At 40.9% G+C, this 144,179-nt stretch overlaps 1 protein-coding gene and 1 long non-coding RNA gene across 3 annotated transcripts; one reads left to right on the top strand and one right to left on the bottom strand.

The window, feature by feature from the left end:
* Window positions 1–69,605: 69,605 nt before the first annotated feature.
* Window positions 69,606–116,792, bottom strand: ACTR3 (actin related protein 3). Of its 2 annotated transcripts, none has more exons than XM_061608964.1 (12): window positions 116,772–116,792; window positions 89,727–89,782; window positions 85,904–86,028; window positions 83,568–83,678; window positions 81,198–81,293; window positions 78,078–78,185; window positions 75,446–75,589; window positions 74,610–74,783; window positions 73,306–73,398; window positions 72,281–72,406; window positions 71,009–71,092; window positions 69,606–70,522 (listed from the first exon to the last, which is right to left on the bottom strand). In XM_061608964.1, coding segments are annotated over exons 1-12 (1,215 nt in total). In that variant the 5' UTR covers window positions 116,774–116,792; the 3' UTR covers window positions 69,606–70,426. The 2 variants fall into 2 exon arrangements, with proteins under 2 accessions (XP_061464948.1, XP_061464947.1); XM_061608963.1 differs by lacking the exon at window positions 116,772–116,792 and adding an exon at window positions 116,293–116,508.
* LOC133376575 (uncharacterized) lies at window positions 115,937–128,428 on the top strand. Its single transcript, XR_009760530.1, has 3 exons — window positions 115,937–116,126; window positions 119,899–120,191; window positions 128,155–128,428. It is a non-coding gene; the product is annotated as an uncharacterized LOC133376575 (long non-coding RNA).
* The last annotated feature ends 15,751 nt before the right edge of the window (window positions 128,429–144,179 follow it).

Genomic DNA, 144,179 nt, shown 5'->3' with positions numbered 1-144,179 from the left:
GGAGGTGTAGAAAAGAAGGATGGAGACAAACTTCTGGGTGGAAGGGAGAGATTAAAATCTGAACCAAACAAGAATTTTTGGGATCATAATTCCTTGTCTTTGAGCCAAGGAACTATGGAACTTGAGGGCATTTTTTATCAAGGAATACTGGGTAGAAATTCTAAGGAAAACTGAAGAAATGACTAGGCAGTACCAGCAGACTCACTAGTTGTTCAGCTAAGAATGTTGGACATTTATTATACAGCCACGAGAAATTCTTCCAAGCTACACAGGAAGTGGATTGGACTGTGACAGACCAACCCAAATGGTGTTTGCATTTTGACAAATTTGTAGGGCAGTACAATCTCTCAGAGAGTAGGTCAGGTTTCCTGCTCCCATGGGGCATTCACTATAGCTGCCCAATTTCCCTGCTTTTTAAAGTTTGATAGAAATATCTGTGGGCTATAGGTACATTCTTAAACTGCAAGGGTTTTTTGCCTATTAGTGAATACACATACATATATATGCGATGGAAACTCCCAATTTATAAGAGACTTATAAAGAAGAAGATTAAATGTAACAATATATTAAAATGTTAACGCATGCTAAAATTTATGTCATCTTTGAGGGGAGGAAGGAAGAAGCACAAAAAGTATATAATAAATGTATTTTGTTTCTATTTTGCCAGGGAGAGGTTACAAATATGTTAATAATGTGAGCCTGTACACTAGACTATCTTCTATTAAATACTTTTGTGTGTCATTAATTTTTTATTTAAAAAAAAGTCCAAGAGGCTTTACAAATATATTTCAAGCTAGTAAACAATGCATCATTTCTGTATTACTGCAAGTAATAAAATTGGATACTGTTCTGTTACTTACAGCATAATTTCTATGACTTGGCTGGAGAACTGCATTGCAAAATTTGGAGAAGTGCAGATTTCAAATGGCTGAGTTTTGGTTTGTGTACTGTTTCAGAACATGCAAATAGGGAAAAGTTGCCTTTAAATGCAAACCAAATTGAATTACTCCCTCACAGGTGTTAATGGACTGCAATTCAATGACATACTTCACTTGTAACCTATTTATGGTTGCAGATAATTGCTGTGTACACACCATGCACTTAAGGCACATTTAAAGCACACGACTTTCCCCAAAGAATCCTGGAAATTGTAGTTTGTTTGGGAATTGTAACTATGAGATGGGCAAACTACAGTTCCCAAGATCCTTTGGGGGAAGCCATGTGCTTTAAATATGCTGTAAATATATGTTGTGTATGCAGCCTTAGTGCTCAACATCATCAGCTGAAAAAGTAGCAGGACTGATAAAGATCTCTTTCTGAAACCATGGCTGGGCAACTTCTCTTGCCCTTAAATTTCCATTATAATTTTGAATCTGATCATTTCTCATGTTCACCACTGTTAAAACGTTTGATCCAATTTCTACTAAAGAAAAAGCCCTTTAATTTTCAAGCAGTGTTTTGTTGTCACCATGAAGAATTGCTTTTTGCAGATTTTCTTTGTTATAAATTAGATTGCTTTGAGAGGAGTTGATCTAAAACTGAAGCAACCCCTGCTGTGATTTAATGTTTCAAGACTTTATCTCTTTTGTAATAATGCAAAGATACTTCAGGACTCCTGTATAAGGAAAGAAGGAAAATGAGGTTTTGCTGATTATTGCTTTTAAATTGCACACTAAATTGGAAAACAATTGCTTTCCAGATGCATTCCTTTTGATCAGAATGGATAATTGTTCTCCATATGGTGCCCATGCACTATAAGAAGAAGAAAAGAAATGCAAAGAAAAAAGTTGGACTTTTAATGAGGAATTAATATTCATAGGATTGGATCCAGTCATGCACTTTTGTGTATGGAAGGGCTCCTTTCATTTGTGCAAAGGACTGAGATCCAACAAAGTTTCCCACTGGATGAAGGGGGTAAAGATGACTTTTGATCCCCCCTTCTCCCTGAAACACCCTGTACCACCTTCTGCATTATTCCAGAGGGTCAACCAACCATCCAGAGCAACTTTTCAGGAGAAACGGGACTGCAAGAAAGAGGAATCAGCAAAAATGCCACTCTCCTTTCACCTGTGAGAGCATCTCATGAGCAGATCTCTACTATGGTTAGACTGCGTCCAGTCCACAGTGCATTCCTTTTAATAATAGAGAATCAATATGATATTAGGAAGCAATCCTAAGCTCTCAAGAAAGGTGGGTGATGGGCTGTGTATCCTTCTCTCTACAGATGAAGAGGAAGGTCTGCAAATGGAAAATGAGGTCCAGCATAGAGGCCGCCTTGTATACAGGAGCAGAAAGCTTCATTGCCATTGCTCCAACATCATCGGTGCTCCAGTGGCAGTAGAATATGAAAGGTTTGTGTCGATGGTGGGGCAAGGTAGGCCTTCAATCTGCAGAATGGTCTATCTGCTCCTGAGAATGCAGAAAAACTATGCCAGCACTAGTTGTTTTCCCTCCCACTGAAACCAATAGCTAAACTCAGAGCTAGCCCTAGACATGCTGGGGCCCTTGGGCACCAGCTTGCCCTGGGACCCGGCATGTGCACACATGTGCATCCCACCTACCTGTCTTCTGTTTTTTGCAGCTATGTGGGCTGCATGCACATCACTACCATTAACCAAGATGGCAGCCAATGTTTCCCTAAGGGGCTGAAGCCTCCACTGGCATCTTGGTTGATGGCACTCATGCGTGCTGCGCGTACGCATCTCTGCAGTCAACCAAGACGGGAGCAGGGACCTCAGCACCTTAGGGAAACCTCAGCCGCCATCTTGGTTAATGGCAGCCTCAACTTGGTTAATGGCAGCTGCAAAAGAAGTCAGCAGAGAAAGGTAGGTGGCATGAGGGAATGGTGGGTGGCTCGGAAGCTCTGCAGATCATGGAAGGGGAGCGAGGGGCCCCTCATGGCCCCTTGTAGGCCCAGGGGCCCTCAGCCAGGGCCCCACCTAGCCTCCCTTTGAAACCGGCCTTGGCTAAACTAAAAAAAAGGTAGCCAAGTACAAAAATGGGGAAGGAGAGGAAGCATCCATCCCCACTTGTAGGGCTTAGGAAGTGATAGTTCCTCTGCCTTGAACTCTTTTCCCCTTCCTCTCCAGAACCTCCATATTTAGTTGCTCAGAATTTGTTTTTCCAAATAATTTTTTTTTTCAAATCAACAGATATTTACAGTATGGAATAAGACAAAACATGCAAACAAGGAGATCCCACACTGATGTGGATATTAAGAAGAAAACAATTAAAATGTGAGTTGAACTCATGCTGTAAACTTATCACCTAGAAACCTATCGACTTTTTCACCTCTGTTCTCTAAGCTACCTCTTTACTTTTTGATTTACAGTTTTGAAGTCTTAACAAGATTTGAGGTGCCCACTTGAATCTCTATTTTTCTCTGTTGAAAGGATTAATAGAACAGAACAATGGCTCAGATAAGAAAGAAGTTGGCAAAGATGCCAGGTAATTAGCAAAAACAAGAAGGAATGGAAGAAAGAACAAGAAGGCAGAGACACTGAATTTCAAAGCAAGTAAATATTCTTGTATTATAACTTGAAACTTAAACCATCCATTTCTTCACTGTCTACTGCTGTCTAGATAAATTCCTCAACTTAATGTTCTATTTGATGATGAGACAATAGTATATATTCACTAATAGGCAAAAAACCTTGCGGTTTAAGCACATACCTATAGCCCACAGCTATTCTATCAAACTTTAAAAAGCAGGGAAATTGGGCAGCTATAGTGAATGCACCAGGGGAGCAGAGACCTGAACTCCTCTCTGAGATATTGGACTGCCCTACAAATTGGTCAAAATGCAAACACCATTTGGGTTGGTCTTTCACAGTCCAATCCACTTCCTGTGTAGCTTGGAAGAATTTGGTAACATGTGCCTCTGAGCATATGGTGAGTGGTGGCAACACTTGCCATCTCCAAAGATAGAGAATTATATTTGTGTATGTTTGCTGGTGTTCTTACTTCATTCCTGTGTTGTTAATGTTTCTACAGAGAATCTACTCTAGAAAATTTTATTTCCCTCATTATTCATCTCAGAAATCTGTGTCAAATTTATTTTTATTATTTTCAAAGCCTTTTTATTGGTCAGTGTCATATGATGGTGAAGACAGCCTTTTGTGTTTCAAATTGGAGGTTATGTTCTATTTCTATTTTGGGTGCATTAACAGTGGAATTTGGACCTGCAGTTTGATGAAAAATCAGACTGATTCCAATATGTTGCTACTTCAGCAATCACTCTAGCTGTTGGAAAAAAGAGGATGCATATTTTCAGCCTGCTATGTTTAAACCACTTCATTTAAAGCAAGGTGGGCACAGTCAATTAAAAACATAGAGCACACCTAGCATTTTGCTAGAATATATTTCACCTCCCACTGTTTTATCTTGTGCAAATTGAGACACTCCTGAGGTCCACTGGAGACTATTCTGCAGAAGTCAGTGCCATTATTCCACAATTATGTTTGGAGTTTTTTTAGTATAAATTTTGCAAAGAGTTGCTGTACTTCACATATTCACAGAAATAGAAACAAAAGAAAATGATTTCCTATAGGAAACTTCACTAAAATTGCAAAGGAAATCAGACATATTCAAAGTGACCATCTGAACTATATCAACTGTCTTAATAATGTTGCTTCCTCCCTGCTAAAACAAGATCAGCACAGCACATGTCTTGTTTCTATTATTTGGGCTGATCGCAGGTGTTGCCACCACTCACCATATGCTCAGAGGCACATTTTACCAAATTCTTCCAAGCTACACAGGAAGTGGATTGGACTGTGAAAGACCAACCCAAATGGTGTTTGCATTTTGACCAATTTGTAGGGCAGGCCAGTATCTCAGAGAGGAGTTCAGGTCTCCTGCTCCCCTAGTGCATTCACTATAGCTGCCCAATCTCCCTGTTTTTTAAAGTTTGATAGAATAGCTGTGGGCTATAGGTATGTTCTTAAACTGCAAGGTTTTTTGCCTATTAGTGAATTTCCCTGCTTTTTAATCCGGGAGGAAAGAAAATGGGATCCTGTGCAAGTTTGCTGAGAATGGATGGATCATTTGCATGCTTATTGAGTTCAATGGGATTTACTCCCCTGCAATCATGCTTAGGTGAAACTGACCACAGAGGATGGGGAGGGGAGGAGGAGGAGGAGGGAGGGGAGGAAATACAGAGGGGAGGACTGGAAGGGGAGCAGGCAGGATGGGGAGGGGAGGAGGAGGACAGGTTTGATCATTTGCATGTTTATTAAATTCAGTGCAATTTACTCCTGTGCAATCATGCATAGGATAGGTAAAACTGACCAGGGGGGAGGGAGGGAGAGGAGAGGAGAGGGGAAAAGGAGGTCTGATCATTTGCATGCTTATTTTCAATGGGATTTACTCCTATGCAATCTTGGTTAGGATAGGAAACACTGACCATGGGGGAGGAGGAGTGGGAGTGTGGGAAGAAGTGTATTGGAGAGGGGCAAAGGGAGGTGGCTTCGTGTATTCCCAGTTTCCCTGCAGCATCTCTTGGACTGACCCCTTGGCAATTGATCCCGGACCTCTACTGACCTCGCTTCTGGACTTGTGACTTGGCAAGTAAGCTTCAGACAGGCCTGGCCCTTATCAGGTTCCCTCCTCGTTGGCCTGGCAGATTTACAACCAGTCTGCCGGCTAAGGACTTCCCTTCCCTGCTAACGACCCAGGAATTTCCAACCCCCACTGCTGACTCAGTGCAGAGCTGACACAGACCTTCAATCAGTGGCTGACTGTTAAACCATTCTCTCAGGGGAATAGGAGTCTCTTAGCACCCTTCACAAAATACACTTCCCCAGATTCTTTGAGGGAAGCCATGACTGTCTCACATGAAATCAAAGTCTGGTGTGGGTGTGGCCCCCTGATTAGCCAAGGCCAGCAGCTGGGAGGCTTTTAAAACTCTGACAGTTGGTTCTTACTGAGCATGCTCCATGTTATCATTGGGTCCCAGCCAAAATTTATTAAATTAATTAAAAATCAGCCAGGCATTTTTTAAACTTTTAAACTGCAGCAGATGAAGGTCAGAGTATGGGGCAACATCAGTATTAGGATTACAGGTACTCTGTGAACATGGCTAATTTTTAATGAATTTCAACAGATTATGAGAACTCTCAGAGAAAAAAGTCCAAAAGGGCTCTGAGGTTTTTCTTTCTCTTTTTACACTTTGAACTGTCTATTCTCTCTGACTGTTTTGTGTATCGCCATGAAAATTGACAGGGTTGTTAAGCAAGCGTTTCTGAGTTCAGGACTATAAGTTATGTAAGGTTTTGTTTTGAAATGAGCTTATGGGAAGCATCAGAATGGCATGGGGGGTATTTTCAATTAAACATTGCGGAATGTGAAAAATCCCCGCTGACTATAGTATACAGCCACTTTCGTGGCTGTATAAAAAGTCAGGGTGCTTCCAGATGGAGGCTTAATATTGCAAGTGGGCCATTCCAATACTGCAGACAGATTGCCGGCAACATGATTTGCTTTGTTTTTTTTACAGTGGAAGCTTGTTATAACACGTCTCACTGTACTGTGGATTGAGATATATTGCAGGTATGACCATGTCCTCCACGTAAAAAATAAAGTTCAGAGCCAGTGTGGTGTAATGGTTAAGGCGTTGGACTGCAACCTGGGAGACCAGGGTTCGAATCCCCACACAGCCATGAAGCTCATTGGGTGACCTTGGGCCAGTCACTGCCTCTCAGCCTCAGAGGAAGGCAATGGTAAACCCCCTCTGAATACCGCTTACCATGAAAGCCCTATTCGTAGGGTCGCCATAAGTTGGGATTGACTTGAAGGCAGATCATCATCATCAATTTACACATATATTTTACTTCACAATATCAGTTCCTGACCTTCCAAAAAACTTTCCTCACTTCAGTGCCTGCTCCCCATGGATTTCTATGACACTAGCTGTTTGCCTTCTCTTCAGGAACTAGTACTGTACTCATTAACTTTAACCCTTAAGGGTGAGCCAGAGCTGGAATGCAACTGGCGGAATCTTCTCCAAGTGATTTTTGCAGGAAGTGGGTGGTGAGATGGTTGGAATGTGCAGAACATTGAATGGATATGGAAAAAGATGATGTGTACTGGACACACTAAGTGTTGTTCCTGACAAACTGTAGGTGGCTTGGAAGCCACACAGGGAGAATAGCAGGCACTGAGTAATGGCAAGCAAAAGAAAAAATTACACAGCTCAGGAAAAGCACTATGTAATTATCAAGAGAGTAAAAAATGGTGAATCAAGGCCTGTTTATTGTGGGAATGTGGAATTCCAGAAGGGAAATAAAGGGCTGGATGAAAGAAGAAGAAAAGTTACATGCGTTCATAGACCGCGTTGAGGATGAAGTAAGGCTGCAGACAGGGCCGGCACCAGGCATGCCGGGGGCCCTGGACACCAGCCTGCCCTGGGCCCCAGCACCCACATGCATACCTGCATGCCCCACCTACCTACCTTTCCCTTGGTGAATGCTGGTTGCGCTGTGGGCGCAAGCCTGCCATCAATCAAGATGGTGACTTTCCCTAAGGGGCTGATGCCTTCACTGCCATCTTGGTTGATGGCACGCATGCATGCTACATGTATGCATCCCTGCCATTAACCAAGATGACAGCAGAGGGAAACCTGTTAGGGAAACCTCAGTCACAATCTTGGTTGATGGCAGGCTTGTGCCTGCAGCGCAACCAGCATTTACATCAAGGGAGAGGTAGGTGGGATATTCAGGCCCTCTGGCGCCAGCCTTGGCTACAGAGAAAGAAAACCAGGCTTTCTCATAAGAGTGACATGTATGACTGCTTGTATAAATGGTTCTTACAGAAGCGTTCTGAAGATATGCCAGTAAATCGGGTGATCCTGAAAGTACAAGCAGTAAAATTCAATCAGCTACTTGGCAGAGATGACACCTTCAAGGCTTCTGATGGCTGGCTTTGGAAGTGGATGGTCTGTCATGGAATCTCTCAGGGACACCTTGAAGATGAAGCTGCATCCAGTTATACTAACGGTTGAGTTTCTTACATTTTCCACCAAGGTAATAGAACAGAGTAACTACGGTGATGAGCAGCTATATAACTGCATCAAAAAACAGCTATTTTTTAAAAGTGCTTGCAGACAAAATGCTGGATGTTATCAACACACCAAAAAAAGGTGGGCATGAAGTAGTTCCAACACCTGGATGACGTGTGATATTTTCGCCTCATGGTTTGAAGAGAAGTTTGTACCACTTGTTTTCAGGAAAACTGGAGCAGAATGCTCTCCTGCTTTTGGAGCACTGTCTAGCCCATCCTTCAGCTGATATCCTGCAGTACAGAATACAGGAAAATCATAGCTCTCTTTCTCCTGAAGAACACCACCACTCTAATCCAGCTCATGGATCAAGGCATCATTTGGGCATGTAAAGCCTACTACTATGGTGAGTTGCTGGCTAACGTTGTAAACTCACAAATGCAAATTCCAACTTTCTTGAAGGCATTAATGCTGAAAGATATGGCATACAGTACTGACTTAGCCTGGGAAAAAGTCAGCTCCATGACCATCGCCAACTGCTGAAAAAAAATGCGTTGCAAGCAAGGAGATCACAGATGATGACACAAAGTTACACACTGAATCATTTCCAGCACTGGAAGTGGAGACCGCTCACAGTGCACGTAGGGGAAATCTTGCAGCAAATGATCTGGCTGCCTGGATTGAGATAGATGTGTAAGATCCGGTGATGTAGCTCCTGAGCTATTTATTTATTTATTTATTATTTGATTTACATCCCGCACTTCCTCCCAGCAGGAGCCCGGGGTGGCAAACAGAAATGCTAAAAACATTTTAAAACGTCATAAAAACAGATCTTAAAATACATTAAAACAAAACATTAAAAACATTTTTTTAAAAGCTTTAAAAACATATTTTAAAAAGGGTTAAAAACATATTAAAAAACACATATTAACAAGCAATTCCAACACAGAACCAGATTGGGATAGGTCTCAACTTAAAAGGCTTGTTGAAAGAGGAAAGTCTTCAAAAGGCACCAAAAAGATAGCAGAAATGTCGCCTGCCTAATATTTAAGGGGAGGGAATTCCACAGGGTAGGTGCTGCCACACTAATAATCCATTTCCTATATTGTGCAGAATGAACCTCCTGATAAGATGGTATCTGCAGGAGGCCCTCACCTGCAGAGCACAGTGATCGACTGGGTATATAAGGGGTAAGACAGTCTTTCAGGTAACCTGGTTCCAAACTGTATAAGGCTTTGTACACCAAAACTAGAACCTTGAACTTGGCCTGGTAGCAAATGGGCAGCCAGTGCAATTCTTTTAGCAGTGGGGTGACATGTTGGTGATACCCTGCTCCAGTGAGCAGTCTCACCGCCGCATTTTGCACCAGCTGCAGCTTCCGGACCAACCTCAAGGGCAGCCCCACATAGAGCATATTACAGTAATCCAGCCTGGAAGTTACCAGTGCATGGACAACAAAAGCAACTGTGGCTTCTGTGATGAGTAACAAGATGAATGAGCAGCTTGAAGCCAGAGGATGCAGAGTGAGTTGGACAACAATGGTGAAGCTTCCTCTGAAGCAGCACCCAAAGTAGATACAGTGCTTGAAACATCAACAAGGTGATGAGGTGGCTGGAGCCAGGGCTGTGGCGTCAGTACGTCAAACCTTCGACTCTGACTCCGACGCCTCTATTTTTCTACTGTCCGACTCCGACTCCAACTCCACCCAAAATTGCTTCCAACTCCACAGCCCTGGAAAGGGCTGTAAATGTCTTTTTAAATTGGAAGCTCTCATAGGAGCATTTTTATCGCTGCCTGAATATGCGTTGATCTTGACATCACAGCATTTGTCTTCATCTGGGTCCTGTGTCATACACTGACACACAAAATGTTTTCCATCTTGAGTTATGGTGAAATGCTCAACTACAGCTGACTTCATGGGAAGCTTCTTTGACGTTTTGAATTTATATTTTAAAAAATTTGTCAATCAAAATTTATTTTGAAGCTGGAGTCGGAGTCGGTACATTTCTACCGACTCCGACTCTGACTTCGACTCTGACTCCGATTCCACCCAAAATTGCTTCCGACTCCGATGCCACGACTCCAACTCCACAGCCCTGACTGGAGCAGCAGGTCAATTGTGAGCACTTTCATCAACTGCATCTGAGCAGCATCAAGAACTATGTGCTGAGAAAACACTCTGCTGAGTTTCACCATACCAAAGTGTCTGACTACTTCAAAAGGGGAAAGGAAGCCTAAAATGAAAGTACTTTAAAGTAACCCTTTAAAACCTTTAGCAAGTACTTTACTGCAGTTGGCACATCATTCTAAGTGCCTATCAGTGCAATTTTCATTATAACACTGGAACCCCCGTAAGTTGGTGCATCCTTTGTCCCCCAACCCTTCTCATTATAACAAGCTTTCATTGTATTGGATTTCCTCCAGAAAGGATAGATACAGATTCAATGGAGAAAAAAATAGGCTTTTTCATACCAATGTAGTCATGGGGACACTGAAATATTTGCATACATGAGAAGCACTGATCCTGCAAGAAACATTTGGAAGCACCCTAGGACTGTGAGCTCCAAGAAGACAGGATATAGAAAGGACACCTGGAATTGCTTCTCCATTATCTCTGGGATGGCAAATTCAAGTTGCACAATTGTAGTGGACTGAAAAGTTTTGTGCAACAAACCGTCTTTCCCAAAAGGTCACTTTTTCCTATCAGAAAAATGACTGGGAAAATGCACTGGAAAATATTATACAGCCACTCTCATGGCTGTATACTATAGTCAGCATGGATTTTTTGCATTCGGCAATGTTAAATTGAAAATACCCACCATGCCATTAGGATCCTTCCCATAAGCTCAATTCAAAACAAAACCTTACAAAACGTATAGACCTGAACTCAGAAATGCTCGCTTAACAACCCTCCAAATTTTTATGGTGATACAGAAAACAGTCAGAGAGAACCAATAGTTCAAAGTGTAAAAAGAGAGAGGAAAAAAACCCAGAGCCCTTTTGGACTTTTTTCTGTCACAGTTCTCATAATCTGTTGAAATTAATTAAAAATCAGCCATGTTCACAGAGGACCTGTAATCCTATTACTGATCTTGCCCCATGCTCTGACCTTCATCTTCTGCAGTTTGAAAGTTAAAGAAATGCCTGGCTGATTTTTAATTAATTTAAGAAATTTTGCATTGAACTCAATGATAATGTTGGGCATGTTCAGTAAGAATCAACTGTAAGTGTTCTAAAAGCCAGACTCACAGCTGTTGGGCTTGCCTAATCAGGAGGCCACACCCACACCAGACTTTGACTTCACTTGAGAAAGTCATGGCTTCCCCCAAAGAATCCTGGAAGGGGTAGGTTGTGAAGGGTGTTGAGAGGAGATTCCTATTCCACTGACAGAGCTCCAGTAGTCAGAGCGGTTTAACAGTCAGCTGCTCTGATTGAAGCTCTGTGAAGGGAACAGGGCATCTCCTTAGCAACTCTCAGCACCTTTCACTAACTACACTTCCCAGGATTGTTTGGGAGAAGCCATGACTGTCTGGAGTGAAATAAAGGTCTGCTGTGGAAGTGGCCAGGGACAGTTTTGGTTTTAATTAGGGTGGGAGGCTACATGTGCCTACTATTAGAGCTTGGCAACGTTACTTTTTTTGAACTACAACTCCCATCAACCCAATCCAGTGACCATGCTGGCTGGGGCTGATGGGAGTTGTAGTTCAAAAAAGGATCCCATTTCTTACCTTCTGGATTAAAAAGCAGAGAAATTCACCATATGCTCAGAGGCATATGTTACCAAATTCTTCCAAGCTACACAGGAAGTGGATTGGACTGTGAAAGACCTACCCAAATTGTGTTTACATTTTGACAACTTTGTAGGGCAGTACATGTTGGCATTAGGCTGTACTGCCTAAGTATGTTTTCATCAGGTCTGGAAAGTTACAAGCATGTATTTTGAGAAGCAGTCTTATCTGCCATGTCTGGCCTGAGAGAGCAGACTTGAAGGTCAGACAGGTTGTCATGGTAACGGGAGATAACAGCTGGGAAAGTTGTAACAGCCAGTTGTTGGTTCTTCTGTTGCCTTCTGCACCATGCCTCTGAACTGAGAGGCTGTCTTTACTTTTGCTTTTGAAGAGAGGAATGTGCTGGAGAGCTAGAGAGGGTGGGAATCTGCTGAAAAGCCTTAATGTCTTAATAAAGACTTACATGATTTAAATGCTCTGAAGAAGTTTTTTGCTCAACTTAACTCCAACGTAATGTATGCTGTGTCACGCAACAACGCACACACACCAACAGGGGTTATGGGCCCAGATCCACAGCGCATTACACGGGAGTAAGTTGCTGGTCTGAACGGCGGACGGAGTTCAAAAGAGGGCAGCGTGATTGTACCAGACGGAGGTGAGCAACATGGCTGTAAACCTGTCTGGGGGAGGCTTGCCGATGGAACGGCTTAATGAGAAGAATTATGGCAGCTGGAAGCCGAGAATGCAGGCTTTGCTGATAAAAGAAGATTTATGGGAAGCTATTGAAGGTACACCCCCTGCACCCCTTACAGCGGCTTGGACTAGAAACAATGAGAGAGCTCAAGCTTTTATACTTCTGGCTCTATCAGACTCTCAACTGCTACACGTGAGGGATGTTACAAACGCCAAACAGATGTGGGACCGGTTGGAAGGCATTCATGTGCAACAGACCGCGGGATCTAGATTGTGTTTGGCACGGAAGCTTTATCAAATGCGCTTCACGGGTGAGTGCGACATGTGTGAGCATCTCACGGAATTCAGACGCCTGTTTGCTGAGTTGACAGACCGAGGCGTCGAACACTCTGAACTTCAGAAGACCTATTTGATCCTGGCTTCACTCGATGGGACTTGGAATAATATGGTCATGGCTTTCGAAGCTTTGCCTGATGGAGGTTTGAATGTTGCGTTTATTGAGGAAAAGCTGACCCAAGAATGGCAGCGGAGACAGGAGGCGAAAAGAGCCGAGTCGATGGAAGCTGTCAGGAGGCAAGAGGTGAGAAATAACGTGCCGAAGGATAATAAACAGGAGCAGCAGCAGAGACTGAAGGCTTGTTTTGATTGCGGAGATCGACGACATCTCCAGCGGGATTGTCCAGTCAAGCGAAACTCCAGGGACGGAGGCTTGAAGCAAGGCAGTGTGAACTTTGTTTGTAAACAGAAGTCTCAAGATTTGGAACCTGTTAATTGGATTATTGACAGTGGAGCAAGCCATATACTAATTAAAGACAGACATTTGTTTTACGTTTCAGAAGAAGTGAAAGACTTTGTTTTACTTGCTGATGGATCGCGTCAGAACGTGGAAGCTTGTGGTCTGGTGAAATTTGACAAGTTTGAGATACTGTCAGATTGTTTATTTGTTCCTGAATTGGCTCATAATATTTTGTCAGTGAGCAAACTGGTGAGTTGTAATTATTCAATTTTGTTTCACAAAGACCAATGTTTTATAATGAGGGGGGATCAAGTGTGTTTGCAGGGAAGCCTTAATGATTCATAGTTTATAATAAAGAGCAGTCAAGCAGGGTGTGCTGTGTTAAATGCTGAGGCACAGGTACATCAGGGCTGCGTTCGTGAATGGCATCAAAGGCTGGGGCATGCAAACCTTGACACGATTAAGAAAACCCCTTTTCACAGTGAAAACATGCGTTTAAGAGATTGTGGACAGATAATGGATTGTGATTCTTGTAATCAAGCTAAAATGACTATTGCCCCAATAAACCGGGAGGCTGAGAGAACCACAACAGCTCCCTACCAGCTAGTTCATGTTGATTTATCAGGGCCAATAATTGCTTCACGAGGAGGTGCGAAATTCTTCATGGTACTGGTAGATGATTTTTTCAAGATTTTGTCATGTTTTTCTGTTAAAGCATAAAAGTGAAGCTGAGCAGAAGCTGAAACTGTTCATTAAGAGAATTGAAACTCAACACGGCATCACGGTGGGGGCTATACACTTAGGCCAGGGAGAAGAATTCATGGGTAAAACATTGCATGAAGTGCTGGCAAGTAAGAAAATAGCACTTAAACCTTCCACCGGGGTTGCAGAGAACAAAAACAGGGTGCTGCAGGAAGCAATGAGAGCCATGCTGTTGAATTGCAGTTTAGGGAATTCTTTCTGGGCAGAAGCAATTCTTTATGCGAATTATATTCACAACAGGGTGTTACACAGTGCAATTGGAATGTCTCCTTATGAGAAACTTACTGGCAGAAAGCCTAAAATAGACCACATTCAAAAATTCGGGGCAAGGTGCTGGATCCACATTCCACAGGGAAAAAGGAGGGGCAAGCTTGTGCCCAGAGCACAGCAAGGTTTTGTTTTGGGATTTCAGAATGCATATTACAGAGTTTGGTGTCCAGAAACACAGCAGTTAATTCTGAGCAGAAGCATTAAAGTCTCAGAAAAGCCTTGGGATCAAAGGCAGACAGTTATTCTTACAGGAACAGGTGGCACACAAACACGAACTCCATCACAGACATTTAAGCCAGATCCTAACATTAAAGTGGAAGGTACACAAATACTTCTCAGAGATGCTTTGAATGAGCTCATTTGTGCAAAACGCAGATCGAAGAAACGAAAAGCTGAGGAAATGGAAGATCCTGGGCACGCGGTGCCAAGCACAAGTACAAGCACAAATGGGGGGGCAGAGAGAGCCGAAGCTCTGGTTCCTTTAAGACGCTCCACTAGAGCGAATTTAGGCAAACCGCCTGACAGATTTAGCGTGGGATTAATATCAAGTCCTGGCATGAATAAAGTTATAGACATGGATCCTGATACACCTTATTTGACATGTGTTCAACCAAAGTTTGAGTGAATAAAGTTTTGAACTGTACTGAGATGTAATTTTGAACTGTACTGAACTGAACTGAAAATGTATGATGCAATGTACTGAAATGTATTGCAAGTTGTATTGTAGAAATGTGTTATTGTTGTAATGGATTTACAGACATGATGAAAAAGGGGGAACTGTTGGCATTAGGCCGTACTGCCTAAGTATGTTTTCATCAGGTCTGGAAAGTTACAAGCATGTATTTTGAGAAGCAGTCTTATCTGCCATGTCTGGCCTGAGAGAGCAGACTTGAAGGTCAGACAGGTTGTCATGGTAACGGGAGATAACAGCTGGGGAAGTTGTAACAGCCAGTTGTTGGTTCTTCTGTTCCCTTCTGCACCATGCCTCTGAACTGAGAGGCTGTCTTTACTTTTGCTTTTGAAGAGAGGAATGTGCTGGAGAGCTAGAGAGGGTGGGAATCTGCTGAAAAGCCTTAATGTCTTAATAAAGACTCTTACATGATTTAAATGCTCTGAAGAAGTTTCTTGCTCAACTTAACTCCAACGTAATGTATGCTGTGTCACGCAACAACGCACACACACCAACAGTACAATATCTCAGCGAGGAGGTCAGGTCTCCTGCTCCCCTAGTGCATTCACTTTAGCTGCCCAATTTCCTTGCTTTTTAAAGTTTGATAGAAATATATGTTGGCTATAGGCACATTCTTAAACCGCAAGGTTTTTTGCCTATTAGTGAATAGGATAATGCTTAATACAATGTCAACTAACCTTTCCTCAAACAAATAAAAATGAATGTTCCTTAAATAGCCAATTAATCCCCCTGCAAATGAATTGGAATATATGCTCTGTAAACAGGTTGTCTGGAAGCACCATAAGACCTGCTCCTTAAAATCATCTTTTCATTTGTCCTGGGTTCCAAACAGCTGTTTGAGAAGGTACATTGTGTGTTTGTTCTGCTTTTTAAATAGCAGGTCCATCAGCAGATACAACTAGACTTCCCCTTCCTCTCATCCTGCAGCTCTGTGTCTCCCTTCCCCCCCCCATATGCTCTGGAAGTTCTCCCACCCCTCCAGAGCAGAACTGAGGAACAGATGGAAGCTGCAGGGCAAAGACAAAAACGTGAAGTCCCATTTGTGCTAGCAGAAGTCCATGACACAAGCAGGTCACTACAAGTGGATATCATAGTGAAATCCACATTCATCAGCCTTTTGTTGGTGACTGTTCAGATTTAATTGTTTTATTTTTAAAAATTGTAAATCTGAATTAATAAATATGTGCAAGTTATGCATAACCTTCACAGAGTACTTGACAGCACTAGGAAATGAAGTGTATCAAACACTTGGGGTGGGTGGCAGCTAAAGTATTGTAATTTAGTTCTTTGTTTTTGTTCAGTGATTATAATTTTCCCTTCTTGAGTTGAGGTGAAGATGTCCCAATGTAGTGGCTTTTGAAAATGAAATGGACTGCCTTCAAGTTGATTCCTACTAATGTGACCTTATCAATAGGGTTTTCATGGTAAGCGGTATTCGGGGGGGGGTTACCATTGCCTTCCTCTGAGGCTGAGAGGCAGTGACTGGCCCAAGGTCACCCAGAGAGCTTCATGGCTGTGTGGGGATTCGAACCCTGGTCTCCCAGGTCGTAGTCCAACACCTTAACCACTACACCACACTGGCTTTTAGTGTTTAGTAAATAGATACAATGGCTGAGAAAGAGTGCTCCAATAAGAAATCCTTACTGAAAAATTGCTAAATAAATTTTGACAGTGCAGACTTACAATATCTAGAGAGACATATACTATTACTCCTTTTCCACTGCCTTTCATTAAACAGCTGGTTATTGGTATTCTATGACCGCAAAATACATATTTCTGGCAGTTTTAAGACTTTTGAAGGCTCTCAACCCCCTTTTTATCTTTTTTAATTTGTTTCTTGGTTGAGAACACTATATTTTTCTATGACTCTTACTGGAATTGATTTTCAATTCAAATGTCTCCAACTCTGCATCATCTAACCAGATGAAGAGGAGGCGTGTCTGCCTTCCTAGTTTTAGAACACCTCTCCCCACCACCACTTCAACTGATGTGGATAGAAATTAGCTCCTTTTTTTCAAGTTGATGATCATATTAAAAATATATATGCAAAGTAAATCAAAAGGGGATAGGGGCAGAGAATCCAAATTCAGCAGAGATGAATAAGCAGCTACCTGGAGGCCATTAAACTAGTCTGCAGATTGCAGACCCAGTGTAGATAGACACAGCTCAGGATTCCATTCATCAGACTGTGGTTGGTTGTGCACAGGTTTCATCTGGCTGTTAATCATAGATAAAGACTTAGCACCAAGATAACTCTTTGGATTCCTCCTATAAAACCTACAGACTATTTTACAGGCTTTTCTACAGTGGTGCTGTCAGGTCAGGACTTTGGAGCAGAATTCCAGGGACTCAGCAGAATGAGTAGGAGGCTCCCCAAACACAGCAGAGATCACATTTGTAAGTGAATAAAATAATGCACATCTAAAAAGAGAGTTCCCCTGTAAGATCATTGAGCTCAGGGTCTAAAATTACTTAACTGTGTCACTAAGCTCAATACCTTAAGGAACCCCTTTATGTGCATGAACCTATCCTGACCCTGCATTTATCATCTGAGACCTTTATTGTGTGCCCCCTCTGAGGAAGGTGAGGGGGGGACAACACGAGAAAAGGTCTTCCAGTGGTGGCTCAGAAATGAAATGGCAACGAATGCAACTGTTTTAGAACAGGAGTTATATGAGTTCTATAAGGAATTCTAGCCAGTAATCTGGCTGCTGCATTTTGGACCAGTCGAAGTTTCCAAGTCATCTTCAAGGGCAGTCCCACGTAGAGTGCATTTCAATAATCCAGTCTGGAAGTTACCAGAGCATGGAATACTGTTCCCAAGTCATTTCTGTCCAAAAAGGCTGTAGCTGGTGAACCAGTCAGAGCTGCAGACACTCCTAGCTGCCATCTAGTCACCTGAGCCTCCAGTGACAATGCTGGATTGAGGAGTACCCTCAAGCTATGAACGTACTCCTACCACAGGAGTGCAACCCTATCCAGAACAGGCCATCTTCCTATCTCTTGGACTTGGGAACTTGGAACACATAACACTTCTGTCTTTTAAGGAATCAGCTTCAGTTTGTTGGCCCACATCCAGCCCATCACTGCCTCCAGTCACCTGTCTAGCACCTCAACTGCCTCTTCTGATTCAGATGGCACAGAGAAGTAAAGCTGAGTGTCACTCCGGAACTCCTGGTGACCACTCCCAGCAGCTTCATATACATGTTAAATAGCATGGGGACAAGATGGAATCTTCAGGACATCACAGGAAAGCTCCCATGGTGTTGAACAGAAGCTCTGAAGGAAAGCCCCTTGCAAAGCAGCACTTTGCAGGATCGCTCCCTCTGCTCATCAGCTGTTGAACCGAGGTAGCAATCCTGTGGGGTGCAGGGCTCATGCTCAAGCAGCTTGCCTGCAGGAAAACCGCTTGGGTAACAGCACCCTGCAGAATTGACCCTTGTTCTCAATCGGGGGGGGGGACACAACAGCTTCTTCACCTGCCCCCCCCAGGCATATGTTTAATTAGGGCTTTTTTAACTAATTAAACATTAGTCCTCCCCCCAAAAAAACTTAATTGGGAGTGTCTCCAAGGCATGGCAGGTCTCCAGGTCAACCCAGGTTGACTTTATGACCCCCCCCCGATCAGAGCTACGGGGCAGATCAGCGGGCTGTGTGTACAGCCATAACGGTAAAAAAGACATTTTTGTAGTAAGTGATGAATAAATCCAGTAACTCATCACCTCCACCACCATATATGCCTTGGGAAAGGTGTGAACATAGCATAAGAAATCCCAATCTATATTGCACCTTTTCCACCACCCTTAAAGAACATTTGATCTGGCTTTTCATGGCTGGGAATGAGGTATGCTCTGCCAAAGTGCTTTGAAATGATTATCTATCCCAAATTCTTGGGACTGGATAAGCTAAAAAATTCAATGCAATAAATAAATGTCCTTGCTTCTGAAACTTAATATGCCATATTCAGACACAAGGCCAGAAAGAGCTGGCCATTTAACAGGGTGAATTAAGCTTTTAATAAAACCTGTCACTGCATTGGTACCTTGTGTTGGAACAATGCCAACAATGAAGCAAACAGGAGTTGTTCTTCTTGAAAGACACAGTTCATAAGGAACGTCTCCAGCTCAATAATGATTGAAAACAGATAGGAGCCATGTGAGAGCAGAAATGCACACTTGTCCATTTGTTGCATGGGCAGGAGATTGTTGCAAGACGTTATATCTCAGGCCTTTTGCCTAAGTTCCTCCACTATCTGTTGCTGAAAACTTCAGTGGAAAAAGGGAATCTGTTCCGAATCTGTTCTCTGTTCAGTATCTTTTTGTGAAATTTTGATAGTATTCTTCTCTTCCAGAGTACGGAAATAGCAATAACCAAAGAACTGTAGCTCAGTGATACAGCATCTACTTTTCAGCAGAAGGTCCCAGGTTCCATATCCAGGATCTCCAGGTAGGACTGAGAGAGAATCCTGGAGAGATGCTGACAGTCAGTGTTGACAATACTGAACTAGATGAATCAATGGGTAGTTTGATGCAGTATAAGGAATTTACCTGTATTCCTATGACTAGAAGCAGCATGTGTCTAAATATAATTCAATTTCATTGAATTTTCTTTACTTTTAAATGATTTTATGGACCACTTCTATTTAACAGACTTCTGCATGTATTTTACACTTTGCGCAATTTCTATTCAACATCTTTATTAAAGGCATTGCTGACACAGCTTCCTCCTTCAACTACTTACTCTGATCTTCAGATATGCTTTGTTGATCATCAAACATCTTGGATAAAGTGTAAATGTATTGCTGAACGCTTTCCACTGGAGTCTACTGTGCCTGAAATCAACTTAATTATAAGCACCAGCATGCTTAATGTTTAAATTAAAAGGATACTTGATGGTGATCCTGATATCAAAGCAGTAAAATTGCTTGAACAAATTCAGCTGCAAAAGGCGGCAATCAGAAAATGAAAACTCGGGAGTAACTTATTTGGCGTGTGGAAAAAATTTCTTTTCAGTCTGGTTTTTTTTCTTCCTCTCCTGAGAAACTCAGTTAACAGAAAAGGGGATTTAATAGTTGGGAGCTAATGATATTTTCCATTGGAAGAACTTGGCAGATGGGTCATAGAATCATAGAATAGTAGAGTTGGAAGGAGCCTATAAGGCATCAAGTCCAACCCCCTGCGCAATGCAGGAATCCAAATCAAAGCATTCCCGACAGATGGCTGTCCAGCTGCCTCTTGAAAGCCTCCAGTGTCGGAGAGCCCACTACCTCTCTAGGTAATTGGTTCCATTGTCGTATGGCTCTAACAGTTAGGAAGTTTTTCCTGATGTCCAGTCGAAATCTGGCTTCCTGCAACTTGAGCCCATTGTTCCGTGTCCTGCACTCTGGGACGATTGAGAAGAGATCCCGGCCCTCCGCTATGTGACAACCTTTCATGTACTTGAAGAGTGCTATCATATCTCCCCTCAGTCTTCTCTTCTCCAGGCTAAACATGCCCAGTTCTTTCAGTCTCTCCTCATAGGGCTTTGTTTCCATTCCCCTGATCATCCTTGTTGCCCTCCTCTGAACCCGTTCCAGTTTGTCTGCATCCTTCTTGAAGTGTGGAGACCAGAACTGGATGCAGTATTCAAGATGAGGCCTAACCAGTGCTGCTGAATAGAGGGGAACTAATACTTCTAAATCATCACCATATTTGTGCAGGAAAAGAATTTTCCTTCCTCGTCAGAATGGCCAATTAACTCAAAGGGATTTTCATCTCTTTCATCTTGAGGCATCTGTTTACTCCATTGTATTTTCCCTGCAAGCACCTTTGACACTGTGGACCTTGTTCCCTCTTCTCTCTACTCAGGAGACACATTATCAGTATGATAAGGTTTAATCTTTTAAGAAGATTTGATCATGGAAGATAGTGCCCCAGGCCAACAGGTTAGGCTAGAGAATCTGATCAAATCTCATTCATCCGCCCATGATATTTTTTACTTTGTTAGGTATGAAAGATACAAGGGGGGTTGGGGACAAGGCAGCAGGGTTATGCAGTGCCTTTGCATGAACTCATGTCAAAATATGCATAAGTTTAGAATCAAGCTCTATATCAGTATGAGACCAGTCACAGTCATTAAAGGTGTTCAGCACAGCACCAGTATTGCTAGCCTCAAACTATGTCCCACTCATATTCTCATACCCCATATTGCATTCATTTAAAAAAGTCTGAAAGCAACATTCCACTACGTTAGATGAAACAGAGATAGAAGTGCCATCAGAATATTGAACATATTTCAGCGTCTGATTATTTATTAACCTTGCCACCTAGATGCCATTGAACTGAACAGATAAGGCAAAAGCAAAGACAGCAAAACAATAACTCCAAGCTAATTATTATAGCCCATTCTGTCACTCCCAGGATGCCTTATCTGCTTCCTTACTTTCAAATAAATCACCATATAGCCATTGATTACATTTAGAGCTGAAGTGGCACCGCTTACTATATTAGCATACCTATATAACAACAATAAAAAGAAAGCATATGACCAAGATGTCATTTTGAATTATATAAAGTTATGCGTGGCTCTTAACATTTTCCTTCCTCCTTTATTGCACTAGGTATGCATTTAATATTATATCCGTCATTCTCTCTAAATTAGGCGAGCTCTTTGGGGATTTTGCAGGATGTTTATATATTTATCTTTAAGTGCCAAATGTGTGTGCACACACACATACACAATGTGGGAGTGTCTTGGAGGGCCACAAAACAACCTTTTCACATAATTTGTCACTATGGGGAGCATATGAAAACAGTAATTTATTTAAAAAACAATTTATTTATTTTAAAATGACAAATTTAGGGGGGCACAAAAAACTCTTGCAGAGTCTGATATGGCCTGCAAACCACAAGTTAGCCACCGCTGCTTTGAAGCTTATTGTAGTGGAAAAGAGGACTTTTCTGCTCTGGTCTCCTTGTTGATGAATTTCAAGAGTTACTCAACTTGCTCACTCCTTCTTCCAATATAACAACTGCCTAGCTATATTGAAATATAAAAACTGTCCTGTTCCTCTTGATTCCCATTTTTCACCTACAAAAGAACCCTGTGTGTTCCATCTAAGGATGGAAACTAGAGCTGTTCATTAGATTTGGCTGAGTCTAATCAGGCTATTTGGACATTTTTGGGCCTTGGCCGAGTCAGGTTCTGAAAGCTGACAATCACTATGGGTCAGATTTGATGACCCAGCAACCTGGGGCTGTCAGGGTGTGGATCAACAGGCAGGAAGAAGAGGCAGCTGTGGCTCTCCTTCCTGCTTGATGAGTAGAGGCAATGGTTCTCCAGGAGTGCAGATGCTGGTTTGCAAGGGTGCTGGTTTGCAAACCAACATCATGCAGGATTGGTCCCTACGCTCATGAACCAAGGGAGCAATCCTGGGAGGATGCTGGTTTGCAAGGGGCTTTCCTGCAGGCCCTTTGCAAAACAACATTGCACAGGATAAATTGATCCCATTCTTGTCTCCTTCCTCTGCCCTGCCATATATTTAATTGGGGGGGTTGTACCCTAATTAAACATGAGCCCTGCCCCCAAACTTATTTGGGGCTGCAAGCCAGGACAGGTGGTTCCCACGTTGACCCAGGGTGAGATGGCCTTATGCCCTCCCCCTCTGAACTGGAGCCACAGGGCAGATAGGGGGATCTGTGCGAATGTCTACTATCTCCTCCCACATTTCATCTAGAAAAGTGACTAGATGCCCCATCAGTTCCTTCCCTTCCCCCTTTGCTTTGTTCACCTTCTAGCCCAGGGGTTCCCAACTGTGGTCTGCAACCTTCATTCAGTGGTCCGCATCATGTCTGTGGATTTATGGTCGAAGATAGGAGATAGCAGGTCCTTCGCATTAAATATCCATATTGATTTTTATTGCTTCTTTTATTTCTTACACTGCATTTTATTGTATTACAATTTGAATTTTATGGAATGAAAACTGTAATACAAAAAATACAATAGGCAAGAAATAAAAGATGCAATCAAATAATTTAAAAATCATGCAACAACTAACACAGTTCATTACAAGTGCTACAACAGGCAGAAAAATCATTAAATGGTTTGTCAAGACCCACAGAAATTTTCAAGTGGTCCATGGTGGGAAAGGTTTGGGAGCCACTCATCTAGCCTGATTAAGAGTTCTGGAGAACTCGAAAGCTAGCACACTATTATGTGACACAGTGGTTGACTAACAAAGATACTGCCCTAATATGGATTTTGGAATTTACCTTATTCTTGACACTTTTCATCACTGGAGCTGTGACACTAATAGCAGGGGCCAGGAGCTCCCTCATGTTCACTGAACTGCTTTAATAAAGCAAAGCAAATCCAACTAAAGCATTTAGAAAGATGAGTTCATATAAGAGCAAGGCTGGAGGGAACCAATAAAACCAATGTGCAGTTGCTCAGGTAAAAGTTCAGTGGGAAAACAAGATATAACTTATAGAAGTTTGCCAATCAGAGTAAAGGATAAGGACAACCATGAAGGTGGTCCAAGTTCAGAAAAGCTTCAGTTATTGCCAGACAGACTTTTTTAGCCAACTCTGTAACAGTGTAATCCTACACTTACTCAGAAGAAAGCCCAACTGAGTTCAATGGGGCCTGTTCCAAGATAAGTAAACTTATGCTATTTAACAAAACCTTACTCTTTTCTCAGAATTGTCATTAAAACACCAGCAGCAAAAAATGCTCTTGACAACACTATAAATTAAAAATGCATTCAACTCTAGTCTTATGACAACATGCAACAGGTGACTTGTATCCTTTTTTAAATTCCTATGAGTTGTCAACTATGTCTTACTCAGAGTAGACCCATTGAAATTAATGAACCTAAGTTACTCATGTTTATTAACTTCAGTGGGTCTACTTTGAGTAGGACAGCCTTGAACACTACACTATGGGTAGTAGGGTTGCCAGGTTCTTGGCCTGAGACTGATCCTGTAGCTTTAGGAGAAGAGAAAGTCAGCCAAGTGCAGGTGTTCTTGCAACTCTATAATGAGAAAAACCACAAGGTGGAATTGTCCCTTCCCCCTGCCCAACTTTTAAAGATACAGAAGACCTCCAAGAGGTCTTCTGTATCTTTAAAAGTTGTGGAGGAGGGAGAGAGAATTCCACCTTGTGGTTTTTCTCATTACAGAGTTGCAAGAACACCTGCACTTGGCTGACCTTCTCTTCTCCTAAAGATGCAGGTTCAGTCTCAGGCCATGGACCTGGCAACCGTAATGGGTAGGCTTGCTGATTTGGTCCTGAGATGATAGGACAACCAGTTTGAAACCTAGAGTCTAACTGTGCACAGATAACTCTTTCTGTGCAAATCTGTTTCACTCACACTCAGCATTGGGATAATGAAAGCGTTCCTACCCCTTTGGGATGTTGTGAGAAATAATTAACAAAATTTGTGTCAAGTTCCTCATGCCTTTCAGATAAAATACTCCCATGGAGCACCTTATCATTAGAACTGCACTGAGCACCACCTCCAGCAGGTGAACTTGTGGTGAGCAACATCTTGGAAATGCAAGCCACCAAATAAAACTGTTTGACTTGGGAGATCCCTCCTGCTCGAGTTCTATTAATTTTTGCTTGTGCCTCAGGGTGCTCACAAAAAAGAGTTCACATCTTATTTGGCAATTGTGTGCTACTGATAAGGGGATTTGCTGATAAAATGAATTATGCGTTGTTTTCTTCTTCTCTGTGGTAGCCAAATGAGAAGCACCAAGCAGAATTTCTTTCCATTGCCATTTTTTATGATTCCTTCAGTCAAATTGTTGGCAACTTCAAGTAGCCTGATTAATGGAATGGATCAATGTGCTTCCCCTCCTTCCTTATGTAACAACCACATTCCTCTCTCCATTGCTCACCCACCTCACTGGTTCCATCACATTACAGAAACAGAAGGCTATGACATCCTGTCAGATTAGAGGGAGATTTACATTAACATGCATACACTTCTAAATCTCTCAGAAATTTACTACTTTGCCAGCACACTGTGGGTACTACTGAATCATTGCTCAGTGGGGATGGTCCTGGTAGCAGCCAATTAAAATATTAATTCTGTATGCAGGTATGCATACCTGATTGCCAAATGCACATGTATCCCATCAAGGGTGAAAAAATCAGCATGGCTAGAATTGGCTACATGGGTAGAATTGGCCTAGACCAGGGCTAGGGAATCTGTGGCCCTTCAGGTGTTGCTGGATGACAACTCATATTGTTCCTGACCATTGGCTGTACAGGCTGGGCCTGATAGAAGCTGCAGGTATCCAGCTCTTATCTGGATAGCTATAGTTGTTAGCTATCCCTGATGCAGACTACTAAAAGCACCTTGTCAGTAGCACTTCTTGTGATAATGGCAACATTTAATTCCTTTTAACACCTTACTGTGGAATAACAATAATCAACACTAAGTTTTCTCAGGATTCAAAGAGTCCACTGTACAAAAAGAAGACAGCTGCATTCTACCCACACATTGACATTGATTCTAAACTGTCATTCTAAACAGTTAACCAAGTCTCAAAGGAATTTTCCCCCATGGAATATGAGGGCTTTAAATGGAAGGGGGAAGGCTATAGAAGCCCCAGTGTTCATTTGGAACATTTCACAAAACTCTTTGAATTCTAGTACTTTGATACTATTCTTTTTACTGGTGAAATATTAGCTCTCTATCTCAATTGTAGGCATAGGATGAGGGGAGAGAGACTCTGTTGCCATCGCGGAGGCTGCTTCCACCTGCCTTGCCCCACCCTCCAGCCTTCAAATGCAGCTTCTTTAGGAGGACTTTCTGATCTTTGGGTTGGGCTGTGTGGGTTGGGGTATAGCTTCTACTTTGTTGTTTAGTTTTATTGCTTGTTTTTTGATGTTTATATGCCTTTATTTTGTACATCGCTCAGAGTGGCTGGGTTTCCAGCCAGATGGGTGACTAATAAATAAAATAAAATAAATAAATAGCCCACTATCTGAAAAAGCTCTGTTTTACGGGAGGGGGGGGAGGAACATAACTACTCTCTCTGATAATTCACTGCATAAATTGGTGATAAAACTCCAGAAAAGTATGCAAGCTAATCTGTTTTCAGTAAAGAGAGCACCAAGTACGCTATGGCACCTTGGGCAGCTGCTTTTTATAAGGCCCCAGGTTTAATCCTGGCATTACCATCTCCAGTAGCAACCTTATATGTCTGGAAGGGACTTCCTGACTTCTTCTAGTCAATGGAGAATGTATTGGTTAGATCAGGGGTAACTAGCACGGTGGCCTTCAGATGTTGCTGGACTACAGCTATTATCATCCCTGCCTGGCTGGAGTTGATGGGAGTTGTAGTTTGACAACCTCTTAGGGGCACTACCACATTAGCTATTCCTGAGCTAAATGGACCAAAGCACTGACTCAGCATAAGGCAATTTAAGGACATTTCCAGACTGTCACTATTTTCAAGTGAGATCTAATCACATACCAGAAAATTCACATGGAGCAATTAAAGTTGATTTGGATCTCTTGTGCCGCAGCCCCATTCCCCCCACCCCTGCCAATTGGACTTTTTGCAACAAGGAAAGTGATGGTGAAATGCACTGGAAAGTGTGAGATAACACTTGCTTGGGGCAATATCATCTAACTACCTTGCAAACAAATCAGGATGGATGCTCAATAAACAGGTCATCTGGAAGTGACCTAATATGCTTAAAGCTGCAGAAACTTTTATTAGGCAAGAACCTAAAGCAGTATACTCAAAACATGACGTGGGAGAGATGAATTCCAGTAACAAGTGCTTGGCTCAAACCAGGATCCAAAAGAACATTCTTCCCCCACCTCTCTAATACTTTTGAAAAATCACGACGACTGAAATATATGAGATGCTGAAGGAAAGTTTGCTTCTGGCATCAAGATATTTTTGAGTCCTCCTAATGCTGCCACGCTGTTGTAGATCACAGCACAATTCTCTTGTTTAAAAATGACTGGACCCCTTTAGTAAATTTGTCAAAAAGATAGGGCAGAACATATCTACAGGTACAGGTGGCATCATTTCTGATCAATGGTAAGGTGTGTAAATAATACATCACATACCTAGATACACATACAGCTTGGCACAGAGTGGTTTTTTCAAGTGATTTATTAGATCAGGGAACTCAACTGGTGGTTGCTTATAACAGCTGTTGCAAAAGATGTTTTCTTCTTCAATTTCATTTAGCTTGAGGCAAACACAGTTGGATGGCAATGCAAATACTCACACAGCTGCCCTGAGAATATGGCTATAGCAGTAGCCAAAAGGCCTTTTACAAAGTAAGAAAATATTTTTTTTTAAATGCACCAATATGAAAATCATATGGTAGATATTTTTTCAGTCTGGATTGACTATCAAGCAGTATTTAATATATGCTACATTTCAATCCAGTGAAGAGTTTAGCACACTCAAGACCATTAATTTCAATTGGTTTAAACGTGTATAAATCCTGTTGGAGCATGGCTAAACTATCTTGCATCTTTAATTTCCACGATATTCCTCTAAATGCTAATCGTAGGATTTACTCAATTGGATTATTTTTAAAAGGAATTTACAAATTGTGTTTAATTCAAGAGGGTGGCAAAAAAAGTGTAATTTAATCATAACAGGCCTTTACATAAAACCCTACCTAGAATAGAGGGGAAGGGGGTTGTTGGGGTTTTTTTGTTTGCTTAGACGACTTTGCTCTTCAGTTTGTATGTGTGTCCCTGCTAAAAATCACAGTACACCTCTTGCCATCAAAGTAAAATGCCTACCAAAGGACATTAGAGAAGTTACACTTTATAATGAGATTAATTATCCAATCATTCAAAAGCATGGTCAACAGGTGAACACTTGACTTTTTAATGCTTGCCATAAAATTGCAGTGCTGTAATTTAATAGGAAAGTTAAGTGATTATCAGAATCATTGTAGCCTCCGGCTTGATAATTACACAGATCATAGTGTTCCACAGACAGCCCAGTTATCAACAAGAAAGCCTGCCTTATTATTTTGCATTAATTTTCCTTGCTTATAAGCATAAAACAATTAAAAGTTTACAGACTTTAAAAGGGTGATTTTATGTGCTAGTTTAGTTCCAAGCACTGTTTCTCAGGCAATTTCGAGTTTTTATTAAGATGAAAAAGCCACTAATAAAATGTGATTTAGTTTTGTATATATATCGTCTACATGCTATTTATAGGGTTGCCGCTATCCACAGCCTGACATATCAAGGACCACTCCACTGACAAAATACACTGAGGTTTATAATTTTAATGTAGCTGAAATGACAAGTGATCTCAATGCATGGTACGAAGGACAGCTATTAAGCTGCTATCTTTTAAAGTTGTCAAAGACTCCCAATAAAAGACACAGAGAGAGAGAGAGATTGAAAACTGATGGCTGCCAAAAATCTTTCTAAACAGAAAGTCTATGGCTTTTGCACTTGAAACTGCTGTGTTGATCCACATGACATTCTAATATGAAAACTGCAGAAAGGGATTAAGAAGGGAATACTATGCCTCGTGCAGAATGGTAGCAAGCGCTAGCCCCTACGGGCCAGTATTATATTGTAAATAAAAGATGTAAATATTTCACATCATTTATATTCTGCCTTACGACTGGCATTCTTAAGTTAAGGGTTACCAAGCTGTAACCTGGAAATTGTACTGTCCTCATAAACCTGTTAGATTAAAAAAGCTATTTGTTTATTTATTTATTTATTTATTGCACTTGTATACCGCCCCATAGCCGAAGCTCTCTGGGCGGTTCACAGCAATCAAAAACATTAAAACAAATATACAATTTAACACACATATTTTAAAAACAATTTAAAACACAATTTTAAAATTTAAAACAATTTAAAAACAATTTAAAAACACATGCTAAAATGCCTGGGAGAAGAGGAAAGTCTTGACCTGGTGCCGAAAAGATAACAGTGTTAACGCCAGGCACACCTCGTCAGAGAGATCATATTATAACATTGGAAGAGAGATGTAATAAACCTATGGATATAGCATTTAAAAAAATAGTTCCATATTTGTAAATTAATTAACAAAAATAAAATTACCAAGAATTAAGTAAACCATATAGATCTAGCTGTAGATGAGAGACAATCATGTAAACCATATTTATTTGCATATTCAATAAATAACCGCCATATAGCATTATATAAATCAGATTTAGTGTTCTCTTGTAAAAAATGTAAGTTATAGGTAATTTTGTCTAGTAAAGCCAAATTCCATATATTTCTGTACCATGTCATTTTTCCAAATTTCTAATGTTTTCCAATTTTGCACCATAGTTTAGAGATCAATAATTTAGATTTCTTTTTAGCATTTTCTCTTCTAAACACTAATAAAAGAAATAATTCTGGAGTGAATATAATATTCACTTTTGTAATATTTATAAGTTCTTTATGCACCATGTTCCAAAATGGGGCAATTTTAAGACATGTCCACCAGAAATGAAAATATGTACCTTTATTAGAACATCCACGCCAACAAAGCGGGCTCATATTAGACGATATATATGACAAACGAGTTGGAGTTAAATACCATCTATGTAGTATTTTAAGATTAATTTCTTTATGGGTAGCAGATATAGATTTATTATATTTAGATGAACAAATATCTTTCCATTCCATATTATTTAATTCAAAACCTAAATCCTGTTCCCATTGAGATTTAAGCCCTGTAAGTTGTCCCACTTGTAAGTCTAATAATTATTTTATAAAACACTGACACGATACCTTTCCTTCTAAACCCCAATGATAACATTGAATGTTCAAATCCAGTAAGTAGGCAAGTGGCGTATCTTTCGATTTCAGGGTCTTTAAGAATATGAGTCAGTTGAAATATATGAAGCCATCCCAATTTTAAGTTCGGGATGTTTGCTCTGAGTTGATCCAATGTAATTGGACAATCCTGTATGAAAAAATCTTTAAACCTGTTCCCATTTTGCAATGCAATGCAATGCATTTCTTAAGTGTCTCATCTTTAATACTAGGATAGGATTGCAATGGAGTTAATGGAGAGTATAATGATGAGATTTTTGATTGCCAATTTTTCCAGATTAGAATGGTAGCTTTTGTAAACGGATTACTAATAGAGCATATAAAGGAATATTGTAAATATGTAAATGATAATGACCACAATGGTCTGGAATGTAACATATAATCCTCCTTGTTGTTATTATTTATTAGTTTCCTTACCCGCCATTCATCACAAGGTCCAAGGCCGGCTTACAATGTAAAAATACAATATCAAACTCAGTTAAAGCAATTACAGTTCCTTGAATGTATGGATAACAATCACATATTGAACACATAGTAGCTTATTTGGTTCCTTTCAGCTACAAATGAGAGCCAGTGTGGTGTAGTGGTTAGAGTGTTGGACTACGACCTCGGAGACCAGGGTTCAAATCCCCACACATGAAGCTCACTGGGTGACCTTTGGCCAGTCACTGCCTCTCAGCATCAGAGGACGGCAATGGTAAACCACCTCTGAATACTGCTTACCATGAAAACCCTATTCATAGGGTTGCCATAGGTCAGAATCGACTTGAAGGCAGTCCATGATGATCAGCTACAAACACAGGATGGAACCAGAGAAATATTAGTGTACTAGAAGTTTCTTTGGAGATCACTAATGGGTGGTTTCAGTGACCTGTGCTAAAGAAGCTGCAGAGGTTATTCCAGCATAGAGGCTGCAAAGGTTTATTTCAGCTCTCTCTAGAGTGACTCATAAAATGGTACTCTCTTTCATTATCACCAGCCACTTTTAGGCCAGCTGGGCAGATTTTTTGTCATCTAGCCATTTTTTATTTGGTTTAGCTTCAATACTATGGCAGTGGAAACATTTAATTTTATTATATGACAGTGAGAGGAATAGTTTACCTGTGAGAGGAGACAACTCTAGGTCAAGTCGTCTTCAAACATAAGGCAGTCAGTAGCAATGGATAATTTTGTTATCAATTAGATACAAACCCATAGTTGTTATCAAGCAGAAGCACATGACGGTCTAGAACAGAGGGCTGGCATATTATGCACAGTGCAATGGCTGTGAGTTTCACAGGCAAAGCCCACTTTGTAAACCCCCACTCCTTTAAAACAAAGGCCTCTTTGTCCTTCCATCCCTCCTCTTTTCCCTTTATGCAATGTATTGTGTGGCTATAGCACAGTATTATGGATAATGGACCAAAGTGGCAGGTGGAGATGGACAGCAGGCAGCAGTGCAGATGGCTGTGTCTTGCTGCCATTTTAATTTTCTATAGTGCCCTGGAGTGATGTCAGGGGCATTGTGGGAAATGTAAATGTTGATAAGTGCTAGTGTGGAAAAATGTAAAAGGGGATACGGCAATGTTCAGTGTTAGGTCCTTCCGGAGCTTCTGCACTACCCAAAGTTCCAGTTGCTAACACCAGATGACTCAAGATCTAGAAGAGAAATAATTGGGAAAGGGAACAATCCCTCCTTACTGCAGCTTGCTGTGCACATACTTATGTATGATCACCCTTAGGAATGGATAAAAAGATCTCATCTCCAACCTAAGTTTGAAAGTGATTTATGCTAATGAAACATAGTCGGATACCTAGGGTAGCTATGTGTCCTACTGAACTAAAGGTAGTCCTTTGTTTAAAGGGCTGATAGAGGACAATCCTCCATTGGGAGGTATCCTCTGCTGGAGAGGCCATCCAACCCAATTCCAGTTTAAAGATTAAAAAAAGAAAAAGAAGGCAGAACAGGAGCCTTGAACTTGCCCATCAACAGCATCCACTTAGAAAGCAGACACACAGGCCTCCTGATCACTGTCTTCTTCGCTATGGTGAGATGTACCATATTGTACTTCTATTTAAAGTATAGTAATTATTTCCATATTTCCATCTCTACATATAAATTAGCACATATTTTATGGAAATCTCTGACCTCTTTTGTCCTCCGTTTGGGTGCTGTGTTCTCTCTTTTTTGGCTGTGTGAACATGGTCACCCTGCCAATGCCTTAGAGAAGACAAATTCTGTGGCAAGCCTTGAGTCCCCACATCCAATGCTAAGCATACTCAGCAGTATTGTGGCCCTCATCATAATCATAACCCGCCCTTTCCTCCATAATAAAAGGAACTCTCTTGCTCCCTGCTGTGATTTGAACTTTTTTCCTCCTTCTCATCTTTGTTTTATCCCCACCACACCTTAATAATTCAAGCTTCCTTTGGCCCATAAGAGAGTAAACATGCCAGATGTTACTAGACTGAAACCTAGACTGCATACAAAATGTCAGGATAAAAACAACAGGACAAGTCCTTGCAGCTATGCCACAGTATTCTCCTGCCCATTCTCGTTCCATTTCCTTCACTTGTTTCTGTGTAGCAAAGCACACTACAGCAAGCAAGAGAGAGGTTAATGGGCAAAAGTACTAAAAAAAAGAATGGGTTGGCGGACCTCTGAGCCTTGGATGGTTCTGATTCTCCACTGGAAAGCCAGCATCAAATGATGACCAACAAAGGAACTAGATGTTTAGTTTTTCTCTGTGCTGTGACAGGGAAAATCCCAGGCACCATTCCACCCAGGAAACAGAGAAGAGGCAGGGTGGCTGTAAAGCATGGGACAAACCTCACCACTTTGGGCAGCTGCTGGGACAAGCAGCACAGTTGCCCAGTCTCCAGTACCATCTCTGCTGCCATTATTGAGCCTTTATCAACCCTCCCTCCTGCCAGATATTGAAAGGAGGAGGGAATGGGTCACCTGGGTCAGGAAGCAACCTGAGCCCTTCCCAGATGCTGCTGCCTAATCTGTAGGGATGGGGGAGAAATGCAGTCAGTTTGCATTGAAAGGAGAACTTATCTAATCTGCCATTTCCAAACCATGGGAACAAAGGAAGCTGCCTTATACCAAGTCAGGAAAAAAGGGGGGCAGATACCAAAATGCTAGAAAAGTAGAAATTTATTGTTTGTAAAAACCCAACGCGTTTCAGGCTGTTGATTTTCAGGCCTTCGTCAGGGTAATGCAGGCTAGCGAGAGTTCAAATGAGCAGACCGCTTACAACAATATAAACGCCTCCAAAGGCTGAAATGCGTTGGGTTTTCACAAACAATTAATTTCTACCTTTCTAGCATCTTGGTTTCTGCCCCCCTTTTTTCCTGGTTTGGATGCTAGCCACTTTTTGTTATACCAAGTCAGGCCATTGGTCCGTCTAGCTCAGCATTGTCCATACTGACTGGAAGAGGCTCTCCAGAGTTTCAGGCAGGATCCTCTTCTTTCCCAACCCTACCTGGAGATCCTGGGGATTTGAACCTGGGACCTTGTGAATGTAAAGCAGATGCTCTACCACTGAGCTACAGCCTTGAAAAGAAACCAAAACGCAGGCATCCTTTGAAATGCATATTTCTCTGAATTTTGCAATGCAGTTCTCCAGCCAAGTAACACGTACAAAAATGCATATATCCTGCTAAAGTGTACATACAAATGCATATATTCGTGAAGATAGCTTGCTTGCTTTGCAGTAATGTTACATTAGACAGAATTGCACACAAATGTGTAAATCAGGAGACTTTTGCCCTAAAATGCTGATGAATTTTCATGAGGACTTTTTTTAAATTGCAAACTGATTTGAAAATGGGAAAAAAATGGAGAGAAATCGAAATTGACATATTCACCCATCCATACTTCTCTGCCATCAGTAGAGCTTGTTTGCTGCTGCTTTCTGCCACCACTTGTCACTCACAGTATTCATCCCCACCAGTTATATCTACCTAGTAGATGATGGCAGGGGTGTAGTCAGCGGGTGTATCAGGGGGTCTTAGACTCTTTACTTTTTGGGAAGCAGGGTTCCTCTGTCTCCAGCATCCTATGAGCCAATTAACATGACAGGGGAGTGCATTAGCCACTGAGAAGTCTTCTAACATGCTTCCTTGTCCTTTCCTGCTGATTAAAGATGACCAGAGTGAAAGGAGGCGAGGCGAACACTTAGAAAAGTCTTGTTAGGGCTAGCACTCTCCTCTTTCATGCTTATTGGTTCCTAGGAATTAACAGGATCTCATTTTCAACCCTGCAGCAAAAAAAGTGGAGAGGGAAGCATGGCTGTGACTAACATGAAGGCACCTTGCACTTCTGAATTTGCTAGCACACTACTGGATGATGGAATCATCTGAGTATTCATTTTTACCTAGCATATTTACCTAGCAGATGATGGAATCCACTGGGTAACCAAGTCCAGGGGAAGGAGATGAGGGACCAGAAGCAGCTGCACCAGACAAGGGCTCTGGCAGTGGTGCAGGTAACAACAGTGCCAATGTTAGCCTCAGATTCCAGACCTTCCCTTGGCAGTGGAAAGCTTTGTGGGTGCCATGGCACCCATGGACAACTTATTAAGGAACACTTGCCTACAGGTTTAGCAGAGCGTGAAGGAATATTCAGATGATGGCAACCTGTACCAAAAATGAAATCCCATTAAAAACAATATTTTTTCATACCCTATGGTCAATAATTTACAATCCTAATATTAATCAAATAGGCAAACTGGTTGGATGGGGTCAGACACCTTTAAGCTCAGGTCCAGCATCAGCAGCCAGCATCCTTAGTGCCTACCAGACCACAGCATCCCAACTGGGCACATCACTGATGATGCCTCTCTAGGCCTATTTCCCTCTAGGTGGCAGCAGCGGGCTGCAAGGAAGCCACCAATTAAAATTTCTCACAATACCCTGGAGCATTGTTGATAATTACAATGGTGGCAAACTCATGGCCAGTCACTTCTGCTTGTGGAAGTGCCAATGTTGCTACACGCTAGCAGTAAACCTTCTGAGAGGGCACTGGTTTGAGAGAAGGCCCACCAGAAGATATTTTTTCAGAAGATCCCTCAAACTTGAAGCCGGCCATGTCTTAGGAGAATCTCCAACCTTCCTGATCGATTATTCACTAATAGGCAAAAAACCTTATGGTTTAAGAATGTATCTATAGCCCACAGCTATTTCTATCAAACTTTAAAAAGCAGGGAAATTGGGCAGCTATAGTGAATGCACCAGGGGAGCAGGAGACCTGAACTCCTCTCTGAGATATTGTACTGCCCTACAGATTTGTAAAAATGCAAACATCATTTGGGTTGGTCTTTCACAGTCCAATCCACTTCCTGTGTAGCTTGGAAGAATTTGGTAACATGTGCCTTTGAGCATATGGTGAGTGGTGGCAAGGTTTTATGCCTATTAGTGAATTTCCCTGATTTTTAATCTGGGAGGTAAGAGATGGGATCCTGTGCAAGTTAGCACCAGCAGTAACAGAAATAGTTCAGCAGGGTATCTTAAATGTTATAATACCATCAAGAATCCCTTTACTTTTACAAGAGGGTCATGGCTTAGTGGCAGAGAACATGCTTTGCATGCAGAAGTCCCCACATTCAATACCCAGCATCTCCAATTAGGGCTGGGAGAGATCCTTATCTGAAACCTTGTCAGTTAGTACTGAGCTAGGGATGTCTATTGTTATAGGAGAAGGCATTAAAAAGGATCTTATTCTCAACCCAGCAGCAAAAAAAGGAGGGGCATGGCTGTGGCTATCATGAAGAGACCCTGCATTTTTTAATTTGCCACTGCACTACTGGTCACAAACAGAAAAACGACTTGCCCACCTCATTGGTGTAATATGGTATTACACTAACTGCAAATGTTTGATGCCCCTGCAAATGTTTGATGAAGACCTTCTGTTCTCTGCAAAAGATGAAGAGGAAAATGCCTCTTCCCTATACACAGGCCCTCCCTTACCATGTGCGGGGCCCGGAGCAAAAGCATAGTTGCCCCCCCACATTTGCTCCGGGTCACCGTCTTGGTCTTGGCCGAGTCGCCGTAGGTGTGCAGGCACCAGTTCCAGAACTGCCGGCCCAGCTCGCTGTCCCCAGGGCGGCTATCGCTTGCTGACCGCAGCAGGAGCGGCTGTGGTGGCTTCGGCATGGCAAGCAGGTGAGCAAGCCCCTGTCCCAGGTGGAGAGAAAGAGAGAGAGAGAGAATGCTGTGCCCTGCCTGGCATGGCGAAGGCGAGCAGGCAGGCAGGTAGGAGCTGGCTGGTGAGCAGATCGCCAAGCGTGCCTCCCCAAAGTGCGGGGCCTGGGGCAACTGCCCCGCTTCCCGGTGCCTAGGGGCGGCTCTACCTATACAGCAAAGGCTTTCACAAAAGTGGGAGGCAGTGGCCAACACAGCACTAATTTCAGATGGGGGCTTCAACACAGGACTAATTTCAGATAGTGAGTGAGTGAGTGAGTGAGTGAGTGAAAGAGATTTAAGATTAAACAACCAAGAGCTAAATTCAAGATTCAAGTGTTAAAAACAAAGAGTCGCATCAAATCTCAAAATAACTACAGCAATGTTATGAGCACAGGTCAAACAGCCACACACACTTCAAACAAAAAGTATTTGAGCGTTTGTCATTTATAAACCCATTTAAGGATTTATACCACCAGTATCAACCCAAACACAAGAAGCCTCTATTTTTCTCCCATGAGTGGGAAAGCAATGATCCCTCCACCCATTGCAGCCCTGGGCTCCTTCTGGGAGGAATGGTGGGATATAACTTTAATAAATTAAAGAAATAAATGCTGCTGCTACAGTCAATTTAAAAGTTTTTTTCAAAAAAGAAAAAACACAAAACCAAGAGACTGAACAACACTGGACTACACTTCAGAGTTGTCATACACAACTCCCTCTCAGCCCCCCCCAATATCTGTACAGCCACACTAGGCTACTTCGCAGGGCTACTGTAACCTATCCAGCACTATATCCACACCTCCCCACTGCTGCACTATGCATATACTAATGAGGGTGTGTGTGTGTGTGTGTGTGTGTGTGTGTGTGTGTGTGTGTGTGTGTGTGTGTGTGTGTGTGTGTGAGAGAGAGAGAGAGAGAGAGAGAGAGAGAGAGAGAGAGAGAGAGAGAGAGAGAGAGAGATTTAAGAACCAAGAGCTAAATTCAGGATTAAAGTGTTACAAACAAAGAGTCTCATACAATCTCAAAATAACTACAACAATGTTATGAGCACAGGTCAAACAGCCACACACACTGCAAACAAAAAGTATTTGAGCTTTTGTCATTTATAAACCCATTTAAGGATAGGGGTGGAGGGTGGCAGGGCGACTGAGCCAGCGGAAAGAGCAGGCTGCGGGAAAGGGAACACACACACACACATCACCGTCACTCACCTCCATTCTGCTGCTTCCTCCTCCATCATCCTTGCCCTGTGGCTTTCTCTCTCTCTCTCTCTCCTAACTGTCTGGCTGTCCATTTCCTCCCTCGTGCTTCCTTACACAGAGCACGAGGGAAGAGCAACGCTGACCAGAAGGCCAGTGTGAGTCACATGTCTGTTGCCCACCAATCACAGGAGCAGAAGACTTCCCTTGCTTCCTCCAAGTAACTGGAAGGGGAGCGGAGGGGGGAGTGAAACGAAAGAACTCCTGGTTTCTACTGTGCCTGCGTGACGTTATCACCCACGGTAATGCATTTTTAATCTATTAATTAAAAACAAACCATGCCTTTTTTTTACTTTAAACCTACTGAAGATGAAGGTCTGTGTTTGGGGCAAGCTCAGGGATGTGATTAGATACCTTACAGTCATCTCTGAGTTTTAACGAATGACAACAGATTATGAGAACTTCTCAAGAAAAAAGTCCAAATGGCTTCTTGTTTTTCTCTCTCCCATTTTTCACTTTAACCTGTGGATTCTCTGTGGAGGGGTTGTGTATCACCAAGAAAACTTCCAGAGTTGTAGAGCAAGCGATTCTGAATTAAACAGTATAAGACTTGTAAGTTTTTGTTTTGAATTGGGACTATACAAAGCACCAGAAAGGGGTGAGGGGGGTATTTTCATTTAACATGGTAGAACGCGAAAAATCCCTACTGACTATAGTATACAGCCACTCTCGTGGCTGTATAATAAAGAAATGCTTACTGTAAGTCTTGCTGAACAATTAAACAGGTTGCTCAAGGAAACTGCAGTAACTGAAATTATTGCATATAAATTAGTAATATGTTAATAATAATAATAATAATATTTAATTTGTGTGACGCCTATCTGGCAGATAGCCACTCTAGGTGACATACATTAAAATGGGATAAAATACAATAGTATCAAATGCAGTCACATTAATCTCAATAAATAAAATACTGGACAGTCATCAGTACATTTATAATGAATGAATATTTATGAATGAATATAATAGATGACAAAATCATGGAGATTAACCTATCCCAAAGATCTCAAAGGCCTGTTGAAATAGCCACGTCTTCAGGGCCTTGCGGAATACATCCAGGGAAGGGGCATGTCGGAGATCAAACGGGAGGGAGTTCCAGAGAGTGGGGGCCACCACAGAAAAAGCCCTCTCCCTAGTACCCACCAACCTAGCTGTTTTGGTTGGTGGGATTGAGAGAAGGCCTTGCGTGGCTGATCTGGTCGGACGGCATAATTGGTGGCGGTGGAGGCACTCTTTCAGGTAAACTGGGCCGAAACCGTACAGGGTTTTAAAGGCTAATACCAACACCTTGAATCGGCCCCGGAAAACAACCGGCAGCCAGTGTAGATCAAATAACACCGGCATAATGTGATCACGGCGGCGGCTGTTGGTAAGTAAGCGCGCCGCTGCATTCTGTATAAGTTGCAATTTCCGGGTCGTTTTCAAGGGTAACCCCACGTAGAGCGCATTACAGTAGTCCAATCGAGAGGTGACCAGGGCATGTATTACGAGTGGGAGCTGTTGAACAGGGAGGTAGGGTTGTAGCCTACGTATAAGGTGTAACCGATACCAAGCTGCCCGGCTCACTGCCGAAATCTGAGCCTCCATGGACAGCTTGGAATCAAGAATGACCCCAAGGCTACGGACCTGGTCCTGTAGGGGCAGCCTCATCCCGCCAAACACCAGGTCAACATCTCCCAACCTTCCCTTGTCTCCCACAAGTAGTACCTCGGTCTTGTCAGGGTTCAGCTTCAGCCTGTTCCTGCCCATCCATCCACTCACGGATTCCAGGCACTTGGATACGGTCTCCACAGCCCTCTCCGGTGAAGATTTGAATGAGAGATAGAGCTGAGTGTCATCCGCATATTGGTGGCACTGCAGCCCAAATCTCCTGATGATCGCTCCCAGCGGCTTTACATAGATGTTAAATAGCATGGGAGAGAGGATAGAACGCTGTGGCACACCACAATTGAGAGGCCAAGGGTCTGAAACCTCATCACCCAATGCTACCTGTTGACGCCTATTGGAGAGAAAGGAATGGAACCACCGTAAAACCGTGCCTCCCAATCCCAAACTCTCCAGGCGATCTAAAAGGATACCGTGGTCGACGGTATCAAAAGCCGCTGAGAGATCTAGGAGGACAAGGAAGGTGAATTCTCCCCTATCCAATGCCCTCCTCATATCATCTACCAGAGCGACCAAGGCTGTTTCAGTTCCATGTCCAGTCCTGAAACCCGATTGGTATGGATCTAGATAATCCGTTTCATCCAAGTGTGTCTGCAGCTGATTAGCCACCACTCGCTCAATGACCTTGCCCAAGAATGGTAGATTCGAAATTGGGCGAAAGTTGTTTAATATTTGGGGATCCAAGGAGGACTTCTTTAAGATGGGCTTTATAATAGCCTCCTTGAGGGCTAGTGGCATAACACCCTCTTGCAAGGATGCATTGACCATTGCCTTGATCCCCTCGCCCAATCTCTCTTTGCAGCTCATGAGGAGCCACGACGGGCAAGGATCAAGTAGACAAGTGGTAGGCCTTACAGATGAGAGCACCTTGTCCACATCCTCAGAAGGAAGAGGCCGAAATCGATCCCATTTGACCGGTTTGCAACTGGCCAACTCTAGCTCACTCACTGTATCCACGGCGCACGGAATCGAGCTCCTCAGGTGCTCGATTTTATCAGCAAAGTGCTTTGCCAAATTGTCACAGGAGGCCTTGGACTGTTCCAAGGGTTCCTGAGCAACTGGACTGACCAGGCTTCGGACCACCTGGAACAACCTCCTGGGACAGCACTCTGCTGATGCAATAGAGGCAGCAAAGAATTCCCTCTTTGCTGCCCTTACCACCACCTGGTAGGCAGCTATTGCTGCTCTAACCTGTGTCCGAGCATCTTCGGAGCGCGACTTCCGCCACCGGCGCTCTAGTCGTCTCACCTCCTGTCTCAAAGTATGCAACCGTGGTGTGTACCATGGTGCTACTTGAGTTCTGTTCAGGGGGAGAGGACGTTTCGGAGCCACTCAGTCTAACGCCCTGGTGATCCTCTTGTTTCACTCCATCACCAGGGCTTCGACCGGGTGACCTTCAGCAGGTTCCAATTCCCCAAGCGCCGTCAGGAAACCATCTGGATCCATCAGGCGCCTGGGGCGGACCATTCTAATAGGACCTTTACCCCTGCGGAGGGCGTGTGGCATCGAGAGATCCATCTTTACCAGATAGTGGTCTGACCATGACACGGGGGTAGAAGAAATAACCCCTAATTTCAGCACACTACCCTCCCCCCCTGGGACAAATATAAGGTCAAGAGTATGACCGGCTACATGGGTGGGCTCAATATTACTAAGACGCAGTTCCCAGGAAGCCATGGTTTCCAGGAAATCCCGAGGGGCTCCAATGAGAGTGGTCTCAGCGTGTATGTTAAAGTCACCCAGAACTAACAGCTCCTGGGACAACATTCGCACATCTGAGATCACCTCCAGCACCTCGGCCAGGGAGTCTGCCGTGCAGCGGGGTGGGCGGTACACGAGCAGGATCCCTAAACTGCCCTTCGAGCCCAACCTCCAGTACATACAATCAACAAAGTTAGTCCCACGAAGGGGAGGTCTGGCAAAGATCAACGACTCTCGATAAATAACTGCCACTCCCCCTCCCCGCCTTCCCACCCTCGGCTGCTGTGCATAGCGGAAACCTGGTGGACACATGGCCTCAAGAATAGATTATGGATTATGCTTCCTGTGTTGCTCTTGTTTTCTAATTTCATTAGCTTTTATTTTTTTGTTGATGATTTTTTAAATGGATATTGAATTTGTTAGTTTTCCTACTGTTACCTAAAATTCAAAATAACAGTGAATAAGCCAATGATAATGTCTCTTTCAAGTCCACAACTGAAGGCCAAAGTACATATTGTATAGGAGATCCTTGATTAGATTTTCCAACTTCTTTCCTTTTTAAAAAAATTAGCTATGACTGCATTCCAATTTTAACTATGACTGCCATGCCAATTTGTTTGCAGTAGTGGCGATGAAGAAGAGATGTATTAACTCTTGTCCTGTTATCATATACCTTATCTTAATAATCCTTATCTTGACATCTTGATAATCTTGTTACTGTACCTTGCAATGGAAGTATGTGGGGTTGTAGGAAGGAGATTAAGATCAGCAAAACTGCTGAGGGGAAGAGAGTTGACTATCCCTCCTTTTAGTACTGTTTTTGCAATTGAATTAGCAGACCTCTGTGGCTCAATTTTGTTTTTTTGTTTTTTAAAGGAAACATTGCAAGATCCAATCATGGTTCTCACATGTAACGTATAGTTTGACTCTGAATGTTTTACATTGCAGGAGATGCAGACAGAAGCCCGTAATAATGCATGGCAAAATTACTCATTCTGTGTGTGTTGCAGAAACATATATGTCTTTGTGTAATCAAATATACAACAGACCAAAGCTCTGGCAGAACAAACACACACACAAAATTTCTAGTCTTTGGAATGTCATCATGGATGGAATCATAGTGGTGTCCCAAAGCAGGCATTTCACACAGCCACAGCAACAGAGAAGCATGGCCCTCCAATTGTTTTGGACTACAAATACCATCACTCTGGACTATTGGCCATGCTGGCTGAGGTTGATGGGAATTACAATCAAACAACATCCGGAAGGCCACAGCTTTCCCATCCCCTACTCTATTGGGTATGTTTGCACCAATTGAGCCTCAGATATTGGTGAGAATACAACATGGCCTCTCCAGCTGACTTCAGAGAAGCCAGCAGGCTCCTCTGGTAGAAGGAAGACCTTTAAGGTATCTCAATCATTAGCTGTTGTTAGCTCATTTGTTTCCAATATGTGGTCTGTGGACTACCAAGTGGTCTGCAAACTTCATTCGGGTGGTCTGTGGCATGTCTGCATTAAATATCCATATTGATTTTTAATTGTATTTTATTACCTCTGTTATTTCTTATTTTGTATTTTATTGTATTACAATCAAAATTCTATAGAATGCAAATTGTAATACAATAAAATACAATATATTAAATAAAACCAATAAAAATACAATATAAGTCAAACAGAATTTAGCAATTACAATTGCTAGAACAGTCAGAAGGATCATTAGCTGGTCTGCCAAGACAATCATTAATTTTCAAGTGGTCTGCAGGGAAAAAAGTTTGGGAACCACAGTTATAACTGATGAAGTACAGACCCATCAATGTCACTTGCAAAATGTTCCAGATGAACTGATAAAGTCCAGATACTTATCTATAAAATGGAGCTTTAGCACTGTCTCTAACATACATGCTACAGGAGAAAGTGGGCCATGCATACGTTATGTGTATCTACGGATAACCTTGTCCAATGTTACATGAACACAGGATCATATATGTATACACAATTCTGCTATGACTCCTAAAGCTAGATTATTTTAAAATGCCAAATAGACTGACATGTTGTTCTGACCTTATGGTAATGCTCATAGCCATAACCATGCCAATTTCTGTTTTTTATGTAATTCCCAGGGTTATTTATAACAGAAATATCAACAGCATGTAAAACTATGCTCTGCACAAAATATTCTGCTGCTGTCCTTTAAATTCCTTTCGCATCATCCCTGGCCAAAGTCCAGCACATAGTTTAGGCACCCTTAAGCCTCCTGAAATCCACAATCTTAAGTGCGCATAATTCTGTGCTAGGCTCTAGAGAACATATCCAGTGTAGACATGTGATTCCAGAAGCACCCATCATTATGATATTAAAGCAAACATTAATTCATTGAAGGAATCTGCCAGTGGTCTCTTTGATATTTTGATTTTTTTTAGTCACAAGGAGATGTTGTGTTCCTCCCACTTCAAGGGGATTTTTATTTCTTAGCTGTAAATTGATATCATCTTCTCATTTAGGCTAGACTTTTAAAAGGCATTTCATTTCATTTAAGATTACAAGAAGAAAAACCACACTGCATCAGTTTTCTGAGACAGACTGAAAGTATTTTGCAGAGCTTGAATGTACAGAAATTAAATTCCTTGTAAGAAAGTACCATCTAGTGGATATATTGAAAACTGCTGATGTTTCATTTAAGAAAGTTGGAGAATGAATACTCTGCAGAAACACTCAGCCAATAAATTTCCCCATTGACATGGAAAATGCCATAAGGATTAACTTAATACCAGGTCCCTAGATCCTTCTTTTCAAAAATTATCTTTGTTAAAGTTTTCAGCATAAAGATAACCACTTGGTGTAAGGATAAAATGGAAAGAGGGGAGACTGTGTACACCACCTTAAGCAACCTGGAGGAAAGGTGGGATATAAATGCAATAATAATTAAATAAATAAATACATTTCAGCTGCAGTATGTGGACCCCAGCCTCAGCCAACCTGCAGAGCTTTTAAAAAACCATCATCATCATCAATAAGCAGCAATGTGGTAGTGGTAGGGATGCTAGATTGTGAAGACAAGGGGTGGATAGATTGAGGAGGTGAGTTAGTGCTTTTAGGCATTGGGATGATCATCAGAACTGATGACTTGGTTAGCATGCACTTGGGGAACGAGAGTGGAGCAGAAGACATGCATGCACACACACACTTGTGCCTCCTGCAAGCATCTGCAGGTGTGCATACATTTGGGCACATGGGAGAGGGAAAGCCCTGAACTGCCACAGCATATTGGAGAGAGAGGTGGGGCAGCAAAGTGTAGGTAGAAGAAAGGGAGGGAACCCTGGCACATACACAGCCTCAGAGATGGGGGGCGAGCAAGTCCTGAGCTTCCTCACTGCTCCTTGGCTCCATCTGGGCCGAAGGCAAGATCTGGGCAGCCTTGCAAATAAGAATAATTTTGTAAACAAGATGGCAGTGAATCAGGAGCCCAGAATGGCAGGCACACTGGCTGCCAGGAAGGAAGGGGGAAAGTAGCCCTTCCTTGAAGCCTTTCTTCTTTTTGCTTCACGAAAAGCCCTTTCCTCTTGTTCTGAGTAAGGGTGTTGTCAGCAGCGGCAGTGCAAGAAGACAGGAGTCAGTGATAGTAATCCTCTCTTCTTTCTGGTAGCTCCACCCTCAGCCTCTTTCAGCATCTGTCATGTGTTTTATAAGCAAATGCCTGCCTTTGGCGTGCCAGAACGATGCTCTGGCACTTCAGCAAAAGTCCTCCCCTCTTGTTTGGAGCAAGGGGGAGGTGTCATCTGCAGCAGCAGTGGGGAGCAGACAGTGTCCAGGGAATGAAGACTTTTTAAAAAATAATAATAAATACATACATAATTTCTTTACTGTTTGCTGCCCCTCTGGATTACTTCGTGGCCCCCAGGTTAGGAACCACTGTTCTAAAACATCATGTTGTTGGACTCCATTAGCACTAGCCAGCATGGTCAATGGTGAGGAGTAATTTGAGTTGTAGTACAACAAAATCTGGAGGACCACAGATTAGCCATCCCTCTTCTAGATCAGTGGAACTTTTTTTTTCTCCCTTTCTGGAAATTCGATGCATGATGAATGTTTGTTTTTAAAATCTTGAGCAAGGTTAGTATTTGACAAGTAAAAAATATTTACCATCTTCCAAGAGCTTTGTCTGGGATGCTAACCAGTCATCACTTTGGGACATTGATAGGACAGTGCTGATATTACTTAAGATGGAAGAGTCTCCCAACAACTTATCTATTCAATCCTTTACTACTGTCAGTGAAGATAACATTTCAATGGCACAGATATAATGTCACTGTAATCCTCTGGAGCTGCTTTCAATTGGGGGGGGGGTTCATCATAGCATAAAATATGCAGCGTCTTCACCAAGCTGTATTAAATTAAGTATTGTTGAGGAGAAATCCAATCAAATGATTCTAAATAGCTTAAAATAGATATGATGATGATAATAATAATAATAATAATAATAATAAACTTTATTTCTACCCCGCCCTTTTTCCAATAGGACTCAGAGTGGCTTACAACTAAAAACAACACCATTAAAACATACAGAGTATATTATTAAAAAAGAATTAAACTATGAGAAAAATTAAAACCATAAAATATAGGTTAAAAACAGCGGACAATTTAAAATAATAAAATCATATAATGTAATCACCAAACCTATGACACTTAATGATCACCTAGTTGTTATGTTCCACAAACAAGAGCAATCCTGTTAGAGTAAACAAATATTGCATGGTCACCTTAAGAGATATTTGGGGAATATCCCATGTACCTGTTTACCATAATGTAACTTCCTAATGGGTGGGGTGGCCGCATGGCATGATGCTCTCTCTAAGAGCATCCATTACCAACACCAAGATGAACTGAGACCTATATTTTCTTTCTTCCAAGCTAAAGCCTATGTTCTTCTAAACATATGAAAGGTTGTAAGTAAACATTCTTTTTCTTTTACCTAAAGGATTGTGTCTGTTGTTATTTGTATAGAGAAAGGTGGGCTGGTTTACATTCTCATTCCGCTGCTTGTATTTTTACAACTGTGCTAAGAAATAGGACCAACCGAAACTAGTTCCTATTTCTGTGTGTGTATAATCCAGCCAGAAAAGCCAGTTACACTTCTTTTAGGAAAGTGATAGCAAGCTTTGGTACTCTCAGAATCCACTCTGTTTTCCAGACAATGGCCTGTTTATTTCGATTCATAAAAGGATAACATATTATTGGGCTCCAAAATATAGTTGGTGACATCTAATATTAAAGGCTTTATAGCTACAGAACTCATCCAGAGTATTGTATACAAATACCTGTATGAATTCATTGACATGCCCAGAGGTCTTAAGAAAAATACCTGTGTTGCAATCACAAATAAAATAAAAAAATGATGCAAAGTTATATATAAAAATCACACCAGTAAAACATAACCATAAAAGAAACTACACAATAGAACTGTCAGGTATCCTTTCTGGCAATCTACCACATAAAACTCTTTTAAGATTTATGGAGGCTTGCTGCCAGAAAAGCAAAGTGAAACCACTTTTGATGTTATCTTCCTACTATTGGCCAAGAATAGCTCAATCTTCAGTTGAATGACTTATGAATTATGTATAGTTGCACACTACATACAAAATCCAAAGAATCATAGAATAGTAGAGTTGGAATGGGACTATAAGTCCAACCCCCTGCTCAATGCAGGAATCCAAATCAAAGCATTCCCGACAGATGGCTGTCCAGCTGCCACTTGAAGGCCTCCAGTGTCGAAGAGCCCACTACCTCTCTAGGTAATTGGTTCCATTGTCGTATGGCTCTAACTGTTAGGATGTTATTCCTGAGGTCCAGTTGAAAGCTGGCTTCCTCAAATTGAGCCCATTATTCCGTGTCCTGCACTCTGGGACAATCGAGAAGAGATCCCGGCCCTCCTCTGTGTGACAACCTTTCATGTACTTGAAGAGTGCTATCATATCTCCCCTCAATCTTCTCTTCTCCAGGCTAAGCATGCCCAGTTCTTTCAGTCTCTCCTCATAGGGCTTTGTTTCCAATCCCCTGATCATCCTTGTTGCCCTCCTCTGAACCTGTTCCAGTTTGTCTGCATCCTTCTTGAAGTGTGGAGACCAGAACTGGATGCAATATTCAAGATGAGGCCTAACCAGTGCCAAATAGAGGGGAACTAATACTTCACTCAGTTTGGAAACTAAACTTCTGTTAATGCAGCCTAATATAGCATTTGCCTTTTTTGCAGCCACATCACATTGTTGGCTCATATTCAGCTTGTGATCAATGACAATCCCAAGATCCTTCTCACATGTCGTATTGCTGAGCCAAGTATCCCCCATCTTATAACTGTGCATTTGGTTTCTTTTTCCTAAGTGTAGAACTTTGCATTTATTCCTGTTGAATTTCATTCTGTTGTTTGCAGCCCAATGCTCGAGCCTATCAAGGTCCCTTTGTATTTTGTTTCTGTCTTCCATGGTATTAGCTATGCCCCACAATTTTGTATCATCTGCAAATTTGATAAGCATGCTCTGTACCTCCTCATCCAAGTCGTTAATAAAAATGTTGAAGAGCACTGGTCCCAGGACCGAGCCCTGTGGTACCCCACTCGTTACTTCCACCCAGTTTGAGAAGGAACTCTTTGAGTACGATTCTGAACCCAACTGTGGATCCACCTGATAGTTGTTCCATCCAACCCACATTTAGCTAGCTTGCTAATCAGAATATCATGGGGCACTTTGTCAAACACTTTGCTGAAGTCGAGATATATTATGTCTACAGCATTCCCACAGTCTACAAGGGAGGTTACTCGGTCAAAAAATGAGATAAGATTGGTTTGGCAGGAGTTGTTCTTCATAAATCCATGCTGGCTCCTAGTAATCACTGCATTGTTTTCAAGGTGCTTACAGACTGACAGCTTTATAATCTGCTCCAGAGTTTTTCCAGGGATTGATGCTAGGCTGACTGGTCTGTAGTTCCCTGGTTCCTCCTTTTTGCCCTTTTTGAAGATAGGGACAACATTAGCTCTCCTCCAGTCATCTGACACTTCAACAGTCCTCCACGATTTCGCAAAGATAATAGACAGCCATTCTGAGAGTTCTTCAGCCAGTTCCTTCAATACTCTAGGATGCAGTTGATCGGGCCCTGCTGATTCGAACTCTTTCAAAGTGATTAGGTATTCCTTGACCGTTTGTCAAGCTCAAGCTCCAATCCTGCCCCATCTGCTTTATGTTTCCTGGGAAGGTCATAGACCCTTTTTGGGGAGAAGACTGGGCCAAAGTAGGAATTGAGCACTTCTGCCTTTTCTTTGTCATCTGTTATCATTTTGCCATCTTCATTGAGTAGCTGTGCCACCATTTCTTTTCTCTGTCTTTTACTATGGACATACCTGAAGAAAGCTTTTTTGTTACTTTTAGCATCCCTCGCTAGCCTCAGCTCATTCTCAGCTTTAGCCTTCCTGACACCATCCCGGCAATTCTGTGATACCTGACTGTACTCTTCCTTTGTGGTCTGGCCTTCTTTCCACTTCCTGTATGTGTCCTTTTTTGTTTTCAGATCATCTCTAGGCTTTTTGTGAAGCCATATTGGCTTCTTCTGCTGTTTCCCCCCCTTTTTTCCTTCTTGGAATTGCTTGCCATTGTGCTTTTAGAATTCCCTTTTTTGGAAACTCCCACCCATCTTGGACTCCTTTTCTCATTAGGGTGGTTTGCCATGGAACCATACTTACAATTGTTCTGAGTTTATTAAAATCAGCTTTCCTGAAGTCCAGAGTATGTGTATGGCTACTCTCAGCTTTTGCTTCTGTTAAAATCAAGAATTCAAGTATGGTGTGGTCACTTTTCCCCAGAGTTCCCGTAACTGCCACATCATTCACCAAATCATCTCTGTCAGTTAGAATCAAGTCCAGGATAGCTGATCCTCTGGTTGCTTCCTCCACTTTCTGCAGGAGAAAGTTATCTCCAACACAAGTCAGAAATTTCTTGGAGGGGCTGTGTTTGGCAGAATTTGTCTCCAAACAGATATCAGGATAATTGAAATCCCCCATTACTGCTACATCATGCCTCCTCGAAACATTGGCAATTTGCTTTTCAAAAGTTACATTCTCGTCTTCTTCTTGATTGGGTGGTCGGTAGTAGACTCCAAGCACCACATTCCTTTTATTACTTGCCCCATTAATTTTAATCCAGATACTCTCAGTGGAGCTACCAAACTCATCTTCCTGTATTTCTCTGCAGGGATATCTATTTTTAACATATAGCGCAACTCCACCTCCCTTTTTATTCCTTCTGTTCTTTTTGAACAAGTTATATCCTTCAATTGCTGTATTGCAGTCATAGGAGTCATCCCACCAAGTTTCAGTTATACCTATCAAGTCATAATTGCCCTCCTGTATTAAGAGTTCAAGTTCGTCCTGTTTGTTTCCCATGATCTGTGCATGAGTATACAGACATTGAAGACCATGTGATTTATGACTTTGCTTCCGTACTACGTTTTTCCAGAGCTTGGAAGTAACTCGTTAGAAATAACGACTTATTTGTAATTCATTACTTTTTAAAGTAACGAGTGGGTAACTTCATTACATTTTTCTAGTAATAGAACAACTAGTAATTTCCCTACCTTTGGCAGCAACGGTAACATTTCCGACATTACGTTTGGACGTTACTGGGGGGGAGCAGGGGAAGTCTTCTGCTCCTCTGATTGGTAGACGAAAGACATGTGTCCCATTGCTCCTGCTGCTCATCCCGTTGTCCCCTGTGCTCGTCCCGTTGCCCCCCTGTGCTCATCCCATTGCCCCCTGTGCTCGTCCCATTGCCCCCCCTCGTCCCGTTGCCCCTTCTGCTCATCCCGTTGCCCCCTCTGCTCGTCCCGTTGCCCCCTCTGCTCGTATGGTATTGTGTTCCTAGCATGTCCAGACAGGGCTGGGAAATATTCCCTTTCTGAAACCCCGGAGAGCCACTGCCAGTGTAGAGCATGCTGAGGTAGATGGCTCATTGATCAGACTCTGTATAAGATCGCTTCCTATGACAGATCAGGTATGAGAAAAAATATCCATCAATATCTTGCTTGGGTGTTAATTAATTTCAGTTAAAAGACATATTGAGACTGCATTATCCTGATGAAGCCAACCCCCATTATTCTAATGTGCCAAATATGCCTACTTTTGCATTTCATTTGTTCTATCTCTGCAACTTTGGTACATTTTATTTATTTATGTAACAGGGTTTACATACTGCTTCATCAACAAGACTTCAAAGTGGTTTACATAAATAGTATCTGGAGTACCCAAGTTAGAGATGCCATTGTGTGCAGAGCTTGGAAAAGTTACTTTTTTGAACTACAACGCCCATCAGCCCCAGCCAGCATGGCCACTGGATTGGGCTGATGGGAGCTGTAGTTCAAAAAAGTAACTTTTCCAAGCTCTGATTGTGTGCTGGTCATTCACCAGTGCTATACAAAGTTTGAGGCTGAATCAAAGAAGATGGAGATTGAAGGATGTGCAGTTGTATGATAAAGATGTTTTGTCAGATTAGTACAACAAATAAAGTTTCCAAACCAACTGTTTGGGTTTGTAGTAAAGCCTATGTTCTTTTTATAACCAACATGGTACACAAGGAAAGACAGATGGGAAGAGGAAAACAGGCATTTTTCTTTCTAAATGCTTAGAATAAAGGCCGTTAACAGTGTTGAATGGAAATATATGTTTCAATAGCCCTATGCATATATTCCTTCCTCTGCTATCTATTTTAGACTGTAAGCTTCTTGGAAACAGGGACCTGACTATGTTAGCTGTGTAAATAATTAAGGCACCATAATGGTACAATATCTAAGAAATGTTATTTAATGACCTGTCTAAGATAGCAGAGACTGGAAACGCACTTGTAGAAATTCTACATTTTAGATAAAGAATTTAACAACAAATCTTGTTACGTGCCATATCTCAATCTTAGATGTTTTTCCTTAGTTGTTTTTCCTTAGTTGTTAAACAGAAGTGATGGAGAATTTCCCATCATTCAGTCTACTGAGTTCTCTAATGCTATCTTTGGGGGGGGGAGATGATATTTCCCTTTAAATCAGTGGAACCATCCTACTGCAAGAAAGAACAAAGATAGTGGAAAGTTTGTTCTTCAAATTGCTGCCACTCTTATTATTATTTATTTATTCAATTTATTAGTCGCCCATCTGGCTGGAATACTCAGCCACTCTGAGCAACGTACAAGGCAAAAACATATAAAACATCAGAGCCTCAAAAACAACAAGAGCATCAGAACATCAAAACATCAAGACTAAACAATAAAGACTAAACAATAAGGTAGAGGCAACTAGATTTCACTAATAGGGCTTCTCGCTTGTATAGTCCGAAAGATGTAATTTCAAATGGAAGCTCCTGATATAAGTCTTCCCACTAAAAGCCAATGTGGGTGATAGTCCGTTTGCAAGATCAAAGGCTGCATCTCCTCTTGATCTTAGCGTCCAGCAGCTCCCACAGAGAGAAGGGCGGGGTAAACAGACTCCTCGAAAACGAAAATAACAGTGAAGTTCTCAAAGAAGCCGAGGCGAAAGAGCCAAGATGTAAGCACAGCCAATATCAAGGTAGAGTGGACGAAAGCCAGATGGTAAGACGGCAACAACTGCAGGGGTGCTTCCTGGCTCTCAGAAGACGCCGAAAGATCTTCACAGCAAAAACGGCGTCTTCCAAGGACAGGCCAAAGCATCAGATTAATTATTAATCTTCAGATTAATAATAAATCATTCAACTGAAAACACAATTTAAAAATACGTGCCAATAGTAGCAACCAGGGAAGCTTTGAGTTATACTAAATCCCTGTCTGAGTGGCAATATTTTGTGATGAAGCAAATATGTTTTATGAGAAAGACATCTCACACCGACTTCACTTTTCCAGGAAATTGTCATGCTGGATATTTTATGGTAGAAAATCCACCAGAGAATTTGGAGACAGGTCAAGAAAGAATGTCTTTATTGAATATCAAGTTAATTATCCTTCCTCATGACTTCTGAGGGGTATACCCCATTCATTCTGCTACATGGGTAGACTTGGTCAAGAAACATTAGATGGATATGCAGTTTATAAAAGACACACTGGGCTCTTAAAACCAGCATTAGTCTCTCTCCCCCCCTCCAACTCAGATATTGTCATACTCCAGGGAATGCCCTCAGGGGTTAGGGTCCCAGTTACAGGAGATAACTCCTATAGGAGGCAGTAGGAGCTCCAGTAGGACACTCATGCATGCCACACAAAGATAAGATTTTATGTCTAAAAATTTGTGTGTGTGTGCGTGTGTGTGTTGAGTATCTTCAGATGGATTGTGAAACAGACAATAGAAGGATTAGTAGAACTGTAACTGTAGTCAGTTACTCAGATTAATTTATTTAACTGTTTTGATCCATTAAAACAATTGGGACAGCTGATTTGTATATTTTCCAAAAAAAAAGTAATCTTGGATGCAAAATACAAAGCAATAATGCTGTGACTTGGTTAAAGGAGACAGATACCAGGAACTTTGATATAGAAAGAAAACTAAGCTGACATCCAGGGCCAGCGCTAGAGGACAGCCAGGTCTTAGGGTAGCCTCCTTACCTTCATTAGCATAGGAGGGTAGTGCTCCCATTCCATGATCCATGGCAGTGTTGGCTCCCGATCCTGCTGCAAATCATAGAGAGGGAGCTCCCAGGCACCCCACATACAACTGCACAGGCCCACAACACCTGCCTGCACATCCCACCCACCTCTCCCATTGTGGTGAATGCTGGGCACATTGCGCACATATACCTACCATCAACCAAGATCGTAACTGAGGCTTCTGTAAGGGGCTGATACCCCTCCCGCCATCATGGTTGATGGCAGGCATGCATGCACAGCTCGGCCAGCATTCACCGCAGCGGGAGAGATAGGTGGTGCATGTAGGTGGGCGCTGTGGGCCCAGGGCAGGCTGGTGTCCAAGGGCCCACTCATGCCTGGTGCCAGCCCTGCTGACATCTACCCTATGATAAGCAATCCAGTTTGGGGCATAGGGTTTGACAAGCTCTGGCCATACAACCATAGGGCAAGGGATAGGAGGGATATCTAGTCTCCATCCTCCACCTCTCTGCAAATCAAACACTCTTAACAGAGCAGTTCATTCCAATTGATAAAGTGAGTGGCTGTGTTTAGATGGCACAAAGAACTATGGCTTATCATGACAGGAATGAGGTTAGATTCTTCCCCTCTTCTCCTCTGAGGCAGCCATGAGAGGATCAGAAGCTTTCTGTTCTGATTTCAACTGTTGTTATATACCTTCAAGTCGATTACGACTTATGGCTACCCTGTGGATCAGTGACCTCCAACAGCATCTGTCATAAATCACCCTGTTCAGATCTTGTAAGTTCAGGTCTGTGGCTTCCTTTATGGAATCAATTCATCTCTTGTTTGGCCTTCCTCTTTTTCTACTCCCTTCTGTTTTTCCCAGCATTATTGTCTTTTCTAGTGAATCAGGTCTTCTCATGATGTGTCCAAAGTATGATAACCTCAGTTTCAGCATTTTAGCTTCTAGGGACAGTTCTGGTTTAATTTGTTCTAACACCCAATTATTTGTCTTTTTCGCAGTCCATGGTGTGCACAAAGCTCTCCTCCAACACCACAATTCAAATGAGTTGATTTTTCTCTTATCCACTTTTTTCATTGTCCAACTTTCACATCCATACATAGAGATCGGGAATACCATGGTCTGAATGATCCTGACTTTAGTGTTCAGTGATACATCTTTGTATTTGAGGACCTTTTCTAGTTGTCTCATAGCTACCCTCCCCACTCCTAGCCGTCTTCTGGTTTCTTGACTATTGTCTCCATGACTGTGTGGAGGTATTGATCCTTGACAAATTCAATGTTCTCATTGTCAACTTTAAAGTTACATAAATCTTCTGTTGACATTATTTGAGTCTTCTTGACATTCAGCTGTAGTCCTGCTTTTGTGCTTTCCAACTTTCATTATCATCATGGTCTGTGGGTGGGTAGGAAGTAACAAGGGAGGAGGTGGAGAGTGAGACAGGGTGGAGTGGAGAAAACAATTGTTTAAAAAAATGGAGTGGAGGGGAGAAGGAGCCGGAGGGCAAGAACATGGATAAAGGAGGAGGAGGAGGCAACAGCAGCAGAATGGAGATAAAGAACTGTGGAAGTGAAAGATGATGTGTGTGCTTGCACTTGGCACACAAAGTGCCCTCCACCACCCTCTCTGGCTACTGTGCTGCATTTGCAGTATTTTAACTTTTTTGCATCTCAGGGGAAAATGTTTGCTTGGGTGAGTGTCCCTTAGTTGGTGGCAGGGCAGGGTCCAGGAGGTGGTTAAGTGAGAGAGATTATGCTGGCTGGCTGAGTGGGGGGTTGCACTTGGTTTGATGTGCAAAGATCTGAGTAGTGGCCTCAGCCTCCCTCTCCACCTCCCTCACCAGTGGAGAGACCACCATTGCTATCATGGATTAAAAGAATTATTCTACTCCCTCTGTATGTGTGTGTTTATTTTTAATGTTGTTTTAGGCTACTTAGATGTGCAGCAGCCAAGGCCAGCACCTTCTCGGGTTTTCTTTTTTAAATAACTGAAATGTAACTGTAGCGATTACTTTTGAGAAAAAGTAACGTAATCAGTTACTTTCAGAGGAATTGTAATTGTAACGGTAATTACTACTTTTTTGGGCCATGTAACTGTAACTTATTACTTTTTAAAAATAATCTTCCAAGCTCTGCATTTTTCTGAGAATTGTTACTGGACCCTTTTAGAACCAATCTCTCTGGTCCCGTTACTGTGCACAAGCCTTCACCAGTCATTACCACCAGGTTTACGTCTCCCTCCCCCTTAGAATTCAGTTTAAAGCCCTCCTGATGAACTTCTCCATGCTGTGGCCAAACACATTCTTCCCAGTCCTTGTGAGATGCAACCCATACTTGCCAGCAGTCCATCTTCCAGGAAGCATAGCCCGTGGTCCCAGAATCCAAATCTCTCGTGTTGGCACCACCTTCGTAGCCATTCATTCACACGGAGAATTTTTCTTTCCCTTTCTACTCCTAAGTACTGGAAGGATGGATGAAAAAACTATCTGGGCCCCAAAGTTTTTGAGTTTCCTTCCCAGAGCTTCAAAGACTGATGTGATTTCTTCATGGCTCCTTTTGGCAGTATCATTTGTTCCCACATGGAAGAGGAGAAAGGAATACCTGTCGGTGGGCTTGATGAGTGATGGCAACCCTTCTGTCACATCTCTAATCTGTCCTCCTGGTAGACAGCATACCTGGCGAGTCCACGGATCTTCTCTGTATACTTGGGTTTCGATCCTATGCAGTAGGGAGTCTCCCACTACTAGTACTCTTCTTGTTGTGGGGCGTGGTTTCATTGCCCCTGCTTGATTGAGATTCAGCCTCTTGCTCGTTGTCGCACTGGGTCTCCTGTAATTCTTCCACCACAGGCTGTCATCCAGTCTCATCCTCAAGTGGTTGAAAGCAGTTCCATAGTTCCACTGGTGAAGGGTGTCTTCTAGCTCTTCTGCTCCTAACTGTCACCCTTTCCGGAAAAGAAATTAACATTCAAGTACAGAATACTGTTTCTTCAGATCTGGTAACATTCACACACACACACACACACACACGTGTACTAACAAAAACAGGTAAAACATTTTACTGCATCTGCACTAAAATTTGGTGGGGTGCAAAATTGCTTCAACAGCCAAAACAGTCTTGGGTCCTGTCTACACTACATGCTTAAAGCAGTATTGTATCACTATAAACAGCCATGGCTTCCCCAAAAGAATACTGGGAACTGTAGTTTGTTAAGGGTGCTGAGAATGGTTAGGAGATCCATATTCCTCTCACAGAGCTACAATCATCAGAGAATTGATTAATAATCAATCCTCCTTCCCAGGGAACTCTGAGAATTGTAGCTCTGTGAAGAGAAAATGGATCTCCTAACAACTCTCAGCACCAGGGCCGGCTCCAGGAATGCCGGAACCCTTGGGCATCAGCTTGCCTTGGCCCCTGGCATGTGTGTGCACACGCACACGCATGCACGCACGCACATGACCCCTCCACACACCCCACCTACCTGTCTGCTGTCTTTTACCATTGCCCTTAACGAAGATGGCAGCCGTGGTTTCCCTAAGGGGAATGACGCCTCCACCACCATCTTTGTTGATGGCACACATGTGTGCTATGCGTGCGCATCTCTGCCATCAACTAAGATGGCAGCAGGGGCTTCAGTACCTTAGGGAAACAGCGGCTGCCATCTTTGTTAAGGGCAATGGTAAAAAGACAACAGACAGGTAAGTGAGGTGTAGGGGGCATGGAGGGGCTGCGGATCACAGAAGGGGAGCGGAGGGGCCGCTGAGGGGCCCCCTATAGCTCCAGGGGCCGTCGGGCCAGTGCCCCACCTGGCCGCCCTTTAGAACCAGCCCTGCTCAGCACCCTTAATGAACTACAGTTCTTGAGAATCTTTCGGGGAAGCCATGATTGTTTAAAGTGGTATAATGTATAATGCAGATGGGACCTTGCTTTAGAAAGAGCATTCAAACAGTGAATACACTGATTTTAAGGGTGTGCAAAACTGATTCGTCATTTGTTAATTGAAATGCCAATTCAAGTCGAGATATAAGAAATTAGCAGCTGTTCTAACTGGCTGATACTGACAGATGACTGGGTAAAGTTTTATCTTGCCACATGAAACAAATAAGAACTTGAATTAGAAGAATAGAGACATTCCTAAGAAGAACAAAATATCCCAGATATACAAAAGAAATGCCAACACTTTGACTTGAATCTCAAGATCAGTTAACTTAAGTTTGAGGAAGGAAAGTTTCCCATCTATTCCTTCCTGATGCCTCTCTAGAGACATGCTATGTGGGATGGGATGTGGAGGGCTGCTAGGGAAAGGAGGAATCACCCATAACTGGGCAGTTCTCCTCTCTCTCCCAGCAGCCAATCTTTGATGTTCAGGAGACGCTGACCCCATCTTACATTGTTCAGGAGGCGCTTTCAGTCACATGAGACACCACTCAGAGTCTGAAACAGCCCAGCCCAGATACAAGTTTATAACCTGAACAAGGCTGTAGAAGCAGCATGACCTCCTCAAACCACATGTGTATCATCTTGGGTTCCATAATGGATGAAAGGGAGGATATAAATGTAAGAAAATAAAATAGAAGTGAACTAGTCCTGAGAAGCAGGACTAAGGCTGCAAAATCTCACACATATCTACCTGAACACAGTGGGACTCAGCTCCAGGTAATCATGTACTGTTAAGTGTCTGATTGTATGGCTCCAGGAAGCATAGATATTATTAAGAACATAAGAAGAGCCTGCTGGATCAGGCCAGTGGCCCATCAGTCCAGCATCCTGTTCTCACAGTGGCCAACCAGGTGCCTGGGGGAAGCCCGCAAGCAGGACCCGAGTGCAAGAACACTCTCCCCTCCTGAGGCTTCCGGCAACTGGTTTTCAGAAGCATGCTGCCTCTGACTAGGGTGGCACAGCACAGCCATCACGGCTAGTAGCCATTGATAGCCCTGTCCTCCATGAACTTGTCTAATCTTCTTTTAAAGCCATCCAAGCTGGTGGCCATTACCACATCTTGTGGGAGCAAATTCCATAGTTTAACTATGTGCTGAGTAAAGAAGTACTTCCTTTTGTCTGTCCTGAATCTTCCAACATTCAGCTTCTTTGAATGTCCACAAGTTCTAGTATTACGAGGGAGAAGAACTTTTCTCTATCCACTTTCTCAATGCCATGCATAATTTTATACACTTCTATCATGTCTCCTCTGACCCACCTTTTCTCTAAACTAAAAAGCCCCAAATGCTGCAACCTTTCCTCGTAAGGGAGTCTCTCCATCCCCTTGATCATTCTGGTTGCCCTCTTCTGAACCTTTTCCAACTCTATAATATCCTTTTTGAGATGAGGCGACCAGAACTGTACACAGTATTCCAAATGCGGCTGCACCATAGATTTATACAACGGCATTATGATATTGGCTGTTTTATTTTCAATACCTTTCCTAATTATCGCTAGCATGGAATTTGCCTTTTTCACAGCTGCCGCACACTGGGTCGACATTTTCATCGTGCTGTCCACTACAACCCCGAGGTCTCTCTCCTGGTCGGTCACCGCCAGTTCAGACCCCATGAGCGTATATGTGAAATTAAGATTTTTTGCTCCAATATGCATAATTTTACACTTGTTTATATTGAATTGCATTTGCCATTTTTCCACCCATTCACTCAGTTTGGAGAGGTCTTTTTGGAGCTCTTCGCAATCCCTTTTTGTTTTAACAACCCTGAACAATTTAGTGTCGTCAGCAAACTTGGCCACTTCACTGCTCACTCCTAATTCTAGGTCATTAATGAACAAGTTGAAAAGTACAGGTCCCAATACCGATCCTTGAGGGACTCCACTTTCTACAGCCCTCCATTGGGAGTACTGTCCGTTGATTCCTACTCTCTGCTTTCTGCTTCTTAACCAATTCCTTATCCACAAGAGGACCTCTCCTCTTATTCCATGACTGCTAAGCTTCCTCAGAAGTCTTTGGTGAGGTACCTTGTCAAACGCTTTTTGAAAGTCTAAGTACACTATGTCCACTGGATCACCTCTATCTATATGCTTGTTGACACTCTCAAAGAATTCTAATACATTACTGTTATTGTTATATGAATTTGTGTAACTTGTTAATTATGACCTCCTGATGGATTCGTTGTGTCAAAGTGGCCAACCATTCCATTAATATAAATTAGACACGACAGCTTACTTGATATGAAGTGGAGGGGGCAGGGAAAAGAAGCACTAGAAGTGGCAGTAAACAGCCTCTAGGTCCTGCATGGTTTAGAGACGGGGTGCTCCCAACTGTCCTGAAGCAACAGTGGTGAAGCTCCTTCTCAAGTAGCCCTCCCTGGACCCAGAAGTACTAGATAACCACTTTCTGGTTACAAATGTCCCTTTTTTGGATGAGGCCGATGTGATTGAAGAGGATGGTGACCAGCCAGTTCCAAGTATTATAGTTATAAAGCAGATAAATCAAAATCAGAATTCTGTTTATTAAAACAGAGCTAAATCTAGACTTTTTGTTTCAGCCCATAACGAAAGGCAATTTCTGTGATGTGGTTTCAACCAGGCATGTGAAGTTAGCCACCAACTTACATCACTAATGACTGATGAAAAGGAACTTTTTAAGTGTCTGAATATCTTGACAGAGGCTTTTCTAATATCTTTCATGCACCAGATAAAGACCTTCTTTCCCCCAAAACGTTTCCAGTCTTTTAGTGCTTATTAGCCCTTTGCACAGTATTACTTTATTATGCCACTTTTTATTGTGTTTTGATGCTTTTTCTAAAGTTCAGAAACAGATTTCAGTTCTCTGTATAAAGCTGTAATAGGTAACTGTTAACTAGATTTCGTGTTTTTAAGCTGTTTCAAAATATTTTTTGGTCTTCATTTTTAACTTGTAAACAGTTTAGAGCTCATTTGCAACCCTGGAAACCCAGAATATTGCAGGAGTTTGCATTGTAAGTTTCCTGTGGTTTTCATGGATCATGTCTCCACTGCTAGCATTATGAAATTTGGGTGGTAGTTTGGCATACTGCACATTGAATCATGTGCAGAACATGTCCGATGATATATGTTGTGTCACAACACTGGTATGAGTGAAATTTAGCATGACTAAATTATCAGTCAAAAAGCCACAGCTCCATAACGGAACCGATACTGCAATGAAAAAGGAATGTTAGAAATCCAGATAGAATGATAATCTAAAATCTTTAAATCCAAACAAAACCATGAAGCTCAAGTTGCTACTTCAAGAAGAGAAGTTTGTGAGGCTCTGTAGCGTGGGGAAATATTTCCCTACTTAGTGTTACCTGTTATGGATTATTAATATAAACCCATCAATTTAGATCAACATCTCTTTTAATCTGCTGTTCCTACTCAGAGAAAATCCCCCATTGTCTGCAATCCCAATAATTGCCAGTCCCCTCCCAGTGGCCTCATCCCAGTCATTGCTTTGCCAAACAACAATGAATGGAAAGTGCCTTAGTCAACGAATAGCATGCAGAGGAAGTGGGAGCAGTGAGAAGTATTCATGCATTTCTATTCCAAATGTGATACCAGTCCCCAAGTCAACCAGAGACACCAGGCACCCAGCACAGAAGCAACCCTTCCATCAACTCAAGAACTGCAATAGGGCTAGACAATCATGTTTTGCATTGCATTCTTCAGAAATATACTTCTTTCTTCCCCCCAACCCTGGAGCTGCTTTCTGGAGTGGCAGATTCCACCTTACTACTTCTACAGGAAGGCAATCCATGTAACGCTACACTACTTGTAAATCTCTTACAGCTCTCCATCCAGTACTTGGGTTAAGAGGCTTACACACATTTCATTTAAGTAGATTTCAGCCACCTTTCCATCGCAAAGGCAACGTACAATGAAATATGTTATGCAAGATAATACAGCCATCTAAATCACCAACATTAATAAAAGCCAATGGACATTGAAGGCAAAAAAATGAGTGGGGGGATGATGTTAACACACATTAAGTGCTATCCTATTTGTAAAAGTAAATCTGTCATCCTATTTTGAGTGTTCACATCCCCTCTGTGCTTAGAATTAATCATGTCCCTGTGCTGTCTTTGAGGCAACCGTGGACAGCCTACCCTATTCATGTAGGCTCCCTAAATTCAAAACCCTAAATTATGTGGGGAGCCTACACAAGTGGAAAAGGCTCCCCATTTCAGAATTACCCCTCCAGCTTATGACCGGTAATGGGGGAGGCAGAGTTGGCATACTCATCCCCTCTCTCTCTTTCATTGAATGATAGAATAGGGCTGAAGTTGAAAATAGATTATCTCCAGTTTAAGTGTGTATGAGATTCCAACCTAAGTACACTTACCTGGGAGTAACTTCAATTGAACTCAGTAATACATGGCTCCAAGTATGCATAGGATTGCACTATAAAGCAGCCAAACTGGTAAACATTAAAACCAGCAACAGCAAAGAGGCCCAAGTACTTTCTCACAGACTGTCTAATTCAGGCCCTGGGAAAGGCATTCCATAACTCCCGCTGCATAACCCCAAAGGTCATTATAGGCAAGCAGGGGACGGCCCTTGAAACTGGGTCTCTTCTAGTGTTGGGAGAATGGGGAAGTAGTGTACATACACTGGGGACAAAACCCTCTCTGTGGAACATTTGTTTATTAAATTTGTATCCCATCCTTTCTCTCAGAAGTGAGTTTTGAACTGTAACAGTTCAGTTGTTTCTTAGACTGATGTTGTAAAGGTGATTACATGGTGGAAATAGAGACTTAGAAAACTTGATACAAACCTGCACCAATAGGTTGAGTCAGGTTTGATTTTTATGGTCTGTGTAAAGCCATAGTGGGGAATCTCCAGTCCAGGGGCCACCGTGTGACCCTCTCAATGCTGTAGGGCCAACTCTTGCTCTCCAGACTACCCCTTGGGAAACTGCTACCTCTTCCGCTTTGTGTGTGACTATGGAAGGGTAAGAGGAGAGGAAAATGTGCCTGCTACATGGTGAGCCCAGTGGGGGTATCCTTAAAGTGAGCTGAGGGGTAGGGGAAGCCGGGAGAGGAGGGCACCAGTGGGGCTACTGGGACATGCCAAGCAGAATGAAAAGCCATTAAAAAAATCCCCCCCAAATCTGAAAACCACACACTTTTTCCTGTTCCACACACATTTTAAACATCCATTTGAACTTCAAGAGAAGCTCCTAGAGACATTTCTGTCAACCTGCTGTTCTCTGGCCAGTCAGCTCTCTGTATCACTCAGCCAATCCTATGGCAAAGAGGTGCTATGTTACTCCTGGCAGAAAAACAATGTGAAGTGTATCTTACTAGAACCATCACATAATTAGCCCGTTGTGCAGGTTCCCACTTCCTCCTGTTGCCATGAGGGCAATCCAGCCAGAGAATACAGAAGTCGGGGTCTGCTGATATGGTGGACCCACTAGCTTCTGATAGAATCATATCTGTTCTGAGCATACTTAGAGCTGTTTCTTTGAATGGCACCCCCACACACACAACTCTTAGGATAGTAGCCAGGAAGCATTGAACAGCTTTGTCCTTTTTGGTTTTGCTTAGTATTTGTTTCCTGACTTTGGGATGGGAGGAGCAACAGTGGACACAGTATGATTCTCTTTCTATAACACCTATTCTAATCATTTTGCAGTTATTTTTGTGAATGGAGAGACGGGGAGATGACTTGTGTATGCGTTGCAACAAAATCTGTATTAACCATTTTCCTGCATTCACTCATTAAAAGCTGCTACAGCAGCTGTTAGATGGGGTGGAGCCAACCAGGTTGAACCCCATGTGCACTTCCAGAATATTTCCAGAAAAGGTGTGCGGCTCCTCACTTTAGCTTAAGTTCAGAATATCTTGAAAGTGGAAAGGAGGAAAATGCTACTATTGTTTCTTGCTTGCTTCTTCGTACGTTTGTTAGTGAATTTCTAACATGAAAAGTTTGGGCTCTCTGCATGTCTGTGCATCCTTCCCCAACACTGCAAGATATTCTTCCTAATAGCAGACATAAAAGGCTAATTATAATTACCGATTGATGTGACTGCACCTAAGCAGAGATTGTTACTTTACATTTTCAGGACTGATCCATGCATTGCAAATATTCCCACTGCACTCTGTGCCCTGGCTCAAATGAAACAATTTTTTTGTCTGTTAATTAGAATACTTTGTGGAATACTATTTAGAATACTATTTAGCTAAAAAAAGTGTTTTGGATAATGAAAAGTTAAATTGATTTTTTGGCGGAGGGACAGCCTGCAACTGGGAGCAAACGTTCCTCACATATGAAAAGTTTATGTATGTTTGTTTAGGGGTTTTTTCCAGTGGAGGTGTAGGCATAATCAATATATGAAAAAAACTTATATGGTATGGCTTCATTTCTAAGAGATATGGGGTCACTTTCTAAAGAAGGCGTACATGTGAAAAATCATTCATTGACTCTTTCCATGTCCATAGATGTGCAGAGAATAATTGACGTTTTTAAGTGAGATGATGGCATTCTTCACATGTATAATGGGACACTTTCCTAAGTGCTGTAAAAGTCCTGTTGTGATAAAAATAGCAATATTAAAAATTCCAGCCCTACCAATTCAAACTGTTACCAACACGGGGACCACGGTGGGAAGAGATCAGATATGGGACAGAGCAATGAAAATGGTGAGCGCTGTCTGGAAGTGGTCAGTTCTAATCTGTATTAATGAGGGAGGGAAATGGAGGGAAGTCAAAAACTGATGGAGAAAGGGGAAGCACAGACAGAAAAAAAACCTGTGTAAGCCTGCACTAATGAAAACTCTACCCACTTTTGGCTCTGTTCATTGCCAACATGCACTCTCCAATGATTCCCCCCAAGGGAATGTGGTCCTCAACAAAGATGTTTTAAAACCAGGGTGGGTAATGGTTCCATTTTAATGGGCAAGATAATCCACAGCAAGCCACTTTACATACTTGAGTATGAATAATGCAAGTTACACCTGTCCTCTAGAAGCAGCAGCAAAAGTGACTAAGCCAAACCATCCTTTCCTTAATTTCAAACATTTAAGGAGGCAAAATAAGGCTGCACACAGAAGTCAGGTCTTATTGGCTTGTATTCCAAAACTATACATTGTACTTTTACACAATCAGATAGTATAGGCTTGAATATTTACCCCCAAAATTATGAGAGCACTTTACACAACAGTTTAGAAATTAAACAAGTTAACTTGTTAGCTGTACAGAAATGTAATTAAAAACAGTTGACAGTCAAGAGAGGGTTCTCTTATTGGGCCAACCTATAATCTTTACATGTAGTGCAGAAGCAGATGTCAGTTTTAGCATCCTGCCCCAACCATGTATAGTGGGAATGGAGAACCTGTAGTCCACCAACATCTGGAGGCCACAACTCCCTCATCCCTGAACTTTGGCCATGCTGGCTGGGGCTGATGGGAGTTAGAGGCCAACGACATCTAGAGAGCTCACCTGAGATATATAGAATGCGGTGGGAGAAAAGGTATGCATGCTTTCATCCATGGAATCCATTTGTTAAGAAAAAAACCCAAGCTTTAAATCACCACTATGAGCATATTTGGGAAAGGCCATAGGATGTAAAATAGAATACAAATGTGAATGCCAGGCCAGTTTGTAAATGTTTCAGGGTTACGATGGAAATTTTGTTTCAATATCTTTCTTATAGGTCAAGCCCTTTTAGACTTGGAAGACCCATTCGTTTCCTTGTTGAAACCAGTTAACATGTCAGCTAAAAAAGTCATTTCACCATCAGATAGTATCGCTATTGACATAAGGAGTGGTGTTTAGATTTGAGGAAATGGATGCTCTGGAAAATCATGAACTAATCCTGCCTACAAGCAGAGAATTCACGGAGATTGCCAAGAACTTTGCATTTCCCAGACTTCAAGCTAGAAGCACATTAAGAATTGCAGGCATGATTTTCTAGGTTTGGGTGGGATGTAAAGTCACAGCAGACATTACAGTGTATATATAGTCAAGACAGCAGTGCACAGTGTTCTAGTAAGAACAAAACTTTTTTCTTTAGGCAGTGGAAAACTCAGTATTCTGAGAGTAGACAGGAGAGGACAATACATTGTTAAAATACCATTAGGTAATTAAAACGTTCTGCTAAAGCAGTAGAAATTTGAAACAATATTTATGAATATCTGTTCTTCCAAAAATAAGAAATGCTGTGTCCCTGGAGATACTGTGGTGGCTTAGGACATTAGAAAAAGTCCATTGAGCTGTACATCAAGTTTCCAATGCACTGTTTATTATATAGAAGGTGGTTTTACACTGTTCTGGAAATGTGTCCACATGTGAATATATTATTAGTCACTGCCCAAGGAGCACACACAAGGAGTCATTAACTGAACAGCAGAATTAAATGTTAAGATTACCTGTAGCACAGAACTGCAAGAAGAAAAAACAAAAATTCATACAGCAGGGAATGTACCAGGGTAATGTGGCTATTCTTTTGTACTTACTAACTGGATAGTTATCATAGTTAAGGAAACAAAGAATACTGGATTAGCTATTTTGGGCATTAACTTTTTATGTGCTTAAAAAAAGTCTTTCCCACAGGAATTTGGTTCAAGTGCTAATGACATTACTTCATATACTGTGCTACTAGATGTCACTTACAGCAAAACTCAGTACTGAAATTAGACTTATTACCATAGGTTTCACCTATCTCTCAGGCAACAGAATCAGATAGATTGGTATTTGCTCCCCTCAGCCACACAAAACTTAGCAAACTTTTAGCATCAGGTTTAGTCAGTAGGATCCAGATATTGTCTGCATTTGGATGATACAATTATGACTAAGAGATGGTCATAAGTGTATATCATTTCAGCATATAACCCTCTAATAACACATACCTTTGGTTGTACAGGTAGCACATGCTCACCTTGTCTGCCATATTCTATGACCCACCCATCAACCACATCTGACAACTGTATGATGGGTTCTTCACAATTGTAGGCAGGGAAGACTTACATTTCATTAATAGCTTTGTTATAGTTGCCACTCACAGCTATACACTGTTTAGGACATGTCTATAAGATTTCAAAGTATGTCCCAGATAATCTAATCTAAAATGTTTGAGATGTCATATATAGAGAATGTGTGTGTACATTTTCAAGCTATTTAACTATATCTCAAGCTAGCAGCTGAGAAGTAGAAAGGCTTCAGTAATTGCATAAGATGCATTTGCTATATTGAGCTGTACAATATGCATAAAGAAGCAAAACATACAACCTGGCCCAGAGTGATCTCTTACGCAGACTCTGGGGCCAAGTTTATCTCTGCAAGGCCTCATTCTGTAACTCTCTTATGCTAAAAGCTACAAGGGCACCTAAAAACCTTTCTACCTATATAATTTTGTAACTGTGAATGCTTCTGCACAGGTAGCGTGATACTTACAGGTCAGGCAGGCAAGGCAAACCACTGCAGTGAGAGGGCAGCAGCAAGAAGGTAAATGGCAGAGGCACATGGTTTAGGGAGCTGCCTGGGAGTGGGGGATGGCGAGCATATACAATGAGGCCCAGAGCTCGGCCTTACCAGGTGGGTGGGAGGGCAGCCAGGGGAGGGGAGTTCTGGCACCCCCTGGGGTGTTGGTGGGGAAAAGAGGAAAGGAGCTCAGGTAACCCCTGGGGTGGTGTGGGGAAGGATGAGGGGAGCTCTGGCAACCCCAGGGGGTGCAGCAGAAGGGGGATGGGAGCTCTGGAGACACCTGAGAGGAACAGGGGGAAAGCTATGACACATTGTGGGGGAAGGGGGGCTTTGGTGACCTGGGGGAAGGGGGTTGGCGAGGAAAGCAAGCATGGGTGAAGCCCCTAAATATAAAAAAATCTTCAGTTACAAGCATTTGAGGTCATTAAAGACTCAAGAACAGAATGTTAATATACTCCACACTTAAGTAGAGAGAATATCTGTAATTAATTTGTTAATGGACTGCCCTCAAGTCGATTCCAACTTATGGTGACCCTATGAATAGGGTTTTCATGGTAAGTGGTATTCAGAGGGGGTTTACCATTGCCTTCCTCTGAGAGGCAGTGACTGGCCCAAGGTCACCCAGTGAGCTTCATGGCTGTGTGGGGATTCAAACCCTGGTCTCCCAGGTCGTAGTCCAACACCATAACCACTACACCACACTGGCTCTCAATCTGTTAATAAGCATCCCCTACATACCTGTACCATATTAAATAGCAACCCAACTGATTTATATCTAAGTGTCAAAACAATGTACTGAATTACATTGGGACTGGAGGAAACCCAACCCTCTTCCTTGTTGTGACAACTCCTTTTTATAAGGCTTGGGTATGTAATTTGGGGGAGTCAAGAGGTAGGCCTTTTGGATTTCATTGCTTCCTCAATAATTTGACCATTGAACCACATCACCTAGCCCAGATAGGAACAGATTTGAAAGACACAATTTAAACAGCAATATTTCCATGTTGAAATTCGGATATCTTTGACTGGGTATGCTTTAATTTGGATTCCTGCATTGAGCAGGGGGTTGGACTCGATGGCCTTATATGTCCCTTCCAATTCTATGAATTTCAAGAAGAGATTTTATCTAAAATCAGCTGTTCTTGTATAGCAAGAGAGAAAACAAGGCACGATTAAGATTTTAAATTTTACAGGAGTACATTTACATTTTTGAAGCACTGTATCTATCTTTGTACACTGAGCACAGAAAGCAATCTGAAATGCCAACATCACAATGCTGTCTACTCAGTTTGTTTTAAGACTCTTCGCAAACACATTTCAGACAGTAAAAAGGAATCGAACTCTGGCCGTGAGCAGAGCTTCGGCTGCGTTACCGCCGCTTACCATTCTGCGCCACGGAGGATCTTTCAGACAGTAGATGCCGTTATAAGTCTTTCCAGTGAAACACAGCCACATAGGGGACTCAAGTTTGCAGTTCTGTGCACAAAGATTGTTAATGCTGAAGACAGTCTGTAATTATTTCAGATCTCTGCCTCACTGCTTAATTGGAATGTTTCAAGTCAGAACCTTATACTTTGCATTTATACACAACAATCTCCATTTGATTATGAGTAAACCTACAGGTTATTTTCCCTTCCTAATATAAGAAAACATCAAGTTTTCTAAACAAAGTGTAGTTTAGTGGTGTGGATCTGCATTCTCTTGCACCAAAGCAGCCATTACTGATCATTATATTTGTTGCTCTATACTTATTCCTAGCAATATTTAGTATATAAACATCTGCTGCTTGCATATCCATTGCAAGTGTAAAATAATCCAATCTAAAGAACAAGCAAACATGGAGAGCTCTCATTTCATAACTGAAGTACACACATTTTCAATAATTTTATATTGGGCAATGTCAAAATTAGAGGCAATGTATAATGAGCTGTCTTCTATTTTTAATACAAATATTCAAGCATCTGATGGGCTTCATCTCTTCCAATTATAAGTAGGCAACATATCCATTAATAGTTTAGTTTTTGGGTGGGGAACCTACTGTCCTTAGCCTAATTTAATGCAGTGTGCAGGAAGGGAGTGACAGTGAGTGAGGGGGTGGCACATACACAAAGATGGGATAGCAGAGAGAAATAGTGTGATGTAATTATGCAATGCTGAAACCTCTGCATGCTTTTGGATTTAGTAAACCGATTAGAGGTCTTTACATTCAAGCAATATATACATTTCATTAAATAAACAAAAAATAAATCTGACTCCACCCACCCGGAGGCTGCAACCCCTGACTAATTTTTCTTATAGTTGATAATTCCTCCTGATTTGTAGTTGACAATTCCTCCTGATTTTTTTTTAAACTACAGAATTAACAGAAAACATGTATAACATTGGGAGATGTTAGTCACACACACAATAACTCAAGTCTATTGGTTTCAATGAGTCTACTGAGTATTACAGTTGATATCACCCTTAATAATCAGCTTATTAGCAAATAATCAGTGCAATACAGCCACAGATGTGGTAGTACGTACATTTCCAGTCAGATTCCAGTTGTACTTTACTAAATTTCCAAATTTTGCTGCAATTTTTTTAAGTTCGTACAGAACTAGACATAAAGGTATATCAGTTATCCCAAATGGCATGCAAATGTTGCAAATCCACATACATGAAATGACAGAAGAAATCAAGATGCTTGTCATTTGCAGGAGTGAAGGCCAACACATTACTCTTTAGATGTTGAAGTTTAGGAGCTCTGCATTAAATATCATTCATAGTTTTCTCTTAGCTGTCAGCTTTCTTGGGAAAGCAAGAAACAACTTTTACTGAAGAATCAATTTGATATCCTTGTTTAAACAGTTTGTATTATTAGTATTACATTTAGTATCTGTATGCAACAATTTATTATTTGTAAAATTGTCTTTCATTATCTTTTGCAAAGCTGATTCCACTTGTCATCATTACTAGCACAAGGATTTTCACATCATTCTTCACTAAACTTCATTTTAATAGAAATCCACATGTCTACATTTGTAGACTTGAAAATACAAAAATGTGTTAAGTCCGATGGAACAGCTTTCTACAACATAGGCAGAAATGCAATTAAAGTATTCAATTGCATCTATATTTGTTAAGGATTGTATCCAATGGTTACCTGAAAAGAAGACTGTTCATATTTCTTCTTGCCCTTCTCTCCCTTTGCAGCACCTGAATTCCTTGAAAAGCCAGAGGGTTGGAGGCTCTCTGAACAAGTTTGGACTACATTGTACAAGGTTGCAGTGGGACAGGGATGGTGGGGAATTACCTGAAAATGGAGCTTTGCTTGTACAATGTTCTTCCACCAGAATCCAGCCTCCCACTGCAGTTCTATAGCCAGAAAGTGGCTCCTCGTGGAGGATGAGTGTGGGTGTGTGGTTTTCATAGATTCTGCCTTCCCCTCCAACACCCAGAACCACTTCCCATGCTGTTCTGGAAAGTCTCCTAATCACCCAGAACAGTTTTTCAAGAAGCAGGTGCTGCAAGAGGAATGATATATTGGTGAAAATTGCCTATCCCACCAGCTGCAAGGTATCCATTATCAGAGCTCTGCATCTGTAAAGTCTGGATCCAATCAACTTACTCTAATTGAAATTTGAAAACTTTTTAAAATCCAGTTTAAATTTCAGAAAGTCAGATTTTTTAAAAAAAATTCTACTCAGGACACATGGCTTCAGATTGGCCAAACGTGGAGCTATTCTCCTAAAAAGTACACCGGTAATTAGGTGGACAGGTACAACAAGCTAGTGGTGAACATTTTTACCCTAAGTATTTGTGTAGTCAGCCATACAACACCTGCTCCTTACCAGATATACAGTGAATAGAGGGAGTCATTGAAGTCGACCCCTGGACCCCGCAGCAACAAATCCACAATACCCCAATGCAGCAGCATTGTTTACCGAAACATTATGAAAACATACATTTCATGAAGTGTGTTTTTTAAAAATGTATTTGCAACTCTGTAATGCTGTTGAATAATAATTGAAATCACACACACACACACATTACTTTCACACTTGTGTCATAATAGATGTAGATTCTCATCTCTTCAAAATTACTGAGTGAATGACTGCCATTGCAAAGTGGAGAGACCTTCAACTGATCAAGCAACAAGACTGAAAGGCCTTACACCAACATTAAAAAGAATTTTTTGTGTCTTTATTGGAATGGTGGAATACACCCATTTTGATAACTGGAATATTTGGTTGTAATTAGAAATGACACTACAGAACTGCAATACTGGTCCAACAGTCTTGTCTTTACTTTTTTTTTTCCAAAGCAAGAAATAGAATGAAAATGCACCAAGTAATCAGAAAGCACTAGCAGGCATTGGTTAATCCAAGATACTAGCTCCTTAGTTCCAAAAGCACTTGCCAAGTTGCACAGTGTGTGGAACCTAAGTTTGACTGGTCAAAATTTTACATTATTAGAGATTCACATGATTAAGTTGCATGTGACATTTTTTAAAATTTATCTCAAATTGGTCACTGGTATTTCTCTTGTCAAATATTACATTTCTTTCATTCACTGATATTTTTCTCAACGTATAAAAAAGTATGAAATATAAACAAGCTCTCTCATTGTACACATGTAAGAGTACAACTGAAGAATTACAGAGCTGACTATCTACACGCCATCAAATGCCATCAAATCTTGGATATTCCATTAATATACAAAATATCAGGGCACAGAAAGAACAAAAATCCACTTCTTTTGTTTTGTTTACGCACAGGTTCAAATATTCAATTGAAAGAAAAAACACTTTGAATCATTTTGGCTTTCCACTACATCTGCATGTTGAGACACTTAGTAAAATATTCCTGTTAAATTGTGTTTGGTCTTTTTTTCTTATTTTCAAGTCATGTTTTGTTTTGTTAACACCGGCCATCCAGACAAACTATTGAGAAAGACCCTCCATCTCCCAGCCTCCCTAGACTCAACTCAGCGAAGGTCAGATTTAAGACATAACTCCAAAAACAGGATTGTGACGACAGATACTAGGACCAATTTCTTCATAATCTTTTTTGGTGTGGCATACTTGGTAGAACTCAGGCTGGAAAAAAAAAAGATTAAAAAGGGAACATTTTCATTATTTATTTATTATCTTTTAGTGCAAACCTGTAACATATTTGGGAAATTAGACTAATAATTTTAAAAACATCCATCTCAGTTTTCTGTTTGTGTTATAATTTATGTAACAGAATACTGCCCTACAAAAATCAGTATTTGAAATATTTCTAGGAACAGAGAAAAGTTGGAAGGTATATCATACAAAAAGTTGCCATGACAGATAAAGCTCTTGGCCTGTGCATTTACATTTCTAGAACTATTTCAAAATTTATGACAGGTTTCGGAAAGTCTCTTTATTTACAAAATGTATCCAACGTAAAACAGCAGCACTTTGTAGAGCACTATGACTCAGAGCCTCAGTCCTAATTCTGGATTCTATAAATATTTAGGATTGTTTTAAGTGGAAAACAACAATGAATATAGGTGGGAAAAGCTCCCTTCAGATGTCTTTTCCCTTTCGTCAACTTACTGTGGAAGCCAGCATTGATCCTCCAAACCAGACAGCATATCTTTGCATATGGTGCGTAATAACTTGTACATCAATAGGTTTGGGCTACAATGGAAAATAAAATCAGTACACAGTTATTAGTTTTGCTCTCTCTATAAGGACTGCTTTAAATGTAGTAAATAAGCATGTTAGTCTCTTATTATCTGCGTACACATATTTAAGCATTAAAAGTGTAGGCCCATCATCCCGAAGAAATCAAACAAGACGAGCTACAATGTAAAACAAAATTGCTTACAATCTTTGTAGAAGTTGAAAGGTATATTGTACAAAAAGTTGCCATGACATACACTTTCTACATTTCCTACATTGCTATAGCAAAACCCCACAATTTTAATAATGTTTAACTGTCAGCCAAGTCATTTGCGTATATTTTAAGAAGCATTTGGCCATAAAACTGACTTAAGACTAAATGAGAAAAGTCTAGGCAGGGCAAAGGACTTATTGATGGAGGGAAATGAACTCTGATTAACCATTTTTAATCCAATTCTCATAAATACTCAAATTTGAACAGGTTTAAGAAAACAGCTGTAGGGAATGTGATTTGTTTATTTTCCTAGAACAGTGGAAGAACACATACAGAAAGTCCCATGTTCAATCCCCTACATTTTCATCTAAGTGGGTCTAGCAGTAGGCGATGAGAAAGAACTCTGCCTGAGACCCTGGAGAGTCACTGCCAGCCAGTACTGGGTGAGATGCTTGAAACAGTTTGTCTTGGTGTAAGGTAGTTTTTCATGTTCCCAGTCCCAACTCATTTTGTTTATTAATGTTCTCTATGTTACAGTTACGAACTTTTCCCTTCTCCAAAAATGCCAAACTGAGTCTTGTGAGTTTCTATGGTAAAAAAAAATACAGAAACTCAGTCCCCAGGTACTAAAGCTCCAATAAAGCTCTGTAAAGTTATCGATCTCTCACAAATGCCTCTAGCAATTTTCAGTCTGTTGTACCAAAGCAAAAAGCACAATACAGAGAAGTTAAAGCTGTTGTGCTCAGGTTCTTCTCGTGGGCTTCCCAATGGTGTCTAGTTGGCCAATGTGAGAACAGTATGCTGGACAAGATGGCCATTGGCCTGATACAGCAGGTTCTTATTAAGTTCTTATGTAGCAAGAGGTAGCAGTGGAAAAAGAGACAGAAACAATTCACTGGACTTCATAATGGCTTCCATTCAGAGATGTAGATATAAACCAATGCAATGAACCACGCATAGTAGTGCAATGTCTTAACTAAGAAACAAACCTTCAGTCTGCCACCACTCAGTTCCTCGCTGAGTTTCAGTCTAGCATCAACAGTCCTTTTCAAGTCTCGTTGTAAACGGCGACCAAAATCCCTGAACATTGTTGAGCCTCCAGAGAGGACAATATTCTACATTAAAATTGCAGACACAAAATTAAATCACTTAGGCAGCACTGAAAGTTAGGTATCAGTTTCTGAAAAAAGGAGTGAAGGTAACTGTAATGACTACCAAACAGTTGAAGCAAAGAGCAGGACCAATGCCTCAGCCACACATGCTCAGTTTAAGAGATTCAGACAGTTTATTTTACAAATAGTAATGCCAGATATCCTGAGAATTTTGTGCCTTTACAATCAGTGTCAAGTTGAGCACCCTACAAAGGAAAGCCTAGATTACCAATTACTATAAATGTTTAGATCTTTAAAGTGCACTTCCACCAATCTACAAACTTATTGCAGAACTTCTCTAAAAAAAATTGTTTTGAGCCAAACCAATTTTAAAAGCACAGGCTTAAAACTATGCAACCCAATAAATGTTTCTAAAAAATTATGTACATGTGGGAGATGTCAAAGTTCATTCTGTGCATCTCATCATATTTTCCCATCTCTGATCTCAAGTGCTAAAATGTTTTAAAAATTCAATGTGTTGTATTCAACACTGCACATGCAGTGTTCCAAGCAACAGGACCTCCCCTTCCTCTTCCTGTGTGCCCTCATAGTCTTGCACACAAAAAGGACCCAGGTTCAATCACTGGCACCTTCAGGTAGGGCTGGAAAAGACCCTTGTCCCAAGCCCTAGAAAGCCACTGCCAGACATTGCAGATACTGAGCTAGACAGATCACTTGTCATACTCTGTATATGGCACCTTCCTACATTCCTAATTTAGCCCATTATTCTGCTTTCAATATGAAAATTAAGATATCTTTAGCAAGCAGGGACAGATATGCCTAGCTTTAAAATAGCTATCCTGAGCAATTTTCTGTCTGTCACACACACACATGCACACTTACCCTTCTCTAGATTTACTAACCTTATATAGCGGACGTCTAACATCAATGGGACAGTTCTGAATAACCTCATCTACTACTTCTGGGATAGGCTGTGTGAAGTCTGGATTAGCAAACTAAAAACAGAAGTGGCTATCAGTAGAGAACTGATTAGGTTAGCAGTAATTTGTTGCTGAAGGCAGCATTAAAAAAAACAGATTTCATTCTCGATACATGAAGCATCAGCTTTCCCTTCAACCTATTAGGGGCAAGTGTAGATTATTCCAGATTTCTAAAGAATGGAAGACAAGAAGAAAACTAGATGGAATAAATTTAGCTAGTACAAAAAAAATATGTGAAAAGAAAGAATTTACCTTATATTAAATTAGCCTAACTCCAAAATTAGGTTAGTTTTACAATACTATAATTGAGAATCAATATTTATTTTGAAGTATAATAATACTTATTTCTATCTCTCTCTTGCCAACCAGTATGGTCTTCCCCACTGGCTAATTTAGTTTGCAGGTTTGGGGCAAGAGGGACCCATCTGTTGTCAGCTTATGTAGCTCTGTAAAGTATCATGTATCCTAAAGATGCCATGTCACAAAGAATCATTTCAAGCTAATAAAACTAACTACAATCATATAAAGATACTGAAAAACAGGAATCAAGGAAAATGTAAGTCATCCAATCACTTCACTCTTTCCATTTTGCCTGCTGTTGTATTGTACTGAACACTTTGGAGACCGCCCACACATCTCAGATGCTAAGCACTGAATCAAGTAGTTTTATTCACCATGGAAAAAAATGGGTATCAGTTGGAAGAAGTATTTATTCCTGTTCTCTTAGCTTACCACAAAAACCAGATTGGTGGTTTCTAATTTGAAGTAGGACGTGATAAACTTTTGTACAAAGCATGTTGTGTGACTTTACATAATAGCCAAATCCCACCCTCTCTGGTTCTGCATTAGCTGACTAGGACTATAAGAGGAGGAAAATGCCTTAAAGTTTTAACATCTTCAAAAGTTAAATCAGTTGAACACAAAAGCTAACACAATTTAGCCTACACCAAGCATAAAATAAATTTTATTTTATTTATTCAATTTATATCCTGCCCTTACTCCAGAAGGAGCCCAGGGTGGCAATGGGGCTCTACGGTTGTTATTAAAAAAAAGTGTGCTGACTTTTGATTCCAACTTTGAAAGGCACTGCATTACAAAACAAAAACAGCAATCATAAACCACACTTACAAAGAAATAAGACCCATTCAACACAGTGGTATTTACACCTGCGAAAACAAACTAAAAGCATAATTCTAAGTATGTTATCAAGATCTGCACCAATTTACCTCAGGATGAAAGAAGATCTCTGGTCCCAAGAATCTCTCATAGCCAACATCAATGGTAAATTCTTTCTTTGAGATTGCGTTGATTCCAGTATATTGTTTAATCCACTTGGTACCATCTGCATCATACTTGTTAAATTCTTTTACTAAATCAGGGCAGACGTAGCTAAAGCGTTCCTGAAAATTAAATGCATATAGTTACAAAAGAAATGCCCAAAAGTCTACTAAGATTTATATTTGTTCGGATTGAGTGCAACAGAAATAACACTTCTTGGAAAACAAATGAAAGCACCAGAAAATTGTTGCATTGGTATTAACTGTGTACATTTAAGATAATTAGCACTCAGTGCTAGTACAGATACATGTCTACGCACCACTAGGCAAACATTCTCAAGCGCTGACAGCCTAAACTGCTTAAGGTTTTTTTAGTTGCCACATTGCTAAATGTGCAAAATGCATCCTCAAATGTACTGTTGCCATAGTAACATACCGTACAATGATATACTTCAGAATTTAAAATCCATAGGTAATAATAGATTTGCTAAAAAAAAAAGCATGCAAAACCTCATGAAAAGTAATTATGCTTTTTCATTACCAAGACCCAAATAAAAGCCTTTTTATAATACTCACCCCTCTTCCCAGAAAATTAATGAAAATTAATTAGATTACTGGCCATTTGTTATCATCAAGTTAACATATTTGTTTCCAATAAAGACCAAATTCAGCTGACCTGAAGTTAATACGAGTGATAGCATGGAACATATATATGCGGAGTCAATCTTTGAGACTTACTGAGTTAATTACTAAAGTATCCATTTACTTTTTAAAATATACATTACCTTCACCGCTTTAGCAGTTTCCAATGACTGTTCAGGAGGGATTCCTACTTCTCGCTCTCTTAGCAATTGCTGAATAAAGTAAGTTATATCTCGTCCTGCAATTGGAATATGTTTGATACAGCTACCAATCACATAACCTTCAGCCTGGAATTAAAAAACAAAACAAAAGTTGTGTCAAGAAATCCTGTCTCTTTGGCCTGAAAACATAGCTCTGCCATGAGGGATTATGGGTAACATTGTGCTGCTGGAATACAGATTTGTGGGTAACATCTTTCTGCTGAGAAGCAGTCTGTTCTCACGAGCTGAGCCATGAACTCATAATCGAAGCCCCCTGTGTTATCTGGCGTAGGCTAGTACCAAGGTCACCAGCCTGAGCTGGCTGTGCGAGCATACTGCCAAGAAGGCATGAAAAACGCATGGAATATTCCACTTTCCGGGGTCTCCTGATTGGCTATTAGAACCCCTTAGTTGTTGCTATGCCTTTCCTTATAAGAGTCAGAGCTTTCTTTGTCTAGTTGCCCCACATCCTACCTTAACACCACATCTGGATGATGTGTTCTGCTGCTCTTGGTAGGGTCACAGGTATCTTTACTATCCTAAGCTCTGTTGGTATATTTAGAATTAGCAATAGTTAGGTTTGTTATTTTTATCCTCATTTTCAAATGTCTTTTGGTTATTAGTGATATATACTAATGCGCTATGGGTGTTCTGGGTTTAAAGTTTCTTATGCTGGTCTTTTTATTTTATTTATTTAGTTATTTATTTAATTAATTAATTAATATCCCACCCTTCCTCCCAGCAGGAGCCGGGGGGGGGGCATTTTAATAAAGCCACCTCATATTTACTCCTGTGTGTGTTCTTTCAGGAAAGCCTTGGGTACTAAATCAGCACCCTGGTCTTGTGGCTACTTACTACTGAATAGTCTGTTTGGCTTGGGTCTCCAAGAAGCAGAGTCTGGCTTTTAGGTCTTGCCTCGTGGGAATCCAGGAACATCCAATCTAACGTTTGGATTTCTCCTGGCCCAAGGTGGTGGACAGAAGGGGTGGCAACAGCATGATACACCTTACAGAGTTTGTTTTGATTATTTTCCAACTCTGGTAATACTGGCAACTGAGGGTGCCTTAAAAGAGCTGGTGTTTTCAGGATGTGGGGACCCAGTGATCTTGACACTATGAACTTAATGTCAAAAGCTAACTTTAACCTTCATCCAGTACAGCATAGCAAAGCTCATGCACTTTGACTAGAGAAATATCTGTGAACACTTGAGTAGTCCATTTCACAAACAGACCCCATGTTTCTATATCTCTACTATTATTTTAACTCAACTCACTTTCTGTTATGGATCTCTCCATTTCCAGAATAGATATGGGTGGATTTTCAACATGCCATAGCTCATGTCAGCATGTTAAAACAACAACAAAAACACAAAATCAGCCCTCCACTCTGATTCCTAATGAAATGAATACTGGGAGAATCAAAGCATTTCCATTTTTGTGTTGTGGGGGGGGAAGGGAGATATGTTCCTACCCGTTCACTCCGCTCGACGTCTAAGGCCCTTCTCCGGGTCCCAACCCATACAGAGGCCCGGAGAACAGTAACAAGATCTAGGGCCTTTTCGGTGGTGGCCCCCGAATTATGGAATGCCCTCCCAGATGAGATACGCCTGGCGCCTTCTCTGTCATCTTTCCGGCGCCAGGTAAAAACCCACCTCTTCACCCAGGCATTTTAAAGTATTTTAAGCTTTTAATCTTATTTTTTTTAGTTTTTTTTTACTTTGTTTATATAATGTTTATATTGTCTGCGCAATACACACTTGCTGTATTTTAAATATTGTGGTTTTATCATGTTATACACCGCCCTGGGAGCTGCTAGCTATAGGGCGGTTTAGAAATGCAACTAAATAATAAATAAAAATAAAAAATAATGTTAGCTATTTGCTAATAAAGGAGTGAAACTGAAAACAGTTTTGCAGAAATATGTAACCTTAAGAGACAGAAAAAAATGCTTCACGCTGGTCATCATTTTATCCTCAAACCTTGTTTTAAAAGTAGCATAAACAGGTTATGGGGGACTGAAAAATATAAGGGGATTGAGCTATGTTTTCCTCCTTTTAGCAGCTTGTAACAAAGAGAAGAAGGAAGAACAGGAGGGAAGAAGATAAATCTTCTACGCTGGATTAGGGGCAGGAAGCTTAGTTTCTCTCCTCACCACCATTCCTTTAATGGGGTGGCAATAGGATTACTTCCAAAGAGAAACAGACTGATATGCCTTTCTTGAGAGCAGCACAACCAAAACCCAATAAATTTTTAGTTTTAGCATTTTCTTCATCAGGATACCTTTGCATGCTATATTAGGAGCACTACAGATTCAATTTCTTTTTAACAAAAGTTCAGCATGCTATAAAAGTTGCATTATAGACATAAAGAAAAAAGCAAAATTTCTCCAATGTTCATTTAGAGAGAGAGAAATAGAATTTATTTCTAAATGCCAATCTTTAGCACACTCTTACATGCTATAAACCACCTAATTCACTGAGAAAAGGCTAAGAAGAGGCACCAAGTCTATCCCTTCCCCTAATAGTCATCATTTTAGGACTGATACTGATAGCACATCCATTTTAATGTATACTTACCACAGGGATGACATGCGTGACGCCGTCCCCGCTGTCTATAACCGTTCCAGTCAGTGTTCGCTCCCCTACTTGTCTTGATGTCCACGATGCAGCTAAGGCAAGGACAGCCTTACCCAAGGAAATAATGTGAACGTTAGCGTCTTATAACCACCTTAAAAGCCTATTCATCAATTAAAATTGCCTCATGAAACACAAACATAGTTACACTGCACTAAGCAACAGAAGAAAATCGGGGGGAGGGGAGAGAACCTCAGAAGAATTAGAAATGAAAGCCATAAAAGTGGTATCAAAAATTGGTACATCGCACCATGCATTTTTCTATACCTGCAGCAGTCCTCTGGGCATTAACAAGGAAGTAGGAAATTGTAACATGATATATTAAGGCACTATCTAGCTGGCACTATGCAATCAAAACTACACTAGTTTTAAACTGTCTAAAAACTTAGGACCCTTTCTCATATTACCTATGTAGCGTCAATAACTACATGTTATTTTTGTAGTGTGGGTAACTCATGTTTACACTGAGGCTTCACCATGAAGGCAACATCAGAAACTATGATTTTTGAGAGGAACTCTCCACAGTAATTGCACCCATTTCAGGAACTGACAAGGGGAAAGGGTCCTTCTCCCATATGCTCAACCCATTATTTCCAGTATGGATGTCAAGGACGTTATGGGAAGGAACAATAGTGTCTGTGAGAAACTTGCCTTTAAGCAAATGTGAGATTATCTTCAACTGTTTATTGCAAAGAAATGTCAAATTGTTACTGCAAATGTTCAGCAGAAGGACTCAAGCACAGCCAATAAAGGAGTGCAACCAAGAACCATTCATTCAACAGAAGGTAATGAGGAGGATCTATAGGCAGACACTAAAACCAGAAAGCTTAGGCTCCACATCCCCACAACATCCACCTAGTCAAAGAAGACAGCTCTTTGCTCAAAGTAGGCAGAAAAGATTAGCGTTTACAGTAAAATATATATGTATATATACAGATTTGCATGGTGACATCACTATGGACAGTGAATCATTACCAGCCTTTCCTCTAAGAAGCAAAATGCATCTTATTCCATGAGCAATTAGAGATCAGACTGAGACACAGGACTATTCTTTCTGAGATTATTTTGTTATTTCATTTTGGTAAGAAGAATTTTGCGTTAAATCTGATCAACTCTAAACCTGACATTGATTTTTATTTTAGTTTTTAAAAGACGTTGGTAAAGTGCTATTCTGAGATTAAATGCAGACGAGGAACCATTCTGATCTGCTTTTCCAAACAATATCTCAGAAGAGCTGCATTTAAGTGCTTGACACTGAATTTTCACTGGTATGCATGCTTTTCTTAATGAACTTGAAATAACCTCCTATGTTTTCTTTACAGCGTTACTTTAGAAAGAACTGCAAACTCTTTTAAAACCAATTGCTACAGAGAGAAATGTCTGGCTAATGCTACTTTAAAGTAGATGTTCATAGTTTTCTTTATATCCTTAGCCTTAATTATAAAGCACAGATGTTTACTGCAAGTTAAGAAAATTCACTCAAGTGTAGTGTCCTAATTCACAGAGCCAAGAGGAATAGAGAGATACGTAATTTCTACACGTTAAGACATTCTGTTAAAAACCACAATCTCTAGTTAGGGACAAAGTAATTTGCACTTCTTTCTTATGTGGAGTCATTCTGGCTGGTTGCCATTTGTTAATGTATTTTTTTGCAAAACAACCATTGTGGTCACAATTAAATATGACAGTAACAAGTATATAACCTTGGGCCAGTCAATTCCCTATAAAACAGGATAGGCAGGGATTGATTTAAAGTACAGCATTTGCTGGTGGGGAACTGAACCTGGCCATCATGTTTTTAAAAGCAGCTTCTCTCTATGACTGGAAATAACGTCTGCAAGAAAACCCACTGGGAGAAAAACAGCATAAAAAGCTTTTTTTGGGGGGGGGGGTCAGATTCCTCATTCACAATTCTGCACAAGGATGTTACACTGCAGTATCGAGTTTCATTCTGAGAAGTAGTTGAACTCCTTTAACTGACCAGACTTAAACCAATAATTACTTTTTCATCATTTGGGTCAATTGCTTGTGAAAAACTACAACTCCAGTGCCAATCACAACTGTTGCTATCAGCCTATAGTCTGCATTTCTCCTCTTAAAGCATTACTTTAAACATTTATCCCAACATGAAACGAAATGTTGTTGCTATTATTGTTGCTGTTAACATTTATTACCCACTCTTCATTCAAAGCTCTTAGGTGTCTAAGGCCAGGGCAAAGAGGTGCATCTTCGGCATTCACCTAAAACTGTACAATGAAGTTGCCAGATGCACCTTGGTGGGGAGTTCCACAACTTAGGGAGCACCACAGAAAATGCCTTCTCCCTTGCTGCCATCACCCTGAACTTCTGAGGGTGACGGAACTACCAAAAAGGCCCCATCTGTTGATCGCAACAGCTGAGAAGGTCCATAGAGAAGAAGGCAGTCTTTCAGATATTTGGTTTAGGGCTTTAAACAGTAGCACCCTGAATTGGGCCCAGAAGCGAACTGGTAACCAATGCAGCAGTTTCAAAATAGGGGTTATATGAGATTGAAAAGCAGCCTTTTCCAACCTGTGGGTCCGCAGATGTTGTTGGACTACAGTTCCCATAATTCCTGACCATTGGCCATGCGGGCTGGGGCTGATGGGAGTTGTAGCCCAACATCTGGGGACCCAATGGCTGGGAAGGGGGAGCTAAAGAGAATCCCAGCCAGTAATCTGGCTTTGCATTTTGGACCAGTTTAAGTTTCCAAGTCATCTTCAAGGGTAGCCCCACAAACTGCACATTACAATAAGCCAATCTGGAAGTTACCAGAGCAAGGAGTACCATGGCCAAGTCATCTCTATCAAAAAGGGGCCAACGTTGGTGAACCAGCCAGAGCTGGAAAAATGCATTCCTAGACACTTAGGCAACCTGAGCCTCCAGTCACAATGTTGGATCTAGGAATACCCCCAAGATGCGGACCTACTTCTTCAAGGGAAATGCAACCCCATCCAGAACAAGCCGTCTCACCACCTCCCGGACATGAAAACTCTGGACACAACACCTCTGTCTTTTCAGGATTCAGCCTCAATGTTGTCTCACCTGAACAGCAATGTAAAGCCCAGGAACATTGAAGGACTCAAACATAATTTCAGCAGTATATTCCCTGTTTTCTGGAGTATTTAGAGGAGGTTCAGTCTGTAAAGCAAAAACATGCAGTCAGGTCAATCTAAGTACTACAGAATATGCCAAGCACTTTTTAAAACTGGAGTTAAGTTCAACTGTACTTGCTTCTAGAATGTTAAATCTTGACACTGCTGTACAGATATCATCTAAATATAATACAGCTAATATAGAAAGAACAGACGAGTTACTTTAACTTGTTTTTAAATTGTTTTAAAAAAATTTAATTGTGTTTTAAATTGTTTTTAAAAGATGTGTTTTAAATTTGTACATTTGTTTTTAATGTTTTTAGTTACTGTAAACTGCCCAGAGAGCTTCGGCTATGGGGCGGTATACAAATACAATAAATAAATAAATAAATTTTAAAAGAATTGCAAGCTGCCCTGAACACAGAGAACGACTTGTACTTCCCAGCATATGGTTCCCTATTTCTCCCTCCATGCAAGGGCTGTTGGCAAACACAGTGCATACTGCTTGTAGGAAGAGGCAATGGGCTAGTGGAAGTGTGGGGAACCTTTGGCCCTTCATATGTTGCTCAACTGCAACTCCCATCATCCCTGGCCACTGGTCATGCTTACAGGGGCTGGGTATTCAGCAATACCTGGAGAGCCTAAGGTTCCCCACACATGTGCTAATGGGAAGAATGTATATATATATATATATCAAAAATCATCTTTCCCTTAAAAATCCAAAGTATAAGTCAAGGTAACTCAAAATGTGCAAACATTTTTCTTCAGTGACCTAAATATCAATGCAGTAGTGCACATGTCTTTCCATATTTTGCAAAGATGTCTTCTGGCTCCAATAACCATTAGAAGACTGTTAATGGCCAACAGTGCAGTTTATCTTCTGACCACTGGAAGGTCTCTCTGCTGCTCTTTGGCTTCTGAAACTTTCATAGTCATCCCACGTTTTAAAACTGTAAAACGTATACAGATTTCAAAGTAGTATTTTGTACCTAATCTGTACTTACTGGTATTATCACAAAAGTTCAAGAGGCACAGAGTCATGCTTTAAGACACCTAGGCAAAAGCTTACTGTGTTATACAACTATGATAGTCCACCTTTGCTAGACACACTGTTTCACAGAGTCAGAGAATTCAGATTTTTAGTAGCCTTCTTTTTCCTCAGCCTTACATAAACTAGCTGCCTTTGTCCAATATGCAAAGGGGAATTTCACATGATCCAAGCTGTCATGAAAGGATATAGGTCTAGCGATTGCTTCAGCCTTAGAGACAATCTACATTTAGTCCTCTGCTGCAAATCTCCATTTGGAACCTCTGATAACTTGAGATGTGTGTTAGTGACTGTTTTGATTGTTTGAGCAAGAACTACTTTGCAGTATTCAGATAAGTGTCAAATCCAGAGCACAACTTTGTTCCAATCCACACACAAGTTCAAGGGGAACAGATTACACCAGTTCATATTGTCTTCATAAACAACAAATTAGGCATTTCTATTCAAAACACAGGTTTAGCATCTCATCTGCTGTTTTTGAGAACAAGTCTCATGTCTATACTTGTACTATCTTACATTATTTATTTATTTAATTTGTATCCCGCCTTTCCTCCGAGCAGGAGCCCATTAAACAAAGAATGTAAATTCAGACGAGCTTACTAAATATCTCTATTTTATCTGTGGTATATGAAAAAAAGAATACACAAATATGTAACATATCAGATGTATCGCTACATTAATGTATTTATGTATTTTTTTCATTTACCACATATAAAATAGAGACATTTAGTAAGCTCATCTGAATTAAAATCACACATTCAATTCTGTTCTGAAGTATGACATATGTGCCATATAAATCCTGGACCTGTTTCAAAAGGAAAAGTGTTATCATTAAGCTTTGGGGCATACAAGGACTATGTCTCAATAATCCCAGCAGAAAAAGTTGAAGAAACCAAATGCCACTGACTAATAATGCTTGTACCTAAGCAACAGCAGTTGTTTTAGTAGTCCTAATTCTATTCTAACAGCAGATATACCCATGCTGCATCACTGGATAAATACTTATCTAAAATGCAGTTACCAGGACACCATTATTCAACTCGAAGGAGAGCTGTTGTAAATTGAGAAACAGTTGCAGAGTCATCCAAAATCCAGAGCCTGTCGGCTTTTAATACTCAGAAAGGGAAAGCTACCTTAAACAGTAACTGCTACCATGCACAAGTTCAAACTACTACTTCTGCCTCATCTCTCTTGAAAGTTAAAAGCTTATTCGGTGTTGTGTACTGAGAGGATCTTCTTAATCCCTAACACTTAAAAAAAATTAGTACTCACCAATAGAAAATAATGATCTTCAGGTTCTGCCCTTAAATATTTAAAGATAACTTGTTCCATAAACCTCTCCATCAAGTCCCAGTCTTCGACTATACCATGACGGATGGGCCACTGTTGAAAATGTCCCCATTAAAAAGAAAACATTTAAAGGTATGTTACAGCTACATCAATACAATTGTGTATGAACATTAAAAGACCTCTTCTGCAGGATATTTGTTCAACAAATAAAATTTTCAAGGTACCATTCTTGTACGTAGAACGATATTTATTCTTAAATATTACAGTATATTTGTGCTATGTTTTTCCATAAGAGAGAAACAATTTCCAATTGCTCTATATCCCAGGTACATTTTGTACAGCTACGTTGCTCAGCTAAATATCAACTTAACATAAAATCATCAGAACTGCCCTCCTGGATCTGAGGAAGGGCCAATCTAGTCCCCTATTGCACCCATCCCCAACAGCAGCCTCTAGGAAGCTCACAAATAAAACATAAATGCCAACTTCCACCACTTTACTGAAGATAATTTAATTTCTAGATGCACTGTTGATGTTGCCAGGACACAAAATAACTTTTCCTGTATTGAAAAACCAAAGCACCAGATTCTCTAAATCAGAAAAAAGGAGGGCATGCACTAAGTTTTTTAGGTGAAGTAATGCGAGCCCTACCAAAAAAATTAGTAACAAAACTCACCCTCTTCACATTAGACCTATGCTATTTCACATTAAGATCATTTGCTCCTTTTTTAAACCTAAGAGAACTAGAAGATAGCTAACTGGTTCAGCACATGTTTAAATCATACAATGTGTGTGTAGAAATAACCAGTCTTAAGCACCCCCTTGTGCAAATAGAACCCATTCAGTGACTACAGAAGCTGTATGTGAGAATGTGATGAAGTAGTTAGAACAACAGCTAGAACTCAAGTGAACGAAAATTCAGGTTGAATATGACCATTGCTTTGCAATAGCAATGGTGGCAAAGGAAGTACCACTCCATCATGATTGTGCCAGAGCTGTCTAGCAGAATTTTTCCGAGCAGCAAGGATCTTGCTCAGAATGAACCCCAGGATGATCCAAAAGAAATGAGCTCAAACGAGTGGCCATTAGAGAGGGCATTTTCAGTAGTGGCACCCAAGCTGTGGAATGCCATTTCCAGAAAGGCTTGCCTTCTGCATATGTTGGAGACTTTTCAGCACTAAGTGAAGATGTTTGCATTCACCCGGGTCTTTTAATTTCAGTATATTTTATGCATTTCGATATGGAAATAAATTACTTTCTCTTTGCAGTTAATGTTCCATGCTGGTTCTGTATTATGACACTTATGACCAAGATTGTTTTATTGATTGTATTGCACCTGTGTATCTTTCTAAACCACCCAGGGGGCTCTGGTCAATGGGCCATCTAGAAATGGCACACATATTATACACACAAACAAATCCTGGAAGCTCACAGTGACTTGTTTACTAGTCACTTTGAGGATAAAAATTACTTGATACTTCTCGTCTTGGACATCATGCCATCTGGACATCATTTGTGGTGGACAACATGCCATATGACATGAGGTAGATTAACTGGTTGAGCCCTGCAACCTCTCGGAGGGAAAGAGTGATCCCACCACCTTGCATCCACTTGTAAATATAACCTCCTGGGACTAGAGACTGTTCTATCAGGAATATTGTGGTTCATCTGCTCAATGTTTTTGGTATTGCTTTACCACTGTGAGAACAGGATGCTGGGCTAGATGGGCCACTGGCCTGATCCAGCGGGCATTAAGAAAAGTTGTTATGTTTAGTCTGCCTGCTCTTCTTATGTGATCTTAATGCTGTTTTAATTGCTTCTTTTTCTTTGTTTAAAAAGAGAGTTACATTTTATGCTTTTTTATATATTGTTAACCATCTCTGAACTTTATGTGATAGGATATTAATTATTTAATAAGCTACTGTATGGAGCAGCTAGTATGATATAGTGACTAGAAGGTTGCTGATGGACCGCTAAGGAGGGTTAAACTCCAGCTCAGCTCTCGAGGTCACTCATACCTCTCTCACAATCATCTTCACATTCTAAAATGTTGCTCTGAGGCCTCCTTGATTACCAGGACAGAAACATGATAAACATGTCTCCAACAGCCAATCTCAATCCAAAAACTCAATCTGTTTATATATTTTATTCATTCTACCTGAAGAGCTGAAACATTATCACACTTTTTTACAGTGCTTAACCCAGATTGTCTATTGTTCTCCAAGACAAACTCTGTAATGAGCAAACAAATCTAAAGGGTAGGGGAGGTTATTTAAAACACACACCAAAAAAATTGCATCAGTTTTAGCTTTAAATACCTTTGTTGCATATGTTGGCTTTTCTATTGCTTCATCCCCAATAAAGAAGTCTAGGTCATCCACACCTTTCATAACCCTTCTTTGTGCTTGATCAACAACTTTGGCCGATTCCTTAATAGCAATACCTTTAACACAGAAAAAATAGTTGTAGTCACCCGAGACAGAATTGTTTCCCAAACTTTCAAAGAGATATCAATTTTGTTGCAAGCACTGCTAAGTCTAGAGGAGGTTATTATTCTTACATTTAGTAGGCACACAATCAAACTGTCTAGAAAGGTACATTATTTTATTTTTTTATTTATTTCAAGTGACTGTCTTTTGACATGGTGAAATAGACTTAAAGGAAAGACACCTACCAGGGAAGTAGCAGTGTACCTCAGCTACATAAATCCAACAGGAACTCTCCAGTTCTGTACCACCAAGGAGGGACCTCTGTACAACTTATGTAACCTTTTTGCATATATATGACTCCACTTCTATGCAATAAGTTACTGAATTTTATTACATTTCTACAGATCCCCTTTCTCATTTAGTTTCTCACTATCTCCTTTGGTACCACAAAATATTCATTTCTCAGTTCAATCCTCCACAAATCTCTCCTTTAAGTTCTAAGAATGTATTTTTACTGCATAAGTAGAAATGCCATAAATAGAGATTTGAATTACTGGGCAAACTGCAGTGTCCAGAAAGCTGTTTTTTAAACAAAATATCCTAAAACCTTTGGTTGTTTCATTTCAGTTCTATCAGACACCTCTGTCACAATTTAGAAGCAACATATCTGGGGCAGGAGATGGAGGACAACAATTTGAACAGACTTCCCAACATTCCACTTAAGAATTCTGTCCTTATCCAAATGAAAGATGTAGCAGAATAATCTTTCTCAAATTAAAGAAAGATGCAGTAGTATGGTGCAATGCAGTGGACAGCATGTAGAGTCTGGCCATGGAAAACAAGTTCAAGACACTACTTCTTGAGAAGCTCACAAGATTATTAATGACAGACCACTTCCCACCATGACATCTCATGAAGTTGTAAAAAATTTGCAGTTGTAAAGCACCATGCCCTCCAAGTTATAAGCTCATAACCAAACAATAGTTTGGTTCAGGAATTCGCCTCTTCCAAGGGGGCACCTAATATTTTACAGTGGGCAACTAGGCATTCTCAGAACCAAGAATTCAGATAGAGGCAGACTACTGGAATATTGGCTGACAAATCCAGCCAGCTCAAATAGTTCTGATCAACTGCACTACTAATGGGCACATTTATGGGCGCACAAACGGGAAGCATTTCTTGATTATCTGTGATTGTAAGCTATATAACTAGGATTCATGAACAAAGTTACATTTTGGACAACTTCAGAAGAGAAGAGAAAAACAGCATGCTAGAAAAGCAGTGCATTCTGCCAGTATTAACTGGAAATTATGTCTGGGTAGAAAAGGAATTAGGTTACCATGGTGTTTGTAAGATGGAAGCTCTTCCCACAATATAAAAAGTGTTTGGCTTGGATTTGTGCTCCACAAGAATAAAAAGCTTTAAATGTAAATAAGGTGGTATTTGTACTGCATTGGGTTTGAGTGCTCACAATGATTAAGCCTCTAATTTAAAATCTTTAAAAGTCCAAAGAACATGTGATGGTAGCTTATAAGGAAAAATATTTCATTCACAAACGTAAGAGTGTTCAGGGCTGTAAAAATAAATAAATAAATGGCATTTTGAGCCATATCAAGCTGTCATGAATTAAGGAAAAAACTTGAATGTAAATATGATTTAATATTTTTCTAGGTATTGGCAAAGAAAGCAAGAGAAGGCATTTCTGAGCGAAGGGGATTTCTGAAAGCTCTTCTGATCTCATCAATGATCTCAAACACCCTTCTATATTTTTAAAGCCTATGTGAGACCTTTCTGTAAAACTACATGCCTAGAGTAAATGTAAGAAGTTGCAGTGTACCATCATTCTCTGTCAAGGATACTTCTGTTCCAGCCAGCTATGCCATCCTTTAAGATACTACAAACTATAATGTAAACTGCCTAGAAAACATGATTGGATGGGCAACATATAAATGTGCTAAATAAAGGGCTTAAGCAGGCCAATTTACTCTCTCTCCACCCCATCCCCAGATTTTGATTTCTAACCATCCGATGCCAAGGAAATGTAGGGCCTCTCCATCAGCTCTCTGAAAGACTAGGTTCAACAAGCCTTCTCCTGTGATATAGACAAATGACGAGAGCAAGCATATATTTTCTTTTCAACAGCAGTCTGGGATTTTTGAAGTTAGTATTAAAATCAGTACTTTTCTAATAAAGATGAACAGTGAATAGTCCTATCTTATTTATTTATTATTTGATTTATATCCCACCCTTCCTCCCAGCAGGAGCTCAGGGCAGCAAACAAAAGCATTAAAACACTTTAAAACATCATAAAAACAGACATTAAAATACATTAAAACAAAACAACTTTAAAAACTTTTTAAAAAAACCTTTAAAGACATATTTTAAAAAGGGTTAAAAAACATATTGTTTTAAAAAAAAGTTTTCAAAAAAAAATATTAAAAAGCAATTCCAATACAGAGGCAGACCTCAGTTGGAGGAGCCAGCAGCCCAATGTTTCTGGATCTATAAGCAAGGCCAAGTGCTCCTACAAGACTGAGCATTACCACTTGGATCTTGGCAATTTACAAAACATCCTCCCTTAAGGTTCTTTTGATCTCACTTCATCTACTTCTATTTATTAGTCAGTGAAATTAATCTTCCTACCAGGCCACAGCTCAACTACTCAATCACGTAGCGCCAAGTCACTGGAAAGATTAAGAGAACAGATTTCCAACAGCAAGTTAATTGAGTTCTAGATTCTAATCAGAATATCTTTAGCTACAAGTAGAAGTCTTTAATGAAAAACAAAAAAGTCCAATGAAACCCTCAGCAGCTTGTTCAAGAATGGTTTGAAAGCTAGACAGTAATTTGTACCAGGCATTTGACCAGTTTGCACTTAATGCTAACCCAAACCATGGCTAAGCATGAATACCCAAGTGTGTAGCTACTCGACATTAAACATCATGGCCATTTTACTCCTCTCCTGGTTGTCTTGCTGCCATGCTACCCAGTGCTACGAAGCCTTGGCTACTCCTCATGGCTTGTCTGGAGCAAGACAAACAATGAGCCCAGGTTCAGATGCAACACTAAGCCAAACCATGGCTTAGCTCCAGGTGGCACAGTAGCAGGATGACCGGGGAGGAGTGAGCAACCCCAATTTTTAGTATAAGTATCCCCACACTCACACATTCATACTTAGCCATAGTTTGGGGGCTTAACATTACATGCGAACCAAGCCATTAAGAGCGCAAACAAAAACCAAGTAAGGCATGGAATCCAATCATAGCTGAGAAAGAGCACCTCATTCCTGCTACTGCTTCAGTATATTCTAAATGGTAACCAAAACAGGATTTAAAATGCCCATCTTTCTACAATTATTTTCAAATGTAAACTAAACATTATTGCTATTAAATACTTCATGAAATTCTAACAAATAACACATTTTAAATACACAGACCACATAATCATTTTTTGTTGTTTTCAAAATCTGATGCCTATCCATGTATTCACTTATCAATGTAAAACTAAGGTTCATGTTCATTTAACAAGCTTGAGGAAGAGCAAATTTTAAAGTGTTTCCCCTCAGAATTTGCACTGCTTCCAGTCAACCATAAAAAACGCATCAAGGAAGTTTAAAAGTATGCATGGGTCCTTAAAACAAAGGTGATAATGTAGAGCAACTAGATATATTTTTACTCATAAATGCTGACTGATCAGAAACAAAAAAACTTACATGAAGGAATGATGAACTGTGGCTCTGTGTTACCAGCATATCCCAGTTTGGTATACCTGTAAAGAACAACAATAGGTTACATTACCCATGATCAAGCTGAAAGGTAAATCAATGTCATAAAAACAAATACCAATTCACAAAAATATTCATCACTGATTACTCTTACTATGAATTTTTACCACTTAAGCACCAGATCAATTTGCATATCTGAAATATGACTGCTTTACTGATAAGATAACAATACCAAGTCTATATTGTTCAATAGAAGATTCACATAACTTGTGGGCTGCTCAATGCAATATTATTGTTCTAGGTTGCAACCCTAAAGAGCAATAGTGAAGGTTCAGGATGTATGCATGTAAAACCAGTGGGTTTGTAAGTTTTTAAAGCAGCTAATCACTCAGCTGAAAATATAAACAGCTTTTCCATTTAGAACCAGCTTTCATGTTGATGTGATCAGCTTCAGTACAAGACTGAGAACCTTTCAGTTCTATGCACATTTTTCCAGTCCACATACTACAGTTTTCTATCATCACAGCTCTACTGTCTTAGTTAAGGAATACAATACAGTAGGGCCCTGCTTTACGGCGCTTCACTAATGCAGCGATCTCAATTAGACGCAATTAGACTAAAGCCCCACTCATATGGCGCTTGTTCCGCTTTTACAGTGGTTTTCGGGCATCGTGCACCATTTTATTAAATGTGTTCCGCTTCTCAGTGGGGGTCCGGAACATAACCCACCATATAAGTGGGGCCCTACTGTATCTTGTCTTAATTACTGAGAAGTCAAGGGTTTCAATGTTACAGTCTATATTTATAAGACTATCTTTTACTTTGTGGCATTAATAAAAGTCGATGTTGAGACTCCCTTAAGGCACTCATGTTCTGAGTTTTAAGTTTAATTTTAAAATATAATTTCTTGGGATTTAGGTGGTGCATGCTGTAAACCAAGTCTAGAGTATGTGGGCTAGAGCTATTTTAGTCCATAAGCAATTAAACTATACTCTACTGAATTACAGCCACTCCATGCACTCAAATCTAAGTGGTCACCACTTGCTGCTGTAATATACAGCAAAGCAACACCTGGCAGCCATGCACATATTTAACATTTTATTTCTTCTTGGTCTCTGTTCTCTGCATTAATCTTTAGCTCTCTAAATTTTCACCTTTGCTCTTTTGAAGTTGCTGCACCACTGATTGCTGTTCCTTTTCACATTCGCCTGATTTCCTATCAAAAGCAAAGGCTTTTAAAAAGGCTTTAAAACGCCTCCTTGATTTCCATTTTCCAGAATCCAATTTACCCTCACCATCTGTACTTTATGCCTGGATACCTTGCTTCTTTCCCTCTCCTCTGTACCCTGTACTCTTTTAGATTATAAACCACAAAGAAGCTGGTAATTTTTGTGTTGTCCCTACTATAGCCTTTAGTCATTCAAATAGCACTACTAGGCAAGCATGAGCTCTTGCTTCACTCCTAGGTGCTGTGTTCTGTTCTAACATCACTGAACTCTCTCAAAAAGATCCCTTTATGGAACAGTTGCACCACATACAGGGTGTCCACTGACTGCTAAAACAGCAGTATTACACCAGCCCAGAGAGGAGTGCTGGACCCCAACAATGGAGAAAAGAATCTACAACTTGATGTTCCTGCTGGGTGAAAAAAAATGGAACAGGCCCACGAGGGTTTTTAAGTATATGCCATTTACTTCAGCAGTGTACAGAATTGCTTCTAAATAAAAATGTGTTGATACAGACACTTTTACATGGTTTTAAAATGTTATTTGATATTACTAACTCAGGTGAATCCAATACTTCTCCAAGTCTGTCAAATGTGTTAAATTCAGTTTTAATCAGCATGATGTAAACATACTAAAACATTTATAACATTCAGTTACTGGGGGAAATAATCCATTAATTCATCATAAATGTATATTAACAAGAAGCATACAAATATTTATGCCAGCAAACAAAGCCTGTGACTTAGAGAATTCTTAAATACTAGCAGCTCCTATTGACTGAAAAAATGAAATAAATGTATTTCAAGTCAATGAGTATGCAATGAACCAGATAACTATATTCCATTTCACCTGGCATGCTTAGCCTGGCCCAGAGAAGTGGGCTAAAGACCTTTGTACAGAAGTAAATACACACCATCATTAATAAGCTCAAATTCAAAAAGATACTTTATGTACACAATTATGACCACAGCTTTACATCAAGGGCTCTCAGAAAACAAGGTATAATATGTGTGACAGAAAGTTATTTTAATAAATACAATTTTTATAAAATTGGCATTAAGCCACATGAAATGTTTTCATTCTTTAATACAAAGACCTGTTAAATGGGTCACACCCATACATATGTTTTAATCATTAAAACGGCTATACATCAGGATCTCATTCAGTGTTATTTCAACCCCCTGAATTAATCTAACTGGTTTATGTTTATGTCCTCCTTATGCCACTCTGCCTTCATCCCACAGTCCTACTTACATACTCTAATACTATTATCTCCATCCCCAAACAATCTGCATAGCTACTGGAAAAAGCAAACGAACAACATACTTCCTGGACTCTTACAGACAACAGATATCCCTAGTCACATGAATGAAACCCATCACAAAGTAAGACAGACTGACTGTCCATAGTTTACACCAACTTTACCTTCATACCCAGCATATGTCAATGAGTTAATCCAGATGAGGGTTAACAATTACAATGATTGGAGCGAAGTCCAACAGATTCCCCAGCTACTGAACCCATGCATACAATACCAAATGTGTAGGGGTAACAGGCCAAGAGGTAAGACACGTTTACCTGTTGGGAAGGTGTCCTGTTCCTCTACCCTGTCGGAGCTTTGTCTGAGCTACACCAATATTTGTCAGATTCTATGTTAAAAGTGACACGATTTCACACACTGAAGTATTTTTCTTGAGGTATACTCACACTAATAAAAGGAGATTTACTCCCTTTTCCTCTTAACAGTTTTAGGGCAGCGGCAGAAACACAGTGCAGAACAAACAAAAGTCTGTGCTCATGACTGCCCCAAGCCCAGATTAGAATGGCTGCTGCTTATCAGGAATGATAAATTCTGAAAAAGCCAAACAAGAAAATTAACCTCACTGTATTGTAGACACTGCAACAAGCTTACGCCTGATGTTACTTAAGATTTAGAAAAATGATTATTAGTGCACAACACAAAGAGAACCTACACCCACTGTCATCACCCTTGAGGGATGCAACAGGTTAAAGCCTAAAAATCTTAGAGAATCTGTAAGTCTGCATCCAAGTCATCTGACTTACTTTCCTGTCTAAGAAGCAAGGGTGCAGACTTTTCTTCTGCCAAAATACAAGCCTACCTTCCTTAGAAACAGAATTCCATGTTATCACCACTGGTTGACCTTTGTTTCATCCCTGCTCAGCATCCTAAAGTAGGTCATGCCACTGTGTCAATGTTGCAGACAAAATATCACAAATTCTGGGTTCTATGTCATATTTCACAAGCTTAAGGCAAGCTCGCAAAATGGGCATTTCCCATCATCTTCTCCCCCCTACACCTGTTAAAAATTCTCTAGAGAGGTTTGGGAGGACCTACTGAACATCATAGGTTGTGTCACTGGAGGAGTGAGAGAAGCAATAGAGATAGCAGGTCCATCTTGGAGGGAAAAGGGTGAAGAGTGAGGACAAAAAGCATTAGTCTGCACAGCATAACAGAGTTCGGGGAGAAGGATGGACTCATAAGTGAGAAGAGAGCAGGGACAGATATTTAATAGTTTTGTTAGCTATCTTTTAAAATGCAATATTTTAAATAGCGGCAGACAGTACCTGGTAAAATTAACACACACAATATTAAAATAATGAACACAATAATAATGAGCTGAAAATGATAAAATCACAACTCATTCTATTTAAGCCAGCCATTTCAGCACAAAGACTAAAAACAGGGCCACTAAGAAACTATCACCAACCTAATCTGCTCCCTCAATTAAGAGCAATCTTAGACAAAAATGATTTTAGAGCCCACCAAAAAGACAAGGAAGCAAGGAGCTGATCATATTTCCTGATGAAGTTTCCTCAAGTGTGGTAACACCACTAAAAGGGCTCTCTTCTTTTGTGTCCACCAGCCTAACCTCCCTTTATGGCAAGAATACAAGTAGGGCTTCTGCAGCTGACCTGAATGCTCTGGCAGGTTTGTATGGGCATAGGTGGACTTGAATGGCTTTAAATGTCAATGACAGTATCCTGAACTGGGCCCAGAAGTGAATAGGCAGCCAATGCATCTGATGCAGAATTGGTTTAATATGGTCAGTGTTTAGCCGCTGTCAGAACTGAAACCATTACATTCTGCACCAACTGAAGCTTCCAAAATATCTTCAAAGGCAGTTCCACACAGAACACATTGCAATAATATAGTCTGGATTATGTAATTGGGGCAAGAGTTGCAACTGGCTAATCACTCTAAATTAGCAAAAGGCATTCCTGGGTTCCACTGCTTCCTGTACTTTCACAGACAGCATTGAGTCCAAGAGACCCCCAAGCTGAAAACTTGATCTTTAGAGAAAGTACAACCCCATTCAGAACCAGCTGGATCCCTCTTATCCAGAGCAAATAACCTTCCCATCCACAATACTTCTGCCTTATCTGGATTTAGTTTCAGTTTGTTCACCTTCATCTATAAAACTGCCACTGGATACCTCTCTACAGGGCTTCTGGGATCAGTAAATGAAATTGTGAGATAAAGTTGTGTCTCATCTGTACACTGATGGCATTCCAAGCCACACCTCTGGATGACCTCTTCCAGAGGTTTCACATAGAAGTTAAAAAGCACCACCTAAAACCAAAGGCCATGAGGTGACCCAAAAGTCCCCTCAGCACCATCAACTGCCCATCCTATCAGAATCTCTCTTACCAGCTCAAACCTATGCCATCCAAGCACAGCACAACAAGACAACACTAAATTATACAATAGTTTATGGTACTGAAAACCACTGAGAAGTCAATGAGAACCAATAGGGTCATACTCCTCATCCCCAATCCATTCTCAGCATAAGTCATAGAATAGTAGTGTTGGGGCCTATAAGGCCATCAAGTCCAACCCCCTGCTCAATGCAGGAATCCAAATCAAAGCATTCCCGACAGATGGCTGTCCAGCTGCCTCTTGAATGCCTCCAGTGTCGGAGATCCCACTATCTCTCTAGTAATTAGTTCCATTGTTGTATGGCTCTAACAGTTAGGAAGCTTTTCCTGATGTCCAGTCGAAATCTGGCTTCCTGCAACTTGAGCCCATTTTTCCGTGTCTTACGCTCTGGGACGATCAAGAAGAGATCCCAACCCTCCTCTATGTGACAACCTTTCATGTACTTGAAGAGTGCTATCATATCTCCTCAGTCTTCTCTTCTGCAGGCTAAACATGCCCAGTTCTTTCAGTCTCTCCTCATAGGGCTTTGTTTCTAGTCCCGATCATCCTTGTTGCCCTCCTCTGAACCTGTTCCAGTTTGTCTGCATCCTTCTTGAAGTGCGGAGACCAGAACTGGACGCAGTATTCAAGATGAGGCCTAGCCAGTGCTGAGTATAGGGGAACTAGTACTTCACGCAATTTGGAAACTATACTTCTGTTAATGCAGCCTAATATAGCATTTGCCTTTTTTGCAGCCACATCACACTGTTGGCTCATATTCAGCTTGTGATCAACAACAATTCCAAGATCCTTCTCACATGTTGTATTCCTGAGCCAAGTATCCCCCATCTTATAACTGTGCATTTGGTTTTCTTCTAAGTGTAGAACTTTGCATTTATCCCTGTTGAATTTCATTCTGTTGTTTTCAGCCCAAGGCTCCAGCCTATCAAGGTCCCTTTGAATTTTGTTTCTGTCTTCCATGATATTAGCTATGACCCCCAATTTTGTATCATCTGCAAATATGATCAGCATGCTCTGTACCTCCTCATCCAAGTCATTAATAAAAATGTTGAAGAGCACTGGTCCCAGGACCGAGCCCTGTGGTACCCCACTCGTTACTTCCACCCGATTCTGAACCCAACTGTGGATCCACCTGATAGTTGTTCCATCCAGCCCACATTTAGCTAGCTTGCTAATCAGAATATCATGGGGTACTTTGTCAAAAGCTTTGCTGAAGTCGAGATATATTATGTTCACAGCATTCCCACATTATACAAGGGAGGTTACCCGGTCAAAAAATGAGGTAAGTTTGGCAGAATTTGTTCTTCATAAATCCATGTTGGTTCCTAGTAATCACTGCATTGCTTTCAAGGTGCTTACAGTCAGGGCAAGCAAGACTGTTTACGTCCTAAAACCAAACTGAAAAACAGATTGAAATGGATTTAAATAATCATTTTTTCCCAAGACAGCCTGGAGTTGAGATGCATAGGATAGATTTATAAAGGAGAGGATCAAGTGCCAAGTTTGAGTACATACTGTGTGGGAGTACAGAGGTGAAAAATGGCACATGAAACTCCCTAGGACTGGGATGTAGGAGAAGCGAATGACAAAAATTATCTGGGGACCAAAGGAGAAATTGTATTGATTTAACAAATAGGAACAAGGCAAACAGGGAAGTGTTAAGTGGGGACATGGCATGAGGCTATGATACAGGCAGGTGGATTCACATAAGCTAAGAGATATAGGGCACAGGAGGATAGTAATAAAGAAGGTCAAAAGAAGGAAGTAGTTTCTGGAGCAAGGTAACAGGTAGAGATAGAACTGTTCTTTTGTCAGTATAGAAGAGGCTTCTCCAGGCCTACCTAGCTTTCTCTTCTCCAGCAAGAACATGAAGATAGCAAAATGCCTTCCCTACCCTTTACCCTAATAAATGCACAGATGAAGAAGAGTAACAGCCACTTCCTCCCATTTTCAAATGCTTGTGCTGTAATGATCTGGAACATCAGATGTTTGTGAATACTGAATTCTCAAACCCAGGCTCCAATAATTAAAAATGCTGCAGATGGAGAGTTTTATAGTCCTTTTTAATGACACAGCACATGGGAAAAGATCATATTGTCAGTTTCTAGCTCATTTTTCTCATGCAGACCGAACCATTTCCCATGAGTGGGTCCTTCAAGAAGAATTGGCATTAAAGTCCAATCAAATTTGCTATCCTTTGCTGCAGTTTTAGGGTGCACCATTCCAAACACATTTTATATTTCCAAAATTTAAAAAACGTGTAAGCAGCAGATTGAGAGTAGAAAGATTAATACCATTCACTGAGTTGGCACTGGTGTGATGAGACTATGATACAGGCAGGTGGGTACTTTGTCTTGAGCAATGAAAAAATCCTCAATAAAACAAATGCCTTCCAATTCCAAAGTCATTCACACAAAAACTTTATCTATGTACATTCCTAGAAATAAGTTGTGAACATATTCTAAGATACTATAAGTTTAGGATATAGTCATTTGGGAATAAATGCCATTGAACTAAACAAAGCTTATATCCAAGGAACCATGCACTGTATTAGAATTTTAGCTCAAGAGCACCAAGTTCAACAAAAACCACACAGGTCAAGCAATATCCAAACACTTAGAAAATGTAAGCTCTGGAAAAACAAAAACAGAAGGCTATTCAAGATTTAAAAACTGCTTAATAGCTTATGTAGGAAATGATCCACCGCATACTAACATCTCCTGAAGACTGGAAGTAAAATACTAAGATACTTCCAGTAAGTCTAAGATCAAACTGTGTAACTCAGCATATCTAAAATTCATTGCTACTTTAGCAAAAATGCACAAGAATGAGTCATGAAAATAAATAAGATTATTGGCAGACACTCTGTTCTTTCAGAACCGAGCCTGGCTGTTCTCATCTCAAATAAGGTATATTCCAGTCTCCTTCTGCAATGTCAAAAGATTGTATCATACAAATTGTTTTGTGGACTACCGACACAAAATGGAGGAAAATCCTTGATGAACAAGCCATTGAAATCCGTAAGGCAGCTATCAATTCCTAGTTACATTCTTGCTAAGCTTTTTAAAGAAAAAATAAAAGGAATCAGGTCGTCCTTTGAGAAAATATAAATATGCTCTCTATTCAGTAGGGAACTAGCACATTAAACAAGTAATTAGATGGCTATACTGGAGAATTGTGACTAATTTAATTCTGGCTGCTAAGGTACAACAAAAATGTAGTAAAGATTTGATAGCATAAATGGTATAGCTGAAGCAAGTTAAAATGAATGGGTTGTATCCAACTAAGTCATATTCAGATTAGATATGTTCCAATTAATAGACTTTAGTCTACTCCTCATATTATTTCGTGGGATACTACCCAATATCATTAAAGGTCAAACATTTATTGCCCAAGAACTGCTAGGGAAAAACCTGATATGCTTCTGTATGAAGAGTTACACATATACAGAGCAAGTACAATTCAGCTAGTCAAGAAAAGTGTTTTATGTGTGAGAAAGTGGCACTCCTAGTAGATGTGATCAATGCTTTCTAGTTTCTTATTGTTAGCCACTATCGCTTCCTTTTTGAAGTTTGGGTATAAATAAATAAATCCTGTATTCTTATTTGGAGTGCCTACAATTACAAAATATAGCCAAGACATTCTTGGTTATACACAGTATCTGTCAGTATCTGACCACAGTGAGAAAACAAGAAGTGAATAGGCAGCCAGTTTTTGGCTTTCCAAAATCTACCTAACAGGTAAAATTCCTGTTGCTCAAATTTCTTGGCAGAAAACAAAAAATATTTTCTAAACGTAATTTGTATAATCAGTATAAACTACATCTACTTGATATCTTAAAAGTTATGTTGATTTTTAATCATCTTTAACTTAAAAAATATTCAGCAACTAACATGGAATATAAGGCACTATGGTATTATGGCATATAAGGCACATGATTTATTTTTATTTATTTATTTATTTATTAAATTTATATACCGCCCCATAGCCGAAGCTCTCTGGGCAGTTTACAACAGACAAAACCAGTAAACATACAATTAAAAACTACATATCATCAATTAAAAAGTTAATTATACAAAAGTTAAGACATAATTAAACACATATTAAATGCATATTAAATACTAAAATGCAGAAATGCTAGAATGCTAAAATACTAAAAATGCTAAAAAGCTAAAATGCCTGGGAGAAGAGGAAGGTTTTTACCTGGCGCCGGAAAGATAATAATGTTGGCGCCAGGCGAATCTCATCAGGAAGAGTATTCCATAATTCGGGGGCCACCACTGAGAAGGCCCTTTTTCTTGTCGTCATCTTCCGGGCTTCTCTCTGAGTAGGCATCCGGAGGAGGGCCTTCGATGTTGAGCGCAGTGTACGGGTAGGTTCCTATCGGGAGAGGCGTTGCATCAGGTATTGTGGTCCCATGCCGTACAAGGCATTATAGGTTAAAACCAGCACCTTGATGGCACTATGCCTCTAAGTATGAACTGCTGGGGCTCACAAGTAGGAGGCCATTGTGCTCATGTTCTCCTTGTGGGCTTCCCACAGGCACCTATTGAGCCATTCTGTGAATAGGATGCTGGATTGGATGGGTCTTTGGCTTGATCCAGGACTCTTCTTATGTTCTTAAAAGAGATGGTAGTGTTGTCCTCAACTTTTCCAGTAGATATTTTTGACCACGGCACATGCTGGTCAATATCAACTTTCTATTTTTGTGTCTGCACTTTTCTTCTTAAAGTTGAAAGAGTATTTAAATTTTGATCGCTTAAAAGAAAAAGGAACTAAAACTGTTTTGAATTGCCATTTGTCAGTAATGTTGAAGCTGGAGAAAGAAACTGATACTTCAAAGTTGCAGACAAAAAAATCCTTTGTTAAGTCTAAAAAGGGAACAGGGAATAGAGGAAACTCTAGGCATACAGCCCACAAACCAGCTCACTCAACCCAGTAATTATTGTAGCAGTAGATATTAGCTGTACTTTAGTCTTTTCAACAGAGTTATTTTATAGCTAGCTTATGGTTCTCAGTATGACAGGTCTCGTATTAGTTGATCTGGCTCCTGATTGTCATGCAGTCACCATTACTAGCACTGCTTCTCTTGCTGATATCCTTTCTAGCTTCCATTGATCAGCTGTTCCAATTAGAAAAGGGCCTTGCAAATCAGGCATCTGATTCACTTTGAAGAGTAACTCAGGCCCACATGGATTGGACAGTGTCAACAAGAAGCAGGATAAGCAAACAGAATGGAGCAGAAAGAGAGTAATAGTTAGGATAACAGGGGAATGGCAAGGCTGGATAATGAAACAAAAGTATTTTCTCTGGTTATGCTGATGGGCCCTTAGCTAGCTTATAACAGAGCTAGACTTGATAAATCAACATATAGTACAGTATACTAATAATTCAATGGTGTGCCTATATGTAGAATTTATAGAGCATTATCAATGCATATGTACTTGCCAAGCAAATGAAACAGATCTCTGTCCCCAATGAGCTTATAAACTACATTTAGTTTGTGGGGGCAGAACAATAGGAGAGAACAAGGGATGAACAAATGCCTATTCTTCATTCACAGCTTCATTTCAGCAAGGAATGATGATTGAAGGATTGAGTTTCATGGAAAAGGTGGGCTATGAGAAGGACCTGATGAAACTGAGAAATATAGCGTGAAATAGGTGTTCTTGAGAGGAACTCAAGGCATAGAAGGTAGCAAGGGAGAAATGCTTAAGTGCTTCAACCTCGTAAAACTGCAAGAACAGAGGCAGGAAATAAGTTCAAGATCCTGGTGAGGTTTAATAGTAAGGACAAAGAATTTGTGCTCAGTAGGAAAGAAAACAGGAAGTCAATGTAGGGATTGACTTCCCTACACTGATTTGAGGAGAGGCACTGCACTGTATGAATAATAAGAGTGCAAATTATTTGGGCAGTGTCTGTCTGAATGAAGTAACTGGGGTGGTACAAAAAAGGACAGTGAGACGATGGAACTAGTCAAAGCATAAGGCAATTCTAACAGGATTCAGAGCTTTAAACCGCACATTTTCACAATGTTGTATAGCAATGAATAGAGGCAGTGTATTGATCAGGAAACCAAAGGAGGAATCAGGACACACACAACTGTGTACTTGGTGAACAGAATTAACAACATTCATCAACTGATAAAATTGACAACCAAGGTGTGTTTTGTTTATAGGAATCTCAGCAGCTCAGCTTTGGGCATACTGAGACAGAGATGAACTGGAAGGGGACAAGATTGAGAGGGTGCACAGAGGAAGTTAAAACAAAGTGACCATCTTGCCGGGGGATAGCAGGAAGAAGAAAAAGATTAAGATAGGAATAAAAGGCGTGATAACGAGGAAACGGTGCAGAGGCAGACTTTAGCAGAAAACACAAAAGCAAAGATGCTAAGGATTGTTAGAGTAGGGATAGATACATCAAGTTGATATAAGAGTATGAACTTAATATAGACAGATAAGCCAAATGTAGACATTCATATTTCATTGTAGCATCAATTATTTCTAATACTAATTTCCAATATCCTTTTACCACATGGCAATCCTATCACAAAAAGATAAATTACAATTAGAACAAGGATAGAGAACTCTGGCCCTTCAGATGATGTTGGGCTCCAATTCCCATCAGTCAGCATGGCCAGAGATGAGCAATTATAGGAGTTGTAGTCCAGCAACAACTGGCAGACCATAGGTTCCCATAGATGACTTAAAGTATATAGACATTAATTCAACTGAAGAATGATCTGCTATGTCTATGCTACATTTCAGTTATTTTTTAGACCAGGGTCATTAACATGGCACCCTTCAGATATTGCTGGATACAACCCATGTCATCTGTGACTACGCCGGCTGGGGCTGATGCAAACTGGAGTCCAACAACATCTAGAGGGCACCATGTTCGATATTGTTTTGGACTCACTGGAAAGATAAAGTGACAATCTGTCCTGTACCTATAGGCACTAGGACTTCACTGATGGGGATATCAAAGTAGCACACGATTGAATATGGTTCATATGTAATCCATTATACTCAATTACTAAAATGACCTGCAAAAGGGACTTTTTTTTACTGCTCATGTTTTAATTCTTGCTTCATAACTGCAACAAACACTGAGCAGCTAAAGCACACACGGGATGCACTGCGGCTGTCCTCTCTTCACACAAAGCTGACTCAGACGGAGTACTGGGAACAGTGATTTTTCTTTACCAGCCAGCAACATAAATATGCAGAGTAAGAAAAACCATATAGTGGGGCTTGGCTTCCCCCTTCATGTGCTTTAACAACCCTTAGTTTGTTAACACATAATCCATCCATTTTAAAAAGCAAGCAAGTTGCACTGAAAGAGGCAACACTTTTTTCCTTAAGTATTTTGAAAACTTTGTACAGAGCATGAGAATTCATTGTTTGGCATATGTTTTGTTAATTAGAAGCTATGTAGAAAATACCAATGCATTGCACACAGGCAATGATACTTTCCTGAAAATTCATTGTGACTTAAATCCCATGACCCTTGCTCACATTAAGGTTAAAGTAATAAGAGTTCTTAAAAGTCTCTACTAAGTTTTCCAGTGAAACATAAATACTATAATATTCACTTGTAAAGGTATTACTTCCCTGAGTTCTATTACAGCCATAATTCTTTAGGAAAAAATATTGGGAGCCACTAATATTTAAATAAAGTAAATTACACTAAGTGTGGATGGCAAAGTAAAATGAACCTCTTGCTCACTCATTATGTTGTAATCGCATTACAAGGAATAGAGACATACATTAACCTGATTAAAATTAAGATTTCTGGAATGCTCAGTAGTGACTGTGAAATGAGCTCAAGCAAGGATCATGAAGACAGCTGTAAGAATAATTCCACTGTATTTCTATCCCACTTCTCCTCCAAGTAGTTTACAGAAAGCAATATACACATATCTGCACATATGGGAATATGGTCCTCCATTCAGATCTGCTCAACTGAACTACATGAGGAACTATTAAGACCGTTCTCTGCAACTCAAGGTTCTATGTACAAACAAAAATCAAGGTTAGCAGAACAAAACAGCAACAGTCAATTCTAAAAAGGCTGCTGCGTTGCCCAATTTAGAATGCACTGGTAATATTTTTTGTATTTTGAAACATGGACAGGAATACTTTTCATTGTATTGAGAGGTAATGCTGTACCTCAGAGGCATATTATTTATTTATTTATTTATTTATTTAATTCAATTTTTATACCACCCATAGCAAGGCTCTCTGGGCGGTGTACATCAAATAAAAATATATTTACATTCAATTTAAAACCACCTAATCACCAAATCAACAATTTAAACATATAACAAAAGCAAGATTAACATAATAAACCCATATTAAATACAAATCAAAAGTAATTCAAAGAAAGAGATGGAACATATAACTATCTTTACAACATTAAATACAAAAGCTAAAATTATTAAAAATTATTAAAAAGATATTAAAATAATAAAATATTAAAATATCTCTTGCCAAAACTTGAAAGTGAGTGGCTCTACAACTTGATCCTTCAATATACTGTCACCTGAACTTTGTTTACAACTTATCCAAAGTATAGCAAGGCACACTTTACCATTCATATTCTGCAAATAGAAGTAAACTCCAGGGTAGAAAAGTATCACAAATTGGCATTTGCACATGGAGTACACTGCTCAGTGTAAATAATTGTGGTACAAAACTATTCGTTTATTTTCAATGTTTTGTGCAAACCGAGTTATCTGTGAAAGATGTTAAGTACTTCAGTTAACTTCAAGATCACTTACTACAGCAGGCTTTTGGAATGGTGGCTTGTTTAATATGGTCTTTCTCCAAGGAGTTCAGATGAGCTTTCACTGCTCTCTCTATTTCTGTGAGGTAGGTTAGGCTGAGAGATAGCGACTGGCCCAAAGTCACCCACTGAGGAAGTCAAGCAGGAATGAGAACCCAGGTTTTCTATGACTTCATCCAGTTACTGAAATCCAGCTTATTTTCAATGCTTGCAAAGGAGAGTTGAAGGAGTTGCCTTCAACAACTTTTAAAATGTCATCACTGCCTTGCCACAATAAATAACCTAATTGCACCTTTTAAGATCTCTTTTGGTTGCACCCGTACAGTCCTGCCCATACCTTAAAATCTAGCTGAAAGGGCTTGCTTCAGCACCTGCCAGGAAAGGTGGTTACACAAAAAACAGGCTCAGTATGTCATTCTCATCTCAGTGGTGACTCCACAAATATGGCATGTAAATCCTGTAGAGATTACGCAGATCTCATCTCTTGCTATTTTTAAGAAAGCTTCAAAACCCTTTCTTTTCCCCAAAAGCTTTTGGTGGGAAATATGAATGAGAATAGTTAACTGAGGCATGGCTGAATTATTGTTCTATGTTGGTGATTGTAATGTTATTATTTCTTGATGTTGAATATGCATTTTAAAAGGGTTTAGGAAATGGGATTTAAATTTTAAAATATTAGAGGCCACTCTGAAGAATTCCTCAGAAAGCAGAGTATAAATCCCATAATTAAATAAACCTGATTAGAATCTTTGAATGGATCCAGTTTTTCATGGAGCAGTAAGCCAATTCAGACTTGTTAGTGGCGACTGTTAATCAATGGCTTGATCTAAGCTGGCACAATCCAACAAGCATGGTATCTCCAGAGATTCAAACACATCCAATGCTATCCTCAGTTACTGGTATGATAGACCACATGTGTTTTTAAATTGTGTTTTAAATTGTTTTTAAAAGATGTGTTTTAAATTTGTATATTTGTTTTTAATGTTTTTAGTTACTGTAAACCGCCCAGAGAGCTTCGACTATGGGACGGTATACAAATACAATAAATAAATACATACATACAGGTATCATATCCACTGAATAAAGGCAAAACCATAATTCTGCTGTCTATCATACACCACAAGACTGGTGATGGAAAACAGAGAAAGCCACACAGTCTCCACTAAAATGCCACTATAAGTAGGGTGGGTAACATACCAAGGATATATTGCTGTAACAAAACACCAACTGATGGACAAAGACGTGTCTAGATCTCTCTCATTTTATTTCTGAGGGTAAAATTTTATTCCAAAATGTTCTTGGATGCCAGCCCACACCAATTTCTAGATGAACATTCTATTGGTTATTACCAAATTTTGCCCCAATAGAAGCACAGTAGTGTTTAAGTAAGCAAAGAAAAAAAGAGGTTAAAAAGTTATGACTAAGAAATGCTGCATTATTTTGGAAGTCTCACTTGATATTATGAGATGTATTATGCTGACAGCGTCAGAATGTTTTCCTTTTGCTATGGATTGGATCCTGAAAAAAGTCCTTGGAAGGAAGATGGTGGAAGCTGACTTTCCCACCATGGAAGCTATCCTAGCCTCCCCCCCCCCCAAAAAAAGGAAAGAACCTTCTCCTGTGCAACAGGGGACCCTTCTGAATGGAGTAGGCTGTGGTGTGGGGGTTGAAGGGAAGTAACATCTCTGAACTTCTGCCCAATATGGGGCATTCTCTCGTCCACAGTCCACCCCGTTAAGCAGCTCCACTGACCCTCAGGAAAGGCTTTTCAGGGGTCTGTCAGAGGGGACGGAGGAAAGAAATCAGTTTCCATCAGATCCCTTTTACACAGTTTTCTTGGGATTCAACTCTATCTTTTATGAACTCCAGTAGATACAACACTTTATCTTTGTACTAGAAATCCATTATGATTCAGTCACTATATTACAGTAGACTGAGAGTTGGAATTTACATTGCGAGACCTGGGCTAAGAAACCTTTTGTTGGTCAGTCACCACCAACTCATAGCTTAATTTATTTCACCAATTTGTTTTGAGGATAAAATGGTGGGTATACAACTATCCCGAGTTCCTTAGAGAAAGGGCAGGATAAATGTATAAAAAATAGCAATGTGCACACACAGCAGTGAAACACTTTACTGCTAACTGGTAATGCTTTCAGTTTTATCTTTAAGTACTTGAACACACTTAGCACTTTCAGAAAATCTTCCTAAAGCAATACAAACCTGTATTATATTTTGGAATCTGTCGAAATAAAAGGTTTGCAGTTCAAAACCACAAAGAGCAAAAGTGTTGAATCGGGTGATCAGTTCAAATACTTCTAGCCACACCAAATGCTATTTACTGGAACAAAAGTGACTCAGAACTGCTTGGCAAGGTGGTAAGACTAAGCAATAACAACTATCAGATGTCAACTATGGACTAAGACAGGGATGGAGAACCTTTTTCAGTCCAAGGTCCACATTTCCTTCTGGGAAACCTTCCAGGGGCCACATTTTACTTAATTTACAGAGCACCTGGGCCATTTTGAAACAGTGCTGTTGTTCTTAACTTCCAAAATAATAATTGCCCATGCACATGTTGGTTAATATGAGCTTTCAATTTTTGTACCTACATTTTTCCTCTTAAAGTTGAAACAGTACTTAAACTTTGATGGGTTAAAAGAATAAGGAACTAAAACTGTTTGAAGTGTGGTTAGAGTGTCAGACTGGGACTTAGGAAACCATCGTTCAAATCCCTGCTTGGTCATGAAGACTACTGGGTGACCTTGAGCCAGTCACTTGTCTAACAGCCTAGCCTACCTCAAAGGATTTTGTGAGGATAAATTTGGGAGGGAGAGAACCACATTTGAAAGCCACCAAGACCTCCTTGGAGAAAAGTTGGGATACATATTGTTGCACACCACGCCAATCTCCAAGCAGTGAGAGACCTCCAAGGGTCCCTGCGCTTACTCAGGGTTTGGTTTCCTTGGAAAGGAAGTCAGCAGAGTCTGTGATGTCTTTATGAAATACAGTTTATTTACACACATTTCAACCTGAGCTTAAGATGAAGGGGTTCAACCCACCAGCAGTCCAATATCTTTCTTTTCCATGAGCCTTACAGGAGGCACCCTAAAGCCATGGTGCAGAGAGCCAGCCTCTCTGTCTCCTGTTCCCAGCCTTTCCTCAGACTCCACTAAAAAACCAGAAACCTCTATTTGGCCCCAGGAGGGCGGGGGGGGGTCTCCTGAAGAGTTTCAATAACAATGGGATCTCCCTGGCCCATTCGCCAGTTAATAGGCACTTGATATATACATAAACTCACCTGGCCACTCTAACGGATTAACAAAAGAGACTCATCTGACCAGCGGAGCAGGTTTCTCACCTCCAGGTGCAGGGTTCCAAATCAGAGGCAGCCTGGAGGGCCACATATGGCCCCCAGTCCTGAGATTCCCTATCCCTATACTAAGAGATGGAGGATCTTCCAAATTAAGCATGACTCAGTCCAAAAGTCTCATGCAACTGCAACAGGATCTTGTGAAACTTACACAAACTGAATTTCAGTTCTACATTTCACCCTGAATGCTCTTACATGTAAACTTTAAATAAATGAACAGAAAATAAATAGAAAAATACAGTGGGCAGTTCTACTTTGAATTGTGCTTCTAAAGTATTGATATTAATGTTATATTATAATACTCCACAGGAACAATTTTGATAAGAGAACGACTCTATAATCATAATCAATATTCCACTGTCGCCCCCAGCTAATCCTCCAACCAGCTCCATTCCCCTATGGCCTTGTTACATATTATTACAGGTAGGAGTTATTTCAACTCTATCTATCTATCTATCTATCTATCTATCTATCTATCTATCTATCTATCTAATCTATCTATCTAATCTATCTAATCTATCTATCTAATCTATCTATCTATCTATCGCTGAAGCTCTCTGGGCTGTTCACAGCAATTTTCATCTCTTTTGGAAAATACTATATCCCCATTAATCATGACTGTTCCTTTTGTGTTCCAAACTTTTGTATGAATTCTCTGAATTACTCTCTCCCTTGAAGCTCACATGGTTTGTCAGCTTCACCGTAATGACAACCTCCCACACATTCCTATCACCTTACACCTACTGACAGGATTTCAGAATGCTTCCAATGACAAGTGATTACTTTTTGCTGCTTTCAATTTGTTAACTACAAACTCTTTTTAAAAAACTAGAAGTATACTCTGACTGAAAATCCACCTGAGAAAATACAGTTGCTTACTTTCTCTTAGAATAGTTCTGCCCATTTCTGTGAAATGTGCAAGAGAGGAAGTACAAGTAACTTGTACTTCCTCTTTGTGGACTTGACTGTCACAAAGTGAGAGGAACCAACTCCAGATGTGCATCAACCTCTATCATAGCTCACAGAGGCAATGCTGAATTTCAGCTTTTCATGTTACTGAGGAAGGGTTTGTATTTCCAGACCTTGGAATTACATTCCAAGTGGCATATTTCTACTGGCAATGTAATTATTCTATATATAAAGAGTCTATTCCCAACAGGTGATATTGAATTGCTAACCCAGGGCTGAGAGAGAAGATAGTCAGTTCTAAACAATCACAAATGTGAATTCTGTGTTCAAAATTACATAGCTTAACTGACAGTCAAAAATACACTGTTTTATTATACAACCATGAGAGCCAACAGATATTTCTATCCAACTTTTAAAAGCAAGGAAATTGGGCAGCTATAGTGAATGCACCAGGGGAGCAGGAGACCTGACCTCCTCTCTGAGATATTGTACTGCCCTACAAAGTTGTCAAAATGCAAACACGTTTCTGAGTTCAGTTTTGTAAGGTTTTGTTTTGAAAGGAGCTTATGGGGAGCATCAGAATGGCATGGGGGTATTTTCAATTTTAACATGGCAGAATGCAAAAACTCCATGCTGACTATAGTATACAGCCACTCTCATGGTTGTATAATAAAGCAGTATATTTTTGACTGACTGTCAATTAAGCTATGTAATTTTGAACACAGAAGTTCACATTTGTGATTGTTTAGAACTGACTATCTTCTCTCTCAGCCCTGAGTTAGCAATTCAATATCACCTGTTGGGAATAGACTCTTTATATATATAATAATTACATTGCCAGTAGAAATATGCCACTTGGAATGTAATTCCAAGGTCTGGAGATACAAACCCTTCCTCAGTAGTTATTCACAAAAACCTAAAACTTGGACAAATTAGAATTATTTTTCCAGTGACTTACTTAGAAAGTAAAATCCTCCCAGCTGTAGAATATCATTCTGAGTTGTATGCATTCAGATTTAAAACCTGATGAAACACAGCGCTCAACACTATATGGGAGACATAAAATTTGTCTTTGCAGAGCAATGTGAACATTTATATCCAAAATCCCATTCTTCTGTAGCAAAACCAGGTCTGTCACATTTAATAATAATTGCCAAATTCTGTGTTGCAGAATTTACATGCAGTTGAGTGACACTAAAAGTAATGGGACTCGGTGCATCTGTACTTCGGCAAATAACTATACTATTAATTAACCCAATTTATAAGATGTCTTAATAAGCAGAAGAACAAGATTAGGTGAAAAAGCTGCAACTTCAAAAACCTTTAGAAAAAGCCACAGTCCCCCAAATCAACATGGTAACTAAGACTGCAGTCCTAACTCCATTTACCATAGAGTAAGCCCCACTGAACTGAACAGGACTTACTTCTGAGTAGACATGGTTAGGCTTGCACTATGATTTATATTATCTGATTCACTGAATGGAAATTTGATCCTAGCTACATTTAACAATACAGCTGATGGAATGCTTAATTTCTAAATACAAATATTAAAAGCAAAATTAGATGTAACAAGCACACAGTATAATTAATGGCCTGAGTAAGTGGATGAGTTAACCTGATGGTGCAAGGAACATTCTGATGAAATATACAACTACATGTCATTGCACAAATTGAATCTGATTACTTAAGCACTCTATGGTACACTCACTGTATGTTAATTTTCTCCAAACAAAGGCAGTTTAATAGCACATTTTAAGTACACATTTGAGTGAGTTAAGCATCACATCAGACATAAAGGTGATTATGGCTTATCAAGATGTCTGAATTAACAAGCCATTGTTTTGTGATACGCCATAGAACTGGGCATGCAAAGCAACGAAAAACAAGAGCAGACCAGTCTAAACCATGGTTTTTCCCATATATTTGAAACTTCAAACCATGGTTAGTACAAATTGTTTGGTGTGATACCTGAATTGAGCCACTGTGATTCATATTCCACGTGCATCAAGCCAGCTGAATTCTAACTTGTCACACAATAATGCTTCAGTTTCTTCAAGACCCTTGCATGCACACCTAGCTGACCAAGATCCAATGCAGCAGTAGCACTTGAAACACCATCTTTGCTGCAGTAGATAGTGAAGATGTGTGTTCCCAAACACTCAAGAGCATCTTACGAACATAAATTAGATACTGCAGCTGGGTAGCACATGTCCACTACTTAAATGAATTTCGGTATCTTTCCTTTGCACTTCTGAATGTTTACTTCAGCAATCATCAGTATAAGTATACTGCTACAAGTGTACATCTGGGCTACTATTCACCTTTAATAGCAACTGGACTAGTCAGCACACAAGTCTTTACAGCTGGACCATTCATATGTTATTGGAGATGTTTTCCACAAAAGATTTAGATTATGACAACACTGCAAAATGAATTAGCAAAGTGTATCAGACAGCATTAGCAGAATGAATGAGATGTCCACTCCTCCCAACTTTAGGGCCTAGAACTCTTGGCAGTGGAACCAGTCCATATCTACAGTGCCAGATGAGCAGAATGCATAAGGTGCACTTTGAACCCACACATATCTGAATGAATGGTAAGACATGGACAACATAGAAATGGAGAAATAGCTACCAATTAAAAGATGCTGTGCTCTGCAATTAAGGAGACAGTTCTGTGTTAATCCACAAGGCCGTTTGCAAAATTTGAAATTAAGTCCCTTCTTCCCTTTCAGTTATCCTGATTTCTTTCACTCACACAGAAGATTAACTACAATTGATAGCAAGCGTCCATAATAGTAAAACAGTCTCAAATATGAATACAAAATAAAAGCTTTGGAAAGAAAGTTTTCAGAGCAGGGCATGTAATTTATATACCATATTAAATATGGACTGTTCCAGATAAGGGTGACAAAAGCAGTAAGTAAAAAACATATTTCAATGCCTTTATTACATCTTTAATTTAAAAGTTGTCAGATGTGTTGCTACCATTAATAATCAATCTTATATACTCTGCTCCATTCATATGAACTGCCTGTAGTCAAATGTTTTTTCTTCCCTTTTAAACTGAAAGACAGGGTCACCACTTACAAAAATTACATAACAGTGCACTCAATCAAATTATAAACTAATTCTTCCAAAGAATTAAGGAAAGATGTAGTAGTTAGTCTTTTTCACGGGGGGAAATATTCAAAGTTGGTGGGATAACTGATTAGGTATAAAAACTGTACAATCAGTCATATCAGGCTAGTTTCTGTGTCAGATACTGCAATTATGAACTGCAGACTAAAATATCTCAAAGAGTTCTTTTTCCAAGTCATTTGTATGAGGAGCACAGTCACAAAAAGACCTTCCTTCACACCCAGTTGCCTAGGGGCACTGGCATGAAGGATACAAAGTACTCATCTGACGAATCCTATGCTTCCCAGTTATACCTCCAATGTTTTGTTCACCACCTCCTGGAAAGAGCAGCAGAAAAATGTCTGCAACTACTCCATAAAGCTGTTTTCCATTTATTTATTTATTATTATTTATTATTTCAATTTATATACCGCCCTTAGCAGAATAGCTCTCAGGGCGGTGAACAAACAAGATAAAATACAATATATCATAATAAAAATCATAAAAACATATACAAACAAACAACAAAAAACACTACAAAAACACAATACAACAAAAATTAAAAATACGGATTAAAAGATTAAAATGGTTAAGAAAATTAAAATGCCTGGGAGCATAAAAAGGTCTTTACCTGGCGCCGGAAAGATAAAAGTGTAGGCGCCAGGCGTACCTCTTCGGGGAGGCTGTTCCACAACTCAGGGGCCACCACAGAAAAGGCCCTAGATCTAGTAACCACCCTCCGGGCTTCCCGATGGGTTGGTACCCGGAGGAGGGCCTTAGATTCTGAACAAAGTGTACGGGTAGGTTCGTATCGAGAGAGGCGTTCCACAAGGTATTGAGGTCCCATGCCATGTAAGGCTTTATAGGTAAGAACCAGCACCTTGAATCTCGCCCGGAAGCAAATAGGAAGCCAGTGCAGACGCGCCAAGACAGGTGTTATATGCGAAGACCGACTGGTCCTCGTCAGTAGTCTGGCAGCTGCGTTCTGCACCAGCTGAAGCTTCCGAATTGTCTTCAGGGGCAGCCCTACGTAGAGCGCATTACAGTAATCCAATCTTGAAGTTACCAGAGCGTGAACAACGGAGGCGAGGTCGTCCCTGTCCAGATAGGGGCGTAGTTGGGCTACCAGACGAAGATGGTAAAACGCATTCCGTGCCACCGAGGCCACTTGTGCCTTGAGAGACAGGGAAGAGTCGAGAAGAACCCCCAAACTACGTACCTGTTCCTTCAGGGGGAGTGTAACCCCATCCAGAACAGGGTTAACATCCACCATCTGAGCAGGGAAGGCATTCACCAACAATGTCTCGGTCTTGTCTGGATTGAGTCTCAGTTTATTAGCTCTCATCCAGTCCATTATCGCGGTCAGGCAACGGTTCAGCACATCAACAGACTCACCTGAAGAAGATGAAAAGGAGAAATAGAGCTGCGTGTCATCAGCATACTGATGGCAACGCACTCCAAAACTCCTGATGACCGCACCCAGCGGCTGCATGTAGATGTTGAAAAGCATGGGGGACAAAACCGACCCCTGAGGGACTCCGCAATGGAGAGTCCATGGTGTCGAGTGATGTTCCCCAAGCACTACCTTCTGGTGACGATCCGCGAAGTAGGAGCGGAACCACTGCCAAGCAGTGCCCCCGACACCCAACTCCGCGAGTCTCCTCAGAAGGATACCATGGTCGATGGTATCAAACGCCGCTGAGAGATCAAGGAGAATCAACAGAGTCACACTCCCCCTGTCCCTCTCCCGACACAGGTCATCATACAGGGCGAACAAGGCTGTTTCGGTGCCAAAACTGGGCCTGAAACCGGATTGAAACGGATCTAGATAATCGGTTTCATCCAAGAGCGCCTGGAGTTGGCTGGCAACCACCCGCTCCAAAACCTTGCCCAGAAAAGGGACATTCGCCACCGGTCTATAGTTGTTTAAATTATCTGGGTCCAAGGAGGGTTTCTTTAAAAGAGGTCTCACTACTGCCTCCTTGAGGCTACCAGGGACCACTCCCTCCCTCAAGGAGGCATTAACCACCTCCTTGGCCCAACCGGTGGTTCCAGCCCTGCCAGCTTTCACTAGCCAAGATGGGCAAGGATCCAGAACAGACGTGGTCGCCCGAACCATTCCAAGCACCTTGTCCACTTCCTCGAGCTGCACCAACTGAAACTCATCCAATAAAGAAAGACAAGGCCGTGCTCCGGACACTTCAATGGATTCATCTGTCACAACATCAGAGTCAAGGTCCCTGCGGATACATGCAATCTTATCTTGAAAGTGTCCAGCAATTTCATTACAGCGGGTCTCGGATGTTTCCATAGTATCGTGGGGGCCAGAGTGTAAGAGCCCTCGCGTGACTTTAAAAAGCTCCGCTGGGCGGCTTAAAGATGATCTAATAGAGGCAGCAAAATAGAGCTTCTTTGCTGTCCTTACCGCTTTCGTATACAACTTATTGGTGGCACTTACCAAGGCATGATTGTATCCACTGGTAGTTTTCCTCCATCTGCACTCCAGCCTCCTCCTCTCATGTTTCATCGCTCTCAGCTCCGGGGTATACCACGGAGCTGTATGAGCTCTACAGCGAAGGGGACGCGCGGGAGCGATCGTGTCAATAGCCCGGGTCATTTCTGTATTCCACAGTGCAACCAGGGCCTCGACAGGAGCACCAGTCCTATCAGCCGGGAAATCTCCCAGAGCCCTCTGAAAACCTACAGGATCCATCCGGCTCCGGGAGCGGATCAACTTAATAGATCCTCCACCTTTGCAGAGGGAAAGAGCCGCTGTAAGACTAAATCTCAGCAAGCGGTGATCTGTCCATGACAATGGGGTAGATGAAAAACACCCCACCATCAGATCACCATCTCCATGTCCAGTGGCGAAGATCAAATCGAGAGTATGTCCCGACACATGTGTTGGGCCAGTAGAAAATTGAGACAGCCCCATTGTTGTCATGGAGGCAATGAAGTCCTGAGCTGCGCCAGATAAGAATACCTCGGCATGGACGTTGAAATCCCCCAGTACCAAAAGTCTAGGGGACCTCAAAAGGACCTCCGAGACTATCTCTGTCAGCTCAGCTAAGGAAGCTGTTGGGCAGCAAGGTGGACGGTACACCAACAGTATTCCTAGTCTGTCTCCCTGGCCCAACACAAGGTGGAGACATTCCAAACCAGTCGCCGTCAGGACAGGGTGCTTGGTGAGAGGAAAAGAACTCCTATAGACCACAGCGACCCCCCCTCCCCGGCCCTCAGATCTACCACAGTGCTGAACCAAATACCCGGGTGGGCAAAGCTGGGAAAGAGCAACTCCTCCCTGATCAGCCACCCAGGTCTCGGTTATACATGCCAGGTCGGCACCCTCCTCCAGAATTAAATGTACCTAAATATGTACCTACCCGTTCACTACGCTCGACGTCAAAGGCCCTTCTCCGGGTCCCAACTCATAAAGAGGCCCGGAGATCAACAACTAGATCTAGGGCCTTCTCGGTGGTGGCCCCCGAACTATGGAATGCCCTCCCAGACGAGATACGCCTGGCGCCTTCTTTGTTATCTTTTCGGCGCCAGGTAAAAACCTACCTTTTCGCCCAGGCTTTTTAAACATTTTAAATTTAATTTTAAACCTAATATGGATTTTAATTTATAAACTCAATGGCAATTCTATTTCGGATTTTTATCATGTTTAATGTTTTTATAATTGTATTATATTTTTCACACTTGCTCATATTTTAATTGTGATTTTATTTGTTGTACACCGCCCTGAGAGCTTTCTGCTATAGGGCGGTCTAGAAATGTAATTAAATAAATAAAATAAAATAAATAAATCATGGACAAGTGAGGTTTTATTATGTACCGACCTGGCATTCAAAAGCAGCACTTGGAGATCCGAGAGCTGGCTGATAGGACAACCAACAATCCTGTGGATATGAGGAGAACCGGAACAAGGCACAGACACAATTTGTCTGGGACGAGTTCCCCTTACCTGGCCTGTTCTCCTCCTAACACCATACCTCCCATTACCCGTCACTACGTTAATCGGGGGGCCCGAGAGCCCCCCCACGAAGGATGGAATCTTATCTCCCAGGCACATGTTAAAAATACACAAAACCACACAAACAAGCAAACATACCAATCATTCACCCCACATTAGCCCCCACACACACCCAAACAAACGTTAAAATGAGTTAATCCTCATCAAGCAGCGATGGCATGCATTAGGTATTAAACATTACTATTTTCTCTCTTACCACCAACCAGCAATTGCTAAGTAAGAAAAGCGGTTTCTAAAAAGGATTTGCTTCAGGTTTGACATTGAAAACTGCCTTATAAGGTATAAAAGCCTGAAAGGAGGAAGAGCCTTTGACAAAACTAAGGAAGTTCCTCTGCGCTTGCTCACAAGAGAGGGTGGACTTTTTTTCCACTCACAGAAAGAAGTAATGCTGAATAAATGACACATATGGAAAAATCATGGCTTTGCAGAATAAAACCACTGCTCTAAAATATCAACACAGTATAAATACAAAACCAGCTTTCTTTAACATTATAGTTTACCAACCTTGATTTAAAAAATAAAAATAAGCATTAGGATCTATGCTGATCTTGACTCTTGAACCTAAGCCCTATAAAAGTACATTTCCCTTTCAGAAAGAAATGAAGCAGATCTTCCTGAAACAGCTAAGCAGCAAAAATGTTGGGCCAATGAAATGAATTTGGTGTGGGGAGGTCTCTCCAAAGCAGAGGGACAAAAACACTGATCTTAGGTTGTAAGCGCCCATTTTCAGATGCTACCCTGTTCCTAGAGCAAAAGGCAAAGAGAAGATATTTGGTGGCCCTGCAAGCACACAATGAATTTTTAAAAACTGTAGCTATTTGCAACCTCAACGACTTTATAATGGTGAACACAATGCAGCCCCACTTCCACAGAAACCTCTGAGGAATGAGTAAGGGCCAATCCCACATATTTAAAACGGCAAGGTGAGGGAAACTGCTATTTAGGGTGTGACTCCCCTTCCCTCCCACAAAACCACAGTCCTAAAGGTGGATGCCTAAAGACAGAGGAAGAGCCATTGGATAAACTGGTCCCCTTAAAACCCCAGCTTGGGGGGGGAGCCACTCTCCCCTCCTCCTCGCTCCACTTCCTACACACAACCCTTTCGCCTGATATTCTCACAAGTTGAAGGCCAATGTAGCAACCAGTAAGAGGCTGGAGGAGGAGTGGGATCCGCATGGAAGCTATGGAGTGAAAGAAAGCGCTTAGATGGTTGGCGCTGGGGGAAAAAAAGCTAGACTTTTCTCTTTAAAAAAAAAAAGGTAGGTAAACGAGGCAATTGCCGCCGCGGCCGCCTCTCCCATACAGCTCAAATGAAAGGGAACGCCTGGAAGCAAACTGTCAGCAGCAATAAGGAAAAAGAAAAGCAGCCTCTCCGCTCTTTCCCTTGCCCATTCAATCCCCTCTGCCTCTCCCCGCTCCGCTCACCCTGTGCCACAGTCCACCACGCAGGCCGGGAGCCGCCCTGCCATCCTTTTCGGGTCGAGACGGCGCTGGGGAAAGGTGTGGAGGACCCCGCTGGCCTCGCTCTCCTCCTTCCACTCTGGGGGAGTGAAGCCACCCACTTCCGCAAAGGAGCCAGCCAGCCAGTCACTCCCTTCCCCAGCCTCTGGCTGACTCCCTCCCCCTCTTACTCGCGCTCTCACTCACACACGCGCGCAGAGCCCCGGCGAACGAGCCCAAGATGGCTGCCTGTTCCGTCCCTCCCTCGCTCCCTCCCAGCCAGGCAGCCTGCCTCAACGCCGACGAGGGAGGGAGACCGAGGAGGTGGAGGAAGAGAAAAGGGGAAGAGAGGACGGGCGCGTCAAACCGAAGCATTCGGTGACGTGCGTTGTTCAGGAAGCAAATGGATGAGAAAACGTGAAGCGGGCGGGCTCTCTAGTTTGTTTTCGCCCCTCTAGTCTTACATGGTTTACTCGCCCGCCCGTTGCGCTTTTCTCCCTCTCTCCTTTATTACAGGCTAGTCCCTCAGAGGAATTTATCTTACTAAGGCCACAATCCAATACACACTTACAGGGAGCAAGTCCCATTGAACCCAATGCAGCTTCCTTCTGAGTAGACATGTATTGGTTTACAGCCTTAGAGTAGTAAGAGCATAGAACGCTTAATGTCTTGTCTTCTCCTCTTCCCATAATTTTAAAACGTTAATCCAATGGTAATCTTAATAGTGGTATTACTGATTTCATCACACTCATCGCTTCATAGCATCCTCCTTTTCAATCACAACTGAACTGACATTAGTGGGGAACCTGTGGCCCTCCAGAAGTTGTTGGACTCAAATTCCCATCAGCCCCAACCATCACGGGCAATGGTCAAAGATTATGGGAGTTGCAGTCCAGGAGCATGGGCTCACCCTAATTTAACTTCTAACTGCACGATGGGCAAAAATTCATCAACTGAGCATTTTCACAGCAGAGATAGGAAAAGGCTTCACCAGCTGCTTTTTTCACTACTAGCCAGGCACAGAAGTTCTGTCGAGGAACAAGTTGTTGTTGTTGTTGTTGTTATTGTTATTATTAAAAGTTTAAAATTCAGTATTAAAAACAAATCAGATTGCAATCACCACAGGGTTGCCAATCTTCTGTTTCACAAGGGGCCCTGGATTTAAAAAAAAATGAAAGAGAAGGATACATTGCCAGCAGAAAATATCCATGTTTTCATGTGCCTGTAAATATAAAGAGCATATAGATGACACAAAACTACCTTTGTTATCTATTGAAAGAATTTGGTAGTTGTTAAATAAACCACTACTAGTTTTAGAATACACCAGCTTACAAACCATCATACTTCTCATTTTATTACTTGCATATAATAGATGACTGATGAAACTCTTAAAATGGTTAAAGAGAGAAGGAAAGCAAAAGCAAGAGGAGATAGAAACACGGTCAGAACCCTAAATGCAACAATACAGCAACTAGTACATAGGGACAAAGAGAACTATTCCAATATTGTATAGAAATAGAAGAGGACAACAAAAAGATTAGAACAAGAGCCCTATTCCAAAAGATTAAAGAAATGAAAGGGAAATTTAAACCAAGAGTAGGGATGTGGAATAATCAACAGGGGAACACACTGACTGACCGAGATGAAATAAAAAGAAGATGGAAGCAATACACTGAAGAACTCTACAAAAGAGATGCCAGGATGACAGAGTCATTCATGGAGGAACCGTATGATGAAGAACCAGAAATTCTAGAATGTGAGGTGAAAGCTGCTCTTAAAATACTTGGAAGAAACAAATCACCAGGAACAGATGGCATACCAATAGAGTTGCTACAAGCTACTGAGACTGAATCTGTCCAAATTTTGACTAAAATCTGACAAGAAATATGGAAAACTAAACAATGGCCCACAGATTGGAAGCGTTCAATATACATCTCAATTCCAAAGAAAGGGGATCCCAGGGAATGCAGTAATTATCGAACTATTGCCTTAATATCTCATGCAAGTAAAGTAATGCACAAGATTCTACAAAAAAGGGTCTTACCATATATGGAGTGAGAATGCCAGATGTCCAAGCTGGATTTAGAAAGGGAAGAGGCACCAGAGATCATATCGCAAACATACGTTGGATAATAGAACAGACAGAGGAATTTCAGAAGGAAATCACCCTGTGCTTTACAGATTACAGCAAAGCCTTTGATTGTGTAGATCATGAAAAACTATGGAATGCTTTCAAAGAAATGGGGGTGCCACGGCGTCTGATTGTCCTGATACACAACCAATACCCTGGACAAAAGGCTACTGTAAGGACAGAATATGGAGAAACCGATTGGTTCCCAATCGGAAAGGGTGTGAGACAGGGGTGTATTTTACCACCCTATTTGTTTAATCTAGAACATATACAGAAAGGGGGATTGGACCAAGATGAAGGAGATGTGAAAATTGGTGGGAGAAATATCCATAATTTAAGATATGCAGACGATCCCATACTACTAGCAGAAACCAGTAATGATTTGAAACGAATGCTGATGAAAGTTCAAGAGGAAAGTACAAAAGCAGGACTACAGCTGAATGTCAAGAATACCAAAGTAATGACAACAGAAAATTTATGTAACTTTAAAGTCGACAGTGAGGGCATTGAAGTTGTCAAGGCTTATCAATACCTTGGCACAGTCATTAACCAAAATGAAGACAATAGTCAAGAAATCAGAAGAAGGCTAGGACTGGGTAGGGCAGCTATGAGAGAACTAGAAAACATCCTCAAATGCAAAGATGTATCACTGAACACTAAAGTCAGGATCATTCAGACCATGGTATTCCCGATCTCTGTGTGTGGATGTGAAAGTTGGACAGTGAAAAAAGCGGATAAGAGAAAAATCAACTGATATTAGATGTGTTGGAGGAGAGCTTTGCGCATACCATGGACTGCGAAAAAGACAAATAATTGGGTGTTAGAACGAATTAATCCAGAACTATCACTAGAAGCTAAGATGATGAAACTGAGGTTATCATATCTGGACACATCATGAGAAGACATGATTCACTAGAAAAGACAATAATGCTGGGGAAAACAGAAGGGAGTAGAAAAAGAAGAAGGCCAAACAAGAGATGGCTTGATTCCATCAAGGAAGCCACAAACCTGAATTTACAAAATCTGAACAGGATGGTTCATGACATATGCTCTTGGAGGTCGCTGATTCATAGGGTCGCCATAAGTCATGATCATCTTGAAGGCACATAACAACAAAGACAACAAAGACAGATTAAGAAAAGGACCACAGATTAGATATAATTGCTGCCCTCATTTTACCCTAAAACATGAAGTTGTTATGGTCCTGCAATACACAAGTTTTTGTTTTGTTTTGTTTTTTGTAGTGACCCTGTCCAACCCAGCATGTGTATATATAACTCAAGGATAGGATAATACTATGGTTTTCCATATCACAACCTGGAACTGCTGGCCTTGACAAAATACCTTGGGATTTTTAGGAGTAGACCTCTTAAGAATGACATGCTATATTTCATTATGCTTTTTAATTTCAAAGAATCCTCTTCCTTTTACTCTCATCTCCTTTCCCTTTTTAACTGCAGAATCCAGACCACATGGTTGCCATGAACCTTGGATCCAGTAAAACAGCTATTGCCACTCAGTCACACACATCTCACACCAACTATAGGGCTTTCTTTCTGCACCTTTTCGGATCCTTGCTGACTGCCCAGCCATTCCTTGCTTCCTTTGGAATTAGGCCTCCATTACACTGAAAAGCAGAAATGTGTCAGCCAAGATGGAATTGAGAACATCTTTTCCAGTCCTGCTGCAGCAAAAGTGCTGTCCTCCACAAACTTCAACAAAGATAGGCACCAGAGCATCTTTGACAGTAAAGGTATGTGAACATATGAATGCATATGCACAGCTTCACAGTGTCTATGGCTTTTTAAAACACATTTTGATAGGTCAATATTTCATTTCTTATTCCCACCACACCAACTTATTATAAAATTCTTTACATTCATGAAAAGTACCATTTCACAATGCAAGGATAAAATACTTATTTTTCTGCATATAACACAAATGAAATTTAATCAAATACAGAATGCACATCCATGGATATTTTATAATTTCATTTTTTAAAAAAATGTGCCAATATAAACTGATAACAAAGGACATAATTAAAATTGCTTTTGGTATTTGCATGGCTCTTCATAAAATGCAATGATTCTGCCCCTCCATCCCATCTTTGTCTTGTAAATGTTTAAAAATAATTGTCCAACCAAGGAAACCTATTGGATATTTTCCATAAACTGCATTAGTGTAAGTGTGCCTGAGAGCCAGGGTGGAGAGAGATGTTCCTCTAATATTATTCACTAATAGGCAAAAAAACCTTGCGGTTTAAGAATGTACCTATAGCCAATAGATATTTCTATACAACTTTAAAAAGCAGGGAAATTGGGTAGCTATAGTGAATGCACCAGGGGAGCAGGAGACCTGACCTGTTCTCTGAGATATTGTACTGCCCTACAAATTTGTAAAACTGCAAATACAATTTGGGTTGGTCTTTCACAGTCCAATCCACTTCCTATGTAGCTTAGAAGAATATGGTAACATGTGCCTCTGACCATATGGGAAGTGGTGGCAACACCTGCCATCTCCAAAGATGTAGAATTACATTTTTGTATGTTTGTTGGTGTTCTTACTTTGCTTCTTTTGTGTTACTACTGTTTCTACAGAGAATCTAACCTAGAAAATTATATTTCTCTCATTATTCATCCTAGAAATCTGTGACCAATTTATTTTTCTTGATTTCAAAGCCTTTTTATTGGTCAATGTCATATGACGGTGAAGATAGTCTTTTTTGTTTCAAACTGGAGGTTATGCTCTATTTCTATTTTGGGCACATTAACAGTTGAATCTGAAACTGCAGTTTGATGTAAAATCAGACTGATTACAATATGTTGCTACTTGAGCAATAACTGTAGATATTGGGAAGAAATGTCGCCTGCCCAAGATGCATGTTTTCAGCCTGCTATGCTTAAACTATTCCACTTAAGGAAAGGTGGGCATGGTCAATTAAAAACACAGAGCACAACTAGAATTTTGCTAGAATAAGTTTCACCTCCCACTGTTTTATCTTGTGTAAACTGAGACACTTCTCATGCCCATTGGAAACTATTCTGCAGAACAGTCAGTGCCATTATTCCACAATTGTTTTTGAAGCTTTTTTTTAGTGTTGCACAGTGTTGCGATACTTCGCATATTCACAGAAACAGAAGCAAAAGAGAATGATTTACTATAGGAAACCACTAACATTGCAAAGTAAATGAAGCATTTAAAGTGACTATCTGAATGATATCAACTGTTCTAATATAGTTGCTTCCTCCCTGCTAAAACAAGATCAGCACAGCACATGCCTGGTTTCTGTTTTTTGGGCTGACCGCAGGTGTTGCCACCGCTCACCAACTGCTCAGAGGCACATGTTACCAAAGTCTTCCAAGCTATACAGGAAGTAGATTGGACTGTGAAAGACCCAGGGCCAGCTCCAGGAATGCCGGGCCCTTAGGCATCAACTTGCCCTGGCCCCTGGCATGTGTGTGTGCACACACGCATGCATGCACACACACACGCGCGCCCCCACGCCCCCCACCTACCTGTCTGCTGTCTTTTACCATTACCCTTAATGAAGATGACAGCCATTGTTTCCCTAAGGGGATGATGCCTCCGCCGCCATCTTTGTTTTTTTTTTATCATTAATTTTTATTCAAATTTTCAAAAACAAAACAGAACAAAACAAAACAAAAATACAAATTAAACAATAAAATAAAATGTTGACTTCCGATTTGTCGCAGATCAGTTATAGGTCTACAATATATAACAAACCTGTCTCTTAAATTATATTACAAAATCACTTTCCTCCAGTAGTTATCTTAATTAATCATCAAATCTCATAAACATCACTTTATTCTTTCCACAAAAAGTCAAAAAGAGTTTTCAACTCCTTGAGAAATATATCTATCGATTTTTCTCCAAATAAATATGTCAATTAATCCATCTCATCAAATCTGTTAGGTCCAATAATTTCAATAGCCATTCTTCCATTATCAGTGTGAAATCCATCTTCCATCCTTGCACCCATAATAATCCTGTTAGGTCCAGTAATTTCAGTAGCCATTCTTCCATTATCAGTGTCCCATAATAATCTTGCTGTCATAGCCAAAGTCATATAATAAGAGTCTGATGGGAATTTCCTTCATCACAAATATTTTCTTGCCATCAATTTTGAATGTGTTGCTAAAATATTGTTGTAAAGTCATATCTCTGTTTTTCTTTTTTACGAAATGCACCGGCACATCTCTTGAGAATTTTTCCATTGTCACATATCTGTAATTAATTCTATAGATTTTTTCTATGTCAAACTCCATCACATCATTCCAGACCAGAAATTTACCCAAGACATTGATAGCTTTATCTCTAATATCTTCATTAATTTCTTCAAGGACAACGCTGAATTCCAAACAGTAAACTTTATCTCTAATATCCATAAACTCCAAGTCTTTTTCCAGTTCCACATTTGTTCCAATCTCCAGGGCTTGCATCTTCCCTTTAATTTTTCTTTTTTCATCTTCTAATGTTTGTTCAGTTGTATCTCTGATCTCATCAACCTCCTCCATTTCTTTAAGCTCCTGCTTCATTTTGCCAAATTCAATTTTCATCTCCTGTCTACCCTGTCTCAGGGTTTGTTTCATTATCTCAATCTCATCCATTATTTTCTGAAACATAATTACTTCCAGGGTCTCAGCCACTTTCTTGATTGCCATTCTTAAAACCACGAAGAAAAAAAAAACCACTTCTTATTCCAGCAACAAAGGGGTTAATGTTCCAAGTCTGATGACATCACAGTGTAGACAGTGTAGACAGCACAGCCTGCCTTATCTCTTATATGTTCAGGAATGCAAAACAAATTCAGTTCACAGCATCAAAACAGTTAGTGGCATCGAGCAGATTCGTCAAAATGAAATAGACCAGAAAAAATAGTCCCAGACATACAATACTCAAAAGTTCATAAATCAGATTTATTTATTTTTTTCTCTTCGGAATAGAAATCCCTCATCCGTTTGTATCTTTAAAATGCACAATTCCAGGCCAGCTTTTTGCAATAAAAACAAAGATAAGCCATCTCGATTTCTTTCCTCCTTAATTTCGTAAATGAAAGAGAAGAGTTATAACTCACCCAGGAATTCTTTATAGCTGATTCATTGACAAATCTCTTTTTGCTGTAACAATTTAAGCCAGATGATAAAAATAGAAAGAAGGATGCTTGTCTGTTGAAATCCATTTTTCTTTAAAGAAAAGATAAACGTCTCGCTTAATCAGTTAGAGCTTGTTTGGAAGTCCGTCCGGCGTTGCTGGCTGAACCTTCTCTCATAAACTAATGAAATCCAGTCCCCCCAACAAACACAAGCTTCTGTGGTTAATCTCTAGGTTTCTCCCTGCCCGGGAGAAAGTCTTTACCAGCCAAAAAAAAACACGTTCTGACTGATTTTAAAACTGAAAAAGCTTCCTCTGAGATGAGAGCTCGACTCAAAGGCAGCCACAGGCGAAGCAACCCTTCCCGGAAGTCCGCCGCCAAGAATGTACCTATAGCCAAGAGATATTTCTATCCAACTTTTAAAAGCAGGGAAATTGGGCAGCTATAGTGAATGCACTAGGGGAACAGGAGACTTGACCTCCTCTCTGAGATATTGTACAGCCCTACAAATTTGTCAAGATGCAAACACAATTTTGGTTGGTCTTTCCAGGGCTGGTTCTAAAGGTCGGCCAGGTGGGGCACTGCCCCGATGGCCCCTGGAGCTACAGGGGGCCCCTCAGCCATCCCTCCGCTCCCCTTCTGTGATCCGCAGCCCCCACGCCCCCCACCTACCTGTCTGCTGTCTTTTACCATTACCCTTAATGAAGATGACAGCCATTGTTTCCCTAAGGGGATGATGCCTCTGCCGCCATCTTTGTTGATGGCACGCATGTGTGTTACGCACGCACATCTCTGCCATCAACTAAGATGGCGGCAGGGGCTTCAGTACCTTAGGGAAACCGCGGCCACCGACTTCGTTAAGGGCAATGGTAAAAGACAGCAGACAGGTAGGTGGGGGGCATGGGGGCTGAGGATCACAGAAGGGGAGCGGAGGGACGGCTGAGGGAGCCCCTGTAGCTCCAGGGGCCATCGGGGCAGTGCCCCACCTGGCCGCCCTTTAGAACCAGCCCTGGAAAGACCAACCAAAATTGTGTTTGCATCTTGACAAATTTGTAGGGCTGTACAATATCTCAGAGAGGAGGTCAAGTCTCCTGTTCCCCTAGTGCATTCACTATAGCTGCCCAATTTCCCTGCTTTTAAAAGTTGGACAGAAATATCTCTTGGCTATAGGTACATTCTTAAACTGCAAGGTTTTTTGACTATTAGTGAATTTCCCTGCTTTTTAGTCCGGGAGGTAAGAAATGGGATCCTGTGCAAGTTTGATCATTTGCATGCTTATTGAGTTCAGTAGGATTTGCTCCTGTGCAATCATGCTTGGGATAGGTGAAACTGACCACAAGGGATAGGGAGGGGAGGAGGGAGATGGGAGCAGGCAGGAGGGGGATAAGGAGGATAGGTTTGATCATTTGCATGTTTATTGAGTTCAGTGGGGTTTACTCCTCTGCAAATCATGCTTAGGATAGGTAAAATTGACCATGGGGAGGGAAGCCTGGAGTGAGCAGGGGAGGAGAAAGAAGGGAGGGGTGAGGAGAGGGGAAGGAGGGAAAGGCAGGTCAATTGTATGCTTATTGAGTTCAATGGGATTTATTCCTGTGCAATCATGGCTAGGATAGGTAAAACTGACCAGGGGCGTGGGAGAGGAGAGGAGAGGGAAGGAAGAAGGGGGAGAGGGAGCAGAAGGAGTGGGAGGGGGAAGGAGGGGATTAGAAGGGGAGGGGAGGGGTGAAGGACAGGGAGGAAAGGGGCAAAAGAGATGTGATGGGAGGGAGGAGGAGGGGATTTACTCCAATGCAATCATTCTTGAAAATGGACTGCCTTCAAGTCGATTCCGACTTATGGCAACCCTGTGAATAAGGTGTTCATGGTAAGCGGTGTTAGAGGTGGTTTACCATTGCCTTCCTCTGAGGCTGAGAGGCAGTGACTGGCCCAAGCTCATCCAGTGAGCTTCATGGATGTGTGGGGGATTTGAACCCTAGTCTCCCAGGTCATAGTCCTAGGATAGGTAAGACTGCCCATGAGGAAAGAGGAGGGGGAGGGCAGAGGATGGAGGGGAGGGCAGAGGATGGAGGGGAGGGGAAGGGGGAAGAAGGGGATTAGAAGGTGATGGGGGAGGTGAAAGGAGGGGTGAAGGAAGGGAGAAGGGAGGGGAGTAGAGGGAAGGAAGAAGGGGGAGAGGGAGCAGAAGGAGTGGGATGGGGAAGGAGGGGATTGGAAGAGGAGGGGAAGGGGTGAAGGAAGGGCCAAGAGAGGTGATGGGAGGGAGGAGGAGGGGAGGGCAGGTTTGATCATTTGCATGCTTTTTGAGTTCAATTTACTCCTTAGGATAGGTGAAACTGACCTGGGGGAGAGGGAGAGCAGATTGGGTGGTTCGGCACTGGGCAGAGAGAAAGCCCGTCCTTTTCAAAAGAAAAACTTTGTGAACAGTATCATTCTTTTTCAGGGTTTCCCCCAACTTTTTATTCTACAGCAGGCACATGTAGCCTCCCGCCCAAATTTAAACCAAAGCTGTCCCCAGCCAAATCCACACCATACCTTTATTTCACTTTAGACAGTTATGGCTTCTCTCAAAGAATCCTGGGAAGTGTAGTTAGTGAAGGGTGCTGAGAGTTGCTAGGAGATCCCCTGTTCCCCTCACAGAGCTTAAATCAGAGCAGCTGACTGTGAAACCACTCTGTCCACTGGAGCTCTGTCAGTGGAATAGGAGTCTCCTCTCAGCACACCTTTCACAAACTACACTTCCCAGGATTCTTAGGGGGAAGTCATAACTGTCTAAAGTGAAATAAGGGTCAGGTGTGGGTGTGTCCGCCTGATTAGGCAAGCCCAGCAGCTGTGAGTCTGGCTTTTATAACACTGACAGTTGGTTCTTACTGAGCATGCCCAACATTATCATTGAGTTCAAGCCAAAATTCCTTAAATTAATTAAAAATCAGCCAGGCATTTTTTTAACTTTTAGACTGCAGAAGATGAAGGTCAGAGTATGGGGCAAGGTCAGTAATAGGAGTACAGGTCCTCTGTGAACATGGCTGATCTTTAATTAATTTCAACAGATTATGAGAACTCTTGACAGAAAAAAGTCCAGTGGGTTTGTTTTCCCCCCACTCTTTTTACACTTTGAACTGTCGATTCTCTCTGACTATTTTGTGTATCACCATGACAATTGACATGGTTGTTAAGCAAGCATTTCTGAGTTCAGGACTATACGTTTTATAAGGTTTATTTTTGAAATGAGTTTATGAGAAGGATCAGAATGGCATGGGGGGTATTTTCAATCTAATATTGCAGAATGCGAAAAATCCATTCTGACTCTTGTGCCTGTATAATTAAAAACTGGTTCTTCTAATGATAGCAAATAATCTATATCAAATTATATTTCTCCTTTCTCCACTTCATTTGAAGTCATGAGCCCTGATATACCCTTTTCAGAGATATATGCATTTTTACACACCATTTCATGTGTTATCACATCACTATGACTTTCTATGGCTATTAGCCATGATGGCTGTGTTCTGCCCCCACTGTCAGATGCAGTATGCCTTTGAATACCAGTTGCTGTGAATGATAAGGGGTAAAGTTCTGTTGCACTCAAGTCCTGCCTTCAGGCTTCCCATGGGTGTCCAACTGACCACTGTGAGAACAGAATGCAGCACTCCTTGGGTTCTTAAAGCTTCACAGTTCCCCCAGTTTCTAAAATGGGTATTTGTATGTTCATGTGTGTGTGAATAGTTGGATCCAGTGTGCCTTGTGCTGGGGTGGGCAAGAAATTTGATTCAGTTTTCATTTGAAGCCGAGTCTATCAAATTTGCACTTTCCAAAACAATATGAGAATCAAAACAGCAATCCTTTGAAATTTGCACTGATTTGAATTTTGCAGTGTAGTCTGCCAACCAAACAATGTTTACAAAAATTCAAGAATGTGCATAAAAATAAATAAAAACAAGGAGACTAAGGGGGCATATGATAACACTCTGCAAGTATTTAAAAGCTTGCCACACAGAGGAGGGCCAGGGCCTCTTCTTGATCGTCCCAGACTGCAGGACACAGAATAATGGGCTCAACTTGCAGGAAGCCAGATTTCAACTGAACATCTGGAAAAACTTCCTTACAGTTAGAGCTGTACGACAATGGAACCAACTACCTAGTGAGGTAGTGGGCTCTCCAACATTGGAGGCATTCAAGAGGCAGCTGGACAGCCACCTGTCAGGTATATTGTAATTTGGATTCCTGATCGAGCCGGGGGTTGGACTCGATGGCCTTATAGGCCCCTTCCAACCCTATGTTTCTATGAATATATGAGTGAAAAAAACATACAAAAATACATTACAGGATAATAAATTGTTTGCACAAATGTGTACGATAGTCAAAACTGCCTACAAAATGTGTTTAGTAAAGGAAATTCATACTAAAATGCTGGAGAATTTTCATGATTAAAAAAAATCACAAATTGCTGCAGAAATGTGGAGAACTGAATTTAAGATTGGAATAATTAGAAAGAGAGGGAGCTTAAACTGACAGAACTTTCCATTCCTAGCCATGTGTGAGCAGAAAAGCACTTCTACTCTTGCAAGATGGTACTGATTCCTTTAATTTTCCCTTCCCACTGCAGTGCCCTCTTGTCCATCCCATGCTATTCCTCCAACCTCAAGAGCACATTTTCAGAGACTGTGGTGGAGAGAAGAGAACAGGAAAGCCCCACTGCACAAGCAGAACTCCAGTCATGTTTATTTGGATCCTACCATTGATGCATCAGAACTCAGCTGTACCAAGCATAATTCTAAATTTGATGGTCCATTCTATTCAGTTCTCATTAAAATCTGAAATGTTTTGTTTTCTATTTCTTGCTAACTTAACTGAATCATTTTTTCAGTTAAAGTACTTTCAGCAGCATCACATATACTTTCTTTACGTTCCTCCATTTCAAATGCAGTTGCTATATGGCTCTGGGATCTTCTGTTCAAGAGCAGTAAGTCTAAAGTGCACAAAGGTTTATGGAACAAGTTTCATGGTTATTTGGATTCTGGCCAGTGTACATAACAATTTACATAAGGTGTGCTGTGTATCCACCTCACATCTATGAGACACAGATGATACAACCTTCATTTTCTGTAATGCAAAACAACTCCCAAGCCAAAAGAAAATACTGTAATATCAATAGGAGCAAAAGTGAAAATATACCATGAAATAGTAATGCAACAGCTTGGTTGTGCAACAACCAGTATGTATTTGTGACTAACCAACTTCTATAAATGCCTCAGAAGCAGCAGTTGCAGGATTGTATTAAGCACTAAGGAGGAAAGTAGCTGTTGCCTTGTGCCCAACCTTCAACTTACCTGCATGTTATATCTTACTCACACTTTCAATGGACACCTTTATTTGCCCAGGGAACCACAGCAAATACTTGTATTGTATATGATAAGAACATTGCATAATTAGGCTGCAATCCTAAATGCACTTGCATGGGAATAAGCACAGTAAGGCGTGCAGAGACAATTGCAGCAGTTACATATTATAGCATGTGTTCCATCTTCCCTTGCATGCTTGTGTGAGGTGTTCTGTTCCTAGTATTCCCCCTGCTTTCAGTTTTGCAGTGGCATGGGGTTGGGTTAGGTGTTGCTGTCTGAAATCCCACAGTAAGGTACCCATTAGGATTCTAGGAGGAGATGTGCTAGCAATGTTTCTATGTGTGTTGTGAAGCCAGGCTTTTTTGTGCAAAGTGTTCTTTCTACATGCTTGCCATCACCAAGGTTCACCCTTGTAAGCTGTAAGTGAGCACAGTCTACTGCAGCCAGTGAGATAAAGCTACATGCCCAATCTAAGTTGTTTTCCCTGTGTGGGGTTTATATACTGGAGGTAGTGAGCTGTGATTTGAGTGCTCATGAGTTACCCCATGTCCTATGCTCTGGCTTGGCAATATGGGGGGGGGGGTTCAGCAACGCAGGGGCAGAGATAGAGACAGAGAGATATCCTCCCATTGTTATGCTGTCAATAGAAAGTGGTCACTGTGGAATGAAGAGGTATAGGTTAACGCTTAAGTGTTCTCCCTTGTCTTCTGATGACAGATTTCTCGTTGCAGTAACATATCTGGTGTCCTCCACCAAATCCTTTAGCCAGGGGCTGGCAACATGGTGCCCTCCAGATGTTGTTGGACAACTCCCATCAGCCCTGGAACCAGCATGCTCCAAGGTCAAAGGCAATGGGAGTTCCAATCCAGCAATATCTAAAGGACATCAGGTTGGGTTCCTCTACTCTAGCCCTTCAGTCTGTGGACCTAGAGTACCAGATTCTGCACTGAAGGGGGTAAAATATAATTAAAAGCCATTAAAATGTCTCTGTGTACCCCTGACAAGCAAGGCATGGTAGGTGGCTACTAGGGAGAGGGCCCTTTCAGCAGTGGCACCCTGGCTGTGGAATGCTCTCTCCTACTTTCGGGTTATTTTGGCAACAGGGAAACACATTTTTGTTTCTGTAGACGTTTAAAGACCTTTTTGTGATCTCTTAAATCTTTTTTAAAAATTAAATCTAATGTATTGTTATGTGGCTGATTGTTAATACTTTAATATGTTATTGACATAGAGTGCCTTGGGTTGTTTAGGGGCTTTAAAAGCTCAGACCAGTACTTTGAATTGAACCCAGAACACACTGGGAACCAGCGGGGTTCTTTCAACACTTGTATGATGGTCTTGGCCATCAGCCACAATTACCAATCTGGCTGCCATATTCTGCATAGTTTTGGGAAACATTTCAAAGGCAACCCCATGTACAATGCATTATAGTACTCTTTGTTGGCCTTGATTTATGCTATAGTGCTTTGACTTCTGTGGCTACCAGCGACACAGAAAGTTATATGCATGCTTGGCATTGATGTAATGCAACTGACTATTCCTGTATTTGATTTCCTTTATTGGCTACATGAAGTCTGTTGACTTCACAGGGTTGTTTTGAGGTTAAGAAGTAATTTTTAACCTCACAACATCCCTGTCAGGTAAGCAGGTTTAATGATTAGATGCTACAATCTGGCATTCAGGTATGCATAAATCAAGTCTTTATTAGTGAATATTAGTGAAATATTAAAACAAAACATCTTTAAAAACATATTAAAACAAAACATCTTGAAAACATATTTAAAAAATAACATTAAAAACATATTAAAAAGCGATTCCAGCACAGACACAGACCTGGGTAAAGTTTTTACTTAAAAGGCTTGTTGAAAGAGGAGGGTCTTTAGTAGGCACTGAAAAGATAACAGAGATGGTGCCTGTCTAATATTTAAGGGGAGGAAATTCCAAAATGCTGGTGCCACAACATTAACGGTCCTTCTGATAAGGACAACATTAATGGACCTTCTGATAAGATGGTATCTGCCTGAGGCCCTCACCTGCAAAGTGCAGTGATTGACTGGGTATATAAGAGGTAAGACTATCTTTCAGGTATCCTGGTCCCAAGGTTCATAGGGCTTTGTTCACCAAAACCAGAACCTTGAACTTGGCCCAGTAGCTAATGGGCAGCGGGAGCAAGGAAGAGAAGCACTAATTTCATAGGACTACTATGAAATTTAATGATTGGGCTGTAATCTCTCTCATCAGCCTGGAATAAACTTCTCCACAGAACAGCTAATAAGTGGAGACAAGAGAGCCCTGCAGTGCAATCCTATACATGTCTAATCAGAAGTAAGCCCGAAAGTTCAATGAGCCTTACTCCTAGGCAAGTGGTCATAGCAGGGGCAGCTCCTCTTTTTTGACCAAAGGTCATATGGCCAACCCTCCGGAGAGCAGAGGCTGTTTGCCAGTGATGGGTGTGGCCGCCCAACACTCCCTCATGGATACTTTTGCGTGCGTACATGCACAGGCAGACGTCTCCCCCTCTAATCAGTATTGATTTATTTTACAGCAATTCTCTGTGGAACCTGGCAAATCAGTTGAAAAGTGGGACCATTGCCCTCTTTCTGATCAACAAATGAACAGTGTAATGACCAGGGAGGGGGTAATTTGCAATCCCATCACTGCTCTGGACCCCACCCACCCCAGCGCTGTGTCTTAAATTTTTTTCTGTTTGCTACCACTATTGCCAAAATTAGCGGAGTCATGGGGCCCATAAAAAAATGTTTGAGGGTGAATCAAGTCCCTGATATGGAGGTTAGCCACCCCTAAGTTATAGGATTGCAGGTCTAGAGACTCATCTACAGTGTCCATGTTTAGAGTGCTCAATGTCTTTGTTGTGCTTTTCTAAGAAAAACCATGTGCTTTAAATTCATACAGTTGAAGAAAGCTTATAAAATGTAGTAAATCATTAACAGAAAGGTAAAGATAAGCTTCATCTGTTCTGGGGAAGTATGAAACTCACCCATTTAAAGAAATGCTGTAAATGATTTCATTCCAACCAGGGTCTGTCATTACGTATTTCAATTTGCAAATGAAGTACGTCTGTACTGCCACCTTGTGATTGCTTGGAGCAAATGCAACTTCCTTGCTGGGTAAAGCATTGTGCTGCCTTCCCTCCCTCACCCTCACAGCAGCAGGGAAGTGCAAATCTTTCATTGCCTCATATCAGTTACTGCATAATCAAATAGGCCCCACTTTGCCCCCACTGGGAGCAGACGTCTGCTAGCAACATATGTTTATGGTTTAGTTATGGGCAGAAAATCAACATTTTTCTTTGTGGTAATTTCCCAGGAAAAACCTGCTGAAGGCTTGGCACTGAAAATACCAATTTAAACTAGGGTGTCAATTTAGATTTGGGGGCAGGGGAAGGGGGAGAGAAAAGAGATTTTACCAGGGGGATGCAAGGTTTAAAAAGGTATACTCTTGGATTCATTCAGATGAAAAGAAGTTGCATTATTAGTTTTGTATATGGTATAACTACAGTTTTGTTGTGAATGCAGGATGCCCCCCTCCACTTTTTTGAGATTTGTGCCATTGTTATATATATCCTTTGTTTCAGTAGTCGCAACCAATAAGTAGGCCAGAAATATGAATGATCATGGGGAGTAATCTTGTTGTTATGTGCCTTCAAGTCGATTACGACATATGGTGACCCTATGAATCAGCGACCTCCAAGAGCATCTGTCATGAACCACCCTGTTCAGATCTCATAAACTCAGGTCTCTGGATTCCTTTATGGAATCAATCCATCACTTGTTTTGCCTTCTGTTTTTCCCAGTCTTATTGTCTTTTCTAGTGAATCATGTCTTCTCATGATGTGTCCAAAGTATGATAACCTCAGTTTCATCATTTTAGCTTCTAGTGACAGTTCTGGTTTAATTTGTTATAACACCCAATTATTTGTCTTTTTCGCAGTCTATGGTATGCACAAAGCTCTGCTAAAGCACCACATTTCAAATGAGTTGATTTTTCTCTGATCCGCTTCTTCACTGTCCAGCTTTCACATCCATACATAGAGATCTGGAATACCATGGTCTGAATGATCCTGACTTTGATGTTCAGTGATACATCTTTGCATTTGAGGATCTTTTCTAGTTCTCTCACAGCTGCCCTACCCAGTCATAGCCTTCTTCTGATTTCTTGACTATTGTCTCCATTTTGGTTAATGACTGTGCCAAGGTATTGATAATCCTTGACAGTTCAATGTCCTCATTGTCAACTTTAAAGTTACAAAAATCTTCTGTTGTCATTACTTTAGTCTTTTTGACGTTCAGCTGTAGTCCTGCTTTTGTGCTTTCCTCTTTAACTTTCATCAGCATTCGTTTCAAATCATTACTGGTTTCTGCTAAGAGTATGGTATCATCTGCATATCTTATTGATGTTTCTCCTTCCAATTTTCACATCTCCTTCATCTTGGTCCAATCCTGCTTTCCATATGATATGTTCTGCGTACAGATTAAACAAATAGGGTGATAAAATACACCCCTGTCTCACACCCTTTCCAATGGGGAACCAATCAGTTTCTCCATATTCTGTCGTTACAGTAGCCTCTTGTCCAGAGTATAGCTTGTGCATCAGGACAATCAGATGCTGTGGCACCCCCATTTCTTTTAAAGCATTCCATAGTTTTTCATGATCTACACAGTCAAAGGCTTCGCTGTAGTCTATAAAGCACAGGGTGATTTTCTTCTAAAATTCCTTGGTCCGTTCCATTATCCAACGTATGTTTGCGATATGATCTCTGGTGCCTCTTCCCTTTCTAAATCCAGCTTGGACATCGGGCATTTCTCGGTTCATATATGGTAAGAGCCTTTGTTGTAGAATCTTGAGCGTTACTTTACTTGCATGGCATATTAAGGCAATAGTTCGATAATTGCTGCATTCTCTGGGATCCCCTTTCTTTGGAATTGGGATATATATTGAACGCTTCCAGTCTTTGGGCCACTGTTTAGTTTTCCATATTTCTTGTCAGATTTTAGTCAAAATTTGGACAGATTCAGTCTCAGTAGCTTGTAGCAACTCTACTGGTGTGCCATCTATTCCTGGTGATTTGTTTCTTCCAAGTATTTTAAGATCAGCTTTCACCTCACATTCTAAAATTTCTGGTTCTTCATCATACGGTTCCTCCGTGAATGAATCTGTCGTCCTTGCATCTCTTTTATAGAGTTCTTCAGTGTATTGCTTCCATCTTCCTTTCATTTCATCTCAGTCAGTCAGTGTGTTCCCTTGTTGATTATTCCACATCCGTACTCTTGGTTTAAATTTGCCTTTCATTTCTCTAATCTTTTGGAATAGGGCTCTTGTTCTTCCCATTTTGCTGTCCTTTTCTATTTCTATACAGTAACTATTGTAATAGTTTTCTTTGTCCCTACGTACTAGTCGTTGTATAGTTGCATTTAGGGTTCTGACCGTGTTTCTATCTCCTTTTGCTTTCCTTCTCTCTTTAACCATTTTAAGAGTTTCTTCAGTCACCCATTGAGACCCTTCTCTCTTTTTAACAAGAGGTATTGTCTTTTTGCATTCTTCCCTCATAATGTCCCTGACTTCAGTCCGTAGTTCTTCTGGTTCTCTGTCAGCTAAGTTGAAAGCCTCAAACCTGTTCCTTATTTGATCTTTATATTCTTCTGGGATGTTATTTAAATTGTATTTCGGCATTATGAGTGCTTTGTTGTTCTTCTTTAGCTGTACTCTGATTTTCAATATGATCAGCTCATGATCTGTACCGCAGTCTGCTCCTGGTCTTGTTTTTGCAGAAAGTATGGAACTTCTCCATCTTGTTTCCAATTATATAATCAATTTGATTCCTATACTGACCATCTGGTGATGTCCACGTGTAAAAGAGGGGTTGCCAATCCATTACCCGCAGGCACCATGGTGCCCACAAAGGCTTTTAGTGGCACCCCCAAGAGGTAGTCCAGGATCTTTGCTTACATTTTTTTTTTTTTAAGTATGTCTCTAACTTTCTTAGAAACAATGTTATGGAGCAAAATATGCAGGTACCCTTCTAAGTAATTTATGTGAAATGGGTCAACCTGGCTGTTCCTGCCTGTCAGTGTTATTAACCGATGAGTGAAGACAGAGCTGTGATTGATAAGTGAGTTGTTTGGATAACTTGGGATCCTAAAGAGTTGCTGTTTTGTGCACTTTCCCTGCTTCTGTCTTTTTTTCTAGTCCTTGGAATCTCTATACTGTAGTTTGCCCTTCCTTTTTCCCTAGCAAGCAGGATGAATCTTTCCTGTGCTGAGTTTGCCTGAGAACAGGTAGTGCTTATAAATTACTTTTTGCAATTATTACGCAATAAGTGGAGTGAATCCCATTCTATTTAACATTTACATGAAGCCGCTAGGGACAATCATTAGGAGATTTGGGCTGCAGTGCCACCAATATGCGGATGACACTCAGCTCTATCTCTCGTTTAAATCTTCACCAGAGTTGGCTGTGGAGACCTTGTCCAAGTGCCTGGAATCCGTGAGTGGATGGATGGGAAGGAACAGGCTGAAGCTGAACCCCGATAAGACCGAGGTGCTGCTTGTGGGGGACAAGAGAAGGTTGGGAGATGTTGACCTGAAGTTCAACGGGGTGAGTCTTCCCCTGAAGGACCAGGTCCGCAGCCTTGGGGTGGTACTTGACTCCAGGCTGTCCATGGAGGCTCAGATTTCGGCAGTGAGCCGGGCAGCCTGGTATCAACTACACCTCATACGAAGGCTGAAACCCTACCTTCCTGCTCATCAGCTCCCACTGGTAATACATGCCCTGGTCACCTCTCGTTTGGATTACTGTAATGCGCTCTACGTGGGGTTACCCTTGAAAACGGTCCGGAAACTACAACTTATACAAAACGCGGCGGCTAGACTACTTACGAATAGTCGCTGCCGGGATCACATCACACCTGTGTTGTTCGATCTACACTGGCTTCCTGTTGTTTTCCGGGCCCAATTCAAGGTGTTGGTATTAACCTTTAAATCCCTATACGGTTTCGGCCCAGTTTATCTAAAGGAGTGCCTTCAACGCCACCAATTATGCTGCCCGACTCGATCAGCCACACAGGGCCTTCTCTCAATCCCGCCAACAAAAACAGCTAGATTGGCGGGAACTAGAGAGAGAGCTTTCTCAGTGGCGGCCCCCACCTTCTGGAACTCCCTCCCACAAGATCTACGGCATGCCTCTTCCCTAAATGTCTTCCGAAAAGCCTTAAAGATCTGGCTCTTTCAACAGGCCTTCGGGATTTCCGGGGAGGGCTAAATGCTATGATTAAATGCCTCATGCCCTGTATTATTATTGCTTTTGCTGTCGCACTGTTTTATTTTGTATTTTGTATTGTGTTTTAATTTTTCACATGTAAGTCGCCTAGAGTGGCCATTGGTCAGATAGGCGACGCATAAATTAAATTTATTATTATTATTATTATTATTATTAATATCAATGAATCCCCCTCTCCAAAAAAAGGAAAATGGGAGAACTTTGCAAAGCAGCTTAGGCATATTACTGCTTTGCAGGAGCCAGGCCTTATATTCACTGTACAGTATAGTTAACTTACAGTACAATGCTATACATGTTTACTCAGAAGTGAGTCTCTCTGTGTTTAATGGGGCTTACTTCCTGGTAAATGGGTACAGGAAGGCAGCCTAGGCTTTGGTTTAGGGTTGGCAGTGGGGTAAAACAGGGTGCTTATGCCTATTAGCTGCATGGCAGGCAGTAATTCAACAGACTGAGCCTTTTCTAGTATGGAAATACAATTATGGGAAAAGCTTCACCATGACGCCCCCATGGCAACCATTTTGTGACTGGTGCCCCCAGCACTCTCAAAATTTGAAATATGCCCTCTGGTCCAAAAAAGCCAGTGACTTTTGACTTAAAACTACATCTAGGGACTCCCATACATGAATGCTCTCCTGTAGAAAAAAATGCCCTGCACAAAGAAAACAAAGGAAAGGGCTTTTAGTCCAGCACCCCCTTCACATTTTCTAGGTGCAGTTAATTTATTATTTAATTTTATTGATCTATGAAGATCAGTCATGTGAACTCACACATGGTATCATCCAGAAACAGGTTTAACATCTCAATGAAGAGAAAGTGACATATCCTACCCTTCCCTAACTTTCTTAAACAACATCCTTAACATGTTATGGCACATTATAAATATTTTGGGTTGGATTCTAGAAATTGTTAAGGCACGGAAGCTGGCAGAAGGGACTTTCCCTCTTTTCTCCCCACATTGTCCCCCAAAAGTCTCTCCTGTCCTGGTGTCTGTAAGACCTACCTGGCTATGTGTGTGGGACTACTGGCGGTGAAGAGTTCCCCAAAGCTGGTGTAGGAACTGGTTTGGTTATTAATATTGCACCAGGAATACAGAAGGATATACACTGCTATAAATTAGTAGCATTAGCAGGTTGCAAGATGTGAAACAAAGGGCAGCATGAATTGCATATAACAGCTAAGTTGAAAGTTGTTTAATTACATTGATTTTCCAGATGGCGTTGCTCTCTTAAGTAGGTTTTTACAAATGAGTAAAACAAAGCTCATGATGAAAACAGCAAATTGGGAACTAAGGCAGGGTAAATAAGAAATAATTCGGCTTTCAGAAGCATTAGAAAATGGAGTAACCATAATAAATTTCCAGAAATTAGCACTGTTTGACATCCGGTCTGAGAACTCATCACAATCCTTTAAAAACTGGATTATAACTTATGGATAAATGTTATATTGCCTTCCAATGTATTTCTAGTCATCTTAGTTCAGTGGTGCTTACTCCCAAGTAAACATGTATATGAGTCCAGTCTGAGGGCCAAACTTTAAGCTTTTTATTTTAATTTAATCTTATGTTTATTTTCTTTTACTCTGTTTTTAAATATGTTTTATAATTGTATGCGCAATACACACTTGCTTGTATTTTAAATATTGTGGTTTTATCGTGTTGTACACCGCCCTGGGAGCTGTTAGCTATAGGGCGGTTTAGAAATGCAATTAAATAAATAATAAATAATATGTAGCAGGCAAATAATTTTGAAACATTTTGGTTGGTCCTAATAAAGATGTCCAACTGGATTTGATTTTTCCCCTTATGGACCTACATGGTTGCCTTTTTCTTTTATGTAGCATTTATATAGTTTGAACATGTATTCACTAATAGGCAAAAAACCTTGCAGTTTAAGAACGTACCTATAGCCCACAGATATTTCTACTATCAAAATTTAAAAAGCAGGGAAATTGGGCAGCTATAGTGAATGCACCATGGGAGCAAGAGACCTGACCTCCTCTCTGAGATATTGTACTGCCCTACAACTTTGTCAAAATGGAAACACAATTTGGGTTGGTCGTTCACAGTCCAATCAACTTCCTGTGTAGCTTGGAAGAATTTGGTAACAAATTTGGAGGGGATCGGGATGGGATGGGAGGGGCAAAGGAAGGGGAAAGGAAGGGTCAAGAGGGAGGGGATAAGAGGGAGGAGAAGGAGGGGGTTTTTTTGAACATTTGCATACTTTTTGAGTTCAATGGGATTTATTTCTGTGCAATCACATTTGAAAATGGAAATGGACTGCCTTCAAGTTGATCTCGACGTGTGGCAACCCTTTGAATAGTATTTTCATGGTAAACGGTATTCAGAGGTGGTTTTACCATTGCCTTCCTCTCAGGTTGAGAGGCAGTGACTGGTCCAAGGTCACCCAGTGAGCTTCATGGCTGTGTGTGGATTTGAACCCTGATCTCCCAGGTCGTAGTCCAACACTGACCCAGGGAGGGGAGGAGGAGGGGAGGAGATTGAGTGGGTGGGCACTGGGCAGAGGAGACGCCCCTTTCCTTTCCAAAAGGAAAACATTGTGAACAGTATCACAGCTTTTCAGTGTTTCACCAACCTTTTTATTCTATAGCAGGCACATATAGCCTCCCACCCAAAATTGAACCAAAGCTGTCCCTGGCCACATCCACACCAGCCCTTTATTTCACTTTGGACTGTCATGGCTTCTCCCAAAGAATTCTGGGAAGTGTAGTTAGTGAAGGGTGCTGAGAGTTGCTAGCAGATGCCCTGTTGTCCTCACAGAACTTCAATCAGAGCAGCTGACTATTAAACCACTCTGGCCAATGGAGCTCTGTCAGGGGAATAGGAGCCTCCTCTCAGCACCCTTCACAAACTACACTTCCCATGATTCTTTGGGGGAAGCCATGACAGTCCAAAGTGAAATCAAAGTCTGGTGTGGGTGTGGCCCCGATTAGCCAAGTCCAGCAGCTGTGAGTCTGGCTTTTAGAACACTGACAGTTGGTTCTTACTGAGCATGCCCGACATTATAATAGACTTCAACTTTAAATTTCTTAAATTAATTAAAAATCAGCCAGGCATTTTTTTAACTTTTAAACTGCAGAGGATGAAGGTCAGAGTATGGGGCAAGGTCACTAATAGGATTACAGGTACTCTGTGAACATGGCTGTTTTTTTTAATGAATTTCAACAAATTATGAGACCACTCCAGAAAAAAGTCCAACAGGGGTCTGGCTTTTTTTCCTCTTATTTTACACTTTGAAGTCTCGATTCTCTCTGATTGTTTTGTATCACCATGAAAACTCAAGAGGGTTGTTAAGCAAGTTTTTCCGAGTTCAGGACTGTATGTTTTGTAAGGTTTTGGTTTGAAATGTGCTTCTGGGAAGCAGCAGAATGGCATGGGGGTATTTTTAATTTAAATTGTGGAATGTGAAAAATCCATGCTGGCTATAAGAAAGCATTGAGCAATAACTACAGTTTCTTCTATATGAAATCTGTGATTCTGCTACTAGAGAAAAATGGCTTTGAACAAGAAATTGATAAAGGTCCAATTGTTGTTTGTTGAAAGGATAGTTATTCCTGGCCATTTCCATTTACCTTTTCCACATAAAAGATAAGGGATGCCCTTCCTTTGCCAAGTGGTGGCATTTCAATTTCTGGCCTTTGATCTGTGGCAGGAAAACCACAACTGCCCTTTCTGAGAGCGGATATTATTTTGGAGACAAAAATAGCTGAACACTGCCATTTCTGTTGTGCGTGTATGGGTTGCTTTTGTTTTTGGATTTTTGAAGAAATGTTTTGGCAGTTATTTCCCATTCCCCCACAATTGACGAGAAAGAAGCATTCTGCATTTGCAGCAAAATCCTATGCCAGTGTTTCTCAAACTTTTGATACCTGGGGCACTGGCTTTAGCTGGATCAAAACTGAAGGCACCACTTCATAATAATATGTGTATATTAGTATTTTCTCAGACAGTTTCCATAAAAATGGGCTGGCATCCTTCCTGTCATTTATGGAACCTTAGTTCACATTTGTTTCTCATCTTTTCATCTTCATAGGTATTAGAATACATAAACATCCCTGAAATAATACACATGCAAGAAAAAAATCCAAAGTAAAAATTAGTCAAATTATAATTTTTAAAAACAGTTTTAAATAATTCCTTTGAAATAGATAGGAATGCAGCACAAATAAGTAAAGATCGCAGTATGGGTGCCCATTTTCCCTCCAGGAAACATAGAATCAGGTTCTTCTACTTACCCCTTGCTGAGTAAGCCATTTTTCCAATCACAATTCTGCTACACTACATTGAAAGGACCCACACAGAAACAGACTATACAGGCGGGCCCCGCTTATACGGCAGGTTCCGTTCTGGACTGCCACCGAAAAGTGGATACTGCCAAAAAGCAGAACCCATTGAAAATAATGGTGCGCGTTGTGCGAAAATGATGCAAAAATGGCACGCAACGAAAAAAACCGCCGTAAAAGCGGAACAAGCGCCTTAAAGCGGGGACTTTCCAGAACTGAAAGCCGCTGGATTAGCGCAACGCCGAAAGGTGAAACGCTGTAAAGCGGGGCCCGCCTGTACAAAGAAATATTCCCATATGTGCAGAGATTATTCTGGCTCCTTTTGGAGACATTATGAATGAGAGAACTCGTTCAGCTTGTGGAAACAAGTGATAGTTTATCCTTAAGAAACAAACACCATTCTACAGTAAGGTGTGGAATGACATGGGTGTTATTGAGTAGAAAAAATCCATCTCGACCAGACTTTATCAATTTCTTTCATGTATCACAAATCCAATGTCTTTCATATTGGCTCAGTTTTGTGATATGGTGAAAGAGTTAAATACATGAATGAATATATAAGAATTGTTTTGATGAGAATACACATACACAGAAACTATGTTGTGAACTGCAACAGGCAAGATTATGGTCATTCAAACACTCAGCACCAGTTCTCTATCAATTCTTTACTTGCATTCCAATAAAAGCCATCACTTTTTATAAAATATACATACACACTCCCTATAACCATAGTGTTTTTTTAAGGAATAAAGACTCTTGCACACATTTCCTGTTCAGTACTACAATTCTGAGACTGCAGTATATCCTGTACAGCTCAAATAATAAAGAAATTGTATAATTTTTAAACTGATAGATACATATACTCAGGCTATCTGTATTAAAATATTAATGTTTCATTCAGTAAATTAAAACAATGATTGAAAATGCATTTTCACAAGATCATCATATGACAGCATGCTGTACCAACAGGAGCTAAAATGCAGCCTGAATCCTATAATATCCCTACATTTCACAAGAGCTGTTTTAACACTGTCAGACTTATTGCTTTGGCCCATTTCCTCCAGATTTAATAACCACATATTAAATGCTTCATCCTGAGAAGAACGAAAATTTGGCACAATAGCTAAAGCATTTCTACTGTTTGCATTTATCTAAAGCAGAAATTATTTTCAGACAAATCTCAGCCAGCCAGCCAGCATTCCTGCTGCTTGCAGTTGGGTGACTAAGATCAACATCTGGAAAATCTGAGAGAAGCAAATGTTGGCTTCTTCATCTGACTTGGAAGCCTCCATGCCTGCTAGTCTCATCGCTTCCAATCTTTAAATCCTTTTTTTCCCTGGCCAAAAGGCTATGTACTGTTTGCTCTCATTCGGATCCTAAGCTTGTTAAAAACAAGGTTAATTACTACACAGTAGGATAGTCTCAAACTAGAATTCAGGCAGGAGTGAGGACAGGGTCGGCTAACAAGTGTTGTTTGTTTTCATTTGTTGGTCACCTCATACCCAGCAATCCCTAGGTGACTTCCAACAAGCTTAAAAACATACAAAATAAAACATATGTTAAACATACAATATAACATAAATCTAAAAGCATACAATAAAACCCAAATGAAAGACCGAAGACAGAACACCTCAAGGGCCAAAAGCCTGCATGAAAAGGAAGGTTTTTGCCTGGCACCTAAAGTTGGATAAAGAAGGTGCCAGATGTGCTCCCTTAGGAGAGCATTCCATAGTCGGGGGGGGGACATCACTGAGGTTTCCAACCCTCCAGATTTAGCCAGGAATGACCAGAAATTTAGCTATATCTCCAGAATTGCCAACCCTCCTGATCTGGCCTGGAGTCCAGGAATTGACCTCAAAGAACCTCTTGAGACCAATACTGGAGATGTGCCAAGCAGCTGTGGTCACAACCACCTGTCATCTCAAGAGGCCTGAGTAGGAAGATGCAGGAGATACAAAAGGGGGGGGGTAAAGAGAGGGGAAAACCATGGAAACTAGTCCTGGTTAAATGTTGCAAAATAGAGTTAGACTGGCAGAGGTGCAGAGACAACCAGGTGTGACAGAGGACCAGAGTATTCAAGAACAATTCCCAGTATCTCTCTATACCTAAGCACGTTGTAGCCGCCTGCTGACTGAGCCAGGAGCAGGCCTCTCTACTCTACAGCATACCGGTAAGTCATCTGATTTTTCTTTCTTATTCAAATCATGACAGACAGTGGTGGTGGTGAACGATCTTCAGACAGTAGCACAGTAAGAAAGAGAAGGTGTTTGTTTGTTTAATGATGAATGGTGCAAGGAAGATGCATTCAAAAACTGGCTTCACAAAGTCAGCACAGCACAGCAGAATGCATTCCATACCGTCAGGGGGTTTCAGTTAAGCATGAGGGAAGAAAAGCAGTGAGAAGCCATCCTGAAAGCATAAAATACAAGGAATTAGAAAAACAACAGAAAAGAATGCCACAAATCTCACCATTTTTTTTCCAAAAGAGACTCATCCCAAGAAAATCAGGTGACAATAGCTAAAGTAGGGCAGGTTAACCATAGTATTTCCCACCATTTGTTACACAAGCCAAGTCTGTGCAAACAAAATGCTTCCAAGAATATTGCCTGATTCTGAAATTGCCCAAAATATTCTTGTGGGCAAACCAAAGCAACCATCATAGTAGAAAATATTTTGACACCAAAATCACTAGAACCTTTGCTTAAGGACTTGAATAATGCACAGGTTTTTTTCAGTTGGGTCTGACACCTCCAACAAGGAAATTCTTCCCATTAACTGTATGTTACTTTTCTGTGACGGGACATTAAGCATGGCTTGCTTGATTTTTACAATGACCATGATGAGACAAGTAAGGCAATTGCAACACAAATGTCCAAGAATGGTTTCAGCATTAACAGTGTGTTTTCTTATGTGGATGATAATGCCTTTGTAAATTTTGCAGAACACAAGTCAGTAGATCAAAAATTAAAACAAGAGAGGTGGAGGAGAATGAAGAAGCATGTGCACATAAGGCTTGGTCCTGTAGGCCAGGGATAGGTAGCCTGTGGCCCTCCAGGTGTTGTTGGATACCACTTCCCATCAGCCAGAGCTAGCATGGACAGTGGTCAGAGATGGAAGATGTAGTCCAGCAACATCTAGAGGGTCATCCTTACTATAGACCAAATTATGATTTGGAATCAAATGTGAACCTAATCTAACTGACCACTAGCTATTTATATTGAAAGGTTGAAAAATGCATAACGGTTATTTTATTTATTTGATTTATTTATTCCACCCTTTGTTTGGATTGAGTATACTTATTGTTGTTTTATATTATATGTTATATTTTACTCTATGTTATATTTTAGTCTATGTACGCCGCCTAGAGTGGCCGTTAATTCGGCCAGATAGGCGGCCTAGAAATAAAATTTTATTATTATTATTATTATTATCTTTCTTCCAGTAGGAGCCCAGGGCAGCAAACACAAGCACTAAAAACACGTTTAAACATCATAAAAACAGACTTTAAAATATATTAAAACACAACAACCATTAAAAATATATTAAAACAAAACACCTTTAAAAAAGCTTTAAAAATTAAAAAGGTTTAAAATATATTAAAAAGTAATTCCAACACAGATGCAGACTGGGATAAGGTCTCTACTTAAAAGGCATGTTGAAAGAGTTCTAATTAATTTATTCTCATTTCAGCTTG

The sequence above is a fragment of the Rhineura floridana genome, chromosome 2 (genome assembly GCF_030035675.1).
Source record: "Rhineura floridana isolate rRhiFlo1 chromosome 2, rRhiFlo1.hap2, whole genome shotgun sequence".
In the NCBI taxonomy this organism is placed as follows: Eukaryota; Metazoa; Chordata; class Lepidosauria; order Squamata; family Rhineuridae; genus Rhineura; species Rhineura floridana.
This window is presented reverse-complemented; position numbering and strand designations above follow the sequence as displayed.

Excerpts from the sequence above, each read along its gene's own strand:
- ACTR3 (XM_061608963.1), bottom strand. The coding sequence starts at position 116,336 with ATGGCAGGGCGGCTCCCGGCCTGCGTGGTGGACTGTGGCACAGG. Across the intron at positions 75,590-78,077 it reads TCACGCATGTCATCCCTGTG|GCTGAAGGTTATGTGATTGG; the intron begins GTAAGTATACAT and ends TTTTAATTCCAG. Across the intron at positions 70,523-71,008 it reads GATCAATGCTGGCTTCCACA|CCTGAGTTCTACCAAGTATG; the intron begins GTAAGTTGACGA and ends TTTTTTTTCCAG.